We start from the raw sequence: 142907 nt of genomic DNA, 5'->3' as shown, positions 1-142907 counted from the left end.
AAGTATAGTATGTCAGTTTCATGATAGCATTTGTTACATGTTGGTGTGCAACAAGGCTCTGTGCTTGCTCCTATGCTCCCATTCTCCCATAATGTCTTCAGCCATGTTGTCAAATATTGTCAATGAGGACAAACATGGAATCAAAGTCAACTACTGCATGGATGGTAAATTCTTCAACCTGAAAAGACTAGAGCTGAAACTAAAGTGGAGGGAGTATTGGTGCATAATTTTTTGTTTGCAGATGATTGTGCATCCAGTGCAGCTTCTGGAGGCAAGATGCAAAAAATACTAATTTTGGCCTAACAATTCCAATTAATGCAAAAACAACAACACAGTTACTCTATCAGCCAGCACTACACCATCCATCAGTGGAACCATCAATTACAGCAAATGGTAAAGTTTTGAATGCTATAGATAAGTTCACTTAATCTGCCAGTATACTTTCCAGGGATGTCCACATTGGTAATGTCCACATCTGGCACACTCATTGCCAGAGCTAGGATTAAATCCCTCATTTTATGAGAGTCCAGCCTCAAATATATATAGGCATTTTACCAAGCAATACTGGATATAAAAATAAATGAAACAGTCTCTGTGTTCTAGGAGTTTACATTTGTTTAGGGGGAACATCATATATATAGATAAAAGTAAAATATAAAAGTAGTCATTCCTGGTTGAAAAAGTGGACAGTATTAAAAACAAAGGATCAGGATAAGCCTCTGTAAGAACTGATAAAAACAGAACTTTGAAGGCTGCTTGGCTTGAGGTTCTACAAAGCAGAAATAAGGAGGAAGCAGAGGAGAGACTATATAAAAGCACAGGGGTGAAAAATAAAATATCCTGTATGGGGAACAGCAAGTAGGCAAGTTTGGCTTGAATGTATAAAGGAGAGTAATATAACAATGATCCTGGAAAGGTAACTTTAAATGTCCAAGAAATTTTTGTAAATGATTCTGGAAGTAAGAGGGAGCCACTAGAGTTTCTTGAGCAAGTGGATGACTGACCTTACCTAAGCTTTAGAAATATTAATTTGGAAGCCATTCATAAAATAGATTGGAGAGAGGAGAGAAGGTGAGGAAACTTATGTACAGCAATTTGCACCAAATGTTGAGATGGGGTTCAGCCATATGATGAATTCACAAAGGTCTTTCTCTTAGCCAAAAGATATTTTTATTTTTTAAGAGGTTACAGACAAAATGAAGAGGTAAAATAGAAACCAGGAATGGTAAATATGAAATAGATTTGAAGCATATAGTTAGTAAGGAAAGTGCTTTTAATTAACAATGGAAAAAGACAAGTTCCTTAGTGGAACTCACAATCAGGGAAAAGGGAATACACTATGAGGTGGGAATATGCCACTGACTGGCAGGCTAAATCCATAGAAGAGTTTAACACCCTAAAATTAGGAGAAAACCACCATAAGGCATGGGGAAGGGGATGGGAAGAAAGACACTTCAAGGCAGAATGCCATGATGGGCTAATCCAAAAGGGATTCAGTAAAAAGATGGTAAAGGCATCAGATTTATAGAGAAATTTAACCGGGAGTGGGGGGAGGGAGGGTTTGACATAAATTGGCTTTCTGATTGGATATAGTCAGATAAAAGTTACCCAAGCTCTCTATGGGGAGTAAGACTTTAAGGTTGAGCTGATCCCCATCAGTTGCCCTTACCTACTTGGCCTTAGGAAGTAATCTAAACAGTACTTTAGGCTTTCTCTGCCAATCCCACCTAGTGACCCAGAACCACATCAAAGGAAACAAATGTAAAATAATACTGAAGTAGACTTGACAAGATTTGGCAAATGGCTGAGTGTAAGTGAAGAGAGAAGAAATTTGAGAATGGCTTTAAGGTTATAAATCTGTATGACTGGAATGATGGTATGGTGGGTTTTGGAGGGAACAATGAGTTTTGTTTCGGACTGAGTTTGAGATATGTATGAAATGTCTAGGTGGAGATGGACAACATAGATATGTGGTAAATTGGGACTAGAATCTAGGAAAAAATCGAGGCTGATATAGATTTAGAAATTATCTGCATAGAACTGATTACATCACAAAGTATGAGAGTATAGAAAAGATAGTTCCTCACCTGGGATTTGTGAACTTTTTTTGGGTAACTATTTCAGTTTATAATTCTGTTTTTTTTTATTTAAAAATTAAAAAAAAAAACATTATTTCCATAATATTTGGGAATTCCCAGTATTATGTCTATGGCAGTTGATTCCCAAATGTGTATATCCATCTTTATCTTCTCTGCTGAGTTCATTATCTCCCCACAAATCCTATCCTCTTCCTAACTTCCCTACTACTGCCAAAGATATTGCCATTATCCCAGTCACTTACAAACAATCTTGATGTCATCTTCAATTTCTATCTCATACTCAATCAACAGATCCAAATTGTAGCCAAATCTTGTTTCTATCTTTATAAAATGTCTATGTGGGGAATAGATAAGGTGAAGAACTTACAGGAATGTATGAATTCTTTTTCTGTATTTTATTATTTCTGTGTCTCCCCTATGACCTGTATAATATGTGCAGGCTCATATTTACTTGAGCCTTGGCCAGCTAGAAACAAATTTACTTAACCTGAACTGATGACATTTATTGGTATTTGACATTTATCAATATTTAGTCTATTAGCTGGACCACTGTCTGCTTGATTAAGCCTGAAGACCTGACTTTCTGTTTCCTAGAAATCAGGAGATTTCAGGGAAACAGAAACCTTCCATTCCAATCTCCCCAAATAGCAACAACCAATTAGATGCCTCCCTCTCCCCTTCTCAAACTCTCTTACTTGTGATGTAATTTCTTGTATAAAAGCTATGTATCTTTACTACTTCTTTAGCCCTCCTACTGCAAGCTTTCTCTTTCTTATCTTGCGATGGGACGGCTCATCCTCCGGAGGTTTTCAATAAACAACTTTTCTGCCTTCTACTGAGTGATCTCTGAGTAGTCATTTTGGGTAAGGGTCTTCTACATCCCTCACATCTCCTATGATCTTTTTTTCTTCACTCACAGAGCTACCACTCTACTTTTGGCCTTCATAAGCTTCCTGGACTATTGCAATAATAGCTTTCTGATTGTTTTCCCTGCTTCAAGTCTCTTCCCACTCAAAATATTCTCCTCTCAACAGCCAAAGACAAGCATTGTGCTAAGTTCAGGGCATATAAAGAAAAGCAAAACCTGTTCTTGTCTTCACAGAGGTCACACTCTAATGTGGGAGACTACATGTAAACCATTATAGTAAAATAAAATATATACAGGATAAATTGGAGATAATTAGCATTAAAGGAAATCTGGAAAGGATCCTTGCAGAAGCTGGAATTTTAGCTAAGACTTAAAAAAAAAATCCAGGGAAGCCAAAAAGTAGAATTGAAGAAAGAATTCCAAGTTTGGGAAATAGCTCATGCAAATGCAGAGTTGAGAAGTGAAGTGTCTTAAAGAATGGCAAGGAGGCTAGTGTCATTGGGTTATAAAGTATATAAAGTATATTCCACAGGTGTAGAAATAGAAAAAATAGGAAGAGGCTAGAATATGAAAACTTTAAAAGCCAATTAGAGGATTTTTATAGTTGATTCTTGCAGGTAACAGAGAACCACAGAGTTTATCCAATTGAGGAGAGTTAGAAAGAACACTTTGATAGTAGGATAGAGGATAGATTGGAATGGGGAATTAAGGCAGGGAGATCAACCAAAATGTTATTGCAATAGTCACACTGTGTTGTGATGAGGGCTATATCAGAATGGTGTGTCAAAGAGAAAGAAGGGAACAAGATGAGAAATTTAAAAAAAAATATTGCAAAGGTAGAAGAATCAAGATTTAGCAATAGATTGCAAGGGAAGGGGACATGTGAGAAAGTGAGAAGTTAAAAGACACCTAGGGTAATTAAACCAGGATAACTAAAAGGATGGTGATACCCTTAACAATAAGAATGAATTTAGAAAGAAAAGGAAAAAGATAATGAATTCAGTTTTGAATAGTTAAGTTTAAAGTATCTGCAGGTTATATAATTTGAAATATCCAATTGGAAGCTGAAGATATGAGATAGGAGAGATAAGTCATTAGAATTGATAGAGACAATAATTATCTAATTTAGCTTGGTTCAATATGATTGATCTGATCTTACAAGGAGATGTTATAGGCCAGAAGAAACAAGGTACTAAGTAGAATTGATAAAAACAATGCTTGTGTTCACACCTTTAGAGAGCTCATATAAGCAAGAAGCTCTTAGGGCCAAAGAGCACTCTGAGAGAGACATAGAGGCATTCTGGGACAGACACAGAGCACTCTGGGAGACCCAGAAGCCCTCTCTCGGAGGCAAGACAGATTCATTCCAACTTTCACCTTGGTGCTGGCTGGAGGCTGAAGGGAACAGTGGCAAAGGACAACTGCAAGAGCTCTTGGAACCAAGCAGAGAGATAGGCCACTAAGAAAACTAACCGGGCTATATTGAAGGGCACAGTAAAAGATTTTAACTTTTAGCACTTGGCTGCATTTGGGTGATTACTTTTAACTGAAACTAAGGCTGCCTCCAGAAAACCTCCCCAAGAAACCTGCTCTCAGAGAGAACTATTATATTTTAAATAAGAAGAACTCCACAAAGTTAGAAGGAGATAAATAGATCTGATAATTACCTGTATAGGGATGATAATTTAATCCACGGGAGATAAGATTCCTAAGTGAAATTGTTCTAAGAAGATGGAGAGAGCCTTAGGGGACTCCCATGGTTAATGGGAGATAGGGTAGGAAATCATCTGAAATGAGAGGGGAAGAGGGAGCTCTGGATGAATTACCTTTTTTTTTTTTTTTTTTTTTTTTTTTCTTTTTTGTGAAATCTAAGGCAAGATCCTCGTTGGAGAAGCTGTGAGAAGCAGGAGCTAAGGGAAGCCTAGAAAGGATGAAAAGGTTTGGAAAAGTCTCTTGAGTGATATAACAAATACATTAGGGAGATATAAAAGGATTACCTTGGTATAGTAAAGGCCAAATTGAGATTGCTTAGAATAAATTAGTAGTGGATCCAGCCAACAGAGTGATCTTCCTATAGCTTAGCCACTGTTACCTCCTACTATTGAGTAACTATTCTAGTATCTTCCTCTTACTTAGAGGATTAAGCATAAAGTATCTCTTGAGTGACTTTTCAAACACTTTCTAATCAGATTCCTTCCTAGTCTTTTTAAACCTTTTCTCCTTTCCACAGATTTTCTAATGGCACAGGCCTTTTTACTCTTCCTTGACAAGGACAGCCTTTTCTTTTTTTCTTTTCTTTTCTTTTTATTATTATTATAACTTTTTATTGACGGAACCCATGCCTGGTAGTTTTTTTTTTTAATAACTTTTTATTGACAGAACCCATGCCAGGATAATTTTTTACAGCATTATCCCTTGCACTCACTTCTGTTCCGATTTTTCCCCTCCCTCCCTCCACCCCCTCCCCTAGATGGCAAGTAGTCCTATACATGTTAAATATGTCACAGCATATCCTAGACACAATATATGTGTGCAGAACAGAACAGTTCTCTTGTTGCACAGGAAGAATTGGATTCAGAAGGTAAAAAATAACCTGGGAAGAAAAACAAAAATGTAAACAGTTTATATTCATTCCCCAGTGTTCTTTCTTTGGGTGTAGTTGCTTCTGTCCATCCTTGATCAATTGAAACTGAGTTAGATCTCTTTGTCGAAGAAATCTACTTCCATCAGAATACAGCAAAGGACAGCCTTTTCAAGAGCTGCCTACAAAATTTTTCCTGTTCACCCCCATATACTGGCTTCCCTAATTTCTTTCAATTTTCAGCTCAAATTCTATCTTCTGCAAGAGGTCTTTCTTAGTTACCTCCACTGCTTGTGCCCATCCTCTGAGAGTATCTTCCATTTATTCTGTATATTGTATATATACTATACATGACATAGTTGTTTGAAAATGTTGTCTCCCCTATTAGATTGTGAACTCCTTAAAATTAGGGACTATATACATATATATATATATATATATATATATATATATATATATATATATATATATATATTTTCTTTCTCAGTATTTCTAGTACTAAGCAGTACCTGCCACAGTATAAACATTTAAAAAATGCTTGTTGATAGAAAATGTTGATAGAGAATTAGTCTTCACCAGAATTCCAAATGAATTTATGAAATATAAAATGTTAAGAACCTCTAGTGAAAAGAAATAAAAGAAGAGATGGGAGGGAGGGGGGAAGAAGGGTTACGCCTAGGCATAATAAATGGACAAAATTGATGATCTTTTAAAAAAAAATTTTTTTTATTATAGCTTTTTATTTACAAGATATATGCATGGGTAATTTTTCAGCATTGATAATTTCAAAACCTTTTGTTACAATTTTTTCCCTCCTTCCTCCAACCCCCTTCCCCAGATGGCAGGTTGACCAATACATGTTATATATGTTAAAGTATATGTTAAATACAATATATGTATACATGTCCAAACAGTTATTTTGCTGTACAAAAAGAATCGGGCTTTGAAATAGTGTACAATTAACTCTGAAGGAAATAAAAAATGCAGGTGGACAAAAATAGAGGAATTGGGAATTCTATGTAGTGGTTCAATTTGATGATCTTTTAAAGGAAATTGAGAAGTGGATAGAGAACTAAGAAAGGACAACTTAATGAAAATTAATTTCAGAGAGAAGGGAAGGGATGGTGAATAATACAGTACTGAAGAAAACATAAAGAACTGAGAAAGGATTCAGGAAATCCTAAGGACTACTAGAGGAAGAAGCTCTTTAGAGGAAAAATACTGAGTATGGAGGTAAGGAGTTACATGAATAACCATGAGAACAAAGTTAAGAATACTTATCTGCAGTGAAGAGAAAGACCATGGAGAATAAACAAGAGTGGGAGAAATTAGAAATTCAGGGCATCACTTTCCTGTTTTGGAAGGTTATCTGTCCTTCCCCTTCCCCCCATTCCCTCGCCCAACCCTCCCCCTCACCCCCAGCTCCTTTCAGAAAACAGATTACCTGTTAACTGATCAAAGAATTAGCTGAGGAGAAGGTCATAAGCAGATCCATTCTTGGATATATTTTTAGCAAGGATAAGTCATAGAATTTCCCAGAGGAAAATATGTTCATATGTGAGCATATCATAGAGAAATCTCTTGGGTTAGGAGAAAAAAAGATGAATCACAATCACACATCTCTCCCATATGCACAGTCTCTTTTTTTGTTTCTTTTTTCTGTTACACAAACCACTTCATCTTCTGTATAATTGGCCCCATGTCCTGGTTCTGACCCAAGGTTCTCTGCCCTAGATTATTCAGTTCCTAGTGGTGGGGGTAATGGAATCGACACTTCCCTTCTCTCCCTTTATCTTTGTCTCCCAAACATTGCCCATCCAGATTCCTTCCTGCTCTCCTTATCATCCCAGCATTTCCAATCTGCTGTTCATCCTCTAGTGGTTTCTTCCTAATATTTTTCCTTCTGTTGACTTTCCAAGGGACCCTTTGCTAGTTTAAAGTTTAATTTAATTTAATTTGCAATAGGCCAAGCACTTGGAGAATTACATTCTGCAAAAGTTATCTTTGGCATTTTCCCTTTCAATTTAGTTCAACTCAATCCAAGAAACATATGCGGAACACTTTCCATGAGCAGGTTAGGTACTGTAGGAGATAAAGACATAAAGCAGTGTATGACTAAATTCTTTATGTTGTGTGATAGGAACAGCAAGTGAACAGTGAAAGTTCTATGTGGCTGGAAAGTTGAAAACTTGATAGATAATCTGGGACTTGAGATAGAGAAAGATGGCATTGATCCTTTTCTCTCCTATGTCAGACTCTCACCCTAGATACTCTCTCATCCTAGATCAAAGTTTCCTAACTCTGACAGTCACGAATTTTTCAAGTTCAAGAAATTATTTCAATTGCTATTCCACAGTACATCCCTTAGTAAAATATATAAATATGAGATCACAGATTTCTATTTGAAAGGACTCTTAGATATCATCTAGCTGAATCACTTCATTTTGTTATTCATGCCCTTCTTACCCTAACTCTGATTAACTCCCCCTATACACTGTCCTTTTGAAGCTGATGGAGGAGGTTATACTGTGTTCACTGGGTCAAGTAAAAGTCTTATCTAATTTCACTTTCATTGTTGCACAGCCCTTATTATTTTTCCTTAGTCAATATGCTATTACCCACATTGTCTGCTCCAAAACTTTTTTTCTCTCCTCAAACTGCCTCCACTGCCTCTCATCAAAGTTCTACCTCCTCCTATGCTGAGAAATAAAAAAACAGAAGCCATCAATGGGCAGTTCATTTTATACAAGTCACTTAATTTCCTGTTCCTCAGTTTTTATTAAGAGACCAAGTTTCCATTTCTTGCCCAGGCTGGAAGTGCAGGAATACTGCACATGTTAGATGTCATTCTAATCAACAGAGAGCTTTAATCTGCTTCTTTTCCAACCTGAACTGTTAGCAACCTGGCAGCTTCTCCTCCCCATCATAGGCTCCCTATCGTATTAAAATTAAGTTTACTTAGTGTGGACACCCAGTAGGCATACCCATTATAACTCAAAATTCCCAAGTTTGAGAGACCCACCAACCTCAGCATCCAGGATAACTAAAATTACTGGTATATCTCATCAAACCCAGTAGTGGTTTTTTGTTTTTTTGTTTTTTAATTTTTAAAATGATTGTGTTGGACTTGAAAGTCTCTGAAGTCCCTTTTACTTAGAACTATAATCTTATAATCCCATGACTTTTTCCCTATTCTAGCCTTCTAAAATTCTTTACATTATCCCTCATTTTCTTTTTCTTTGTCCCAGTCTCTGATGATAATGGACAGGTGATTCTTATCAAAGCGCCTTTTCCTCCTTTATCATTGACTCTACCTCCTCTCATTGTCTCTGTAAACTTGTGGTCATCATTCTCTTATCATATTCAGTCTTCTTTACACTGGCTCCTTCCCTTAATGTTTCTGAAAATTCCCTCATCTTCTCCATCCCTAAAAACAAAGTCTTCACTTAATTCTTCTACCCACAAGCTATAGCTTCCCTATTCTGTTTCATAGACAAATTCTTAGAAAAAGTCTGTCTAAACTGTTTTGTTTTGTTTTTTTATTTCACATCCTATTTACATCTCACTTGTTATCTGACTTCCAATTAAGAAATAGGTGCTATTAGTAGTCTCACTTTATGACAAAGGAAACTGACACAGAGGTTAAGTAACTTGCTCAGGTAATAAGTGTTTTAAGACCACATTTGAACTCAGATCTCTGGTCTAGCATTCTATTCATTCTATCAGAAACTGGGGGGTGAAGGTGGAGTGGAATTCCTTTGCAGCTTTCTTCTCTGATAAGAAAAATCCATGACAGGCCTTTTTCTCTCCAAAATGACTCTTCCTACCTAGAGACCATGGAACATAGATTGTTAAGTTAGCTAAGTATTGCCTTAGACATATTTTTAAACTTTTAAATTCCTGCTCACAATAGACTATATCAAACTCTGATTAAGAAATACTTATAATCCTACTTAATATCTGATTAACAAAAAATACCTATTCAGTATCATTTTAGGGTCTGCTCTTTTAATGAATTACCAAAAGTTTTCTGAGCCTTAGGTCCCCCCAATTTTCTTAACACCAATATTATTTTTGGTCTTCCATATAAATGAATTGGAAAGGAAAGATAAAGAAACCAAAAACCCTATCTATGTGGAGTTGTTTCAAGGCATCCCTTTCTAGCTTGGCAACCTCAATCCTTTGTTCTAAATTCCTTCCTTTATTATATATGTGTGGCTGGGGCAATTAGTCATAGATGTTGAATTTAAATTGAGCCCTATTCCCTCCTCTTCTCCTTATGAAAATTTGCAAACCCCATGATATCCTGGATTAAATATACATACATACAGATATGTGTGTGTGTATATATACATACACACACACATATATATCTACTGCAGTGTAGAGAATTATTAATGTACTGCATAATTAACAATAGTTATCTCTTAACAGTTATCTTTAATCATTGCACAGTGTGGTACCTGATATATGAGATTCACATTAGAATTGCAGGTAAAGATGAAAAAAAGAGGGAAATAGTGCACACTGAAAAAGTTGAGAAAAGATAGGCATATTTACAAAATTTTGGTGGAGCAGTGAATCATTTATAACCATTATGGAAAGCAATTTGGAATTATGTAAATAAAAAGGGTAAAAGAGCTTATTGGTAAGCATGCATCTCAAAGAGGTCACCAATAACAAACACATACCAATATATTTAAAGCAACACTTTTTTTTGTAGTAATGAAAAATTGAAAACCAAGTAAATACCCATCAGGTGGGGAATAGTTAATTTGTGATAATGGAATATTACAATGCTATAAGAAATGATAAATACAGAGAAACTTGAAAAAAAAATTGCATGAATTGATGTCTTGCCTTAGCAATAGATTTCTTACCACGGGGACATAATGTTCCCAAAATCTAGTCCTGTCCCTGTCCTGGTCCTTATGAATCTAAGAGGTATAATGGAAGAGGTATGCAATTCAACTCCTGGCCCTTGGTTTCTTTTGTGAGGAGAGCAAGTCCTATCCATGAAAGTACAGCTGCCACGGGTTCTAGTCACAGCCTTGATCAGTACTTGGAAATTTAAAAAGAAAACAGAAATTCTCTATTGCAAGTCATGGGGTTGAGTCCTTGTTCAAGTCCTGAATCGGAGCACCTTACTCATTAGGATAGCAGGTGGCAACAGAAAGTTTTAATTCTAGTCTTGGTCTGTGATTTATAGATCTATTGGGATTAGAGTACACCCTTCTATTGAACCACAAGATTCCTCACTTAAGCCTTTGTACTGGAGTTCTAAATCACAGCACCATGCTCAAGATATCAGAGTGAAAAAGAAAAAAAAAAATTATCAGGTGATGGTTTAGATAGTCCTAGGTTTAAGCAATAGTTTGTGATCTAAAGGGGAAGATATGGATCAAGTGTTTGCTATTATTGAAGCCTTAAGTTTGATCAGTAGTTCATGAAATAAATGGAGGTGCCTGTGGTCCAGACTTGGCTTGTTATCTATTAAGTTCATTCAGTTTGATTTTGTCAGAAGGAACAGAATTTGGGATTCAGGGGGAGGAGAGACACAAACACTGGTAGTTGGTAATTAGTTTGTGATTGCCTAGAGATAAGCAGTATAGTAAATGGGGACAGAGGAGGGAGAGGGGCAAACCTAGAGAAGTTCTGTATGGTGGACTCTGAACTTGAAACAAGGATTCTTACAAGGTACTAACTAAATGGAATTGATGAGACAATGGTTATCTAGTTTAGCATGGTGCTTAATAGTTTTCTAAGTTCAATATGATTGATTTAATCTTACAACAAATAATGGTTTCCTAGTGATATAATGGTTGGTTTATACTCAGTGTAGAGCACATAAGCTAGGAGTCTCAGTCAGGTTCATTTGGAGCTAGGGAAGACAAGCAGACTGGAGGCCGAAGCACAAGGCCCTGGACTCAGATTCACTCATCCCATCTCATTCCACTTTGGTGGAAGCTCTCCTCTAGTTTTTCCACTGAAACCAAGAAGGCCAGAAAGCTAACTGGGCCCCAGGAAAGGAGACAAGACTTTGAAAGAGATAATAAAGGATTTGGACTTTAACCCCTGGTTGTTCTCGTGGTGATTGCTCTGCTGAAAGGAAGGTTGCTGAAAGGAAGGTATGATTACATCATTACAGCACACTATGTATGTGTGAACTAGAGAACCATTACATTGCCATGCTAAGTACTAAGTATATGTCTACTAAAGAACCATCATCTTATCATCAATTCCACTGAGTTAACATCTTGTTGTAAGTATCCTTCTGGCCGTCTACAAGAAGGCATATATTTTGAGCCAGCAAAGAAGACTGCTAAGACAGAAGAATCAGAAACACTAAAGAGAGAAGAAAGTATCTGTAAAGAGAGCGCTATTTATTTTTAATTGTATTTAATTGTCCAATTACATGAAAAGATAATTTTCAACATTTTTTTGGGAAAGATTTCAATTTCCAAATTTTTCTCCCTCCCTCCTTTTCCCCCTTCTTAAGAAAGCAAGCAATCTGATGTAGGTTATACATGTGCAATAATGTAAAATATTTCCACATTAGTTATGTTGTAAAAAAAGAAACAAAAGAAAAAAAAATCACAAAACCTCTCTCCCCATCAAAGTGAAAATAGTGCAATTTATTCTTCATTCAGACTCTATCATCAGTTCTTTCTGTGGATATGGATAGCATTTTCCATTATGAGTCTTTTGTAATTGTTTTGGATTATTGTATTGCTGAGAAAAGCTAAATCAATTATAGTTGATCATCACTCAATGTTACTGTTATTGTGTACAATGTTCTCTTGAATCTGCTGACTCTTGAGAGAGCTATTTCTGAAACTTTGTCTGCTAGTTAGAGGAGGATCATTTCCTAGGAAGTATGATCATACTATCTAAATCCCTAGTGCCTAGCATAATGTCTGGAACAAAGAAGACATTATATATTGATCTTGCACAGAAGTATTTCTTCAAACATACCAGTTTTTGGCCAAGTTTGAGCCCAGGACTTGTAGCCTAAAGAGATCATAAAGAAGGGAAAGGGATCCATATATACAAAAATGTTTGTGGCAGCCCCTTTCGTAGTGGCAAAAAACTGGATGTAGATGCCCATCAGTTGGAAAATGGCCGAATAAGTTATGGTATATGAATGTTATGAAATATTATTGTTCTTTTTTTATAAAACTTTTTATTTTCAAAACATTTGCATGGATAATTTGACAACATTGACCCTTACATAGTCTTGTGTTTCAGATTTTCTCCTCCTTCCCCCTACCTCCTCCCCTAGATGGCAAGCAATTCAATATCTGTTAAATATGTTAAAATATATGTTAAATCCAATATGTATAAACAGAAATATTGTTGTTCTGTAAGAAATGATCAGCAGAATGATTTCAGAGAGACCTGGAGAGACTTACATGAACCGATACTAAGTTAAATGAGCTGAACCAGGAAATCATTATACATGGCAACAGCAAGATTATATGATGATCAATTCTTATGGTCATGACTCTTGTCAACAATGATCAAATCAGTTCCAATGGTCTTGTAATGAAGGGAGCCATCTACACCCGGAGAGAGGACAGTGGGAACTGAATGTGGACACAACTTAGTATTTTCACTCTTTTTGTTATTAATTGCTTGCATTTTGTTTTCTTTATCACTTTTTCCCCTTTTTGATCTGATTTTTCTTGTGTAGCATGATATTTGTGGAAATATATATAAAGGAATTGCACATATTTATAACATGTATTGGATCACTTGCTGACTGGGGGAGAGGGTGGTGGGAAGGAAGGAAAAAAATTAGAACCCAGGGTTTTGGAGGGGTGAATATCGAAAATTATCCACATATATATTTTGAAAATAAAAAGCTTTAATTTAAAAAAATTAGTTTGAGCCCAGGACCTGGCTATAGAGAGAGACCTTTTGAGGGAGCCCCCCAAGATTAGATCCAGTCTCTGTGAACTTTTTGAAGGCCCTAAGCTACATATAAAATCTATATATAGTACTTCTAAAGGATAATTACATACAGTAACCATAGATTGTTGTTCAGTCGTTTTTCAGTCATGTCAGACTTCATGACCTTATTTGGGGTTTTCTTGGCAAAGTTACTAGAATGGTTTGCGATTTCCTTCAACTCAATTTACAGATAAGGAAACTGAGGCAAGCAGGATAAGTGAATTGCCCAGGGTCAAACAGCTAGTAAATGTCTTAAGATCAGACTTGAAGTCAGGAAAATGACTCTTTCTTTCTTTAGGCCCAGTGCTTTATCCACTATGTCATCTCGTTGCCCATATAAACATACAACTACATAGTCATAGATGTTTATCTCCTTACTATAAATGATAGCAAATGAATCTTCCTAAAGCCTTGGGATAATAGAAGAATGCTGAAGTTCAGTTGCTCCAAATAAATATAATTTCCATTGATAAACACAGATCAGAACTAAGAACCATACAAATATTATCTGAATGGATTCACACATCAGCTATGTGAGATAGGTACTTATGAGTCTCATTTTTACAACTGAGGAAACTAAGGCAAAGATTAAAATAACTTGTTCAGTTTCACATAACTAGAAGAATCTGAAATTGGATTTAAACTCATCTTCTGGACTCCGGGTCCAATGCTCCATCCACTGCACTACTGAACTTAGATGTTTATCCTCCTTAAATCAGAAACTCTGATCATTTTTAGGCTGAAGGACACCAAAAAAAGATATTCCTTGTTAGAAAGGATAAAAGGTGATTTGGCTTCTTTGCCTGGGATATACTCCAGGTATTAATGAGGCATTCTACTCCTATAAGGGACTTAAAGCAAAAGCACCTGCAGAAACTGGAAAATTCTTAACTAATTACCTTTGTCCCTAGTTATTTATTTTCATGGGTCCAACAGAATTTGGGAAAGGTACTAGATGAAACTATAAATTCTCTTACTGAGGAAATTACTTTTTTTTTTAATCTTTTAAGTAAATTTTTGTCTGGTTATACATATACATGAATATACATTCTTTAAACACATTTCTTTATGAATCATGTTGGGAGAGAAAAATCAGGACAAAGGGGAAAAAACATGAGAGGAAAAAACAAAACAGAAAAAAAAGAAAAAAGTGAACATAGCATGTGATGATTTATATTCAGTTTCCATAATTCTCTTTCTGGATATTTTCCATCCAAAGTTTATTGGGATTGACTTAGATCACTGAGAGGAATCCCACTGAGAGGTAGTACAATTTATTACTGAGGACCAAAGGAAGCAGAATTGGAGAAGTTTTTGCCAGTCTTTTTTGGTGGGAAGTTACATTTTTAAGTTTTGGATTATTTCCCTTCTTCCCAATCCTACATTAGAAAAGGCCAATGTGATATATTTGTGGACCCATAAAATACATAGTTCCATATATCAATTATTTCTTTTGAGGGGGAGAGCATTTTTCCTTTATAAATCTTTCTTAGTTGACCTGATTGATCATATTGCTCAGAAAAGCTTGGTCATTCACAGTTACTCTTCGAACAATATTGTTGTTACTGTATAAAGTGTTTTCTTGGTTCTGCTCATTTCACTCCATTATTTCACGAGCTTCTGTCAGTCTTAGGTTAAGAGTCTTTGCCCTTTCTTAAGAAAATACAAAAGTACTTCTGCTGAAAGAGCCCAGCAATGCCCTACTGATCTAGAGGTGATGAAGGTTAAGGAAGACCATTGACCGAATTCAGCAAGTCTAACACATTGACCTAAACTGCAGACACCATGCCTTATGAGGAACTGGCCTAGCAAACTGTCTGGTTTTACCCAGAACCGATTGACTTGTGTAGCAGTGACACCATGCCCTCTGGGGAACCATGCCAGACTATCGACAAAGTAATTTATCACCAACACTATTTCTTCAGTGAACTTTGAGAGGACTCTTCTGAGACAGAAAGGACAGCTAAATCTTACAGTTCCAGAATTTTTAGTTGCCTTGACCACATGTGTTCCCTAGAAGTGAGCCTTTTTTACTTATAAATTTGTACCCACTGTCCTTACCCCGGGACTATATGTATTTATTGGGAGAGCTATTTGGGAGAGGGAATGCCTGCTTTGTAACTGTTTTTTTTATTATGCTGCTTGAATAAGTATATTTTCTAAATGCTAATATATACTGGCTGATTACTAATGGGAACTGTATCAATGGATGTTCATAATAAGAATAAAGAGGTTACTCAGAATTATGGAGAACCTGAGATAGCACTTACCCTTCTAGGATATGCATCCCATTGAAATCAGAACCACAAGGCAGGAGGATTAGAGTGGATATGAAGAAAAGGCTTGGAAACAATTATTAGTTATAAGACAGCCTATTAGTATACCCTAGTAAATGTCACATTCATCATAAAGGAATAGAATGCTAAAGAAGGAAATAATGTCTTGTACAACATGACGATATGGAAATATGTTTAAAAGGATAGCACATGTTTAATCTTTATCAGATTGTTTGCTGTGTTAGGGATGGAGGAGGTTAGGGATGTAATCTTGCAAAAATATATATGGAAATTATGTGTATTTGGAAAAAAAATACTATTGAGGGAAAAAAATTTAAATAGAAATGGCAAAAAGTATTAAATACAGTAGGAAATCAAAAGATAATTGAAATAACAAGTTTGATCTAGGAATACAAAAAGAAGCAGGGCAAAGACTAATAGAGTTTGTCAATTTAACACATTGGACATAATAAACACTTTTTTTTTCAACAACCCAAATAGCAATGCTACTTAAATAGAAGCATCATCAAACAGTCAATACAAAAATCAGAGTGATTATATGCTTTGCAGCCAAAGTTGGAAAAGCTCTATACAGCCATTTAAACAAGATCTGGGACTGACCGTGTCTCACATGTTAGGCTTCTCATTACAAAATTCAGAATCAAATTAAAGAAAGTAGGAAAAATCATCAGACCATTTTAGAGAGAAAAATTATAGCAAAAGAGAAAAACTATAGGAGAGATGAAAAAAAGCAGAAAAAAGTAAACATAGCATGTGTTGATGTATATTCAGTCTCCTTACTTTTTTTTCTGGATGCAGAATGGCATTTTCTATCCAAAGTCTATTGGAATTGCTTTGGATCACTGAACTATTAAGAAGAACCAAATCTTTCATAGTTGATCATCGCACATTCTTGTTGTTATTGTATACAATGTACTCCTGGTTCTCTTTGTTTCACTCAGCATCAGTTCATATAAATATTTTCAGGCCTTTCTTATAATCAGCTTGTTCATCATTTTTAAAAGAACAACAGTACTACAATTTGTTCAGCCATTCCCCACCTGATGGTCATCCACTCCTTTTCCAATTCTTTGCTAAGACCATATAGGTTTAACCTAAATAACATCCCTTATCAATATGAAATGGGAGTGATAAATAGACTTCAAGGATTAGACCTGGTAGATACATACCTGAAGAACTATAGACAGAGGTGTGAAATATTGTACAGGAGGCAATAACAAAAACATTCCTAAGAAAAAGAGCAAGAAAGCAAAGTGACTCTGATATTTTACAATGAGTAGCTGAGGAAAGAGGGAAAGGGGACAGAAAAGGGAAAAAGATATAACCAACTGAGTGCAGAATTCCAGAGAATAACAAAGAGAAATAAAGGTTTTCTTAAATGAACAATGCAAAGTAATAAAAACAATAGGATGGGGAAAAACAAAAGAAAGCTTCATGTAAAAATTGGGCATAATAAGAGAAAATTTAACAGATTTAACAGAAGCAGAAGAAATTAAGAAGTGGTGGTAAGAACACACAAAAGAAAGATCTTAACACAGCAACTTGCTAAGTCATTGACCAAACTGGAGAATCTCTCAACAGCAGAATTTTGTAGGCTTGTCAATTTCTCTGAGTATTTATTTCTAAACAATTAGCTTAGTCAATTAGAGCTTCTATATAGGTATCCCCATGACTGCTACATAGTAGGTGTTTATTCAGTGCTTGTTGAATCAAATTTTTTTTAATGAGGTTTAGTGACTTAGGGTTACTTTAAAACCCCAGCTTAAAAATTCTAACCACAAACTCTATTTTCTTTCCATTATACCAAGGACCTTAAGCTACTGTTGTTATGCTACAGTTCTCTTTTATTGTCCTAACTCAGTTTCCCTAATTATCCTGACTCAGTTTCCCTAAATTGTCCTGCCTCAGTTTATAATTGTTCTGTTCAATCCTGCAAAACCACTCCTCCTTCTTAATTAGAATATTTGATAAGGATAAAAGAATCTTATATTTTAGAATATCAGAATGCCTCTCCCCATCCCAACCTATCAGAATATCAGATACTGTCTTATCAAGATACCTTTCCCTATTTCCAGGTGCCTCCCCCATTATGTCACACCCTCTCGCCCCTCCATGTCAGATCCTGTTCTCACTCTCAGCACCTTGTCTCCAACTCTGCCTCAGTCTACCCTGTATCTGAGCCATGTGTATATATGTCTTGAGAACTCATATTATTGGCTGGATTCTTGGAGACCATAGTCTCATTCAGCCCTGGGATCCATTTGGTCCTAGCAAATCTCTCCCTTTTAAATAAATTATTAAATACTCTCTAATCTCTATCTTGCCTCATTTCTCTGGCATTACACTGTCCCTTCAAATGATTGTTATATTTCTGTCTCCCCACCCCTTCTACTGCCAAGATTCTCTATAGTCAGTATTTAACTCCATAGCCTGGCCACTCATTCACTTCTTTCCAGATAAGTTAGATGGTGCAGTGTATAGAACACTGCCCTTGAAGTTAGGAGGACCTAAATTCAAATTTGACCTCAGACATTTAACACTTGCTAGCTGTGTGACCCTTGACAAGTCACTTAAATCCCAATTCCTTCACCCTCCCCTCAAAAAAGGGCACCTTTCCCACTCTCAATATCCTATTGAAACTCATTGTTCTCTTTATTCTCAGTATACTAGGTCAAGAAGTGAATAGCATTGGACTTTCATTGTGACACTTGAAATCAAATCAGTTACTGACTGAGTCATTTAACTTTTGTTAGCCTCATTTTCCTCATCTATAAAATAGGAATAAATAACACCCACTTCCCAGCATTATTATAAGGATAAAAGAATATTTTTATGTAGTATTTTTATTTTTCCTGATTGTTTGTGAAGGCAATTTTTAACGTTCATTTAAAAAAAAAATCCGAGTTCCAAATTTTCTCCTCCTTTCCTTATTTCTTTCCCTAAGACAGGAAACAGTTTGATGTATTATATATGTAAAACCATGTAAAACATATTTCCATATCAGTCAGTCATGTTATGAAAGAAGAAACAAACCAAAAGAAAAAAAAAAGACAAAAAAAATATATAGTTGAAAAATAGCGTAAGAATTGGATGGTGATTTAGTTTCTATGAGTTATTAAAATTTAATTAATACAGAGAAATTAAACTAAAATTAGAAAATTGAAACCACAGAAATGGGCGACTGAAACCCAGAACAAGTATATCAAGGGTGCGGATTTTAAGTTTGAAAAGAAATCCTGGAGACTTTACCCTCTTCCCTTTCTTGGGTTCTAACTGGTGTTGTAAATTCCTTGAAGGTAGGAAAAGCTTATGAGATCAAGGATGGAGAATTAGAATAAGAAAAACTTTAGTAAGATGTAATGAAGGGTGGAGATCCACATTACAGAACTTCTATAACACCCAATTAAATGGGAAATCCAGAAAGGAACTTGCTATTGGATAGGAAATAAAAGATTGCCTTTGTGGTTTTAAAAATGTGTCTACTAACTTAGATACCTATTTTTGCAAGAATGTAAAATAAAATCTTTCCAGGATTCTTCAGTGAGCCAGTGATGTTCTTGGTAAAATATTTTGTTTCTTTCTTTCTTTCTTTTTTTTTTTTCCTGCCGAGGCAATTGGGGTTAAGTGATTTGCCCAGAGTCACACAGCTAGGAAGAGTTAAGTGTCTGAGCTCAGATTTGAGCTCAGGTGCTCCTGAATTCAGAGCTGGCACTCTATCCACTACACCAACTAGCTGCCCCAAATATTTTGTTTCTTATAATAATATGCTTCAATCTGTATTCAGATTCCATTAGTTTCATCTCAGGAGATGGGATAGTATTTTTCACCATGAGTCCTTTGGAATTCTCTTGGATCATTGAATTGCTGAAAATAACTAAGTTGATCATCATACAATATTGCTATTACTGTGTATAATTTGAGATAATATTTGTAAAGTCTTTCAGAGATCTTAAAGCAGCATGGCTTCCTTTCTTGAAATCTCTTTTTCTTGACTTTTAACTTAAGTTCCCTATAGTTCAATCGTTAACCTCATGTTCTCTTTTCTCTTTAGTCTAACATAACTCTAAGAACTCATTTGCAGTTAAAGCTTCATAGCAACCATTTTCTGCTTATGGTTTGAGACAACAAGCTAGAGTAGAAAGGACCCTGGATCAGAAGCACAATTTCACTCTGAACAATTATTGCAGTGACAATGGACAATAGAATTGCTTACACCTGTGTTCACAGCAGCTACCTTTTACCTTTCTCCCTAATCCCCCATGCCCCAACACACACACACTTCTATGTGTAAGATGAGAGAGATGAACTAAAAGATTTCTAAGACCTGTTGTGTACACCTTCTTGTGCAGACTTCTTTATCGAATTTCATTTACATAACTCTAACTGCCTCCAGTTTGTTATTATTGTGTTTATTCAATCATGTGACTGATACAAATATAACTAAAACAACTTCTTATACAGTTGTTTTTCAATTATGTCTCATCTTTTGTGACCCCATTTGGAGTTTTTTTGGGCAAAGATGTTGAAGTGGTTTACCATTTTCTTCTTCAGTTCATTTTACAATGAGGAATTGAGGCAAAGTGGCAAGCTGCCTCCATTTTACTTGTCTTTACCAATAGTGTTCCTAGTTCCTAGGTTCAAAAGCTTGTCTTTGTCTGATGTGGTTAATGGTAGTGCAGAGTTGAGGTGTAAGAATCCCCTTCGGGTGGGGGCAGGTTCAACGTGAACGAATTCAGGAACCTGAAAAGTTTGACAGTCAAAAGGAAGTTTTATTGGCACTGCAGAAGTCAGCTTTGCTAGAAGACAGTGGCAAAGTCCTGGAAGAGAAGTAAACAGAGATATTAATACTGAGAAAAGAATGTCTTCACAGCAGGCTGGAGTCCTAAAAGATAGCTATGCCAAGGAGAGAGAGTTCCTTGACAAGCCATGGTACTGCTCTGGGCCTCTGCAAATAAATGAATTTAAAATTGCCCTTTAATAAGAAATCTGAGACTGAAGTTTCAATGGAATGAAATTACTGCCCCCAGGCCTAGATTTCCAGTAGACTGAGACCAATTAAATTCTTTTTTTTAATATTTTATTTTATTTTATTTAATAATAACTTTATATTGACAGAATCCATGCCAGGGTAATTTTTTTTTTTTTTACAACATTATCCCTTGCACTCGTTTCTGTTCCGATTTTTCCCCTCCCTCCCTCCACCTCCTCCCCTAGATGGCAAGCAGTCCTATATATGTTAGATATATTGCAGTATATTCTAGATACAGTATATGTTTGCAGAACCGAACAGTTCTCTTGTTGCATAGGGAGAATTGGATTCAGAAGGTAAAAATAACCCGGGAAGAAAAACAAAAATGCAGATAGTTCACATTCGTTTCCCAGTGTTCTTTCTTTGGGTGTAGCTGCTTCTTCCCATCATTTATCAATTGAAACTCAGGTCTCTTTGTCAAAGAAATCCACTTCCATCAGAATACATCCTCATACAATATCGTTGTGGAAGTGTATAATGATCTCCTGGTTCTGCTCATTTCACTCAGCATCAGTTCCTGTAAGTCTCTCCAACCTCTCTATATTCATCCTGCTGGTCATTTCTTACAGAACAATAATCTTCCATAACGTTCATATACCACAATTTACTCAACCATTCTCCAATTGATGGGCATCCATTCATTTTCCAGTTTCTGGCCACTACAAACAGGGCTGCCACAAACATTTTGGCACATACAGGTCCCTTTCCCTTCTTTAGTATTTCTTTGGGATATAAGCCCAATAGAAACACTGCTGGATCAAAGGGTATGCACAGTTTGATAACTTTTTGGGCAAAATTCCAGATTGCTCTCCAGTTGGATTCGTTCACAACTCCACCAACAATGCATCAGTGTCCCAGTTTTCCTGCATCCCCTCCAACATTCATCATTATTTTTTCCTGTCATCTTAGCCAATCTGACAGGTGTGTAGTGATATCTCAGAGTTGTCCTAATTTGCATTTCTCTGATCAATAATGATTTGGAACACTTTCATATGAGTGGAAATAGTTTCAATTCCATCATCTGAAAATTGTCTGTTCATATCCTTTGACCATTTATCAATTGGAGAATAGAGACCATTTAAATTCAAGCTAAGTAGGAGTGGTCCTGGTCTAATTTTCAACTCAATAGAGGGTGCAGCTAGTCCCACCAAAATAACAGAATTAAGCCACTTTATCTTGATTCCCTGAAGTGGGCCTCTCCTAGAGGAGAGTTTCTCAAGAGTTCACCCATGGCTTCTCCCCCAAAGTCAGTTTCAGGGTAGCCCCCATCATATCCCTTTCCCTATATCCGGTCAGTCACCAACCCCTATTGATTCCTCCTCCTAGATATTTTTAACCCAGTATCTCATCTCCACTGCAACCCCAGAAGTTCCTGGTCTAGTCCATGACTTAACACCTACATTACTTCAAAAGTCAATAAACTTAAGTGCCTATCATGTGCCAGGCACTGACCTAAGCACTGGGAATTTAAAAAAAAAAAAAAAAAAAGGCAAAAGACAGTCTCTGCCCCTTCCAGGAGCTCATGATTTAATGGGGGAATGATGGGAAGAATCCTGAAACTGTCCTCTAATACATAAAAAGAAGCTGGAAAGGGGAAGGAGAGTAGTCAGTATAGAGACATTTGGTTGGCTGTTTTTGTTGTTGTTGTTGTTGTTATTGTTGTTGTTCTCCAAAAGGACCAAAATTATATTACTATGTTAGAATCAAGTTAATGCTGGGATTGATGAAACCAATACAAGCTAGGTTTGCTCTACTACAGGTCAACTTTTATTAGTCCATGTGAATATTTGGCTTGGATTTTCTAACTTGGCACAATTTCCAATTTGCTTTTCTTTAGAGCCACTTCGCTTCTGTTTCTCAGTACTGATAAGATTATAACACTCTGTGAGACAAGCAAGGAAAGGCATTAATAGGGGTCAGCTCAACCTTATAGTCTCACTGCTGTAGAGGTCTTGGGAAACCCCACCCTACTGTATCCTTACTGTATTCAATCAGAAAGCCAAATTATGATGTCAAATTACTGAGGTTAAATGTCTCCTATAAATCTTTCCATGGTGTAAACCATCTTTGCTGAATCCTTTTTGTGTTAGCCGGCAATGGAGTTATACCTCATTGTGTCTTTCCTCTCACCCCTTCCCCCATGCCTCATGGTGTCTTTCTTCTTGTTAAAGCTAACTAACTCCTTTAGGGTGCTAAATTCTGCAGTTAATGACATACTTCCCTCCTAGTTAATTGTGAGTTCCACTGGGGAACTTGATAAAATCTCTTTCCTTGCTAACTATGTGCTCTCTGGAGACTGTTTCATATTTACTACTCCCGATGTCTATTTTACCTCTTCATTTTGTTGGTAAGCTCTTCTCATAAATAAAGATAACTCTGGCCAAAAAAAAAAAGCCATTGTGGATTCCTCATATGTGAATTGTTACCAAACCCCATCATATGGTGCAGGATCTTATCCTCGTCCTCATCATTCTGAGTATGTATCCCGGCACTTCTATGAAGGTTTTCAGTTTTACTCTTTATTAGCTGTCTCTTCCTTCTGACAATACAAGAAACTTCCTAGTATTGGCCTTCTGATAAGGATCTAACAGTAGTAGGGCATGAAGATCAGGAAGGTGCTTTTCTATCAAGCTTCATTATCCCACTCAAACCTACTCATATTCTTTTTCTATCTCCTTTAGGAAATTAACCTCTTCATACCCATTGACACAAGTTCTAGTTCCTTCCCTGCATTCTGAGAGTCTTTCTGATTTACTTTTCCTAAAAGATCCTAAAGGATAAAGGAAAAAATTACTTTTCCTCATACTCCATACTAGTGATGACTGAACCTATAGTTATAGGTCATTCAAGTTGGAAGAGAATGGAGAGGTAATATAGTCTAACTCCTTATTTTATGAATGAAATTCAGCCCACTAACTGATATAGATTCCACTACACAGATAATTCTCTTACAATGAGGCCCGGTAAAACTTGAGGTGAAAACAATGAGTCCTAATTAGATTTTATTAGAGCAAGACTTTCAGAGAAAGAAATATGAATTTTCTTCTCACTCCCACCTATTCTTTTTGGCTTAGATTTGTTATTTTCTTGGTGTGTGTGTGAATTACCAGTGTGTACTTTCCAACTTTAGATTCAAATAGTGCCTAATAAATGAGGGGCAGAGCTAGGACTGTAAAATGACAGAAAGCAGAAATAGTAGAGTTGCTTCCTTACCCCTCAAAAAACCCTCCTTCAACCAGATCTAGAAAAATGGATCAGGCCAAATCCTGATGGAGAAATGCAGAAAAAGTCCAGTCCAAGTCTACAGAAGGAGCAGACAGACAGCTATGTGAACACTGGGCATGGGGGTCAGTCCAGTAGCACAATGTAATTGAAGCACTGAAGTGCCTAGGGAAAGGTTGTGAACTAGGGCAATAGAAAGTCCTAGACCCATAAAAGGATATCACAGGTGCCAAATGGCAGCTTTGTCTCCCACTATGCAGTTCTGGATCATAGATTCAAGGCAGACTGAGAAGAGAACTTCCACTTCAGGTATTGTTTCCCTAGGAAGGAGTCCTTGGAAGTTATATCAAGAAAGGGGGAAGTTCAGAAATTAATAGCACTGGTGCTGCCCCAGAAGCAAAGCAGGGTTTCAATTTCAGCATCTAGTCCAATTTGCAAAGAAATAAGCAGGGCAAGAATCCCAGACCAAAGGGGAGCCTATAATTCTGTCACTCTGAACCAACAGAACTTTCTGGCTGGCTGAGAGTTTCTGAATCCAGCAGCAGTCTATTCTGTACAAAACCAAACCTAGATCAAGAACTTGTAGAGCTCTGACCAGCAGTCAATTTTTTCCCTAGATTGGACCACTTTGGGAGCACTGAAAATTTTCAGATTCCAGCCTAGACCTTTCTTCCAAAAGTGTACAGTGTCCAGCCCTAACATCTAGTCTGAAGTCAGGAAGTAGGTCAGAATTATGAGCAAACAAACAAAAAAATCCCCTCAGAAAGAACTGTAATGGTAACAGGGAAATGTAGACAAGAATGCCTCCAAAACATCTATAGCGAAAAACATAGTTTAGACACATACCCAGTAAAATTCCCAAAAGAGATGAAGCAAAGACTTTAAGAATTTTTAAAAATGTTTTTATAAGTGAAATTATTCTTTTCCTCAAGATGGCACCAAAGGTGAAAAAGGAAGTAATTGTCCCCTCCAACACAGAAACCAAATCAAAGGCCTTGAAGGCCAAGGAAGCAGTGATGAAAAGTGTTCATAGCCACAAAAAGAAGATCTGGATATCCTCTACTTTCCAGTTATCCAAAACCCTTCAGCTTCAAAACTAACCCAAAGACCATTAGAAAAGTACCCTACAAGAAGCATACTTGATCATTTAATGCCATCATCAAGTTTTCCTTGATCACTGAATCCACATTGAAGATGATTAAGGATAACAGCATCCTTGCCTTCATTGTGGATATCAAGACCAACAAGCAGTTTGTTTAAAAAAAAAAAAAAGCCATATGATTATGATGTGGTCTGATGGAGAGAAAACGTATGCCCAATTTGCCCCAGAGCATGATATTTTAAATGTTGCCTACAAAATTGGTACTTCCTGAACTATATCTAACTAGCTTATTTTACCCAATACTTTTTAATAAAAAGGAAAAAAAAGGAAAAAAGAAAGAAAAAATGAAATGAGAGTTCCTGATAATGTATAAGGAAACTGAGAGTTTAAGTTCATGCATGTTCATTTTTGTTGCTTTCAATCTTGTCCAATTCTTTGTGACCCCTTTTTGGGGTTTTCCTAGCAAAGATACTGGGAGTGATTTATCATTTCTTTTTCCAGCTCATCTTACAGATGAAGAAACTATGACAAACAGCAAAATTGAGTGACTTGTCCAAGGTCACACATCATATGTCTGAGGTCAGATTTGAACTCAGCTTTTTCTGACTCCACGTCTGCTCTATCCACTGTACCACCTAGCTAACCTTACATGTTCATAAAGTCAGTATATACTAAAAAGTAGTATCTGATTCCATGTCTTCCTATTTCCAACTCTAGCTCTGGAGAAATATTGCCTGTCATGCCTTATCTTGCTTTTTCCTTTTTATCTAGAAATCAATGTCCTTTTCTGTAACAAGAACCCCTTTCATATGGATAAGGGAGAGAAGTGGATTCAATGCTCATCCTACCAAGTTTCCCTGGGAGTATCACACTCATCATTCATTTAGAAGAACTTAAAATCTTTTAGACTTCTTGAGGTTTTCCTGGAATATTTTGAGTATTTCTTTTCCTGAGGAGAAGTATGGCTTCATGGACATTGCTGATAAATCTAAAGCAGAAGTCAATTCATACTCCCTTGTCTTCACACTCTGTAAAATTTATCCTTTCTTTGTCACTTTCACTAAATGATTTCCCTTTTTGTAGTGGACATCTTAGTTACTGAAAAGGGCAGAAAAAGAACATTTGTGTAAGGAAAGCTGATAAAAATCAATTCCAGAAAAAACACAGCCTCTAAGATAAAAAGTTGAGGAGAGAGATAAAATATTCTGGAGGAGAGAAAACTACCCCTCAATTAAATGCACTGAGAAGATCTATTTAAAGGTAGAAGAGCAAGTTAAAGATGGCTACAATGCACTGTAATCCTTCAGGTCATTTTCATGTGAACTTTCAGAGTTGTGAAGAGTATCCTAGAAATTAAATAACTGTTTTGGGATTATGGGAAGATTATTTAACACCTGTAGAGGGCCAGAACTCTGGAAAAGTATATTTGAAACAAGGATACTTACAACAAGATGTTAACTCAGTGGAATTGATGAGACGATGGTTCTTTAGTATACATATATTTAGTACTTAGTATGGTTCTCTAGTTCACACATATATAGTGTGCTGTAATGATGTAATCATACCGTGGAATTTAAGGGCTGAGAAGGACTGGAAATAAGACAATTCCATTTTTGACCATCCTCTTTTTGGCTCTCCTGCCTCCTGCCTTCTGCACTAAGATCTAGACTGGGTTAGACTGTGACAGACACAGACTATAAAGGATACAGACTTTGAAGAAGACAATAAACATTCTAGACTATTCCTGATCATTCTTGCGATGTCTGAGACTAAGGCCCATCTGGAGGTCCTCCAGAAAGCTAACCCGAGCATTACAAACAGCAATTAGAGTCAAATTTGTATAACATCGACTACTGTAATGCCCACTTCCTGAGAGCTAAGTCTATTATGTTTTACCCCTCCCCCAAGATTCTCCAGTATTGTCAAGAGGTGTACAGGTATGTAGGGAGGACTATTACCTGGGACATAAGGACTTGCTGAGCTCTTTTCAGGGCTGTTTATCTACCTTTGATGTCCACGTGATTCACCCAACTCTCACCTTGTGATTCCAAGAAGCCTCAGTATGTGCCTCAAACCTGTCAGTGAGTTAGGGAGATATCTATCCCAAGCATGTGAAGATTTTCTCCAGAGGATTGGTTGGATGTGAACACTATTCCAGTAGCCATGAAAAAGGTTGAAGTAGGCCTTGTGGAACATTTAACATTTGGTCTAACATTGAAGATGCTAAGATCCACTGCATCCTAGGTCTTAACTTTTGTCTTGCCACTGGATCTCAATGACTCTGGAAGAAAGAGTGAAGTTGATGACTTTGTGCAACTCTGCCTCAAATCCAATTCAGGAGCAAGACAAGATCATTACCCAGTGATATTATTGATCTTCTTCAAAAACAAAGGACAAATAACAACCAAAAAAGAGTTTGAGGAGTCCCTCATTGATTTCATTTGCTCCAGCTCATGTCAATTCCCTCAGTTTTAGAGGTTTTCTACAACATAAGTTCATTTAACCATTGAACAGCTTTTGCAGAAAAATATTCCATATTTCATCTCAGGCTCTGGGCAGGAGAGAGATAATAGGTTCACAGTTTTGATTCACTTCCTATATATTATGGTCCCACCAAACTCCAAATACAAATACAGCCCCTCTGGACCTGAATCCAGGTACCCTTTCTTGGTTTCCTCAATTGCTCTGGTAGTAACAGTCTATCTGGAATATTGTCCTTCATAGTTTCCATGGATCAAACTCTTGGGTCCAGAGACTCCTCTTGTGTCTCTCTCTAGAACTAAAAAAGACAAGATCAAAAACCCAAACTTGATTTTTAGTCATGGGGTCTAAAATGGAGAGGGGGAAAACTCTTCTCTCACATCCAGCTCAAGGCATGGTGCCTATGCTTCAGGAAAATAGCACCTTTACCCCTGGTCATGGCTGGAAAGAGAATGAGATAGTCTCAGTATGGTAGGTTTAAAGACATAACCTATTCTGGCTACATAGCTAATGGAAAGAGGTTGTACCTGAAATGGGAAACTTGAAGAAACTTTCTCTCTCAAGGAGAAAACCTACTTTAACTGTGTCTTTGTACCCTACCAGGGGCAATCAGGATAACCAGCTTTATTCTGTTGGACTGTGGGAAAACTAGGCATGTTTCTAAAAATTGTCCCAGAAGAAGAAAGAAAAATCATTATTAGCAAGTTTGCTTTCATGGAATTAGAGAACAGAAAGTTTAAGAGGGCTAAACTTGGGTGGAGGAATTGGTAATTGTTTGTCTGCAATATCTGATTAAGAATTTTGGGAACTTAGTATATTTTAAAAAGGTACTATAATTTTGAAATTGGGGGAAATAATTTTACTATTGCCTTGCACATGCTAGATTTATTCTGAGTATAAAATCTTAAGAATTGTTTGAATATTAAGGCCTTTACAACTGAAGAGAAAAACTTTTTTTTTTGCTTTATTTGGTTGGACTTCAAATTAAAATATAGATTATTAAACAAAATTCTAGTAGCTTACCTTAAGGAAGGTTGTGTTTATATCTCCCTACTTAGATACTGGAGAAGATTTGAGCAAGTAGGCACTGGAAGGTATATGTGAAGAGAGATTGGGAAAGAGAAAAGAGAGAGAATGACAAGGACAAGGAAAAGGGGAGTCACAGAGAGACAGAGACAGGATGTGTTTCTGGGGAGATAATGTTGGTAAGAGAAATAGAAGGAAAATATGTAGCAAGAGGAAAAGAGGAAGTTGAGTAGAGGATTGGGAAGCCTGGTGGACTTGGGGAGAAACTTGATATTGGGAGAAAATAAATAAACTGATTGGCTAAATCCCAAGAAGGATTCCTGCATTGGAAAATAATTTTTTTTTTCCTTCAAGGATAAAGATTTAGTTGACTTCCCCTTTACTCCTTAAGGCTGCTTCTTTGAAAGTGAAGTGGGGGGAAGGGCAGCAGCAAAATAGTTTTGGGGTTTTTTTGCCTTCATCCTATTGAAAATGTTTTTGTTAAAAAAATGTTTTTGTTATGGACAATATGTAGTTTGGGATTTTTCTGTGTATTGGGTATTTTAAAAGTAAAACGATTGGTATAATATTCAACTTATGAAACATCTACTTGGGTAGTAAGAATTGTGTGAATTTTCTGGGATAAAATTCTTACTCTTAGCAATATAAGGTCATGGTAAATAACTTTTTGGGATTTATTTGAAACTTTAGTTAATGGGATTTGTAATTGGATATAAAAATTTCTTGGGCTTATAGTTAATACTATTTGGGAGTTTTAAAGCTCTGCCCTCTGACAGTTAGTGGGACAATTAACTGGAATAAAACTGAGTTAAGCTATTTTATCCTCTTTTGCTGAAAGTTAAGTTTCAACTGCTTATATTATGTTATGGTCATGTTTGCATTTTTCGTCCTATGACTGATTTCTATGATCAGAACAATAATCAATAAGAACTGTTAATGCAATTCAATTATGTCATACCTTACTGTTTCCAACCTGATTATATGTAGTCATTATATCCTAAATACTTGGGCAAATAAGTATTTAGTCTGATTATCTATCTGTTACTGGATATTGTGTTTATGATGTTTATAAGTGTTTTTCAAAAGGTTTCCAACTAATGAGAGGACAATTAGCCCAATGAGACCTAACTGCTATTTATATGGGACTATAGCTGACAGCCATTTACCTGCCTTGTCAAGCAAACTCAGCTGCTGGCTCTTCACATTTGGCAGCAGTCTAGTGAACCAAGTCTTTCTGTCTCAGACTGTTCTAACCTTTGTTTGTTAGATTTGCGGGGGTGGGGGGGGTGGGGGGGGTGGGGTTGGTTGTTGTTCTAGATTTTGGTCAAATTACAGATTGTTGAACTCTTCTGGGACATGGATTGGCCCATTTGAAGCTTTGATAGCTGTCAGAATGCCACACCCACACCCTGCATGGACTGAGAGCCTCCACCCATTCTCATTCTGAAGCAGCTTAGATTGAGACCATTGCCCCTGCTCCTGATGTAATTTGGACTGATGTGGGGGGAGTGGGAAAGTGGTTGATGAATTATTGCTAAAATTACAACTGTATTACTGTGTGTTTAAAATTGGGGATGGAAATTGTTAAATTGTGTAACTATTGCTGTTTTGGATGTATAGAAACTTTATGTGTGGGATGGTTACTTGATGCTTTAGCTTTGAAATCCTTTATTCTGTTGGAATTGCTCTGGCAGACTATTCTCTGCCTGTTTTAGGAAATCTCCAAGATATGGATACTTGTCTTGGGACTGGCAGTCTCCAGCTCTGTAATTCCAGTTTCTTAATTGGTATCTCAGCATTCTCAATGGACATTGCAATTTTGAGATCAAGCCTCTAAAGTTCGGAGTTTGCCTGCCTTCATAGTCTAACTGTGCATATTCTGCTCAGAAATCTAGATCCTTTCTGGATCCTAGTAGCAGCTCCTGTTCTCCTGAGCGGGGACAGGTGGAGCTACTTCAGGCCCCACTCTTTCCCTTCTTTGAAATCCCTGACAGACTTGGGGTGCCCCGCATAGCATGGGCAGCATAACTGTCTTGAGCACTGCTACTCCCTATATAAACAGAGGCTGAGTTAAGTGCACAAATGACTGCAGACTACCTAATACAGTGAACTGTCCATCTCAAATTGGATTCTCTGGCTGAGATGAGGGCCTTTGTACTATTGATAACTCTGGAGTTGTCAGGAAGAGACTTGCCCTTGTCATAAGTCCCTGCATTTTCTAGTTTTATTTTCACATTGGGTTGGTCAAAATTATGATGCTGAGGCCTCCTAGGTATCTAGGGGGAGGTAATTCAATAATTCAAATATTCAGAAGGAAAGTGTGTAATGTTGTGCCTCAGTTCCCCTAGATTGTCATCTTTATTTATTTTTGTATTTTTATGTCTGCCAAATGCCAATCTGTTCTGTGATAACTGTTTCCAAGACAGTTGGTGGAAGCAACGTTTATGGTATGGGCTTATTGCAATCAGTGGTATTATTCTGTTGCCCTGTATAATTACAGTAGTAACCAGAATAGTTCAACAATCCCTGTCAAAGATACTGCATACAGAGGATGCTATTAAAATGATGGGTCTCCAGAAAGAAGGCTGGAATGTATTAGAGAGGGATGTTCTTGATGGTGAGCTTGATGAACAATGTGTAGATATGTTAATTGTTTTGAACGGTGTGTAAGTTTTTCATAGAAAAATGATGAAAAATTATTTACATATTACAGGAGGGAATTGTGTGGAATGGAGAGATGAAATTACAGTAATGTATGAATTATTTTTCTTTATTTTAATTATTCCTATTTTCTCCCTATGACCTGCATAAGTACAATATGTGCAGGTCTATCTTTACTTAATCCAAGTTGGTGACATTTATCAGTATTTGACATTTATCAATATTTAGTCTGTTAGCTCGATTATCTAAAGCTTGAAGGCCTAAGCCAGAAACCTTCCATTCCAATCTCTCCGAATAGCAACAACCAATTAGATGCCTTCTTCCCTCGAAGCTCTCTGACTTGTGATGTAATCTCTTGTAACAAAATCTATAAAAGCTCTGCATATTCACTGATTCTTCGGCTGTCCTGCTGTGAGTACTTTCACTTTCCTTTATCTCTTGCCATTGGACTGCCCACCTCTCATGAGATGCTATAATAAACAATCTTTCTGCTTTCTACTTTGAGTGATCTCTGAGTAGTCATTTTGGGTAGGGGTCTTCCGCATCCCACACATTGCTAACCTGCCTCATTGAGGACATGAGGAAGGGAATTAAGAAGCATTTTAATTACAACAAACTTGGGGAGATCACCCAAGGAGCTGAGAACCCGGCCCTCTTTCAGGGCCGCCTTGTAGAGGCCATGAGGAAATACACTAATCTGGACCCCACTTCTCCAGAGGGGACTACTGTCCTTGGCATGCTTTTTACCAACCAATCTGCCCCAGACATAAGAAATACATACAGAAATTAGCTCTGGGGCTCCAGACTCCCATGACTCAATTATTAGAAATCGCTTTTGGTGTGTTCAATAATAGAGACCAAGCTGCAATAGTGGAGGAGGACCAGAACAAGAAACAAAGAGCAGGCCCAACTTTTAGCTGCTGCTATTTCCAGAGAACACAGGGGTTTGTGCTTTGGGTGCAAAGGACAGGGTCATTGGGCACAAAAATGCCCTTGGAAGCCCCTCCCCCTTACCCTGAATGCAACAAGGAAGGGCACTGGAAGAGGGACTGCCTAGAGATGGGTAGAACCACTGCCTTAAACCTCACACTCCAGTCTTCTCAGGACTGGACCAAGCGGGGGCTCGGGATTCACCAGGCCCTCCCTTATTCCATCACTGCTACTGAACCCAGGGTCATTTTGGATATAGCAGGTACCCCATCTCATTTCCTTTTGATATGGGGACCTCTTTTTTGGTTCTGCGCTCACACTCAGGTCCCACTTGCCCCTCCCCTAGTAAGGTAATGGGAATTGAAGGATGTAATGGGCTGAAGCTCGAATTGATGCACTGAGGTCCCAAGCACATGAGGCTAAATAGTAATTGGACCATACTCACATTGTTATTGCGATCCCCCTTCACCTCTGCTGGCTGGCTTCCTGTTGCAGCTGCCCATATTGCTATTGCAATCCCCCTTCACCTCAAAAAGAATAAAGATTGAAGATTTTCCCTTAACCTGAATTCCTGACTCCGGCTGATTTTAAAATATGCAGTCATCACAGAAGGGAAGCTCCAGAACTGCTTGGAAATCCTCCCCCTGCCTTGCCAGTTTGGGGACCTATTGTTTCCACATTCCTTTTTAATTATTCCTTCCTGTCCCACCCCATTATTGGGGTGAGACTGGATGGTGAAGCTGGGGGCCCAATTTTCCTTGCTCAAACCTCCAAATAATCTCTTTGTACTCCTTTCAAGACCCTCCCACATTCCCTATGAAATCTGGGAGGACATTGACTCCTCTGTCTGGGATCAGATCATCCCTAGAAGAGCCACACGTGACCCTAGCCCTCATTAAACTTTGGGATCCTAGTATATTTCCTCATAGATGCCAATATCCTATTAAACAGGAAGACAGGATAGGGTTACAACCTCTGATTGAAAAGTTCCTTAAGTTTAAACTCCTGATTCCCTGCAATACTCCGATTCTTTCTGTTAGAAAAGTGAGCAGAGACTACCGCATGGTGCAGGATCTCAGGGTAACTAATGAAGCGGTCATTCCAATCCATCTTATAGTGCCCAATTCATATACAATCCTCACCCAGATTCCTGGAAATACACAATGGTTTTCCACCCTGGACCTTAAAGATGCCTTTTTCTGCATTCCTTTACATCAGGACTCCCAGTTTCTCTTTGCGTTTGAATAGGCTAAGCCAGGAGAACACCCCTACCAAATTAACCTGGACTGTTCTACCTCAAGGTTTTTTAGACAAGCATTAGCTAAAGATTTGAGAGAGCTTGAGCTACCCAGCAGTAGCCTTATCCAATATGTAGATGATATTTTGCTCTGCAGCCCCACCAGAGAGGAGTCCCTAAAAGCAGTTACAAAGACTCTAAATTTTCTAGCCTCAAGAGGTTACAGGGTCTCCTTGCCAAACTGTAAAATATGTGGGCCACAATCTCACCCCTGCCTCTTGCTCTCTAAGGAGAGGAAACAAGCTATCCTAAGGCTGCCAGACCCTGCCTCAAAGAAGCAGCTGCTAAGTGAAATGAGCAGAACCAGGAGATCATTATACACTTCAACAACGATACTGTATGAGGATGTATTCTGATGGAAGTGGATTTCTTCAACAAAGAAAAGATCTAATTCAGTTCCAATTGATCAATGATGGACAGAAACAGCTACACCCAGAAAAAGAACACTGGGAAATGAGTGTAAACTGTTTGCATTTTTGTTTTTCTTCCCAGGTTATTTTTACCTTCTGAATCCAATAAGAGAACTATTTGGTTCTGCACATATATATTGTATCTAGGATATACTGTGACATATTTAACATGTGTAAGACTGCCTGCCATCTAGGGGAAGGGTGGAGGGAGAGAAGAGAAAAATTGGAACAGAAGTGAGTGCAAGGGATAATGCTGTAAAAAATTACTCATGCATATGTACTGTCAATAAAAAGTTATAACTATTTAAAAAAGAAGAAGAAGAAGGAGAAGAAGAAGAAGAAGAAAGAAGAAGAAGTTGCGTACCTTTTTTAGGCATGGCCGCTTCTGCAGGATCTGGATTCCCAATTTTGGGATTATTGCCTCTATGATTCTATTCAGGGCCCTGATAACATTCCTCTGGACTGGGGACCTGATCAGGCCAAGGCTTTTTAAACCCTGAAAGCCAAACTGACCTCTGCCCCTGCCCTTGCCCTCCCTGACTTACAGAAACCTTTCACTCTGTAGATGGATGAGAGGTGGGCAGGCTTTGGGAGTCCTTAGCCAGCCTCTAGGCCCTGATCCCAGGCCTGTGGCTTATTTCTCAAAGAAGCTGGACTCGGTTTCCCTAGGATGGCCTTGCTGTCTCAGAGCAGTGGCTGCCACAGAATTGTGGAAGCCTCCAAACTGACCTTGGGTCAGCCATTAGAGGTTTTAACCCTCCCCCCCTCCCCCCCCCCCCAGTCCAGAGCATTCTAGAAGCCAAAAGGCATCAGTGGCTCTTGAGTAGGAGGAAGCTCATTGGTACCAGGCCCTCCTGCGAGATACCCCTGACCTGACTCTCCGAGTCTGTCACACTTTAAATGCTGCCACTCTTCTCCCCGACGTCTCTCAGCCAGGAGAGATTGCCCACAATGGCGAGGAAGTTATAGATTCTGCTACTCCAGCAGATCCGACATAAGGGACACCCGCCTTGAGAACCCAGATGGGGAGTGGGTCACAGATGCTTTCTTGGGAATGGGGAGAGAAAAGCGGGTTATTCAGTGGTGTCTCTTCATAGCCCCCTGGAGCTAACCCGTTACCTCCTGGGACTTCTGCTCAGAAGGCGGAGCTCACAGCCCTGACCAGAGCTTTAGGACTGGGGAAGGGGATGAGAGGCAACATCTACACTGACTCCAAATGGGCTTTTCATTTCTCACATGCTCACGGAGCTATTTGGAAAGAAAGGGGCTTGTTCACAGCGAAAAACTGTCCCACTAAACATGCGGGAGGAACTCAGCATCCATTGCAAGCTGTCGGTGAGCCCAGAGAGGTCTCAGTCATGTTCTGTAAAGGGCACCAGAAGGGAGATGCACTTCAGGCCCGAGGAAACAGGCTGCAGATTCAGCTGCTGAAGCTGCTGCCCTTTCCCCACTGACTGTAGCCCCTTTAATTCCCCGCTGCCTGAGTCTTTTGTTCCCTCCTGTAGCTCCCAGGATAAAGCTCTTGTGGAGGAAAGCGGGTGCACCCTTTCTCCCTCCGGTTGGTTTCAGATGCCTCAGACACCTCTTAGTCCCAGAGGCAAGACATGGACACCGATCTCTGGTCTGCACTGGCCCTGGGAGAAATGCTCCCCATTCCTTGGGGAAGCGCGTTTTCAAGGGCCACAAGCTGGGAGAACGGTCGGACAGCTCTGCCCGGCCTGCCCAGTCTGTGCCCAGGGAACCCGAGGGAGCCATGAAGCCTCCCCCCCTCCTGAAGCCAGTCCCGAGGAGAGGCCGGACCCTGGGGAGGATGGGAACCAGACGTCACTAAGATGCCCCCTGTGGAGGTTTCCAGCTGCTTCTGGTGTTTGCTGACACAGTCCCTGACTGGGGGGAAGCTTTCCCTTCCAGGACTGAGAAGCCCAGGAGGTATCTAAGGGCTCGCTGCAGGTGATCATGGCGGGCTTTGGCCTTCCTCACTCTTTACAGGTGATAACGGCCGGCCTTCATTTCTCAGGTAACCCAAGGGGCCGCCAAGGCCCTTAACCCCCCGGTCCTCAGGCCCTGGGGAAAGGGAAGAAAATAAACCACATGCTCAAACGAGTCCTCGCTAAACTGTGCTTAGAGACTAGTGAGGACTGGAGGAAGAATCTCCCATTAGGACTTCTTACCGTTAGAATTGTCCCTCAGGAGACCATCAAGCTGAGTCCTTTTGAACTCCTGTATGGTCAGCCTTTCCTAACTACTGACATTCTTGTTGACCCAGAACAAAATCTGGTCACTCAGTTTGCCACACAGCTTGGTGCAATCCCAAAGGCCCTTTCTGAATATGCAAATGAGCATCTCCCTAAACCTACAGGTGCCCATGCTCAGGTTGACTCCTCTATAAATCCTGGAAGCATCAGGGTTCCCCCCTAGGTGTAAAATGGAAAGGCCCATCACAAGGTCCTTCTGACCACTCAAATATCAATTAAACTGGAAGGGTCCCCCAGCTGAACTCATATCTCTAAAATTAAAAATGCTGCTTCTGTTACCTCTCCTTCAGATACACCAGTGTATTCCTGTGAGCCTGTAGAGGACCTGAAGTTTCTCTTCCACAAGACTCCTGGAAAAACCCTGGAGAAAGAAAGCTCTCACTCTAATCTCCTTCCCTCCTCATTATGAGGACTCTACTCCTGCTGCTCTCTCCCCAGCTTTCCTGGTCTTACTCTGTGGGCCCTCACCAACAGAGTGACAACTTCCTGGTCTGACTAGGAAACTCTGGGAGGAATGGGGGCATCCAGGATTGCTAGTGTGTGCCATCACCACTCCCAGGGTGACCTACAGATACTGCCTAATGCATTCTTTGCAAAGGTCCCATTCCCATGTGTCACCATCTCCTCCTTAGATGTCACCCTTTTGTACTAGGGGGGGCTCCTCTGACCCCCCTATCCCCTGCTTCCTGGCTGGGAAAGATCTCATATCTATACTTCACCACACCACAGAGACAGTGGTTGTCACTGTTTCCCATAATGGCCATCCCTGATGTGGGGCCACTGACCTGTACCACCAAAACTGCAGGTGCCAGTGAGTGTGATCTCTCTCAGGCCTGCCACAATTTCACTTCAGCAACTTGCACTAGCTATACAGGTGGGTCACAAGCTAGGTGCACTTATGATTATGCACCTCCCCAAAGGGTCATTACCCATTCTGGGATTATCCTGGCAAACTCACAATACTTCTACATCACCTTCTTTGAAGCTGCTTCATAACCTCCTAAAAACAACATCTGATTGATAGGATGCTATGGGACTACAATCATCAATAGGGACAAGCAACCAGGAGACGGCTACAGAAACTGACCTCAGATACCATCTGTGCACCTAAGGGATACACCTTTCTCTGTAAAGTCCTTCATTCCACCTCAATGTTTCTAAGGGGCCTGTTAGGGAAATGCCTCTGATTGGGACCCTCCCCACCTGTAATTCTCTCCACTTGCTGCTTAATACTTTTAAAAAACTAAGGTCCTGCTCCTTAGGCTACTTAAGTACCCCTTTCACTGTATATAATGCCAGCACCTCATCCCACTCCTTCAAGGAGACAAACTCAGGGATTTGGGGAAAATGTTCTATTGTACTTACAGAAGGGCACTTCCATGCTAGTGCCCTGGGTGCTGTGTGGGAAAAGGTGAAGAACTTACAGATTAAGTGCATATTGATCAGAGACTGTTAGCTAAAGTAGATCAAGCCTATAGGCCCCAGTTTCCGGCTTCTCCAGAGTCATGTGATTTTAGATAAGGCCTGGACTACATTCTATTGTCCAATGTGGCTGAAGAAGCTGTACATCACCTTGTCTACTACATTCCACTGACCAACTAGGAGAACAGTAGATTTATGTGACCAATCACAACATATCGAGGGTGGAATTTTGGAGGTTCTTTGTCTGAAATGTATAAAAGCTATAAGCATTTTCAAGGCTCTGGCCCTATTCTGCTGTGAAATTTTGCTCGCAGACCAGGATGGGGTCCACTTCTCGAGATTCTAATAAATAATTCTGCTTTCTATGAGTGATCTCTGTAGTAGTCAAATTGGGTAGGTCTTTTTGTCCCAAACAATGGGGTACTTAGAACATGAAAATGTTCTCTCCAACCTAACCCAGCTGGCCAACAAAACCACGTATTTTCTCCAGGAGATTCAAGAATCCCTAGATTCTCTTGCCAACGTGGTTTTAAATAACCATATGGCCTTAGATTATCTCCTTGCTTCTAGTGGAGGTGTCTGCACCCTGGTCAATACCTCTTGCTGTATATATATTAACAATTCTAGGGAGGTCCAGCTTCAACCAATTGAAATGAGCAATTTCCCTCATGGGTACCTCCATCTTAAGTGATTTGGGCATACCAGGTAAATATCTATTTGATATCTTAAGATGGGTCACTGCTTATGAGGAGGCCCTCATCTGAGGCATTAGATTCCAGTTAGGAGGGGGAAGGAAATAGGCAGACACAAGCAGAGGAGAAAACTATACACAGTAGGAATAAAGGACATAAGATGCAAGAGGCTGCAAGAGTTGTTCAGTCATTATTTAGTTGGGTCAGACCCTTTATGACTCCATTTGGGGTTTTCTTGACAAAGATACTGCAGTGTTTTGCTATTTCCTTCTCCTGCTCATTTTACAATGAAGAAATTGAGGCAAACTATTAAGTGACTTGCCTGGGATTTGAAGTCAGGAAGATGAGCCCAGCACTTTGTATCCACTGCACCAACTAGCTGCCAGTTACAAAAATAGCTGCTTAAAGAATCAGAAATACAGAAATTAAGGAGCTAATCAGAATCCACAAGGGATTCCCCTGCTACTTGAGGAGGCTGAGGCTGGTAGATCAGGAATTCTGAGCTGCAGTAGGCCAAGCCATTTGGGTGTTTTGCTCTATCTTGTTCTAATCCCTTGTTTCTAGAGAACTCATTTCCATGTGTAAACAAGGAGAATGATAAAATCAGCTTGCATAATCAGTCAGAGTGAGTGAAAGAAAGAGCTTTATAATCTTAAAAAGCTGGGTAAGCCATTTGAAACTTCTTCCTTGTCGTACCTTACTACTATGGCCTCTGAAGAAGCAGCACTGGCACCTGGAATTTGATGTATATAATTTGATTCTGTGACATGTGAACTCTATGGGATGCTTTAATTGTACATTGTGAGGAATCTGAGGTATAGCAGTGCCTCATATTGACTTGGGTGCTGACTTCCCTAAGCTTCCAGAGAGGCTCCAGAGATGTGTGATTATGTCAATCAATCAGTAAGGGAATCCAACATCGACCAACAACCAAGCAGTCCAAACAGAGTTTTTCTCTAGTACATACTGTTAAGTAAAATTGCTTCCACAGAGGCTGCAAGATCCTCACAGTTTGTCAATACCAAGATGGCACCACCACAACTGCACAATGATACAAGATGGAGTTCCAGATTAAATCTTTGCCAGTTGGATTAAGAATTTAGCTAGGTACCATTCTTTTGAAAAATGGAATGTTGATCTAGCCTCCATCCCATATGACCTTCTCTCTCAGCTACATTCAAAAGACATAGCTGTGCATCATATTATATCCACATAGAACATAATGAAAATGTGAGGGATGTAGAAGACCCTTATCCAAAATGACTACTCAGAGATCACTCAGTAGAGGGCAGAAAAGTTGTTTATTGAAAATCTCTGGAGGATGAGTCATCCTATCACAAGATAAGAAAGAGAAAGCTCGCAGTAGGAGGGCTAAAGAAGTAGTAAAAATACATAGCTTTTATACAAGAAATTATATCACAAGTAAGAGAGTTTGAAAAGGGGAGAGGGAGGCATCTAATTGGTTGTTGCTATTTGGGGAGATTGGAATGGAAGGTTTCTGTTTCCCTGAAATCTCCTGATTTCTAGGAAACAGAAAATCAGGCCTTCAGGCTTAATCAAGCAGACAGTGGTCCAGTTAATAGACTAAATATCAATAAATGTCAAATACCAATAAATGTCATCAGCTCAGGTTAAGTAAATATGTTTCTAGCTGGTCAAGGCTCATATCGGAGTAGATATGAGCCTGCACATATTATACAGGTCATAGGGGAGACACAGAAATAATAAAATACAGAAAAAGAATTCATTCATTCCTGTAAGTTCTTCACCTTATCTATTCCCCACAAAAACAAGAAAAATGTTTTTTAAAAGTTACTAATTCTTACATGGACCCCTCTGCTTCCCACTTAACCTCTCAGTTCTTCAGGTGAAACCGGAGAATTCCCAAATTTTCCTCATTCACAATTAATATAAATAAGGAAATAAGGGGAAGAGATAGCTATTTAGAAGGAAAGGCAGAAAAGTACTGGAATGGGGATAGGTTAACCATCTAGAATTCAACAATTTACTGTGCTTTTTAATAAATGACAGTCTCAGGTTCTTGGGATTTTCTCTTCTCCTCTCATGCTAAACTCTTATCTTTTCGCCACGATTACAAATCACTTTAATAATACACAATACTACTCTTTCTCCCTGAGTATTAGTCACCAAAGAGAGGGTTGGGTCATGGCGATGTGGTTTGGCGCAGGGCAGAGAGTTGTGGGAACCTCTTCTGGTCATCGCAGGTCCTGCGTAAAATAATTTTACAAACCGAAAAGTTAGATTGGCAAAAAGTTTATTAGTACTGAGAAGTTGGCCTTTGCTGGAAGGCTGACTTCCTTAGTGCAGAGGAGTCCTGGCACTAAGATAAAGAGGGATTAACGCTGAGAAGAGGGAGTCTCTTCACAGTGGGCAAAGGGTCCTCGAAGGCAGCTATGCCATGGAGAGAGAGAGGTTCCTTGGCATGGCATGTCCTGCAAGGGGTGAGTTTAAGGAAACCTCTTAGATGGGTTGCTTTTAGTGGGGGGGGGGGGGAGAGGGGGGGCTGGGACAGCCTGAGCTGATCAGACCAGGATTTCTCCACTGAAAGAGAATTTAGAATTTCAAAAGGATCAATGTGAGTTGATTTGCCCTTGAATAGTGTTGCTTCTCTCATCCTGGGAGGATGATCCTCTTTCTCTCTGCTCCTTGGAGCAGATCTCTCATATCAAAAAGGTGACACAATTTAATTTTAAGGGGAACACAGTTTCAATAAAGGGAACAGTTTCAGAGTGATAATATATATATATATATGTATATATATATATATATATTTTTTTTTTTTTTTCAGAGTGATCTTAAAGGGAACAAAGCTTCAGAAAAGGAAGTTTCCCTCCCACTTCAATGGCAGCATTCAACTGAAGCTACCCACAAGTCCCAAAAAGTTAGCTGTTAAATCCCACGATAAAGAAAATGCCATAATACAATTAATTGTTCTTGTCCTTCTCTGACTGATTCTAATATGTATCCTGATTTGCACCTTTTTTCATTAGACTTTAAGGCTCTTGAGAGTCAGAAAAGGGGAAATGGATCCATTCCCCACTCACCCCCATTATCTGAGAAGCCTCCCAATTTCAAAGACAAAAGTCTCTCTCATCAACACCTGCTTTTTTTCTTCCTAGAACCTAGCAATGTGTGCTTTGCATATAAGAAGCGAGTGCCATCTCAAAAAAAATGTAAATTAAAGATAAAGAGATAAAAATATACATAGTTATAATTTGGATTTAGGCACTGTTTTAAAATTGGGCTGTTTATTTTAGGTAAAATACAATCTTAGAGTGCCTGATTGAAGCTAGCCAGAAGGAAGGAAGGTTGGGGCTTTATATTAGTGGCAGAAGCTAGCTTGGACTAGCTTTTTTGTTTTGTTTTGTTTTAAAGCAGAAGATTCCAAATTCACTTACAAGGAAACCTTGGCAGAGCATCAAAGCCTTCATTTTTGTCTGACCTCTATTTAGCCATACTCCCGTGTGAGATGGTCAGGTGCAAGACACCCTTCCCAATCCAATTAACTAATCAGAGACATCATTGGGTACAAAAAGAAAACATTTATTTAATCCCTGCAGGGAGAGAACCAGACATACATACGGAAGATTTCCCGGGCTCCCGCCATGTGCTCCTGGAACTTGACCAGCTTCCGGCTTGTCCAGGGTTTAAAAGCAAAAGACTGGAGCCTTCTCATTGGATAGACTAACAGGATGTAACCATCCTTGACCAATGATCACTAATGCTGGCTGCCTCCCACAGGTTATGTCACTTCCTGCAACTTCCTGTATCTCAGGTTCAAAGTTCATTCCTCCAGAGAGTAAATGACCTCCCCAAGGTCTCATTCTGGGAACATGTGACTCAATACTAAGAAATATTTCATCCAATCAGTCCCATTCATTCCCAACACATCAATAAAACTTGGTACTTCTCTGTTTTTGGTTTGTTGAGTTGCTTTAAATACCAACTTATAATCATGGACCATCTCACCAGTACCAGACCAGGCATCAGAACTATATAAGAAATGATCACTGAATCCCATGAGAGCAATGGGACAATGGTGGATGAACTAAAACTCCAGAGAGCTCTTGACACTCCAGAATTTACTCATTACTTTTTAATTACAACCATCCAATCCAGTCACTGCAATTCTGTATCACTATGAAACTTGTTTAGTCCTGTCCACTTCTTTATGATCCTATAGATCTTGCCAATTGTTATCCATGGGGTTTTCTTGGCCCACATACTGAAATTGCTCGCCATCTCCTTTTTCAATGTATTAAGGCAAACAGAGGTTAAGTTATTTGCTCAGGGTCATACAATTAGTAAGCATCTGAAGTTTGACTTCCAACCCAAACCCTTTGTCCACTGTGACATCTAATTGCCCCATGAAACTAACTCCTTAAAATACTTGAATAGTCTGTTACTTGAAACTGCAATAAAAAAAACTGAAGAAAAAAGAGCTTTCACTCACATATCTTTTGAAAATAAATTGCTTTCCTCACAACACTGTCAAGTTGACCCAGTGCCAACTAGCTGCCTTTGATTAATTGAAGTATATGCTAAGAGCAAAGGTGTAGGCTGTTTGTATATTTAGAAGGATAAATCTAGTGTCATTTTATTAATTAACCAGTGAAGGGGTGCAATACATAATTTGTCCACCAGATAGCACTATACTTCATCTACCAGCCAGTGATTTGTCAAAGTCTTATTGACCTAGGGACAGAAGGTCCCCTTTCAGTGTTAGCTGTTCACTTTGCCAAACCACGTGGGTCCAAACAGCTGGGTAAGAAAGAAATTCTTGCCACTTGGAATGTCTGAAAGAAGAGAGAGGAGAAGGAATTTATAACAAAAATTGCCTCTCCTCCTTTTTAAAATTGTTTTCTTTTTTTTCTGGCTATACATGTACATTAATTTTTTAAAAACACATTTCTTTATGAATCACGTTGGGAGAGAAAAATCAGAATGAAGGAAAAACCACGACAGAAAAAAAAAAGAAAAAAGAAAAAAATGGACATAGTATATATTGATTTATATTCAACCTCCAAAATTACCTTTTTTTTTTTTTAAATTAAAGCTTTTTAGTTTCAAAACATGCATGGATAATTTTTCAACACTGACCCTTGCAAAACCTTGTGTACCAAATTTTTCCCTCCTTTCCCCCATCCTTCCCCTAAATTTGCCTTTTCTTAAGTAGATTTTTAAGTTTGTTTTAAACATTTTTGTTTTCTACTGCATTTCTCCCTCTATCTCCTTACAGAGAGCTCTCTTTTTTGAATAAAGTTGTGAATAAAAGTTGTGAAAAGCTGAATTTAACAGAGACTTTGCTCAACTGTTACCATTTCCTGTTCTATACTTGTCCTCATGGTTTGCCTTAGCTTCAGCACTCTGAGGTTGCTCATCAACAGAGGAACTAAGGACACCCCCCACACACACACATACACACCTATATACCTCACCCCAACTTTCTCATACTTCAATTCCATCCCCAACTCAAATCCTGAGGAACGATTCCAATTTTTGGTTTATTCTAAGGCGTCCTCTCCAGCAAAGGATAGGAGGAAAAAAAGAGTACCCAGAGTAATAAATATGAGTCAGCATTTGGAAAAAGGAATGTTAAGCAATGATTACCATTATTTGAAGAGCTTGAGAATCATTGAGAAGTGACATTTGAAAACAGATGTTTTTAAGACTTTACCTGCACTGATTATACATCAACCCTGACTAGAATCTTTTCGTCTGCTATTATGTCTGTCTCCTTTCCTTTCCTTTAGACTAGTCTTTGTCTACTGTTATTGCAGCTCCAACTGCTCCAGGACTGACTACCCAGTTTGGGTACTTGGAAAGAGGAAGGCGCCTGTTGCCTTTAAAATCTCACACCTATGCCAAAAGTCAAAGGAAAGAATACATAAATGGGAGTCAGCCGTATCCCAGCCTAAATTCATCTAAGACAAAGCTTCTTAAACTGGGGTTATGGAGTCATGTAATTGAATGTGGGGGTTATGAAATTATGATTTATTACCAGTAAATATTTGATTTGTATGCATGTTATATAAAAACTCAATATACCTGGGATGGAGAAAAATTTCTCAGGCAAAAAGGGGTCATGAGTGAAAAAAGTTTAAGAAGCCCTGGTCTAGCAGGCCCATGAACTCAGGAATTTGAAGGAAATGGTGGAAATGTTATCTCCTAACCTGACCCACTGCAGAGCCAAGAAAATCACCCTGATAATTCAAGACTGTCAGAGAAAAGAGGTCTGAGATTTGTATGTACCAATATAGGATGGAGTGAACTGAACCAGAACAATATCTCAAAGACCAACAGCTTTGAAAGATTTAAAAACTCTTGATTTCCCCTTTATATACACAAGTTTTGAACCAACAGTCAAATCTAAAAACTTTTTGTCATCATACAGTATGAAGTTCATTACTCATCATAACCGACATTCGGAGATTATTTAAGCCTCCTTGAAGTGTTAAAGTGCAAAGAGACTATACCTCTGATGTGTCTCTAGAAGATTTATCCCAAGTTTCCATGACCTGAATGCCAAATGAGCATGCTCTAAAAGGTAGAGAAAAGAGGGCTATATTAAACAACACCTCACACCCAGAGTCTTTCACTTTTGCAAAGAAGGGAGAGGTATCTTTTTAAATTAATTTTTTTCTCTATAAAAACCTCCCTTTCCTTCTCTTCTCTTCTGATCACAATTGGAAAAAAGAGAAAAATCAAGATATTTATAACAAAAATACATAAAAAAGCTAACACATTCCTTCATTGGTTTTGTCCAGAAAAAAGGTCTCAATCTGTACCATAAGTCCATTTAAATAACCTGTCAGGAAGTGGATATCACTTTTAATCATTAGTCCTCTTGAATTATGGCTGGTCAGAATTCTTAAATCTTTTAAAGGTGTTTTGTCTTCACAGTAGTGTTATTGTATAAATTGTTCTCCGAGTTCTGCTTATTCACTCCTTTTCAGTTCATACAAGTATCTCCAGGTTTTTTAGAAAACATTTAATTTATTAATATTTGATAATCATTTCTTAAAGCACAATAATAGTATTCTAGCACACTCATATACCATAAGTTTCCATTATTTTCCCAATTGATGGGCAGAGAGGTATCTTCTCTTGTGTTTTCTTTGGGGCCAAGCTTGATCTTTGCAATTCTACAAGAGTCAAGTTTTGTTACTCTTTCCATTTACATTGCGTTACTCCTTGGGTATGGTTTTCTTGGTGCTACTTATTTCAATTTGCATCAGTTCATGTATCTGTACCTGCTTATATTGTTTATTGTAGCACAAAATATTATATCCACGTGCCAAAATTTTTGGTCCAAGTGATGGGTGACATTTCTTTTGCTACTACTAGAGTATTGTTATGAATACTTTGATGTATATACCAGCCTTTCCTTTTTGTCACCGAGATAAGTGTTTTACAGAAGTTCTGGCTCAAAGAGCCATATTAGTCACTTTTGCATAATTCCAGATTACTTTCCAAAGTACTTGTGCCAATTTACAATTCAGCTATTTATCTTATGTAAAGAAACTTTTTTCCAAAATCACCAGGCCTAGTTTCACAAAGCAGAATGCATAGTTTGCTCACACTCGTGCATTTTAATCTATTTACACATTTATGTTAGTGAAACAGCCTTCATAGTTACCATAGAAACTATTTAAGGTTTTTGAAACAAGATAGCCTGAAGCAATTTCACTCTAGCTTCCAAAGTTAACAGTTGGGCTGGTTGGGGGGAACAAGTTGGATTAGGGAAGCAGAGAAGAGGGGATTCCGCCGTGCACACGCGCACTGAAAACTCAAGACGAGACTGAAAACGACTACACACTGTAAGCAAGTCTGCCCAGGGGGCTACTCGGTTTAGCCAGGGGTGCAGGGCGATAGGGGTGGAGAGATACGTTGCGGGTTGATTTAAGCACATGCGCAATAACAGCAGTTCCGAAGCTTGGGTGGGGCGTTCTCTACAGGCTACTGGAGCTAGAGTGGAAAAGTCTTTTCAACATAAAAGTTTACTGGCGACGTCGACAGAGGAAGGAGAGGACGGCCTAACACGCATGCGCCTTGAAGGCGCGGACTTCCCTTACGAGGGTGTGGCGAGAATGAAGCTCACTGCGCAAGCGCAGAGGCTACCTGGTTGGAAGAGAGCGTTTGAGAGAAGGGGAGGCGGGGGGGGGGGCGGGAGGGAGAAAACGCGCCTGCGCATTGTTTGAGGCTTGGGAGTACTGGACGACTTCGGAGGAACAAAATGCGCAAGCGCATTATTCTATAGACGGGTGGGTGGAAGGGGGAGGAGCGGGGTGTGAACCGGTGCGCCTGCGTAGTGCGGGGGTGGAGTACGGAGGGGGTGGGGGGAAAAGAAGCAGAGAGCGCTTGCGCGGCTGTCAGACGGCTGCTTGGTTGGTCAGTGGGGAGCCAGCGCCTGCGCACTAGGACCCGTGTGCAGCAGCAGCGGCGGCGGCGGCGGCGGCGGTAGCGGCGGCGGCAGCGGCGGCAGCAGCGGCGGCGGCGGCGGCGGCGGCGGCAGCGGCGGCGGCGGCGGCGGCAGCAGCAGCAGTAGCAGTAGTAGTAAGCTTGGCGGTAGTGGTTGAGCTTGCGGTGGACGGACGGGGGTCCAGTCGGTACGTTCGCACGAGGTGAGGGCGGGTAGTGTGCGCGTGCGCAAATGCCCCAGTTGGGAAGGCTGTGGAGGGAATGGAATGGAGTGGAACGGAGGGGCCGGCGGACAGGCGGGGGAGGGGAAGTGCAAGCGGTCGCCTCGTGGAGCCCGAGCTTGGGAGGTTTGGGGTGAGAGCGCGAAGGAAAGGGCGGGAGCGCGCGCTCACCCTGCGGGTCTGGCGCGTGGTGCGGCGGTTACAGTCCGGGCGGGTGACGTTGGCGCGACGCAGGGTTAAGGGGGGTGTTGGGGGAAGGTTGAACGGCGAGCGCGGGGCCGCCACGCTGGAGAACCTGAAGCAGAAGACCACGAGGGGACCGGAGATTGGTTTCATCTCGCGGGATGGGGAGGGATTGAGACCACGTGGGTGAGTCGGGAGGGGGGAGGAGGAGAGAATGAGCCACGCGGGACCGTTGGGCTTGGGATTGGGACTTGGGGAGGGATTTGGGGTCGCCTCACGCACACACGTGAGCTGGGGAAAGATTGAGTCGGGGGTTGGGCACGTGAGGGCCGTGGTGGGGCACGCGGGAGAGAAGGCATAGGAGAGCTAAGAGACTTGGGGGAGGGGCTTCTGGGGTACAGGAAGTTGGATTTGTGGGGGGGGCGTTGGGGGAAATCCCTCGGTTTCCCTCTGCTGGAGAAGGTGGCTTTGATTGGGAGGGAGGGGAACTGTAAAACCACATGGCCTAGGTTAGGTCTTGAGGGAGGGGGCAAGAAATCCAAGACCGGAGAGGGACCCCATGGAGGTGGCTAGAACTCTGCCACATCGTGGGTTTGAGACCTCTGCCAAAGGGGTGAGGGGCCCTGGGTAGGGAGAGGCACCAAAGGAAGGGCAAGGGAGAAAGTGGGCCATTTTCCTATCTCCCAAAATCCTGAGTTGAGGGTCCAGAGGATAAGCAAAGAAGAGGAGGGAACATTTAAAGGGGGAGGTATATGAGACAAAATTAAGGGGGCTAAATTGTCGATCTGGGGTTGATTTCAACATTAGTGTTTAAAGTAGATTGGACAGGCCCCTGTTCACATATGTTAACTCTGCCACTTAGGCTTCATACCTATCATTATATAATCAATACTAGTTATTACCTATCTATCCCCTTTTTTTGGAGTGAGGGATTTGAGAAGGTAGGAAGCATAAAGAGAACTATTTCAGTGATGATCAGGAAAGGAGTGGTGGTGACTTTATTACTTAAGCCCTGGCAAACTTAATCTGTGTTTGCACTATGTAAAGGGGAAATGGGGCAGAAAAATATCTTATTTAAAAGATTTTGGGCTAGTACTTGGAAACCTCTGTTGAATTCTCAAACCATGACATAGAATTTCCAGATGGCCATTGTTTTTCTAATATAGCCATCCTTTTCTAAATCAGGGACTTTTGCCTCCATGCTAAATGTTTAAATTTATACTCCGTGAAACTTTTTTTTACTACCACGACTAGATTAGCCCTTTGGTTGGATTTATAACCCAAACTTAGCCCATGTGCTGCTTGGGCCTAAGTAAGGCCTGTTATAGTGCAGCTGCATACTGGGAAAAGTGGGAGGGTTCGTGGGGGGGGGGGGAAGGCCTGATATTTGGGTTTTCTGAGGGAACTGTAGCTGGTTGCTTGTCAGAGAGTGAGTGGACCTTTTTCCTTTTTTCCTTTACCCAGAGAAAATCTGGTAGATTAGGTTTGGGTGGCTGGGAATCTCCCTGGCTAAAGTGCCTTGAGCATTCTTGTACCACTGGTAGGTGTAGGGGAGTGTGTGACAACTGTGGGTGGAGCCCTAAACTCTTGAGTCTCCACCCAGTCCCCTAGCATTAGCCCAACTCCACCCAGTTGCTCAGAGCTCTTTAACTAATTATAGCCCTGACTCCCTTTGGGGGAGGGGGGGAGGGTGACACATGGGGGAAAGGGAAATAGGTTTTTATAAGACTCTTCCTATCAGTAATATGACAAATCTCCCAAATTCACAGAAAGAGGTAGGGTATCATTAGGGGAATAGACATAGGAAACCTAAAGAACTCTTAATAACACTCTTATTTCTCTTTCTCAGTTGGAATAGAAGTCTCTCAAAATGGCAGATGACCTGGACTTCGAGACGGGGGATGCAGGGGCATCAGCTACCTTTCCCATGCAATGCTCTGCCTTGCGCAAAAATGGCTTTGTGGTGCTCAAAGGCCGGCCTTGTAAGATAGTTGAAATGTCCACCTCCAAGACTGGAAAGCATGGCCATGCCAAGGTCAGAAACTCTACCTCTTTTTGTCTTTTGCTTCCAGCCTGCTTATATCTTTTAGCCTGCTTTGTTTTTACCAAACCTGTGTTCTTTGCCAGAAAGCCTTCAACCTTGCCATTCTGATTTACTAGCTAATCAGTACTTCTTTACCTCAGTATTTTGCCTTTCTATTCCTCCATCTTAAACTTCCCATTCTTTTTATCTCTTTCAATTTCTGAATACCTCTTGAGAGTCTTCTTTCCACCATTTGGCTTCATTCAGTAACCTCTTTCTACCTTATTGATGGGAAGTTCCTGGCTTTCTCTTATTTCCTGTTTTCCCCACCCTTCAAACCCTTTTTACATTCTTCTCTTTCTACTTGAGTAGCTTAGCTTTTTCTTATTCTTAGATGTAATCTTCTCTTTGTATGATGCATCGAAAGAGCTAAAGGAACACTTTAATATATACTGAAATTCCAGGTTTTGTCTGTTTACTTGTTGGTCTTAATCTTTTTGTTTCTTAAAAGCTTCTCTGACTTTTCCTCAATATCATTCTTCTTACCTAAAGCCTAATAATTTCTCTTAAAGCAATTTTTCCATTTCTTGCCCAGGTTTCTTCTTTTCTTCCTATTCCTTTAATTACTTCAGACATAGCCTGTTTAATAGGCACTTCAGCCTTTTACTTAGTAATCATTTCTCCTGTCCTTGGAGGTTGGAAACTTTGCAGTTTCCCATATTCCTAGAAACACATTCTTTCCCAAGTGTCCCGGTCTCTTGACTATTATCCTTAAGTTTTGGGCTCTTACCTCTTTCCATTTAATAACTAATGCTTTTCTTTCTGCCTCTTTTCTTTCTTGGGACCATTAATTCTCATTGACATGAATCACCTGACTCATTTGGGGGAAGAAGGGAAAGAATCTGTACTATCTTAATATTCTACTTGATAAACGTGTGTGTGTGTGTATGTACACACACACACACACACACACATACATATATATATATATATATATATACACATCCAGGTTCATCTGGTTGGTATCGATATCTTTACTGGGAAGAAATATGAAGATATCTGCCCTTCAACCCACAACATGGATGTGCCCAATATCAAGAGAAATGATTTCCAGGTATTTGAAAAGGGGTTGAACAAGAACATCCAAGTTGTGGGGAAGTAAGGAGATGTGGAAGAAATTCATGGCTGAGTAAGGGATGGGATTCATGATAGAAAGGGAAAGAATTGTTTGCATTACCCATCCCTTACTCTTTGTCCTTAGCTAATTGGGATTCAGGATGGCTACCTGTCACTGCTTCAGGACAGTGGGGAGGTGAGGGAGGACCTTCGTTTACCTGAGGGTGACCTTGGCAAGGAGATTGAGCAGAAGTATGATTGTGGAGAAGAGATCCTGGTAAGTCCTAATCTCCATGTCCTACCTTCAATTTTCATTTCATCCTTCATACCTTCACTTATGGTAAGAAATTTAGACCTTGATCTCCTTTTCCTACAGATAACAGTGCTGTCAGCCATGACAGAGGAAGCAGCTGTTGCAATCAAGGCCATGGCAAAGTAACTGGCCCCCAGGTGGGTAAGAACACTTTTCTTTGCCTGTGGGTTACTCCCACTCCCAAGTCCGTTGCTTCGTTTCTGTGTTGCTAGTTGTATTAATTTTTTTTTCTTTCCATATTCAGGATGGTGGCGGCTGCAGCAGCAGCAGCATCAATCTGCTCCTGAAGAGGCCTTCCCTCTCCTCCCCAGCCTGGTCAGGCTTTGGCCCCGCCCTGGCTGGACGCCTACTCTATTTCTTTGATGTTTTATTTTGGGTTTTTTCTCTCAGTCCGGGGAGCTCCTCCCACCCCCTCCCCTTTAGGTCCAGCCCTATCTCCCCCAACCCCTTGGACAAGATGGGGGCAGGGCCTTGATAAAACTGCCCCCTTCTTTCCCCCACCTCACACTACAGCCCTGGTGGGGGAGAGGGGATGGGGGCTCCTTGAGATTTAGTTTTTTTTTTTTTTTTTTTTAATCAATCTGGAAGCAGAAAGCTGTGGATTCTGGATTCTGGCAAAAATCCTCTGCCCCATCTCCTATCTTCCTGTCTGGCCCCCTGGTTCCCTATACCTCACCTAGCACCACTCCCTCCTCCAACAGGGGACCAGACTATCCCCCCTCTCCCACTCTGCCTGTGTCTTTCCCCAAATCTCTTTAGTGGGAGAAGAGACAGGAGTGGGGAGGGGCTCTGTTCCCCTCCTCAGGCATCCAGGAGGGCCTCTAGCACCCATGGGCCCCACTCCTCCTTGCGGTTTTCTCCCTGACACATTTGTTAAAAATCAAACCTGAATAAAACTACAAGTTTAATATGACTTCTCGTTTCATATACTTTTTTTGAATCCCAGAAGGAGAGGATTCAGAAATGGTCCAGCGTTTATAAATTGGCTGTTTTCATAGGGGAGAAACATTAGGGTTCCATACCAGTGGGCTGAGAGACTTAAAGGAATTCAGACAGCAGGAAACAAGGCACTGATGACAATATACATAACTTTTATTAGTTGGAGATGGACATTACCCTGAATCAAGTCACTTGTGATAAAAACGCTGGTTCTGGCTGTGCTGAATAAAAGGGAGTCGGGGACCTGATTGGCTGGTAGCTGCAAAGCTTGACTGTGGGGAACAAAGTAGGAAAGTATTAAGTGTCAGTAACCCCATTTTCAAAATTCTTTTGAGTACCACTTGAGTTCTCACCTTTCCTGATGGTTGCATCTGTACAGGAAGTTGGGGTGTGGCTAAGAGCCCAGGAGTTGGGTGCAGAGCTTGGGGATGCATGGGACGAAGAGAAGACTGTAACATACAATAATATGTCAAGCACTCCGGGATTATTAAACTTCATATAAAACTACCCCCAAGAGTAGGATTCTCACCGAATCAGAGAAGCCAGACTGCTGATTAGCATGTTCCAGCTGTTTCTGAAGAGACAGAGCATTGCCAGGTTGCAGGAACCCTAGGATAAAAGGGGGACAATCTCAGTGACAATTAGTGAATACAGAGAAAAGAGATATGGGAGCCAGGGTAAAAGAATGCACATACCTGTTTGTGTTGGCTGATAATGGCCATGTACTGCGTAGGACTGTGGCTGTGGTTGTGACAGGTACTGAACAGCAGGAAAAGCTGAAGGGGCTGAGGGGAGGTGATTAGACACAGATAAGAGCATGCAAATTTTTACAACCTTTTCTTTCTTAGTTGTATCCCTTTTGGTCTTACCTCTGAGCTGTTGGCTGGGACTATAGCCTGGCTGGGTAGGTCCATAGTGAGGTGGGGGCTGGGCTGCCCCATAGGCCCCTCCAGGGCTACCCTGGAATTGCCCGTGTTCTGAGGTTCCTGCAAAAGCTGTTGACCCCACAAAATGACGGGTCTGGAAAAGATTGAAAGATTAAATGATCTTGAGATGATAGCTGGCAATCAAGCTTGCAAAGCAATTTCCATATTTTAAAGAGGTAAGATAAGGGAATCCAAGCAAGTCCTGGTTCTGGTTACCTCTAAAGCATCTTTAAACTTTTTCAAAGCTACAATTTATGATTAGATTCTTACCTTCAAAACAGCATAATGTTGGGATTGATGTTGGGTGTTTCTGTCCACTTACCGTGAGCACTTGGGGTCCAAACATCTGCTTGGCCCTATCAGCAGACATGAGAGTTCCTGGTCTGCTGTGTCCTCCAGGGCTTCCTGTGAAGTGTGTGGGGTTCTGAAGGCTGCAGGCTCTCAGGACTCAAAACTTTCCACGATCTTTTCCCTACCTGTACCCACCCTCCCTGTCCACTTCAATACCTTGCATGCTGAGAAGATGTGTCCCTGTGTGCACAGCCAGACCCTGTTGATATGCTGCAGATGTAAGCGTTGTCAAGTCACTGAAAGGGAAGATTATAGATTTAAAACTGGAAGGAAACTCATCAGAAGGTCACAGAAGATGAAACGGGAATCCAAAGAAATTAAAAGAAAGTAAATTTTAAAAACTAAGATAAGATTAATACAGGTGGCACAGTTAAGATAAGAACCTGAGTTCATACTTCCTTAGTGTATGCCTTGTCCCTCCATGTCCCCACCTTTGCTCCTTACGGCGCCTTTTCTCCTCCTCGTGTAAAACTTTCTTGAGCTGTAGAAAGAGCTGGTGCTTCTCCTCTTGTAGGGCCAGGAGCTTCTCTTGCAGTTTAAGGATCTGAGAAGAACACAGACAGTGAAAGAAAGTCTGCCAGAATGGGGGGGGGGGGGGGGGGGGGAGGGCAGGATGAAGAACAAGAGGGTGTGTATGAGTGTGTAAATCTGTTTACCTGTTCTTTGGTCTCTTCCAGTGACATCCTTTCTTCCATTTCCTTTTTCTTCCTCCTCTCCTGTTCCTCCTTCATTTTCTGTTCCATCATCTTGTCCACCTCCTCTTCCTCTGGGGAAGGGGCATGGGATTAAAACCTTAAAGCTAAAAGGGATCTCAGACATCAACCCCCTCATTTTAAAATAGGCTTAGATAGAGAAGGTGACTCCACAATTCAAGAGGCACTGAGAACTTGAAACAGCTCATACTGGAAAGAGGCAGGAAGGTTAGTTTCCAAATCTGGCTTCGGACACTTCCTGGACAACTCAATAACCTGTATGTCTCAGTTTCCTTAACTATGAAGTGGGGATTCCTTTTAAGAATGCTTTATAGGAACTATTCCTCCCTTACCCACCGACATAACTAGAGAACAGATCGCTTAGCATGCAGGACTACAATGTGCTGCTGCTCCTTTGGAGTCCTGAGCTAGCCAGCACCTTCACTCACCCTGTCTCTTCCTCTCCCGTTCCATCATTATATGTCGATGCAATGCCCTAGCCATGGCATTAGAGAGCTTGGGGCGTTCCAGCAAGGCCGGCATGGTGACCGGCAGGGTGCTGTCACACAGACTGGGGTGTAGATCCTGATACTTGGTCACTGACAATCCAGTCCCCGAAATGAATCTGCAGAAATCTGGTTCGTTGGGGAATAAGCATTATCACAGAGATGTAAAGGGGCACCCACTCTTCGGAAGGGCGGATCTGAGGGCCCTCCCCACCAGCCGGAAGAAACGAGGTGGGAAAACCAGGTTTCATCGCGATCCGACAGCCAGGCAAGAGGGAGGGAGCATAGACCCCAGACACCCCCACTACATCCCAGACCCGGACTCCCAAGGTTGAGGGTGGGGCCCGAGAGAGAGCATCTGGGCTACACCGCTGGGGCATGTGGGCAGGTCACGTGCCTCTCCCGTCAGGAGCCCCGCCACTCCCTCGAGTCCATCACCTACTCTAGCCAACGGGGTTGGGGTCGAGTGCCACCCTGGGCTCCCCAGCCTCCCCCACTTATCCAGCGGCTACCAGTAATGACCATGCTTTGCGCAGGCGCGACCAGGGTCCGAAAGTCTTTAGAATACCTACCTCTTCTTCCTTCTCACTTCAGCCCTCCTACAGGCCTCATGGACTTCATCATTTCCTGATTCATTCGCAAGTACTTCCGGGGGCACTGATGAGCGACCGCCGAGCGTTGTACGCTGCCTGAGGTGGGAGGGGGGAGGGGCGGAAGCAAGGTTTGGCAAACTACAGCGACTGCGCGTGATTCAGAGCTTGGCGCAACCAAACTACGTAGCTTGGCCTACGTGTAGGACACGTAGGGGGCGGTGGAGTGGAGAAAAGGCTCCAAAGCGAATGGGATATTTTAAATGGGAGTGCCTCTCTTCCAGCTGGTGACCTTCCCTCCTGTACCTCCTCTTCGGTCGGGATGGGGAAAATGGAAAGGGCTTCCTCCCCAAGAAAACATAAATTTAGATAGGTTCTCCTACCAGAAGAAAAGGGCAGACTCCAAGGAGCTAATAAATAAATTGGAAAGGACCTTCAAAGACATCATTTAGTCCAATTCCCGTATTTTACAGATGAAGGCTCGGAGAAGTAAAATGACTTGTCATAGGGGCCAAGCCAGGATAGAACACACCTCCTTTAACTACTAAACTACCCCCAGTGTTTCCCAGTCCTTTTACCCGGAGGCCGCCAGGGTCAAGGGGGGGGAAGGAGGGACCATGAATAACGTTTCAAGAATAATACTGTCAGAGAACTAAAGATTCTCAAGTTCTCATCACTGTTCTACTTCCAAAATAAGTCTTATACAAGGGCACATATCTATCTGTTGCCCCTTGGGTACCAAGAAACCAAAAGGTTTTGTGCTAATCTTGGGATGGGAGTCATGAGAGGACAGCACAGACACTGGTGCAAAGAAAGGTTTAAAGTCAGTTCTTCCTTTTCCTGATAATTTCTAGGTGAAAACAGCATTGAGAGAAAAGACATTCTAACATTAAATTGTTAGGAACACTGAAGACTGGGTATAAATACATTAGAAAACAAACTACAGGATTCCTACACCTGATAATAACTAGTATTTTCTTATGTTATATTGCTCTTTTTAGGGTTTACAAAATGCTTTACATCAATGACCTTCACAACGGTTCACACAGCAGCTACTAGGCATAAGACAGAATATGAACTCAGACCTTCTTGATTCCAAATCCCATACTTTATCTTTTAGGACATCTAACTTGTCTACATTTCCTTGGAACTCTGTTAGGATTTCTCTTAGATAAGTGCAAGTGGAGACTGGGACTGACAAAGTTGTATCTGAGACAGGACGTTTATTTCAGTTCTTTAAGAAATCAAGAGTAACAGTTGTATAAGAGTGGCCCTTTCTCCCCCACTATTCCTTCCCAATGGAAAAAGTTTCAACGGAGAGAAAAGGGAGACAAACTCCCCTTGGGGATTCACATTAACCAGAAACAACGGAAATAAATTAAATGATGGGAGTTTCCCTAAATCAGTGCATGAGGATAGGGAGAGAACTAATGGGTTCATTGAGAGAGGCCTTCCAAATCCAGCCCCCATGAACTTTTCCCAAGTGTTCTGGACCATTACAATTTCCCCAAATATGTAGGCAACTCCCAACCCAGGAGAGCTACTTGCCAAATCCAAGAACTCCTCCAAACAAAAATCCAAAGCTCCCTGGAAATCTAAGGGAGGTCCCATCATGTTCCCTTTCTTCCCTGGGTATGGTTGGGGGAATGTATAAAATGTTGGTGCTTCCCAAGTCCATAAACCTTTCCTACTATTGTGCTTGGCAATATGGGCCTCTATCCTCTCACTCCACTCGTACCAGCAAGGCATAGAGTAACGTGGCACCCTTTTCCTTGGTCACCCACTCCAGCTCAGCAGGACTAAAATGAGGGTCGGGTGGACCCCCAAGGGCTGTAGAGGGTGGGCCAGGTGTGTAGGATCCAGGACGTACACACACCTGGAATGCCACCTGGGCCTGGTAGGGCCTTTGAGATTTGGGGTCCCGGAATCTAAAGACAAGAAAGAAGGAAAGGTCTGTTGGGACAATATGAGAACAACACTTAGAAAGGAAAGGGTAGAAATGTCATATTCATATATGTCAGAAATGATATATCATGGAAAAATTGTGGGATAAAGGGAAAGAAGGAAGGGCATTGGGGAAAGCAGGAGGCAAGAAAAAAATGGGAATAGGGAAATTAGAACCAAAATGTGTTTAAAAGAGAGAGAGAAAGAGAGAGAACGTGAGAGAGAAAGAGCGTGAGCGAGCGCTGGGCTCCAGGGACCTCCCTCCAAGGTTCACTAATATCCCCATTACTTAGTTACTCCAACTTTGTTCCCACCCTCTCCTGCTTTCACTTACTGCACTTTGGAAGCAAGGGCATCAGTTCCAGCAGCATGCCGAAGGGAGGGGGAAAGCAGCACAGGAGGGGGTTGTTCCTCACGAGGAGGAACACAGTTTTCACCAGATTCTCCATACCCACAACCTGGCTCTGCCTTTAAAGGCCGACAGCTTAAGATTGAAGCACTCCCTGAAAGTAGAGGGGAATGGTTAGGTGTCTTTCCCCTTTATTTTCCCCAACCCTCTATATCTTCTCCATACTCTTCATTTCAGGGAAAAGGAGTACTGGTCTCTCCCTCCCCTTAATCATCCATTCTTCAACTTTTTCTTATCCTATTACCTGCCCCTAGTTCCCCTCGGTCCAGCACTCTTCGAACAGCCCCAACACTACTCCCATGGTAAGCCATGTGCCACTTCTTGGATAGTGCTGCTGTCTCCAATCGTGGATTCACTCTGGGGGGAAAAAACATATGCATGTCTGTCTAACCTTGATTACTTCAAAACCTTTCTCTTCAAAGAAAAACAAGGTGGACTTATTGCATCCAACTGTCTTGCTGAAAACAGCCTAGTAAGAAAGAGGATACCAGGAACATACATCTGGAAAGAATTAGAATTCAAACCCAGATCTTCCATCTCCCAGGTCAGGATACTTCTAATTATTATAGTTTTTAAAAATTCTGAATTTAAAAACATCAAATTTTATTGACCTATTTCATGGTATTTGCACTTATATAACAGAAAAAACTGTATAAGAAGCTGTAGATTTCTATTATGTACAGCTTGGTTTTTTCATTTTAGTTGTTCAAAATTTTGTCCTGCTTTCCTGTGTTTTCTCAACTTTTGTTCTTTAAAAGTTTCTGCATGACTTTTTTCCTTGTGGCACAGATGAAATGGGGAAGAATGGTTAGGAGGACAAAGGGGGAATAGGGAAGGACAGCAAAAAAAAAAAAAAAAAAAAAATCAAAAACAAACAAGCTACATGCCTGAGATTGAATCGGCACCAGCCAAAAGGCAAGGCATATTCTTGAGGTGGCTCCCCCCGCCTACGATGTGCCTCATCTCCACGAAGTTTCCGACAGGATTCACAGTAGCACAGGCTTCGCTTGGGGTGTGGGACAAAGTAATCCTCTGGCAAAAAAGAGAAAAGCTTAGTTTAGGGCAGAATCCTTATTTCTATATTTCATCTGTGTTCCAGTTTAGCCTGTCCCTCCTCAAGTATCAGAAATGAGCCCTACCTCTCCTGCCAACTATTTAGGAGTTTGAGAAAAGTAACCCTAATGTCACAAGAAAAAAGGATGAAAATGGATGGTAGAATTAAGGGATGGAATCTCACCTGGCAATAGTAGCAACTCTTGGAATCGAGAACAGAGAGCATGGTATTCACAGCTCTTTAAAGGACTGGCATCTGGAGGTGGGGCCCAACACACACTTTCTTTGATGCCTGAAAGATAGGGGTAAATCAGTAGAGAAAGGGTGGAAAGAGAAGAAGGGTCAAATGGTGTGAGTGAAGAAGAGATGGGAACAGGGCAAATTTGGGGGACATCTCTTGCCCTCAATGTGCCTCATTCAACTTCTTAAATGCCTGTTTAGGAAGTGAGAGAAAGGGAGGAATTAGGAAAAAAATGATCCTCTGGGAAATAAGCAAAGAATTTCACTATTAAGGATAGGTGTCCCAAGAAAGGAGAAGAATTAAGAGTAACAAGGTTCCTCCAGTGGGACTGTATAGTTTAGGCCTTCCCTAAGTCTCACCATCTACCACATCAGCCTTCTCCATGTCCCCCTGGATTCCAGCTCCCTCCCCACTGGTTGCTCCTGTCTCAAGGCTCAAAATTGTCACCTGGAAAAGAAGGAGAAGGGTTGGTTTATCTTTTGTCTCTGCTCTCCTCTACACAATGGATTTTCTCAATCCCACTGTGCACCCCACTCCCTCCTCCAGCCCCAATAGCCCTTCAATCTCAATTCCTTTTCCCCTTTAAATTCCCCAGTTCTCTCCATCAAACCCATAAAATCTTCACTATACCCCCAATTCTTTTAAGGCACCACCGCCACCACCACCACCATGCTCCTCTAACTTCCTAGATTCCTCCCCACTTTCAGCACTATCCCTGACCCACCACCCCCTGCTGACCTGCTCACACTGGCCATAGAGGTCCACTAGGGCATGGCAGGGCTGGGGCACCTCAGCCACAGCCACACCCTGGTCCACACCATTGACATAGAGGTGCAGCCCCCCAGACCCGTCCAACCTCAGCCCCAGCACCGTGCCTTCTGGGCACGTGTCCAGGTTTGGCCCATACTTCTCGCAGATCTGGGGGACAGAAGCATAAGAATGAGCCACTTTTCAAAAAACCCCACCCCAAATATATCAATATCCATTCTCCAATATTATCATTTGGTCAATCCCCACCCCGACTCATATACATCTTTACACAACTTTACCCTCTATTCATAGGCTTCCCTTCTTATGATCCCCTTAACACTTGTGCCTCTTCCTCATCCTTTGTGTCTATTTACTACCTCCTTCTTCAGGTTCACATTACCTTTGTATTCTTTCCCAGTTTCTCCAGTGGCTCCCTAATTCCTATACCACTCCATATTTTTCTGGGCCCTTTCCTTTCCTGATATCCCAATCATCTCCATTTATTCCATCTGCTTTGCCTACAGGATTGTTCTCTTTCTTCACATGCCCTGCCCACCTTGAGGCCATTATGGAAGATACCCTGGCCCCGAAGTAACCAGGAGGCCCGTTTGAGGGCACAAGCTGAAGCTGGAAAGTTGAGCCGTTCAGGGGGGTAAGCAATGACTCCCAGGGCCAGGGATGAAGTCCACTGCCGGTTCAAGAAATCCAGCCGCACCTGACGGGAATGGAAGATTATGTCATAGCAAATGTTGATGCATAGAAAGTGGTATCACTGGGTATGATGGGGGAAAAGAGAAACAGGACATATCAATTCCTGTGTAGATATGAAATGATTTAACTTTTGACATAATTTCCTCCTCAGAGAAGTACTATTCATATTAATTTTGTAGGATTTCCTCTCTAGGTAAAAAAAGATAAGCTCACGAGTAAAGACGTCTTTGAGAAAGGGATTCTTAAAGAGTGCTGACTTAATTCCTCTCTGTGAAACAGAGATAATGCCCTTTCCTAACCATAGAGAAAAACCAATATTCTACTTCTTTTCTAGGAGACTGTCAAATGTTTTAACTAATTTATATTTTCTTTTCTAGGAGGAGGAAAATACAAGTAAGTAGGCCTTTTGTTTCTCTTTCTTAGGGATGGAAGCAAATCGGGTTGAAAGAATGAAGGAATGAGTTCTTCAGAGCAAGGACCTCCCTTCTGTTCAGGGAGGGATCAGGCCTTAGCCCACCTGGACCAGCTGCTGAGGAACCAAGGGCCGGTTTATTACAACTATGCCCTGATTGTAGCTGGCCACCCGTGTGGCTGTCAGGTTTCCATTGGACAAGAGGATGTTCTTCCCATGATTCTCCAGAAACTCAAGGGCTGCAGGGGTAACCACAGCTTCATTCTCACCCTGTTGGAAGGACCATATGGTTGTCAACTACATCTCTAATTCACCCTTTTCTATTCTCACAGGTCCCAGTCTAATAAGGGAGGAGTACTTCCCTGTATTGAGAATCAATGAAAGCTAAGGTATACAGCTCTTGTTCACATGAGAAAATAGGATGAGACACTTCTCTCATTTCCCCCTAACCCCAATATCTCAAGACATGCAGATATCATTCAGAGAAGGTTGGCATATGGCAAAAAGATGCAGACACTTGATCAACTTTCCTTGCCCCAAACCTCAGCTCTTACCATGGTGCCTGGTTCTTCATCATCCTCATCTTCTTCACCCTCACTGCCAGTATCTGAGCTGAGTGAGGGTGGCTTGGTGCCTTCAATCTCCTCTAGCATTGAGGAGCTGACAATGGAGATGACCTTCACCCGCCCGTACAGGTCCAGCACTACCCACACATTCTGGGGGCACACATGGGTGAAGAAGTGGGGTATTACAGCATACCTCCTCTCCTCACACTGCTATTCTTCACATAAATCCTACACTCAACAGGGGAAAAAAGCTGAGGGACAAGATTGAGGGAGGTGAGATATCAAGGGTCTCAAACAGATGACAAGATTGGGGAAGAGGTAAAAATAAGCATCAAAGCATACAGGTAAGCGGAGTCAAGGAAAGGATCTTGAGGAGGAGTGAGAGGCATGAACCAAAATGTGAGAAAAGGAGTCAAAATAAGCAAGATAAGCCTGGTAATAAAGGAGAGGGAAATAAGAAAATCCAACAGCAGTACCTTGGCAATGTCAGTGGCTGCAGGCCCCATGTCTTCACCATCTACTAGGATATGCATTGTGTCATCTGCTCCTCTACGTACTCCTACACGGCTTCCCACCTGTATAGAGATTTCAAATGAATTTTAACTCAACAACTTTGCATTTATTCTCTATGTTCTCCTCTCCTAAGTCCATCTTTCAGAATTCTGTCCTCCCCTTCCATAATTTTACACCATCTCTCCTAACAACACTTCCTTCCCTTTCTCAGCCCTCCCAGGGATCTGTATCAAATCTTCCCTTTTCCATCCTCCAGACCCTGCTCACCCCCAGCCTTTCCAGATTTCGTCCATAATTCATCCGCTGAAGTTGTCCATTACGTCTCACCTCACAGCCAGAAACCATCCATGTTGTCTTGGCCCGTAGCTCTGGAAGTGAGGTGGGCAGCCCTGGCCCTGCCCCAGTCCCTCCCCCAGGCCCCATGTCCCCTGGTAGAAGTGTTGTCAGCCCTACTTTGAATGAACCTGCCCACTTCTCATCCAGCTCTTCCACTTGTACCTGGTAGGGAGAAGAGGGAAATAGGGTGGTGACTCAAAAGCAGTAGGAAAGAAAGGCAGAAGTATAAAGAATCAATTGTCATGAGTTTCCTCCAAAATCGTCCTTTAACAGTTCTCTTTGAGACTATTCCCTAGAGACTCCCAACTCCATTTTCATCATTTTCTATTCCTACCTCAAAGATCTCATCAGTCCTGAGCTCCTTCATGCTGAAGACTAGACCATGAGCATAGCCAGCTACTCTCATGGCCCGAGTACCATCTTCTCCAAATGTCACATTTTTCCCACAGCAGCTGTGGAATCGGTGAGCCACACCTGCCACTGGGAAAGAAGAGTACGAAAAAAGAAATTAAGAGGCATAGAAAAATAAGGGAGACATTCTCTTCCACACTAGGAGCAGGATAAATTCTGATATGTCTTTTTTAACTAAAAAGTGCTTAGCCACTGTTCACTCCTGAGATAGTCAGTGGCAAGAAAGCCTTATGAGATCATCTCTTCACCAAAGAACCAAATTTAGGCTGCCTGCCTTTGCAGAAAGTGAGAGAGAAGACTCAGCAGATTATTTCCTATTCAAACAGGAAACTAGGAGGGGCAGCTTTCTCTTCTATAAGAAAGAAACCAGTCCAAGCTCCCCAAACCAGAAGTTGAAATTAACATTTCCTTGATAGAAAGCCTAAAAGCTCATGGATTTATAACATCACTTCTTCAGAAAGAAAAAGCAAACACTGGTTATCCCTCTCCATTTCTCTTTGAATTCTGAAGTCTTCCTCTTCACCCAAAAGTGCCCTGTCCATAACCTATACTACTCAAACTGCCACTGTACCCTTAAGAATTTTTTCTTATTTAGGATCCTTAAAACTATTAGCTATTATCTCCCATTTACAACAATTCTCCCTGTCTCAAGGCAATCTTTTTCTATAATGTTGCTTCTAAACTACTCTAATATGTATAGATCCTTTGTTTCCTAAAGTTCTCACCTGGCGAATGAAGTGGGAAAGATTTCTCAGTGGCATTGCTGGTTGATAGGCTGTTATCCATAGGGCCTGTGGCACTGGTAATGGAGACTTGGACACACTGGCCGTAGAGATCCACCACAGCATACACCTCTGGGGTCAGAGGGAGAGGCAGGGGCTGGGACACCAGTTGCCTGAAATCCTAAAGGGAATGAGGACTAAGGTATCTGAGTCCCAAAAAGAGGTGTGGGTTGAGAGGATGGCTTGCATCCCTAAAGGGAAAAGATTGGTTTGGAGAACTAGACACTAGAGGGTCAGACACTTGGATCCCTGAACAGGGAGGTCACCTTTCCCAGCAGGAAGGCCAGAACAGGCAGGCCCTTGGTCTTGACCATTGATGAAGTAATGCAGGTCACCCTTAGCAGTACGCATCATGCCAATCCGAGAGCCAGTGCCTAGAGAATCTAGGTCACAGCCATAGTTGTTTCGCATGGTATTTCCATCCTGCATGATAGCTGTGCCGCTTTTGAGGGAAGTAGGGGAAATGGAAGTTAGCTTCCCTAACAAAATAAGGAATCACAACACTATTAAAAAATTTCTTCAGGAAGAGGGAAGTATTAAGACCAGGATGTTTTCCCAAATCTAGACTTTCATCCTGTACCCCTCACTATCAATTTCCTTCAACTAAGATATCATTTTAATAAAATGACCCTCGTACTATTTTCAACAATATCCTTTATCCATATGCCTGCTATAGTGCCTACATGCTATGGTGTATTCTTCCTTTCCTTCCATAAAGTTTAGACTATTATTATGGAAATTTTCTATCAATGATAGTTCTCTGCCCCACATTCAATAAATCTTCTCCATAAAAAAGCACAGTACCAACCCAGAGGACCTCCTTTATCCCATTCCATGCCATGCCTAGCACAGTCCCTTTCCAAAAAGCCATTCAAGCAATAACAATAGTAGTGAATGGATGAATAAATTGCCTCACACCTCAGCATCCATGTATCATAGTCAATGTCAGTCATTGTGTTGGGGAACTCCAGGTCTTCCGGTCGTATGGCAGTTACTCCTGAGGGGGGAAAGAGCACCTTTATGGCTCAGGCAATCTTTATGGCTAAAATGTCAGTCTTCTCCTCAATCACCTTAACCAACCTACCAGCCTCAATAGACCCTGACCAACGATCAACCATTTTCTGGATGACAATCTCAAAGAGTTCTCCCTCTCGAAGAGCCCTGCCAGAGAAAAAGGGAAGACTTAAAGACAGTTTCTGAAGGCATCAAGGATGTAAGAACCAGGCAGAGGAAGAGGGGGCAGGAAGGAAAGGGAAACTGATACCTTTATCCCCTATGGGACTGACCGGTTGGAGATGACGATGGCATCGTTGAATTCACTTCGACAGTTGTGCCTGAGTGCTGTGCGACCCCCATTAGTGATGACAGCATTGCTGCCATGAAGCTGGTGGAATCGAAGATCAGTGGCTCCTGCCCCGGATGAAGGTGAACTTGGTGACAGCTGGTTATTTCCTTCAGAAATGTCATCAGGGAGTGGCAGTAACTCTAGTATTTGAGGGTAGAGTGGAGAATCAGTTACCACATCTGTGTTTCAAATCTCATGTTTCTTCGTCTCAAAATTTCTCCCAGACCTTCCCTTTGAGATCCACAAAGTGCTTCCTGCCTATCCTTATGTTCTTTCCTCACCAGAGTCATCCACAATGGTAGCTTGTGCAGCCTGGCCATAGAGATCAACTACAGCATAAACCCCCGGGGGCACATTCCATGCTGCAGGGCCTTGGGCCACTCCATTGACAAAGAAGTGGAGGGTGCCATCCTCACGCCGTACCACACCCACTGTGTCCCCTGCCTTGAGGAAAGGAATAAGAAGTCAGCCACAGTTCCTGAACCATATTGAGTGAAGGAAAGATGTTATCACCACCAACCATGACCCATACTATATTCTCTCTTCTCCCAGAGGTGTAGTGAGGGAGGGAAATCATCTCCATACTCTAACCCCACCTACTGTGCCCCTTAGGGAACAAAGTCCACAATCCCTACCAGACCTTGAGTCGGTCAAGGTTGTGACCATACTCGTCCAGAATAGTTGTTCCATTGTGCATCACCCCATTCCCAGTCATCATCCAAGTTCCTAGTAAAGAAAGATAAGGGTTAGAAAAAGTTCACATCATTAAGAGATCTTAATGGGATATAAGGAACAAAGGAGAATGAATTATAGGACTATTATTTTAAATGTGAAGAATGGATTTTAATCCCAGATCTTTCTTTGATTCAAGATGTGACTGTGTACTAGTAAGTAATCACCTGTCTGGAACTATTTCCCTAAACTAGAGAGCTAGAGGAGCTAACGATTCTATAGTTTTATATATTAACCTAGTGGAGTCAAAGGTACTGAAGGACTCCTACTTTTCTTATCCTCAGCTCCTTCCTTCCTAGAACTTGTCCCTCTACCTTTCTTCAGTCTTTATGTTGCTTTCCAAATTGTTCCCAAACCCTTATTCAAACTCATCCACTTCCAAACATTTCTCTCCAATTCTTAAAGCAGGAGCCTCTCTCACCTGAACGCAAATTGGTCATAGTAGAGGGCAGCTGCAGATAAGCTGGATTGTGGGTGGTGACCCCAATTTCGATTGAACCGGCCCATTTGTCCACCATCTTGTCAATTCGAACCTGGAATAGTTCTCCATCCCGAAGAGCTCTGCTGCTCAACACTACACCATGATTGAAGTCATCAGTGGCACTGAGTGTAGAAAAAAATGGGAAATCAGCCCTGTTCTTCTACCTCAGACTCAGCCACACTTCCAGCTGCCCTCAAATTCCAGCCTCCTTAGGGAAATGATTCCCCTTAGTCAGACAACTCCCAAATCCCAGTTATTCCTTAGATGCCACTTTATCCCACTACTCTGAAGGCCTTTCCCCCCTACCCTGACCCAACTGAGCCCCTTCCTATCCCAGAAGCTATACTGGGGTCGAAGAGCAGTCCGTCCTTCATGGGTGATTGCTGCCTTCTGTCCACAGTTGGGGTGGAAGAGCAGACGATCAGGCTCAGAGTGGGCAAGGCCAGGAGGAGGCCTTCGATGGGCACCTTCAGGAGACAGGGCCCGAAGGATAGCATTGTTTCGTCGAAGACGGTCACTGTGGTTGTGGTTGTGGACAATGGTCACCTTCACTGCCATCCCATACAAGTCCACCACACCATACACTACTGGGGGTGTCACTGAAGTTGCCACACCTACCCAGGAATAAAGGAAGGAAGGAAAGATTCTAAAAGAAGGAAGTATGGATGAATAGAGTCATAAGAAAAGACAAACTTAAGAGAGGCTCCCAAATACTAACAAAAATCACAGAAAGGGAAGGAGGCAGAGAATAAGTCAAACCTGGGCCCACTTCCATCTTTTATTCTCAAGCTCAAATCCTCTATAACCTCACAACACATACTATCAATCTCATTCCCAAACTCTATTCAATTATTCCACCCTAGTAAATTTACCTTAGTTTGTTTTCTCCACTTACCCTGATCAATTCCATTGATGAAAAAGTGTAGTGCAGAGCTGGCTTTTCTGGTGAGACCAATGTGGTCTCCTTCCTTTGGGGAGGGAAGACAAGAGATCTCATAGTACTCAAAGACTTTCCACCCTACCCATATATCTCCCCAAGGTCCCACATCCAAAATGAAGTCAGAATCTTGGGAGTCCTCCCATTTAACTATATCAGACAGAGGTTAGGACTCAACAATAATAAGGGCAGACTGAGCAAAAAAATCTTACTTGCTGAAACACCCCCATTTATTTAGTAGGGAGAAAGTCTAAAGTATTGCCCCTCTCCCCTTCTATCTTTCCCAATTACATTTTCAGTCCTGATCCTGGTTCTCACCTGTAGCTCATCTAGGCTGAACTCGCAGTATTCCCGGCGTGTCCCTTTGCCATTGGTAAGGATCCCACAGCCACTCATCATAATGGTGCCTACCGAAGAGAAACCCTACTCTCCTTAGTTATGGTCTTGAGATCCTCCCTACCAGTTCCTCTAAGAGCCCAGCTCTCTAGTACCTGAGCGCAGATTAGTCATAGTTGCAGGATACTCCAGGCTGTTTGGGTTGTGAGTTGTCACTCCAATTTCTATGGAGCCTGACCATTTATCCACTAGCTTGTCAATTCGAATCTTAGGGTAGAAGAAAGTCAGCAAATGGGAGGAAGAACAGAATGGTGATGTAGATAGACACCCAGACACCAAATATACATGGATAAACTGGAAAAAAAACAAAAAACCCACAAACAAAAACAAAACCCTCTGGTCCATCCTACAACCTCCCATCTCCACACTTATCAAAAACATTGTACTAAATGTCTGGGTCCTCAAAAGGAACATCATTTAAGGAACTGAGACATAAGAAACATGAATTTCTGAAGAGCAAAGCTGGGATCAAGCCATCAGAGTTCCCACCTCAAACATCTCATTGTCACGAAGTGGACGATTTGTCATGACTACTCCATTGTTGAACTCATCTAGAGGCCGTCGACGCTCAGCTGTCTTGTTGTTGTTGCTAAGTTTGATGAGGGTGCCACACTTCTCATGAAATAGCAGGGCATCGTTAGAGGTTAGGAGTGTTGGGGTAGGGAGTCCACTCCCACCAGCAGTAGGTCCTGACTCTTCTGCAGGTGGTGAGCCAAGGCTGACACTCAGGAGTCCCCCGTTGTAAGCAGACAGGATAGCATTACTTACTACTTCTGATAATTCCATGCCTGAGAAACCTGGAATCAAGAAATTGGCAAAGAGGTAAAATAAAGTTTTCTAAGGAATTTGTTTCCCCTTTCTTGAAAGCACTTCTCTTCAACTTCCCACCTCCCTTGAATTTACCCTTCTCTTTTCCCTTACCCCAGCCACTGTTCTTACTGCTTCTCTCCCTACCATTCTCTCTCCTTCCCCCCATTTAAGGCTGTTAGGGAAAACTTGTCCAGCTAGGCCTGGGACAGCATGTGGGTTGAGGAGCAGGGTGGGGATGAGAGGGAGTAAGGTATCCAGCCCTTACTCCTGATCCTCTCAATCAGGATACTTTCCCAGGTTGCCCAAAACATTCCTTTCAACTGCTCTGCATTGTACCAGTTTTTATTTTGCCTTCTCTTCCCATAGCTCTTTATTATGTATGATATATATATATATATATATACTAGATATATACTATATTTTAGCATTCTTTTCTGTTTCCTATACTCCTCCACATCCCCTTAATATTTCACAAATACCAAAATACTACAAAATACTTTTACCCCAAAATACTACATTTCCAACTATTCCACACAACTATATTCCCAGCTTTCTCTCCCATACACCAACTGTGCCAACCTCTACACCTCCAGCTGTTTGCTTATTCTCCCTTCCCCTGCATAAATACACAAATTCCCAAATGTCTCCTATGTTCCCAAACAGACCCTCTTCCTTTCATTGTAGTATCTCACCTTCATCTCCAGTAGCCCCCTGATCAGCAGAAGTGTCCCCAGGGGGGAGGGCAGGGGGAGGTGTAGGGGTACCAAGACCAGGTTCAGGGGGCAGCACGGTGATTTGAGTACACTTGCCATAGAGATCGACCACAGCCCAGACTCGAGAGGGAAGGCCAGTAGCAGCAACACCACAGTCCCGCCCATTGACCCAGAGTCGAAGCTCACCAGCAGCTGTGCGCTCCACACCCACACGGTCCCCCTCACCCAGCTGGTCCAGATCCTGCCCATACTCTTCCAGCACTGAACGCCCATCTCGAAGCACTGAGCAACCAGACACTACCCAAGAGCCCCCTTTCAGTCCTGTGGCGCTACTTGGGAAGTCCAATACACCTGGGTCCAACGCTGTTACTCCAATCTCAATTGATCCACTCCATGAGTTCACCTATAAATGGGGAATCAGGAGTTGGGTGGGAAGACAAAGCATAAGAAAAAATAGTTCAGCCGGACTTTAGGCCTTCCTAAATCTACTGTCCCTCCTCCTTTGTCTGACTTCCTCCTTGACTTCCTAACCATTCTCTTAGTGTCGTTGGTTCTTACAAATCCCTGAATCTTTTTACATGTCTGAATATCTTCGTTACTGAGATATATCCTCAGAAAATAAGACAAAGAAAAACATTAACTACCTTCTCAGGTCTCACTCCTCAGGGACAGGGTCTCTGTGATCATTACCTTGGTGCAATCTGCTTCTCTCTTATTGGCCCTGAGAGCATTTGCTTCACTAGCTCATTAACACCAACCACCCTCACCCTCACCCTCATCCCTACCCCCACCACCACCTCCTCCTCCCCGTCTCCTTTACACCCCGGAGTCGGCCCACACCTTGCGGTCAATCCGCACTGTGAAGACTCGCCCGTCCCTCAGGGGCTCCCGGCTTAGCACCAGCCCATGGTTGAATTCCTGGCCGGGTTGCTGTCTCCGAGCTGTGCGGCCACCCCCGGACAGACTCACCAGCCGTCCAGTGCGCGGGTGCAGTTCCCCGCCACCGCCGCCTCCACCGCCACCGCCGCCGCCGCCGCCGCCACCGCCCACCCCGGCCCCCGGCCCCCCCCCCGCCCCCGCCGCCATCCCCAGCGCCGCCGCCGCCGCCCGCTCAGAAGCTGACACCGAGGCCTGCGCGACAGCTGTGCTTATCGGCAGCCTGGCAACCTGGATGGGTAATACGAAGGGGAAGAAGCGAAGGTGGCAGATTTGCTTTACGGCACTGCCGGGCACTTTGGGTCGGCCCCGCCCACTGGAGGTGAAGCTGAGCCGGGGTAACAGGGAGAGGGAATCCGATGGGGGAGAAAAAAGGCGCTGAAGGAAGGTTTTGGTTGTGGGGGGAAAAGGGGGAGAGGGAACAGAGATGCAACCAAAACGCGGAGAACAGTGTCGGACTTTGCTTTACGGCACGGTGGTGCAATCGCTTTGCGACATCTGATTGGTGTAAGATGGCCCTTTCACTACGCTCGCGTAGGTACCGTCGCTTTATGGCTGAGAGGCGCGAGCTTAGTGAGTACTGTTGTTTTGAGATCGTGAAACAAACCGACCGCTGGCGGGGCGGGGGAAAAGGAAGACATGGAGACTCCGTCTTGATATTTGATTTTTGGCAAAGACATTTCTCCTGTGGTCTATCCCCAACCCTAGGACATTCCACAGTAAGCAACTGTTACTTAGTTCCAAGTCCTAACTTGCCACACGAAAAACTATGCAATAGCAACACGAAAGCTTAAAATTGCTTTACATCAGAAGAGCAGTAGTATGTCAACTTTTTAATTTTTTTTACGACAGTCGGGAAGCATCTTAATGGAGAGTTTTCGGGTGTTCTAAACCTGAGATAGCGATTCCTTTATTCCCACTCCTTTTCGCCTGTTACAGCCAAGAAATAATAATTCCTTACCTAAGGCAGCGGCTATGTAGGTATAATCATGCAGCCTGTGGCTTTACGGCAACGGGACCTCCCAAGTCTTCTCTTTATCGTCCCAGGTTAAAAAAAAAAAAAAAAAAAAAAAAAAGCTGTCCTCAGCTTTTCATGGTTTCCCTCGAGGACCTTATCTCCGGCTGTTATACTCCCATCTAGGATTACCCACTTGCTGTGCAATAATTAAATGGAGAAATTACCTGTCATAGTTTATTCCCATATCCACAGAAATTTCCATCTCCATCTCCAGAATCTTTTTCCTTAATACAAAATCTTTGGATTTTATAATGAAGACGTTACAAACTGTCACGGTAGCTAAAGCAACGGATAATCAAAAATGAGACGTGAAGCGCCATAATAATTATAACTAGAAGTATCCCTACATGTTTCGTTATATTGTATATAATAATAGATGAAGAAAATTAAGCTGGGAAAAGTGAAACTACCTCATCCAAAGCCAAAAAGTTAGTTCCATCGAAGCTAACATCAAAGCACCCAAATATGTTTAAACTCAGGGACAACCCAAGGGAAGTACTTTAACTACATTGATGGAGAGCATTCTTTTTTCCCCATCAACCCCACTCCTTTTCCCGCTAGGAAAATTACAAAGACAAAAGCCCTTCTTGCAGGGTCCGGGCTCTGTGATTGGCCAAGTTAGGTACTGGTGGGGCAGAGAAGGAAATTTAGAAAAAGGATGCTGGGGAGTGCTGAAAGAGCGGGCAACCGCGAAGGAAGCAGAATCCCGAGACTCCCATACTTGAATCGTGACTCCGCCCACCTTCGCTTCCCTGGTGGGAGGGGGCAAGAGGAAAGAACAGCCCCTGGGGAGAGCAAAGAGGAAGGGAGAGTGGAGTGTGGATTTCCCCCAGCTGGCCGCGGTGGGGGCGGAGCCGCAGGGGTGGGGCTATATAGGATAGAGGAGCGGGGTGGGGTATATGAGGGAGGCTCCCTAGTTCGGGGCGGGGTAAAATGGAGAAGGGGGAGGCTGTAGGAGGGTTACTCGAGGGAGTGGCGCGGGGTTGGAAGGCTAGAACCTGGTAGGGTAGTGTCTCTAGCATTCAGGATGGAGCTGCAGCTGGCTTGTGCTTGCCCAGCTCCTGCTTACTCTGTGCTGTGCTCAGCCCACGCCCAGTCTCTCTTCCCCTCCCTCTCCCCCCCCCCCTCGATGCCGCCCTGGAGCATCTTGAAGAACACTAACCCCATCAAGGTGCCAGAGGGTCCCCAGTGGGGAGAAATACGGAGGCAAGGGGGAGAATTGGAGAGTTGGGGAGGAAATGAAGGAAACGCTTAAACTCTACTCCTTGAAGGACAGATTCTCCCTGAATCCTGGTCTCTGTAAAAGATCCTGAGAGACGGGCACTACCCTCATTGATAACACTCACTACTGCTTAATCCTCCTATTGAATTAAATAGATTCATTCAATTAAATTCAAATTCAGCATAAGCTGTACCCAGCCCCATCAACAGCAACCCCCAGCTTGAGGCAAGATTTATAAAAAGAGCCAATCTTAAACCCTCTCTTTGCAGAGGACCTAAAGTGCCAGGCCATGCCAAGAAAACCTCTGCCCACTGGGATGATATTCTCTTTCAGCGTTACCCTCTTTTTATCCTCATCTATTTCACCAACGAAACTTTGTCTCCTTATTGGGACCTTTGTCTCTGTCGGGACTTTGCCACTAAGGAATTCAGTCTTTCTATTCATGCATAGCAAAGGCTTACATCCCAATGCCTATAATACTTATTTTTATCAGTCTAGCTTTTTGGGTGTTGTAAATTCCTTTACAAAGGATCTCTGTGCCTAGAAGGGAGTTCCCCAAAACTCCCTACCCATGTCCGAATCCCAAGGGAATTTAGAGGAACCAAACCTCTTCATTTAGTTCCTTGAACCCCTGTCCTGCCACTAATTTCATCATCTAACTCCCTTACCACCTGGAACCCTAATCTCATCATTTGGTTCCCTGACAACCCTAAATTTAGACCTCATCATTCACTGACTGGGAACCCCAAAATCTAGATATCATCAGAAGAAAGGTTAAAAGGAGGAGAGAGCTAGGGACGTTAGAGTCAGCTAAGAAGGAAGTCCCTAAAGACTTATGGAAGATAAAAGCTACAAAAGGAGTGAGGGAAGTTGAAGAATCAAGGGATGAAGAGTTGGAAGGGAAAGGACTTTAGTCATCTAGTCCCCAGCTTCTAAAACTCTGGTTCTCCACCCTATACCAGTCTGGTAACTGAATATAGGAAGTCATGAAATTATGATTTACTATCACCAAATGTTTGATTTGTATACCTATTTTATATAACTATACCTGAGGTCATGTAAAAATTGCTCTGGTGGAAAAGGGTCAAAAGTGGGAAAAGTTTTAAGAAACCTTGAATTCTACTCCAATTTCAGTTGAGAAAACAGACAAAAAGAACTTAATTTGGGGGCAGTTAGGTGGGGCAGTGCATAGAGCACCAGCCCCGAAGTCAGGAAGACCTAAGTTCAAATCTAGTTGTGTGACTCTGGGCAAGTCACTTAACCCCAAGTGCCTCAGCAAAAACAAAACCAAAATTTAATTTGCCCAAGCTGTCAGTTTTAGACTTGGAATTATTTGTACCAGAAAGCACTTCCTCAGCCTAGAGTTTTTCATGTCTGCCAAGAGTGGGAAAGAGAAATAGGTCACAAAGGTTCTGGATTGGGACTCATGACATCCCTCTCCATGACTTTTTTAATCCAAGAAGAAGTACCAACATTGGGATGAGATGAATATCTTGGCCACTGTAATGCCAGAGAAACTGAGGCAAGATAGAGACTAGAGAGTTTTTAATATTTTATTTGAAAGGGAGAGATTGTACTGGGGGCATGCTGCCCCCAGGGCTGATGTCCAAAGCATTCATCAAACAACGTGAGTTCTCAATGATATATCAAGGCAGGAGCAGAGTCAGAGTGCTGAGAGTGGGAATGGGACTGATAAATCCAGTTCTGATAGGGTTGGGAGAGGCACAGGACATTCTGATAAATTGGAATGGGGAGAGGCACCCAATATTCTAATGTCTAAGATAGAAGGTCTCTCTCCTTATCTGGATCATCATGATTAGGAAGGAGGGGTGAGGTTGCTGAACAATTAGGAACTGAGGCAGAACAATTCAGGAAAACAGAGTCAGGACAATTAAAGGGAATTGTGGCACAACAGCCGCACACCGTCCATTGGGCAAGAATTACAGACTTCTGAAGGGGATGAACCCAGTACACACAAGCCAATATGTACCTAAAGTACTTGGAAAGCAGGACAATGATCTTGGCTGAGAGAGGCCTCACAGCCACCCTTCTCCTCAGGGTCCCCTGGGGTTTCAGACTAGTGGAGTTTGGGGGAGGGTTAGTCTGGATGGATGCATATGTGCATGCTTCTTTCTCCCCAAAGGCACTCACCTCTCTTCCCTGCCACATCCCACATGCTTAGGCTGAAAGACAGTGATGAGCATCTGAAAGCAATTTCATAGGCAGTGTCACCTGAAGTGCTTGCTGAGAGGGGGGTGCTCCCTGGCCTCAGCTCTCCTTGTTGAAGGACCCAGGCCAGTCTGGCCAGCATCAACCTCCATTTGAGGCTCCTTTCAGGGACTCATATAATAGAAGAAACTCTGTAACTCTCAGCAGGCTCTGGCATAAACAATTGGTGATAAGAGTCATCTGTCCTTGAGAGATGTTGGGATGTTGGGAGTTGTAGCTTTCTCTTCCCATTGGGAGGCCCTCTATCACCACCACACCATCTGCCTTTCCCCCTTCCAGGGTCCCCAATACCCTCTCCCCACCTCTCTAGGGTTGCAAGATTAGACAGTTTTTGCCCCAAAGTTCTTCGGCTTGGAGATAACAAGAACACAGGCTCCAAGAAAAAGTTAACATCTTTAAAAAAATAAGACTTTTAGGCAGAGACAGTGGTTGTGAAGTTCTGTTATTAGCCCTAAGGGCTTAGGTCTCATTCCACAGTGCAGAAAGATTTTGAGTGGCATTGTAAGGCTCACTATGATGAGAGAAAATACCTGAAATCTCAGAAACTAGCTGCACAGGATGATGAAGAGGAGCCCTCAGATAAATTAGTTATCTCTTAAGTCTCCCAAGAAAACAGTTGACCTACTTAAACTCTATGGAAGGATCTCAGATCCCAACTAGATTGAGGGAAGCAGTAGGATAAGGGATGATTGAGATTGACCAAGAACTATGATATAGTAGCAACATAAGAAGCTAGATAACCTTAATGTTCATTCCAGGGACTCATGGGAAAAGACAAGCAGAGTTGGCTGATATACTTAATCTTGGGTTCAAGTCTTAGTCTCTGAAGGCAGAGGAGAAGGTAGGGATGGAAAGTATGAGAGTATCCCAAATGTGAAGAAATAGGGATGGGAGGTGTGAAGTGGAACATGCACTGGAATAGAGCTATATAAAATCCATCATATATAGTTGCATATTCCAATCCCCTGCTTCTATAGGAATTAATTGAGCTTGTATGTATTGAAGATCATGATTCTACCCCTTCTCTCCACTTACCTTCAAAGATTAGGTTCTCCTATAAAGCTCTGTGGGGGAAGAGACTCTGGACAGAGTAAAAGAGCCATGAAGTGGGAGGGTGTAAGGACCTCATGGGAATCTTCCCAATGAAGAGGGACAAAAGGTTCAACAAGGAAGAGAAAGATTTAACTGAAGGGTTGATGTAATCATCGTAAAATGGAACTAAATGAAATTTTGCTGTTCTGTCTGATATTTAGCAAATCAATTTGGGGTTTTCTTGGCAAAAATATGGAAGTGGTTTGCTAGTTCCTTTTCCAGTTCATTTTACAGGTGAGAAATTGAATCATATAGGGTGCAGTGATTTGTTTAAGGTCATTGAGCTAGTAAGTAGCTGAAGCCTTCTTTGAACTCCAGAAGAGTTGGAGCATAGAAGATAACTTCAGGGCTGGCATTCTGTTGTTCTATTTGGTTGCTCCTAGATCAGACTAAATGACTTGGGACTTCCCAGGGTGGGAAGTGAGCAATGAGTAGGATGTATCTGATAAAGAAAAGTTTGGTATTCCTGGAAATTATCAAAGAGAACTGCCCAGATGTTATAGAAACAGAGGGTAAAATTGACATTGAAAGAATTCACCAATCACCTACTGAAAGGGACTCTAAAATCAAAACTCCAAGAAATATAATGGCCAAATTCCAGAACTATCAGATGAAGGAAAAAATACTGCAAGCTGCTAGAAAAAATCAATTCAAATATAGAGGAGCCACAATAAGGATTTCTCAGGATCTAGCAGCATCCACATTAAAGGATCAAATGGCCTGAAATCTGATATTCCAAAAGACTAAGGAACTTGGTATGAAGCCAAAATAACTTACCCAGACAAAATGAGCATTTTTTTTTCCAGGGAAGAAGATGGACATTCAACGAAATGAGTGAATTTCATCTATTTCTGATGAAAAAACTGGAACTAAACAAAAAGTTTGATCTCCAAATATAGGACTCAAGAGAAATAAAAAGGTAAAAAGAACTCTTGGGAACTATATTTCTGCTATAAAGATATATACTTTGTTCTAGAAACTAGAGGTGGAAAGGAAATGTCATTTGTCTGAGAGAAAGAATGGAGGGGGATGAACATAGTGTGTATCTTACATCAGAATTGGCTTAAAGAGAAAAATGTTAGACATATTCGATTTATGGTGAAACTTCTCCCACTTCATTGAAAAGTGGGAGGGGAAAGTGAAAAGGGAAGGAGTAAGCTAAGCAAAAGGGAATACAGAAATTGTGAGGAAAAGGGGTAAGATAAGGGGAGGAATTCTAAGTGGGGGGAGGGATACTAAAAAAGGAGGGCTGTGAGAAGCAAGTGGGGCTCACAAGTTTAATACTGGGAAAGGGGGTAAGGGGGAAGGAAAGGAGAAAAGCATAAGAAGGGGTTAACAAGATGGCAAGTAATACAGAATTGGTCATTTTAACCATAAATGTGAATGGGGTAAACTCCCCCATAAAGAGGAAGCAGTTAGCAGAGTGGATTAAAAGCCAGAATCCTACAATATGTTGTTTACAGGAAACACACTTGAAGCAGGGTGATACATACAGAGTAAAAGTAAAAGGTTGGAGCAGAACGTATTATGCTTCAGGTGAAGTAAAAAAAGCAGGGGTAGCCATCCTGAGCTCAGATCAAGCAAAAGCAAAAACTGATCTAATTAAAAGAGATAAGGAAGGAAACTATATTTTGCTAAAGGGTAGCATAGATAATGAAGCAATATCAATATTAAACATAAGCCAAGAGGTGTAGCATCTAAATTCTTAAAAGAGAAATTAAGGGAGCTGCAAGAAGAAATAGACAGCAAAACTAGTATATGCATACCCTTTGATCCAGCAGTGTTTCTACTGGGCTTATACCCCAAAGAGATACTAAAGAAGGGAAAGGGACTTATATGTGCCAAAATGTTTGTGACAGCCCTGTTTGTAGTGGCTAGAAACTGGAAAAATGAATGGATGCCCATAAGTTGGAGAATAGTTGAGTAAATTGTGGTATATGAACATTATGGAATATTATTGGAATATTATTGTTCTGTAAGGAATAACCAGCAAGATGAATACAGAGAGGACTGGCGAGACTTACATGAACTGATGCTAAGTGAAATGAGCAGAACCAGGAGATCATTATATACCTCAACAACGATACTGTATGAGGATGTATTCTGATGGAAGTGGATTTCTTCGACAAAGAAATCTAACTCAGTTTCAATTGATCAAGGATGGACAGAAGCAGCTATACACAAAGAAAGCACACTGGGAAATGAATATAAACTGTTTGCATTTTTGTTTTTCTTCCCAGGTTATTTTTACCTTCTGAATCCAATTCCTCCTGTGCAACAAGAGAACTGTTCGGTTCTGCACACATAAATTGTATCTAGGATATACTGTAACATACTTAACACGTATAGGACTGCTTGCCATCTGAGGGAGGGGGTGGAGGGAGGAAAGGGAAAAATCGAAACAGAAGAGAGTGCAAGGGATAATATTGTAAAAAATTACTGTGGCATGGGTTCTATCAATAAAAAGTTATTTAATTAATTTTAAAAAAAGATAACTTTTCCAAAATATTTAAAGGCAACAGCAATATTACTGATAGATGGGAGCACAAATGTCAACTGTGTTTTAATCCTAGAATATGGAAATCTTACAATATATTCCATTCCCTATCCTATTCCCCAACTGTTTTGCTCTAGACATCTTGTCTAATTCTACTCCTAACTCTACTCTTTCCTCTCTTCTTCCAACCAACTAATATCCTTTCCTGACTCTTCCAATTACCATATTCTAGATCTTTCTAGGTTCTACCCCTCTTTCCCTTCCTACTAATGTAGCCCAGGGATCTCATCTGATTCCTCCTGCCACAACTTCCCAGGCACAGCCTTAATCCAGAAGCACAATGGATCCCCTGTGATATCTGGCTGGTGTCACTGGCTGGTAACCAAGGAACTGAATTGGAAGAGCTCAGGGACTTCAGACAAAGATGCTGGGAAAATCAGCCCTGCTGGGAGGACTGGAATGAAAGCATGAGTCATAGGGCAATTGTTGGGTCTGGGATATATACTGGGAAGTGGGAGGTGGAAGGGAGATGGAAAGCTGTAAGTGAGAGATCACAGTTAAACTGGGGTGGGGGCACTATTTTCCTTTCTCACTACATGAGGCCTTCTTACTCCAGTGTGTATATGATGTGCCTTATAAAACTGAGCAGAAAGGTGATGTCCTGTGTCATTTCTGTGAGTTGGTGGATTGTTAGAATCCTTACAAAGTGATAATAAGTCAGTTGCCTAATTTAGCAGAATAGCACGGTTAGTTTTCTTGGTGGTCTATCTCTCTGCTTGGTTCCAAGAGCTCCCTCTGAATGTCTCTAAATCCAAAGGTTTGTCCTTCAGCCTCCAGCCAGCACAAAGTTGGAAGATGGAATGAATCTGACTCCACCTCCAAGAGTGGGCTTGTGGGCTTCCTCCCAGAGTGCTCCCTTTTCTGTCAATCTTCCAAACTAACTAACTGACTGAAGCTCCAAGAGCTTCTTATATATGATCTCCCAAAGGTTGACTCCTCCTCTGAGAGAGTGGGATTATGGGATCTGAGAGTAGGATTATAGGTTTCTGACTTGTGAATCTCATACTGAATACTGACTTGTGAATCTCCCAAAAGTGTGAGCTCCAATGAGTACTTAAATACATTAGTGAGCTAGAGGATTTGCTAAATACCATGCTAAATTAGGCAACTAACATCACTTTATAAGGATTCTAACAATGGATAGAGCAAGAAATCCCAGGCTTAAGTTTCAGGATGGTCTCTCCCTAGCTGTAAGCCCAATGGGAAGTTCCTTCAACTCTCAAGTTTCAATTGAGTCACTTGTAAAAGGGGAATAATTATATATTGTGACCAAATAAATAACATATGGTATGGTGATTTTCTTCTTTAAAATATAATATAAGAATGGTTCTCTCTGGGTGAGAGCAGGTTTCTCAGGGAGGTTTTCTGAGGGCAGCCTTAGTTTCAGTTACAAGTAATAATCATCCAAAATGCAGCCATCTGGTAAAAATGCAAACGTTTATTTTCTCCTTCCAAAATAGCCCGGTTAGTTGAGGCCTATCTCTCTGCTTGGTTCTAAGAGCTCTTGCAGCTTTGTCCTTTGCTTTGCCTCTGCTTTCTTCAGCCTCCAGCCAGCCAAGTGGAAAATGGAATGAGTCTCTCTTGCCTCGGAGAGAGGGCTTGTAGGCTTCCTCTCAGAGTGCTTCTCTCCGATTCCAGTCAATGTTCTGAAGTAACTCTCTCTAACCCGAAGTAACTCTCTTCCGAGAGAGAGCTTCTGGCTGAACTCACTTGATGCTCCCCTCTCAGTCTAATTCAGCTGAACTCTCTCTACTGGGCCTCTTTCTGCTTCTTATATCTGAGAGAGTGGGATTGTGGGATATCTCCCGGCATGCTCTCTGGTCCTAAGAGCTTCAAGGGAGGTGTGAATTTACAAAGTTACAAAGTTTACTTTGTGAATCTCCCATACTTGTGAACTCCAATGAGTACTTAAATACTTCTTGCTTATATGAGCTCTCTAAAGGTGTGAACACAAGCATTGTATCAATTAGTTCTACTTAGTACCTTGTTTCAGGTTCTGGCCCAAAACATCTCCTTGTAAGATCAGATTAGTGATACTGAACCATGCTAAATTAAATAATTAGTGTCTCTATCAACTCTAATGACTTAACAGTTTGTAAAGATTCCAATAGTATGGAAAAGTGCTTTATGTGTATAATAGGGTTCTCTAAAAAACGCAGCATCATTAAGAAAAACAATAGAGATAAAGATGGGAACTTCCCTCTCCTTTTCATACTTCTGATCCTTCTGGAGGTATCCCTTTGAGACTGTGCAGGGTGTAATCTATTCCCCACCCATCCCCAATAACTCTCCTTAACTCTAACTCCAAATAATTTCCCTCACCTTCTACATGATACACTTCATCTACCCTGGAGTCAAGAGGAGAACACTGTTCAATGGAAGATATAGTTGACTCAGATCCTTCAGCTGGAGGAGAGGGGGAAGGGGAGACACTACACACCTCGCACCTATCCAGGTCATGGCTCGCCAGAGATGGACAATAAAAAGAAAGAGGAGTCAGGAGTCCAGGTGCATGGAATTCAATGAATAGAATGGGTGCTGGGCAATAAGAAAATGGTAGTAGAGCAGGAAGGGATCTTGAGAAAAGTGTGGAAGGGAAAACAGGACTGCACAAAAAGGTCCAGGAAGTGAGGTACATGGTACATTAATATTACATAATACATAATAATTTTGGGTGTAATGATAACATAAAGTTGGAAAATCTGGAAACAAAACAGAGACTTGGAGAAATTACGGGAGTAGGAAAGAACAAAAGATGGGAATGGAGGACACAGAAACTCGGGGACCTGGGAAAGGAAGCTATATTACTGGGCAGACACCCTGAAAGGGGTGGGACCAGCTACTTCTCTTATCTCAGACCTTCTCCACCAATCTCAGGCCCCACCTTCCGCCCCTCCCAGTTAATTCTGACCCAGTTGGCTGAGAGCCTCTTCATTTGTAGCCCCTCTTCCCCCTGGGGTTAGAGAAACCTCTTCCCCAGAGTCCCTCCTGCCCCAGAGATAGACACTTTTCCTCCTTAAACTCTTACATCATTGCTTTCCTCCCCTCTGGGGAGAGTCTTTTCTGTATTTCCACTTCCACCCCAGAGAGAGTTAGCCTTCTTCTCCAGAGCACCCAAGATGACCGTCAAACTTGACTTTGAGGAGTGTCTAAAAGACTCCCCCCGATTCCGGTAAGGGGGTGTGTGTTGGGAAGAGGGTTGTTAGTATGAGGGGGTTACTGAAAAGTACAAGGACAGGGGAGAGTACCAAGTGATTTCCTGTACCCCTTTCAGAACATCCTAGTTCATGTTAACTGAAAAGGGAAGATGATGGGGGGCCAAAATGGGAGCTATTCCTAATTCCTGACATTTCATCCTATGGTCCTATATGTGTCTGTCTTATTCTCCATAACTATCATACTCTCTTCTCTGAACTCCCTTCCCCCATCACCTGCTTTCTGGGGTGGTTATGCATTTCCTGTCCTTACCACATCCACCCTTCTCTTGATCCTTCCTGTTTGGCCTTACCCAATGCTAAAGCACCCAAAGTTTCTCTCCAGCTTATTCTAAATTCTGTAGAGAACAAACACCAAACCTATAATTCCAATTTTTACCAAGAAGGAAACTGAGACTCAAAGAGGGAAAATGATTTACTAAATGTCACCGAGATAGAGAATAGCAGAGGCAGATTTCAAGTCTTCTGATTTAAAATCTAGTCTTATTGTCATGTTCTTTTCTCATTTGTCCTTTCCTACTTCTCATTAGCATGTCCATGGTGGTAGGCACAATATGAGTTCAGGCCTGGAACTTTATGACCTCTTCCTTCCTAGGGCTTCCATTGAATTGGTGGAATCAGATGTATCAGAATTGGAGAATCGTCTGGAGAAGGTGATCACATAATCAGAAGAGAAGAAACTGAGTCAGAGGAAGGGGTTCTGGATAGAGGAGGGAGAACCTAGGGAAGAAGGGAAGTCAGTGCAACAAGTCAGTGTTTACTGAGTGCCTATTGTGTATACAATACCAAACTAAGAAATTCAGGGTATACCAAAAAAACATAAAACATACATTTCTATGACTCTTTAAAATTTATAAAATGTTTCCCTTTTAAACATTATGAAGTAGTTTGGCATAATAATTATTATCCTCCTCTTACAGATGGAGAAAATGAGGCAGAAAGTGGTTAAGATACCAAGCAAAGGTCACAAAAGTCATAAATAGTAGTCCTGAGATTCAAACCCTTGTTTTTCCAACTCTTAAGTCCAATCCTTTCCTCAATTAAAAAATTTTTTTTAAAGCCTTTGTTTTGAGGTATTTTTTTTCTTTTAGGGAAAACAATAAGTATTAGTGTTCTCTTAACTACATACTATATAGCTAGGAAGGCTTCTTGGTGGAACCAAAGCTGGTCTCTGAAAAGGAATATAGAATTCTGATACATGAAAATGAGTTGAAGATAGGATAGGGAAATTAGAAAATGATAGGAACAAAAGCTCAATGCATTTGCAGAGAAAAGTGAAGAGATTGGTCTAATTGCCATATCATATGGGCATCTATCGGGTGGGGATCTATCAGGGTGATTGGTGAGATGAAGGAAGATGATTTAGAGAAGATACACCTGGAGAAGGAGGAAGGTGACACATAGCCTTAAAAGTGTCTCCAGGTCAAAGAATAAGATTTTTGGGGCTCTGAATTTGTTTATTTATTTATTTGCTTTTTGCTGAGGCAGTTGGATTAAGTGACTTGCCCAGAGTCACAGAGCTAGGAAGTGTCAAGTGTCTGAGATCACATTTGAACTCAGGTCCTCCTGACTTCAGGGATGGTGCTCTATCCACTGTCCTAGCTGCCCCGGGGACCCTAAATTTAGACACTTATGATCCATCTTTTCCTCACTCCCCAGCTCCTCAAGCTTGGTTCTAGCCTACTGGAGAGTGGGCGCCATTATCTTGCGACTTGTCGAACCTTCATCAGTGGCATTCAGGAACTTTCGAACCTGGGTTCCCCAGAGCCAATGATGATTGTAAGTTTCAGCGGTAGCATTAGAAGGGATGGGGGAATGGAAATCTGAAATTAGAGAATTTCTTTATAGAGAAGAAATCTTGTGGGAGCAAAAGGGGTGAAGAAGGGAAAGAAAATCAAAGAATTGGGTAGTAGAGGCTTCTTAAAATGGGAGGACAGCAAAAAAGACTCAAGGAATAGGGGAGGAAGGAAAACTTAAAAGAAAAAAAGGAAAGAAATGCAGTCTATTTAAGGCATGAGATTTGGGGGAATGATGAACACAATGAATGTATCATCATAATGACAGTATCATCCTAGAACTGTAAATCTTTACAAGTTGAAAGGTACTTCAGAGGTCTAGGCCAGAGTTTTTTATATTAACTTAGTCACACATCACTTTGGAATTGGAAGTATACTGAAGAAAGCCAATAAATGATAAGTAATCTTGCCTTGGAATCAAATGGAAATTTTTGGGGGAAGCCAAAAATTGTTATGTATATATATGTTGGATATAGGCATTTCATATTTAACATTTTAGTGGAAAATATATTGCTAGCAGTGACATTTCCTTAAGGAGAAACTCCAGTGTTCTTCAGAATACAATTTGAAAAATGCTAATCTAATTTTACTTTTCCCTTCTTTGTACACAAATTTATTAAACTTGAAGATAAAGAGCAAGGATCAGGGATGGAATGTTGGTGTCAAGTTATAAGGATGTGTACTTCACTGGAGTCTCACTTTACCTTGCTTTCTTTTAGGAGTGCTTGGACAAATTTACTGAGAGCCTGAGTCACAAAATCAATTGCCATGAAGTAAGTGAAAAAGGATGGAGGGGTAGAGAAATAAGGTGGAAAAAAACTCTCTCTCTTTTTTTCTTAAAGGCAGTGTTTCAGGCCCTAATCACTTCCTTTCTGCCAGGATCTCTTGAATGCCACCCAACAAACACTGAAGCAACAGATCCAGAGTTTTGTGAAGGAGTAAGATTTTGTTTTGTTTTTTTTAAACATCTGGACCCATTCTGTCTTCTCATTCCCCTAGTACCCTTTTTCCCTTGCTCCCTAACTCCCCAGGGATATTTCTTTAAAGGGAAGACTCAAGTACTTCCCCAAATTAAAGGAAGGAGAGCATTACACAGCCTGGTATTTTCCCCATTTTTAGACTCCAAACCTAGATACCATTTTTCATGACATAGCCCAAAAATTTGAAGGAGTTGAGACCCTCTTCCATTTCTAATTATATCCCAGAAGCCTCATGGTTAGAAATATATCAAATAAGTTTGGGAATGAGTGAAGAGGGTTCTTCTAACCTTACATACATCATGATTTCTTTTGAAGAATTGCAATAAGAGTTTTTAATTCCTCAAATCTCCCTTAGGAGTCTCCGTGGTTTCTGGGAGGCCCGAAGAGAGTTTTGGAGAGGGGCAGAATCCCTGGAGGCAGCTCTCAGTCACAACGCTGAAGTCCCCCGGCGCCGAGCACATGAGGCAGAAGAAGCAATGACCACGCTGAAGACCGTCAGAGCAGGCTACCAAGGGCGGGCATTGGACTATGTGCTGCAGGTGACATACTCTCCTCTCCCTACTCCCACCAGTGTGATTGGGAATTAGCAGTGCTACATTTCCCCCAGAAAATGGGACAGGAATGATATTGAAGATATGAGGCTAAAGGGGTATCATATTTCATGGCCTCTGTTGAGTAGGTTGGGTTTCTCAGAGCTCTGGCTCTGACTTTCTCTGATTCTGTGCTTATAGAATAGTTCTGGGGATTAGAAAATCTTTGCTCCACCTCTTCACTCTGACCACTCCCAACCCCCCCCAACCCCCCTCCCCCACACTTTTCCACAAGTGCTCTTGAGTTTTCAGGAAGATTGGCCTTATTTCTATATTTCTCAGATCAATGTGATCCAGGACAAGAGGAAGTTTGACATCATGGAGTTTGTAAGTTGGGGCAAAAGGTGCTTTGGGAAGATGGATAGGTTAGAAAGGGAATGGATACGTGAAAAATTGAGGTGAACTCATGCAATGTGAGAACAAACATTCTGATATTAGCATTCTGATAATAGCTATCAATGAATATAAAATGGAGATAGAAGAAAAGCAAAGAACATACTAAGTTCTCCTCTCCTCCTACCCCCACCTACATCCCTGTATCAAGGAACTAGTGATAGAACCATCTTTTGCTGATCTTGTGTTTCAGAATTGTCATCACCCAGACCTTTATCATTCTCTCTGCTCGACACTCATTCAGTACAGCATAGTACAGCATGCAAAAGAAGTGTTCCCCTGGACACTTACAACACAGAACTGAAGACAGAGTCAGGGAAAAGCCACGCAAGTAATTAAAATCTACAGAGTCGAACTGTTCCACAAAGAGTAACCACTTTTTCAATATACTTAGTTTTTATACAAAGACTAGTTTAGGGAATACCAACTCAAGATCTTTTGACTGTCCATGTTTTATAAACTATCTACAGATAACATCAGGGTAGAAAAAAGGTTAGTGCCTTCATGAGAGCTGTAGGTAGGAAGCCATTACAACTCAACCGCCATGCTTTCTCGATTGTGCATTTCCTCCTTCTACCCAAACCTCCTAGGTACTTCGATTGGTAGAAGCTCAGGCAATATACTTCCAGTTGGGTCATGAAGAACTGAATGGATTAGCAGTCTACCACAAAGAGCTGGGGGCCCAGGTGAGGGATGCCTGGGGTAGTAAGTGAGGTGAAAGGTTAAGAAATTGAAGGTAGAGGAAGTGTTAATTTTTGGGGAGGGGAGTTTCAAGAGCAAAGGTAAGAGGCTGTGGTGTGGGTGAAGGAACATATACAAAAGTCATTGTCACAAGGGAAGTATATATAAGAGACTTTTGTCAAGATACAATAGATGAGGTCCTCCTTCCAACCTCTCTCCCCTCCCCATGCACACTTTGTCTCCATTCCCCAGGGATAATGGGAGGTTGATGACTACATCTGTGATGTCTTTCTACCCTTTATTTCCAGTTGCACAAGCTTGTCCTAGAGTCTGCCCGGGAAAAAAGAGACATGGAACAGAGGCATGTGTTGCTGAAGGAGCAGGTGATGAAGAATGGAATGAGGGATGGGAAAGTTTCTGCTCTCTGACCACCAGGATCATCATATTCTGTGTTATGTTTGGTCTCTCTAGGAGCTAAGTGGAGAGGAACCTGAGCCAGGCCTGAAGGAAGGACCAGGGGGGCTGGTGATGGAAGGACACCTCTTCAAAAGGGCTAGTAATGCCTTCAAAACATGGAGCAGGTGCAGTCACTACCACCAATCCCTTCCCCTCCCCCAATTCCTTTACACCTGCATTAGACTCCCCTGAATTCTACACTAAGCTTTCCCTCTGACTCTTTTTTACTTCTGTCTAGTCATTATCCCTCTGTGGTTCTCAGTTTTCTTTTCTGTAGAATAAGGGATTTAGATTAATGATTTCTAAAGATTTCTCTAGTTTTGATCTTCTATGATTCTTTGATTCTAACTTTGTTGGGGTGATTTTACCCCATGCTGTGTAACTCCTCTTTGCAAAGGCAGATAGTTATTCCTTCCCCCATTCTTCTCTTCCCTCAAATATTTTCCTATCCCCCTTTTAGCCCTTTGTTCAGGTATACTGAATTATGAAAAACAATCTTATGTTCCCCCACTCAGCTAGTTTCCCCTAGTTCCTTCCTTCCCCATCCCACCCATTTCATCTCACTCTAAGTTCCCCATCCTAGACGCTGGTTCACTATTCAAAACAACCAGTTGGTTTATCAGAAGAGATATAAGGTGAGTAGCAGTGTTTGGACAACTAAAACACACAGGGGTTCCTAAAACAGAAAGAGATAGAGGGGTAGGAATTGGCTAGTTGTCAATTCTTAGTGTCAGGGTGGGCAGAGGGGCATGAGAGATGGCTAGCAGACCAGATTCCTGATTTTACATCCCTCAGGATCCTATGACTGTGGTTGTGGATGATCTTCGACTATGCACAGTGAAACTCTGCCCTGATTCTGAAAGAAGATTCTGCTTTGAAGTTGTCTCTCCCAGCAAGTGAGGGAAAGAAGGGTAGAGTGGGGGTGGGGAGAAGAGGTAGGATGAGGGCCTGTCCTCCATCATCACTCAGCCCTCACAGGTTTCTAAATTACATTCATCAGAGTTAGCTGTGTACATGATCACTTTCCCTACTTTGTTCCCATTATCTGAGTCTTGAGTTTGGGACTCTTGATAGTGATGTGACCTTCAGCTTCCTCTAAAATAAAAAGGAAATAATAATTGTAATGTTTTTTTTATAGGAGTACTATATGGAGAATCCTTTGTAAGCACCAGCTAACTTTCTAAATTTGAGATAGTATTGTCCTCATGGGCAGCTAGGTGGGACAGTGGATAGACTGTCAGGCCCTCTGGGCAAGTCACTTTAATCTGTTTGCCTCAGTTTCATCATCTGTAAAGTTAATTGGAGAGGGAAATGGCAAATCACTCTCCTGTCTTTACCAAGAAACCCAAAGTGAGGTCACAAAGAGTTGGACATAAATGGGCAGGAATGAATAACAACAATCATTCCTTTGCCTCTCTGTGCTTCTACTTCCTTCCTACCTTGTTCCTCATTTCCCCAGGTCCTGCTTCCTCCAGGCAGACTCAGAGCAACTTCTTCAACTATGGGTCAGTGCTGTGCAAAGCAGCATTGCTACTGCCTTCAGCCAGGCCCAGGAGGAGAGACGCGCTCTAGACCAGGTAGGTGAGCAGGGCCTACATGACAATGGAGAGAAACATAGTATTCTGCAATAGAAAAATAGCTAGATTCTGAGTTAGAAGATTTAGATTTGAATTCCACCTCCTACCACTTAATAGCTATGTGACATTCAGCAAATTAATTCCTCCAGCCTTCCAATACTTGATTTTCAGCAGAGGATCTTTCTATTTGTAACCCCTCTGGAAAGCTACACCAGGTTACAGGCAGTCCATGGGTACAGCATCACCTCAAAATTGAAGGTCCAGAATACATGGAACTTTAGCATTGTGTTTCTTTTTACTAGGCTGACCAGAAGGGAATAGTGCAAAACAAAGGACACTTAATCCAATAGCTAGGTGACAAAGTGGATAAAGTGCCAGACCTGGATTCAGAAAGACTCATCTTCCTGAATCCAAATTTGGTCTCAATGATTTGCTAGCTGGGTCACTTCACTATTAATCTGTTTCCTCATCTGCTGGAGAAGGACATGGCAAGACACCCCATTATTTTTGCCTAAATGGGGTCATGAAGAGTCAGTTAAGACTGAAAAGATGGGACAAGGCAAATCAAGAACCCCCATCCCCCCACAAAATCCCACTCTTTTCTATGCAGAAAAGGCTGTATTCTGTCACAGCTCAGTCCTAAGAGTAGTTTCATATGTCTGATGATCTTCCACTAGTCACCTTTGGGGGCCATTCACTTCTCATTGTTATTACCTGTTGGATTATTTATATATAACTAGTAAGCTAGTGAGCTTCTCCCTCTGAGTCAAGAATTTGAGGAAATAATGAGCTACAACCAGGAAGCAGCCTAGTTCCCAGCAGAGAATTTTAGGTTAGGATTAAGTCTATTCTTTGAACTGACTCAGTTCCTCTGTCTCTTCTTCTGGTTCTCTGGTCTGATCTGATTGCTTGCTATATGTAAATCCAGTCAGAGATCCATTTTAGTTCTTGATCATACCAACATCCCTGGGCCCAGCAAGTCTTCCCAGGGATCTGTAGAGTGAAACTAATGGGGAGATTCATATGGAAATATGTTAAAAATGGATATACACATATAACATATCAAATTGCCTGTTAGTGTGGAGGAGGCAGGGGAGGGAAAGAAAAAATTTTTGCAACTCAAAATTTTTACAAAAAGTGAATATTGAAAAGCATCTTTACATGTAATTGAAAAAATAGACTACTAAAATACATTTTCTTAAAAGAAAGAAATTAATGGGGAGATTACTTTTATCTATCCCTTTTTGCCCTACCCCATGCCATAGGTAAGTATTCTATGCAATTTACAAGAGTTTTGATCATTATCATTTGTTGATCATTGCATTTCCATGGACTGTTCAAGTCAGCAACTGAGCAATCTCTTAACACTCCAGATTTCAAGCCTCCAATTGTTCTGTCTCACAGGAAAGCATTTTGTAAGCCTTAAAGTCTATATAAATGTGAGTCATTGTTATTCATCTAGGACTAGGAGGTACTTGGCTGGAAGTTAGGGGAATCTAACCACTTTTAATCTTTTAATTAGTCATAAACCCTCCAGGAGTTTGGTGGGTTATCTTCTGAGATATCTTTTTCTTACAGGGCCCCTCTCACTCTCCCTTAGGCTTGGCCTCTACCTTAGCTTGTGGAGGAGCAACCAGGGGGTCAGGCCGAGGATCCGGAGTGGCAGCCCAGGTACAGAGTGTGATGGGGAATGCCCAGTGCTGTGATTGCCGGGAACCTGCACCAGAATGGGCAAGCATCAATCTGGGTGTGACCCTCTGTATCCAGTGCTCTGGAATCCACAGGTCACAACTTTTATCTCATAATATTTATTTTTAGAATATCTCCCCATGGACCTCCTTCCTTACTATCATGTTTCTACCCTTAATACATTTCCTGTTTCTCTATACTATGGAAGATCCTGCTTACTTGGTTCCCAAATTCCTTATATGAGCCCTTTGGAACTCCTATGCCATCCACTTGGTCTATTAGACCACAACCTTTATCACAGAGGCCAGTGAGTCCATCTTTTTTTTTTTTTTTTCCTTACCAAAAAATGGCTACATGTAAAAAATGTCATTTGATACAAGACTTTTGCATTTAATATTTTCGAGGGAAAAGATCACTGGCATAGACATATTTGCACAGAGCTCCCATTCACATCACAGCATTCCAAAGAACACAAAGAAATGCTGATCTTGTCCAACCCCCTCATTTTACAGAGGAAGAAAATTGAGGCCCAGAGATGCCTTGTACATATTATAACTTCTCTTCCCCATTCATTTTCCTTGTAGAGCTTAGCCCCTCTGTCACTTTATTCTTCTCAGACTGTGTTCCCTTCCATTTGTTTGTTCCTCTGTATCCATGTATCTGCTTCTTCTCCACATTGAGGGTTGGAGCCAGAAAGGTTCTTATTAAAGGGGTCATTAGATAAACAGGAACCACACCTCTCACTAGGTATGAGTCTGAGGGAACAAAGAAAGAAAAATGATAACTTCAATCCAAAAATGAAGAGAAGAATGCGAAATGAAATAATAGCAGCAATTGATAAGGGTTAGCTCAGGTCCTAGCTGTCACCATCTTGTCTGGCTTTCAGGTCAATTCACTGGACTTGACTTCCAGGCTTGATGAGTATAAAAAGTTCAATGTTGGATGCCAAGGAGAGACACCCAGCAAGAGTCTCTAGACCTCAGAGGATCTTCATAGCTTATTTAGCAATAAGATCATAAAGGGGTACATTGCATGATTTCCCCGTTTGCAAAGCTACAGTAGTCTTTTCCAAATAATTTACTAATACAAAGCACAAAGCCCTAGCCAGCTATATCCCAAGAATCTCAGGTTTAAAAATGCATAATAAAAGTTTAAAGTGACTAGATATAAAGTTCACCAACAGGTCTAACCCCAACAGGAAGCTAGAGAAAATTAAATGACTCTTTGTTGGTCTCTATCTTTCATCAGCTTGAACTTTCTTGACTGGGGAGTGTATGTGTGTACCCACTCAAATACTTCCCCCCCTTTCTTCATGAACTCCCCACCAAATTTGTTCCCTCGTACCTATAACAGCTCTGACTGGCCTTGTCTTTCACTTGTCCCTTCTATACAGGAGCCTAGGGGTTCATTTCTCCAAAGTTCGATCTTTGACTCTTGATTCCTGGGAGCCTGAACTGGTGAAGGTGATTACAGCTAGAAAGGAGTTGCGATAGTGGTGGAGTGACAAGCAGAGGGGCAGGGAAGCTTTTAGAAACTGGGGGAATGTGAGGGAGGGTGCTGGAGTCTCTGTAATTTCATATCAATACTTTCATACTATCTTTCACCATTCCCTGAAGTTGATGTGTGAATTGGGGAACACTGTCATCAACCAGATCTATGAAGCTAGAATACAGGAAATGTCTGTGAAGAAACCTGGGCCAACCTGTTCCCGGTAAGGGGTTGGGAAGTGTGAAAATAGGAAAGGAATAAACAGACATAAGAAGCAAAGTTTTAGTTTGCCTTTTTCCTGGGGCTGACTGAAGGTTTAGATGGAAATGAGGGATCCTGTGAAAGGAAGGCATTTGAAAAGATTAGGAGTCTTAGTATTAGAGGGAAAAATTATCTTATTTTCATTCTTTCCTCTTCCATTATATTTCCTTCCCACCCATAAGGCAGGAGAAAGAGGCGTGGATTCATGCCAAATATGTGGAGAAGAAATTTCTGACCAAGCTGCCTGTGGTCAGGGGACGAAAAGTGGGGAGAGGCCACCCACAAGGGCAACCTCCATTGCCACCCAAACCCCAGCTTCCACCCCGACCAGGGAAAATTGGGGCCAAACCAGGTATGTACACAAATCAATCAGAAGGAGTTCTTAAATCTTCATTTGGGAAGACATTTCAAACTGTTGGTATGGTACTATAAGGATGCTACTATTAGTGATTGTCAGTCCCTGATCTTAATGATTGAAATAGGAGCAATGGGAATTGTAAAACCAAAATAATGGGAGAAAAGTTCAAAACTGTAACTTGTAGAGGACCGCAGATATTGGGGAACTCTGAGAAAAACTGATTGCAAAGATACAGCAGGGTGTTAACTTAGTGTGATTAATGAGATGATGGCTCTCTAGTACACATATACTTAGTATGGTGATGCAATGGTCTCTAGTTCATACATAGTGTGCTGTAATGATGTAATCATTTAAGGGCTGAGAGGACTGGAAATAGAAACATTTCATCTTTGACCATCCTCCTGGTGGCTCTCCTGCCTCCTGCACTCCTCCACTAAGACCAAGACTGGCGCCGAGATCCTCCAGAGAGCTAGTTCAGACACTACAATAACTGAGTTACATTGTATGTCCTAGATTGTAAAGACTTAAAGACACAAATACACAAATATGAGGATATGGGAGAACATGTGGAAAAGACTGTGTTGGGAAGATGAAAAGGATTTGAGAGACAAAGAGTGGATTGGGAGATGAGAAAGATGTTTCAAGCAGAAATGGTGTAAGCATGGTCACTGACCTTGTAAACACTGATCATGAAACCAGCCTCATAGGATTAGAAGGTTGATATTGGGTGCAAAAGGAATACAGTTGGAGAAGTTATCCAAGATTAAGGGAGTTAGGGAAGGGTCATTAAATCCAACCCTTGTCTATATTCCTGACCTTGTACACATTTTGCTAGCCATGATTTTAGAAGGTCTTTTGGAGCTCTAACCATCCTTCCTCCTAATCCCCTGAGGGACTTTGAACCCAGCACCTGGACCTGATGGTCTGCCTCTCCTACTATAATAAATAATCCTCAGAGGACTTCTTCATAATTTAGCCTGGATCTTCAGGCCGCACTATCATTTCTAAGACAGGGTATAGAGGGCCAAGGGTAAGGGACACATCCCTATACTAATGGTTAAACTCCCAACAGCACTCACCGCTGGTGAACTCGGATGCTTACACCCAGGGGCCTTGCTATTCTGGGCAGCTGGGCCACCCCCATCTCTTCCCACCATGGCTGATGCCCTTGCCCATGGAGCTGATGTCAATTGGGTAAACGGGGCACAGGAAAATGCAACCCCCCTCATCCAGGCCACATCTTCGGTGAGAAATCCTTTGATTTCTATCCCTTCTGTATGAATTCTCCCTTTTCCCCCATTCCAATGCTATTCCATCTTTATCCTGATTCTTCTTCCTTCTATTCATCCCTGTTTCCCCAGACATTTGTCTCCCTCTTGTCCCAGCTCCTCCCATATTTCCTTTGATAGGGAAAACATTGTGAATAGTGAGTTGGCAGAAGTAGAGGAAGGAATAAGTTGTTTATATAATATAGTACCTACTATATACTAGGTACTCTGCTAAGTATTCTTTTTTTTTTTTAATTTAAATTTTATTTTATTTAATAATAACTTTGTATTGACAGAATCCATGCCAGGGTAATTTTTTACAACATTATCCCTTGCACTCGCTTATGTTTCGTTTTTTCCCCTCCCTCCCTCCACCCCCCCACCCCCAAGATGGCAAGCAGTCCTATATATGTTAAGTATGTTGCAGTATATCCTAGATATAATACATATTTGCAGAACCGAACAGTTCTCCTGTTGCACAGGGAGAATTGGATTCAGAAGGTAAAAATAACTCGGGAAGAAAATCAAAAATGCAAATAGTTCACATTCGTTTCCCAGTGTTCCTTCTCTGGGTGTAGCTGTCTCTGTCCATCATTTATCCATTGAAACTCAGTTAGGTCTCTTTGTCATAGAAATCCACTTCCATCAGAATACATCCTCATACAATATCGTTGTCGAAGTGTATAATGATCTCCTGGTTCTGCTCATCTCACTTTCTGCTAAGTATTCTTGAAAATATTATCTCATTTGATTCTTACAAGAACTCTGGAAAGCAGGTGTGCTATTATCCCTGTTTTATAGATGAGGAAATTGAGACAAATAGACTTTTAAGGAATTTTCCAGATTATATAGCATCTAGGGCCCAATTTAAACTCAGGTCTTCCTGACTCCATGCCTAATACATTCATCCACTGCACTTACCTAGCCGCCTCAGCAAAGGAAAACAAGTATTTGTTAAATGACTACTATGTGCTAGATACTGCATTAAATTTTACCTCATTTAATCCCCATATGAATTCTGTGAGAATTCATTATTATTATCCTTTTTTTATAGTTCAGAAATATGACTTAATGATGGACTAAAGTTTTGAGCTTTGTTATCTGAGAGACATATGGAAAAGTTAGAAGCATTAAATTTTGGGAGAAGTTGCTGACCTCAGTTTCAAAATGCTGAGTTTGAGGTATTCCTGGGACAGCCAGGTAAGCTTCCCCACAAACAGACAGTTGTTGATGTATGAGTCTGAAATTTAAGGAAGAAATAAAAAGCTGTGGCTTTGGGAGTGTCTCCTGCAGAGGTGATCATTAAAGCCTTGAGATCCTCTATATAGGTCATAGAGAAAAAAGAGGCAGAACCTTAGGGAATACATAAGGGAGCTGCAGAAGGAGGAAGAGGTTAAATCAGTGAAAAAGGCCAAGAAAGGATGGTCAAGAGGAAAAGCCTGTGTCTTGGAAGTCCAGGGTGGAGAGAGGGGAAATAATTAAGTGTTGATTCCTACTGAGAAGTCTAAGAGAATGAAAACTAAGAGAAGATGGTATAGCAATTAAGATAGCATAGCACTAGTAACTTCTGAGAGCAGTTTAAATTGTATGGTCAGAAGCCAGGTTTTCAGAGATTGAGGACAGGAAGTAAAGGCAGGAAGTGTAGGCTGCTTGGTTTTGGGGGTTTTTGTTTTTGGGTGTTTTTTTTTTTCTTTTTACAAATTTTGTTTTAACATATGGTACATTACTCTATGTTCCTTATAAAGTGCCAATAGTATTTTTTAATATTTTATTTAAGTCATTGCAAATCTAACAGTTAATTTCTTTTAAATGGTTTTAAATACTTTAGATATTATATGGTACCTGTGATTCGTTGGATTTGCTTTGTTCACTTTCCTCTAATTTGGATAATCATTTTTCCTTATAATTCAATAACATAGTATTATGTTAAAATACCTTAACATGTCCAACCCTCCCCAAATTATTAGTCTCATTGTTTTTTCCCCAAGCTATGCTCTGACAAATTGTGCTGCTCTGAATATTTTCACAGAGATTAGCCCTTTCTTGTCAACAACCTCCTTTGGCAAGATCACTGAATCAAAGATTCATTGTAATCTAATCAGTTCATACCAGTCTAATCAAGTTTCTCTGAAACCATTTCCTTCATCATTTCTTATAGCACCATATTCTTCTATTATATTTTATATCATAATTTGTTCAACCATTTCCCAATTGATGTGTATCCTCTCAGGTGTAGTTCCTTGTCATCACAAAAAATAAAAGAGCTGCTATAAACATTTTTGCATGCTTCATACTTTTCCCTGTTCCATTGGTCTTTTTGGAGTAATGTTCAAAATTTTTAGATAGTTTTTGTTTGAATTTCTTCTTTTAAATGTTGCTTGTTAATATCACAAGGTAAACGTGATAACAACACAAGTAAACACAAGGTTATTATAATCATTTCTTATTTTGTATTGCATATCTACTCTATTGCTTGGAAGGATGAGGAAAATAGTGCATGACAGTCAGAATCCAGGAAAACAGTCAGGTAGAGCTTTGGATTGAATCTAGTTAAGGCAAAATTCAATAGAGCTAAGTATAAAATCTTAACCTGAGTACAAAAAAATTAACTTCCCAAGTATAAGGTAAGGAAGTATGATTAGAAGTTCTTTTTTATTTTTTCTCATATTTGAGTTCCAAGCTGTTTCCTTCCCTCCTTCCCAACTCCACACTAGAAAAAGTCAACATTTGACATATACACACATGGTACCTATGATCCGTTGGGATTTGCTTTGTATATATGTATATGTATATATGTGAGTGTGTATGTGTGAAATTATTACAATACATAGTTTTTATATCAGTTCCTTCTCTGGAGATGGAATAGAATTTTCCTTTGTAATTGATTTGAATATTCATGTAACTCAGAATAGCTTGGTCATTCATATTTACTCTTTAAACAATAGTGTTATTACTATATACACTGTTTTCTTGCTTCTACTCATTTCACTCTTCATTATTTCATACAAGACCCTCCCATGTTTTTCTAAAATCAACCTGCTCATCATTTCTTATAATACTGTAGTATTCTCACAGTCATATGCTAATTTAGGTGGAGTTATCATTTTTATTATATTGGCTCAGTTCACCCATGAACAATTTACATTTCTCTAATGTTTACAATCTGATTTTATCTTTTATCTTTTTTTTTTTTTATCATTTATCTTGTTATCTTGTTGTGGCAGGTATGCTTCCAGGTATTTTATATCAATTTTATTTTTTTAAATGAACTATCTCTTCTTGCAGGGCTTTATTGGTGATATAAAGAAATGATGATGACTTATATGAGAGTATTTCATATCCTGCTACTTGGCTAAAATTATTAATTATTTCAATTAGTTTTTTTAGTTGAATCTCTAGGACTTTCCAATTATGTCATCATATCATCCACAAAAAGAGTTTTATTATCTCATTGCCCATTCTGATTCCTCCAATTTCTTTTTCTTCTCTTACTACTTTGGAAAGCAATATTGAATAATATTGGTGATAACGGACATCCTTGTTTCATTTCTGATTGTTTTTGGAAAGTTTCTAGCTTATCCTCATTATAGACCATGTTTGCTGATGGTTTTAGGCAGTTGCTTCTAATAGTTTCAAGGAAAAACACATTTGTACCTGTGCTTTTAAGTGATTTTATTTTGTTGTATTTTTGTCAAAAGTTTTTTCTGCATCTATTGATAGAATCATGTCATTTTTTGTTACTTTTGTTATTAATATAATGATTTGTATTAATAGTTTTCTTTATATAGAATCAGCCCTGCTTTCCTGGTATAAATCCTACATAGTTTTAATGTATAATCTTTGTGATATATTGTGGTAGTCTCCTAGCTAGTATTTTGCTGAGGATTTTTGTATCAATATATGTTAATGAAATTGGTCTATATATTTTCTTTCTCTATTTTTGCTCTTCCTGATATAATATCAGCACCATATTTCTTTCATAAAAGGAGTTGGTAGGATTCCTTCTTTGCCTATTCCAAACAATTTATTTAATATTGGAATTAGTTGATCTTTAAATGGTAGAAATTACTTATAAATCCATCTTGTCCTGATGTTTTATTTCTTAGGAATTTCATTTATGACCTGTTCAGTTTCTTTTTTCTGAAATAGGTTTATATAATCTTATTTTCTCATCTGCCTCATCTAGGCAGTTTATGTTTTTGTAAGTATTCTTCCATTTCACTTAAATTGTTAAATTTGTTGGCAGAGCAGCTAGGTGGCACAGTGGATAGAGCACCAGTTCTGGAGTCAGGAGGAGCTAAATTCAAATCCTGCTTCAAACACTTTACACTTATTTATTAAGGTATATGACTCTTAGCAAGTCACTTACCTCTGCCTTGCCAAAAAAAAAATTATTCGGCAAAATAACTCCTAATTGCTTTAATTTCATCTTCAGTGATGTATTTACCCTTTTCTTTCTTAAAATTAATGACTTGGTTTTCTTTCCTATTAACTGATGGTTTATCTAATTTTTTTTCAAAAAGCCAACTTCTATTTTTATTTATTTATTCAATGATTTTCTTACATGCAATTTTATTAATGTTACTTTTAATCTATCAGAATGTCCAATTTGGTATTTATTTGGAGATTTTTAATTTGCTCTTTCTCTACTTTTTTATTTAATTTTTATATATAATTCATTGATCTGTTCTTTATTTTATTTAGATAAAGATTAGAGAGATATACATTTTGCTCTGATTATTGCTTTTGCTGTATCCAATAAGTTTTGATATGTTATCTCATTATTATCATTCTCTTTAATAAAATTATTGGTCCTATGACTTGTTTTTTAACCCATTCATTCTTTACGATTAGGTTTAGACTTTAGTTTTTAGTCTGTATTTCCACAGTCCTGTATTAAATATAATTTTCATTATATTATAATATGAAAAAGATGCATATAATAGTTTTGCTTTTCTGCATTTAGATAGAAAGTCTTTATGACCTAATGTAGGGTCATTTTTGGTAAAGGTAACCTGTACCACTAAGAAAAAGACACACTTCTTTTTGTTTCCATTCATTTCTTTCCAGATGCCTATCATATCTATCTTATCTAAGATCCTATTCATCTCCTTGACTTCTTTCTTAATTTATTTTTTGGTTAGACTATCTAGTTCTTAAAGGAGGTTAAATTATGCCCCTCCATTATAGTTTTGCTATTTATTTCCATCTGTAATTCATTTATCTTTTCCTTTAAAAAGTTGAATGTTATAATTTATAGTATTGATAGTATTTCATTATCTATGGTACCTTTTAACATAGTGTAATTTCCTGATTATTTCTTTTGTTTTAATCTGATTACTACTGAAGTATAATACATCACCTTAAGCATAATAAATTATAATCTGGGTCTTTATTTTTACTCTTTGTGTCTCTCATTTTTAAATGTTTTTCTTGTAATCAACATATTGTTTCTGATTTTTGATATATTGTTATTCATTTTCATTTTATTGGTGAATTCATACCATTCACATTCAAAGTTATAATTATATGTTGTTATTTCCCTCCATCCTATTATCCTCATTGTTTATCCTTTACTCTCTTTTACCCATTCTCCTCAGAAATTTAACTTACTTTTGACCACTACCTCCCTAATCCACACACCCTTCTAACCCTACCTCCCTTATCCTATCCTCTTGCCTTCCTATTTTTTTCTAAGTTAATAAAAGTTTTGTACTCTACTAAATGTGTATGTTATTCCTTCTTTAACCCATTTACACTGAGAATAAGGTTCTCATGCTCTCTGCTCTCCATCCTATCCTTCCCTCCACTGTGACAGTTCTTTGCAGGACTATTTTGTATGACTTAACTTATTCCATTTTACTTCTTCCTATCCAATTTTATTTTTTAAGATCATCCCATCATAATCAACTCAATCCCAAGCCTTAATCAACTCCAGTAATGATAATGTTCTTGAGAATTACAAGTATCATTTTCCATATAATAAGGGAACAGTTTGACTTTATTAGATCCCACATAATTAGTTCTGATTCTTGCAAATCATATTTTCTCTTCAGTTATGGTCTTTTCCTCAAGAATGCACAAATGTCCTTTAGTTCATTTAGGATCCACTTTTTTTTTTTGGAAGATTACTCAGCTTAGGTGAGTTATTCTTGGTTCCAAATTCAGTTCATTTGCTCTGCAGAACCTATTATATTCTATTCCCTTCAATATTTTAATGTAGACACTGGTAAGTCTTGTGTTATTCTGACTGTAGCTCCACAATATTTAAATTTTTTCTTCCAAATGGCTTGCAATATTTTCTCCATGACCTGGGAGTTTTGAAACTTAGCCATAATGCTCCTATGATTTTTCTTTTTGAGTTCTCTTTAAGGAGTGACCAGTGGGTTTTTTCTAAATTTTTATTTTCCCTTCTTGTTCTAGAATGCCAGGGCAATTTTCCTCAATAATTTCTTGAAGAATAGTGATTAGATTTTTTAAAAATCATAACTTTTAGGTAGTCTGACAAAGGTTTAGTAAGATATTTCACCACAACTTCTATTTTTTCATTCTTTTGACTTTGTTTTATTATTTCTTGATGTCTTATGAAATCATTAGCTTTCCCTTGCTCAATTCTAAGTTTCAAGGAGTTATTTCCTTGCTTAAGTTTTTGGATCTCTTTTTCCAATTGGTTGACTTTCTTTCCATAATTTTTCCCAATTTTTATTTAACCTTTATCTTGTAAAATTTGTTTAAGCTCTTCCAAGAATTTTCTTTGAATTTGTGACTATTTTATATTTTTCTTTGAAATTTTATGGAAAGCTATTCTTTTTTCTAAGTTGGAACCCTAATCTTCACTATCACCATAGTAGTTATCTATAGTCCAGTTCTTTTTCTGGGTTTTTTTTTTCCTCATTTATTTAAAATGGCCATATGTGCTTGAGTCGATCTCTCTTTCCAGGATGTGGGGGGTGTCTCAGGCTTCAGATTTTTTATGCTATTGGTTTCTGATCTGTATCTGGAAACTTTTGATCTCTTTTGGCTCTTCCAGTGTTCTATAATCTAAGGCTAGATGTTACTGCTTCTTCAGCTCACCCCTTGCTCTATAAGTATCCTCAAATACTCCTTGACACTCTTGAGCCTCAATCAGGGCCCTTAGCTAGTATTGCTGCTGCTACAAATTCTCTTGCTCCTTATGATCCTTCAGGTGGCTATGTTAGTTTGTGCCTCTTCCTTGGAATTGAAACTAGGAACTCTGTTCTGCTACCAGTAGAGCCCCCAACCTTCTGCAATCTCCCTTATCAGCATGTGCTCATTCCTCTTCACCTGCAGGCATATCTTTGGCTGCTAACCATAACTTTGGTGCTTGGACACCAAAATCCAGCTCTAGTGGAAGGCTTCCAAAATCTTTTCCATATCAACTTTCATACCTCTCCTTCATCTGTGGTGCACAAGCTCCTGAAGCTAAGGCTGTGCCTACACAGCTGCCAGCTGTGTTGTTGATTGTATCTGCCTAGTGCTATATGCATTTCAATCAGGTCAGATCACTATCCTGGGAGGTTAGGTCTTTCCCAATGTCTAGTCTACATTGTCTTAGGCTAAATAACTTTTACTTTTAACTTTTTAAATTCTGATTTTTAATTATTTTATTTTGAGGCATTAGTTTGTTATTTGTAGAGGAATTAGGGAGAGACAGGTAGTTTCCTGCCTTATTCCATCATTCTCCCATAATTCCCTTTCTAATTAAAGTTCTGGGGAAAAAAATCTCTTGGTTTAAATGAATGAAATCCAAACTCAATATGAATGAACACTGTAATATAGCAGACAAAAAAAAATAAGATAACTGAAACTCAGGCTACTATTGTATTCAGTTCTGAGCACCATAATTTAAGAAGGACATTAATAAATAGGGCAGTATCCAGAGAAGAGCAACCAAGATAGGTGAAGGGCCGTAAGTCCATGTCACATTAGGATCAGTTGAAGGAACTGGGGAAGAAAGGACCCAGAGGGCACATTATAGTTGTTTTCAAATATTTAAAAGGCAATTATAAAAAGGAAGGATTAGACTTGTTCTTTTTGGCTCTAGAAAGCAGAACTAGAACTAGAACAATTTAGGCTCAATATCTAGAAAAACTTTTTAACAATTAGCTGTCCAAAAGTAGAATAGACTATCTTGAGAAGTTGTGGGTTTCTCCACCCTTACGGATCTTCAAGCAGAGGCTATATGACCACTTAGCATATAGTTGGGGTCCTATTTATGTATATGTTGTTTATGTATTTATTATTTATGTATTGCTAAAAGGACCTCTTTCAACTTTTTGTGATTGATTTATACCTTTCGAGGAAATACCTGATTTTGAAATCTATTAAAATATGAAATTAAGGAAGTTTTTTGTCAATCCTTTGTTTTATAGTATCTGAGAATTACTTTCTCATGAAAGTGTAGTATGCCCAATAGGCTATTTGGTAAGGGGTTCATAGACCTCTTCTGGTTCCCAGTGACTTGGAACTAACTTTAAGATGATAAGACTCAGGATGAGTCGCTTAGCTTAAAAAGGCCAAGGTCTCCCATTGCATCCAGGGCCATCTCCAGTTGTCTTAATCTATATTTTGCCACTGTACCCAGGTGGTTCTGGAGGGGAACGTGAGGCAGGTGACTTTGCACAGCCCTCTCTCACTTAAATCCAATTCACTTGCATATCATGGCATCCCCTCCCAGATGTCATGGTCCTTTTTGAAAATGAAGGACAAATAACACTCAAAATAACAACTGCCTTCTTTAGTCCACCTCACATTTGTTCTCTCTCTCTCAAAGCTAGTCAAGGAGACACAAAAGAGAGAAAAGGGAAGAAATATTTGAGATACCCTTTAATTCATAATTTATACTCAAGCCTAGCTTTCCTTATTAAGGTTCATTTGATTGTTCAATTTGCATTTCAAAGACCCTTCCCAGTTCTGGATTCCTCAGCAGGAAAGAATTATACTTTCTGACCTCATTGAAGAACCATCTATTATTGTGGACATATTCAATTTTGTAAGCTAAGTAAAATTGCTGCATAAATCAATTTCCTATGTTTCAATATATCTCACTCAACATTAGAAAAAAAAATCTATAGTTTTCATTGAGTGTTCATTTGGTTTTCAGTCATGTCTTTACTCTTCCTGACCCCACTTTTGAGATTTTCTTGGCATAGATATTGGAATGGTTTGCTATTTCCTTCTCCAGCTCATTTTACACATGAAGAAACTTCGGCAAACAGGGTTAAGTGAATTGTTTGGGGTCAGACAGAAATGTCTGAAGCCATATATGAACTCAGGGAGATGGCTCTTCCTAGCTCCATGCCCAGAGCTCTATCCACTGAGAGTTACCTAGCTTCCTGAAAGATTCTTTCTGAGGATCTGCCTCTTTTGGCATCCTATGGATTCTTATCAATTCGCACAGGATCCTAGCTCTAAAAATTCAGAAGCCCTTTAGTTCAATCTCTCTTGTTTTATAGACAAAGAAACAAAGGTCCTGGGAAGATGAATTGATTTGTCTAAGATCACACAAGTAATAAGCATGAGAGAAGCAGGAAGGCTCCGAATCCAGATCTTCTGACTCCAGTATTAGCACTATTCTATACTAGGCTGGCTAGTGGGCACAGTGGACATTAGGCCCTAGAATAAGGAGGACATGAATTCAAATCCAGCCTTGAAATACTAACTGTGGGACTCTTATTTGCCTTAGTTTCTTATCTGTAAAATCTAATATCTTTGCCAAGAAAACTCCAAATGTGTTCATGTAAAGTCAGGACTGAAATGACAACAAACCCTGTCTCTAATATTTGAGGACATCTCTCTTCAGTGAAAATTTCCTAAGAAAGGAGCATTAGAGTTTTTAAAAATAATTTTCTAAATAACAATTCTTATTGTTTCTCCAAGCTCTGTCCTCTAGCTCTGTTGCTTTTTGAACTGAACTCTGTTGCCAATTGAACTGAGCCTTAAAATTAAAAAAAAAAAAAAAGATTTGAGAAAATTCGGATTTAGTAGGAAAAGCATTTCAGGGATGGAGGATAAATTTGTAGACATGCATGGAGGCAAGAGAAGACATAACAAATTCTGGATACAGCTAGTAGTCCAACCTTTCCTCTCTCCAACTTCTCCCCTACTATCTCCATCTCCGATCCCTTTCCCACACTCCCTCTCCCCAATCTCCTATCTGATGTTATCCTTTTTACCCATTTTACTTCTCTTTTTCCCCCCCAGAACTCTCTGCTTGCTTGTGAATTTCTTCTCCAGAATGGAGCAAGTGTGAACCAGGCTGACAACATGGGAAGGAGCCCCCTCCACCATGCCACTATACTTGGCTACACTGGGTATAGCAAAGACACCCGGGTCTCCAAAGGAAGAAAGGACAGATGGAAGGGAGTGGACAGCTAAGAAATGAAAGGGCTGGGAGGGAGGGTTAGAGTGGGGCAATGAATGATCTGAATCTTTGTTCCTTTCCTTCAGCTTGGCCTGTCTGTTCCTAAAGCGAGGGGCAGACCTTAGAGCTCAGGATTCTGAAGGGAAAGACCCTCTGACTATTGCCATGGAGACTACCAATGCAGATATTGTCACTCTGTAAGTCCCATGAAGTTGAGGATGGCTCTGGGAAAAAGCATGACCAAAGTCAGAGGGCAGATTACTGGAATGGTGTCAAGAACTGGAGCCTGAAAAGAGAGTAGAACTGATGCTTAAAGACCAGATTTAAGGGATCCATGTAGTCAGAGTTTTGAGGAAGAAAATAGGGAAAAGTGGAGCTGCTCAGAAGAAAAGATAAGACATATAAGCATATCATTTTAGTTCAATAAACATTTGAATGTTACAATAACAAAAACACTACACTAGAAAGAAGTTTATGGGGAGAGAAAAAGGGGAACCAAGAGGAGCAAAAAGAATGAGATCTTTAAAGATCATCATATCCACCCCCTTATTTTACAGATGAGGAAATAGGCTCAGAACAGTTTAGTGGTATCTGAGTAGGGATCCTGGAACACAGCCAGATTTTGATTTCAATTCCACCACAATGTATTCTGAGCTTTTAACCTATTCCACAAATGGTTTTCTGTCGGAGGAAGGCAGCAATATGCTAGGAACAATTTACAATTTACAAATCCATTTCTTAGTTGCTTCTCTTGTCCCTCACACCACCCACTTAGACAATGTGTCCCTAATTTTACAGGTAAGAAACTCAGAAAACTGAACTGACCTGCCCAACCTGGACTAGAACCTAGTTGGTCTCCTGACTCCAAAGTATAGTTTTTCATTAGTACAAAACTGGAAGTTAAAGAAAATGCTCCAGGGTTTTAGAAGAGGATGAAGTCACTCCTAATTTGGGAGAAGGGGAAGAATGGGGAAGTGTTGGGATCTTCAGAGAATATGGCCTTCAATAAAGTGGGCCTTTATGAGTGGTTAGGATTTCATTTAATAAATATACAGGAAAAGAAAACATCAGGTAAATGAAGTCCTTGACCCAGAGACAGGAAAGGCATCTGTGGAGAACCATGAAATTAAGTGCAATAGAATAGAAATCTAGGAAGGTAGGTTAGGATTTGATTGCTGGAGGCTAGGAATGGCAGGCTATGCAACTGAGAATTTTGTCATGAAACAGTGGGAAACAATTGAAATGTTTAGGGAAGCTTTTCTTGTCATTTTCTTAATTTTATTTTTGAGGCAGTTGGGGTTAAGTGACTTACTCAGGATACCCCTAGAAGTATTGTCTGAGGCTGGATTTGAACTCGGGGACTTCCTAATTTAAGGCGGGTGCTCTATCCATTGGATCATCTAGCTGCCTGGGAAGTTTATTCTGTGCATAATCTGGAAAATAGAGGCCTGAGAAAGGGACAAAAGAATTATTATGGTAGATGGTAGCCCAGGCCCAAGATAAATGGGTCAAGAGCTAGGGGATGACAGTACATTGGAAAGATAGTTAACTGGAGGAAGCTACAGGACTTGGCAATTTATTGATAGAGTGTGAGTATGGGTAGGGTTGGGGAGAGGAATGTTGAAATGACACAGATATTACAAAATGGATGAGTTGTCAGAGAAAGAGGTTGGTTTCAGGAAGAATTCAGTTTTGAACCTGTTGACTCCCTGAGGTACTGGAAAGAGTGTTTAAACATCTGGAACTTAGAGGAATGCAGGTGTGCAGGACTGGCAATGGATAGCAAAAGACCAGAGGATAGGATAAGACAAATCCCAGCTCAGGAAAAGGAGCAGGCTCTGAGGAAAGCAAAGAGTGTCTGAATTCAGGCCTGTGGCCTAAACTGAAGAATTAGGAGAATGGGAATTAGGGAGGGAGTGGGCTTAAATTCCTATCCTTCTGCTTTAGGTTACGTTTGGCCAAGATGAGAGAGGTTGAAGTGGCCCAAGGGCAGGCAGGTGAGCTATCTAACTCTCAGAACTGTGTATATTTCTCCTTTGAACCCTATGCCTTTTGTGAATCAAGGTTTTTGGCTGCCTGCCCCCTAGATATACCCCAGTTCTACTCCTCAGAAATTTCAAAGAAGCCTCCAGCTTCTCTCTCTTCCCTCCCATCTCCCTTACTGCAGGAGATGAGACATATCTGGACATTTTCCGAGACTTCTCCCTCATGGCTTCTGATGATCCAGAGAAGTTGAGCCGACGCAGCCATGATCTCCACACACTCTGAACCAGAGAGCTAAACCCTCAAACTCCTCCCTTTGGAATAATTCACATTAAAATGATCTCTCAGCTACCTACATGTCTCCACTGTACCTATGTTGGGATGGGAGTGAAGGGGGTGTGTGGATTGAGGGAAGGGTAGAAGTGGAGGTTGGGGGACCTGAAGCCAAGGAATTCTAGGGCAGATTTTTGGGACTCTGGGTATAGAGTCCACCAGCTAAAGATGTTTCAGAAGACCCTTAGTTCTAGGGTGAAGCACACGTAGTGAGACATGTAGTCACCAGACTGGTTAGTCAGATAGGAAGTGTTCACCTTTTCCTCCTGGGTAGTGAGATTTCCCCATCTCATAGAAATAGAGTGGGGCTCAGCTACCCCAGGTATCTAGCCCCAGTATCCAGCCCCGAATTTTTCCCTTTTTTCCTAGAGGCTCAGGCATTTATCTTCCCCATCCCTCGCAAATCTTGACCCCCAAAAGGGAAACATATAGAGGAGTACTATTTCCAGGGTTACTTTCAGGACCGAGGTTCCCAATTTCCCTAACCCCATCCTCCCAAGATACTCTAAATGTGATGTCCCAGGATTTCTGTCTACTGTAATTCCACGTCCCTATCTTCCCCCGGGGGAACTTTCTTGAAACGAAAACCATTAGCTCCAGTCCACTGAAATCTAAAACTTCAAGGTCTTTATAAACAATGGGGAGGCTGGGATGAAGAGCGGCCGCCAGGCGTGGGTGGTTTAGGTGTCCCTAGGCTGACCGAAATGCTTCGCGAGTTGGTTTTGAGCGATCGGTGCAGTTGGCCTAACAGACTCAGAAGAGGAAGGAAATGCAGAGGTCATCTAGGCATCCATTCTAAGCAACCCGTAACTCATTTAAGAATCCCCTGGTATGACTTTAGCGCGTACTAATCTCTTGGCTGCAAGAAACCGGGTTACCGGGAAACCTCTATCTACCTCCAGAATTTGAGAAGTCTCTTTCCTAACTGGCCGCTCTGCTCCAACCTGCTCTCTCTCGTCCCTTCGGTACCCAGACTTGGGGAAGGGGGAGGGAACGTGTCTGATGAAAACTTCACCCTCCTCCCCAGCCTCCAGGGAATTACAACTCATTTCAGATGCTGCCTTTTCCCTAGTCCCTTCCTTCTCTCCTCCCCTCCCCTCCCCATTCTAGGGGCGGGAGAGCACAGTGCAGTTTAAGCAGCTAAACTCTTGTCCCCAAAAGGGAGAACTAGCCAAAGCGGCTGGAGTAGGGCGGGGGTGAGAGTGGGGGTGGAGAGGGGTAGGGCTCCAGGGGGCCTGGCCTGTCTCTTAAAGGGCCCATCACGTCTGCGTTGTTACTTTTACTTCCTGAAGAGCAGAGGACCGAGCTTGAAGACGCTGGGGAGCCCATCCTGAGCCCGGGTCCCGAAATTTAGGGTCCAGACCGGCTCTTTGACACCATTCCCACCCTTGCCGAATTTGGAGCGAACCCTGAAACCGACTGCAGGGACGGCTTGGCCACCCCACCCCATCCCTGAAGTCACTGCCCTTTCCAGGCTCCCTCCGGCACCCCACCTCCCTGACTTGGAAATTGGAAACGGCTAGAAGTTTGGACTTGCTCCCCAAAATATCGACGCTAACTCTAGGATATCCGCTCTTGGGAACTAAGGACACCCTCTGCAAACCACTCCCCCTCTTCCCCCCCCCCAAAAAAAAGACTGCATTGATTATCCAGAAATCAGCCTTTTATACCGCCGATCTGTCGGCTGGAACCCTGAAATTTAATCTTCAGGTACGCCAGGAAAAACCCTCCATTCATATCTTGGAGTACTCGGACTCTAGCATTTCTGGACCAACAGGCCAGCTGTTTTAGCTGGCCGCTGCCCCTAATTTGGGTCAACATCCCAGCTGAGGTGAACCCAAACTGCTTTTTTTCCTTGAAATCAGCCGCGGGACTGCTCTGTATTCCCAAACTTTATTGAAAATATTCCCTGCTGTAGATTTAGCCCGGCTGTGCCGGGGAGGCAGCTTCTGGGTACCCCTAAACCTTTTCGTTACTTCGAAAACAGCTGCTGTAAATCTACAAATCAGTTCCTCCCCAGACTCCCGCCAAAAGCCCAGCCTCTTCCCATCTGTATCTCTCTGGTGCTATTCAAAATTCCTCCTCCCCCAATGCCCTCCCAGGCACCCTCTTTTGGGGGGCCTGTGACACTAAATGTGGGAGGAACCCTGTATGCTACTACCTTGGAAACTCTAACTCGATTCCCAGACTCAATGTTGGGAGCCATGTTCAGAGAGGGTGCGGCACTGCCACCCAATTCTGGCTCTCAAGGTAGCAACTACTACTTTATCGATCGGGATGGTAAAGCCTTTCGTCACATCCTCAATTTCCTGCGTCTGGGCTGCCTGGACTTGCCTAGGGGTTATGGGGAGACAGCGCTCCTGAGAGCTGAGGCTGATTTCTACCAGATCCAGCCCCTACTAGAAGCACTTAGGGAGTTGGAGGTAACTCAGGGAACTGAGGTGATCACAGCTGCGTTGTTTCATGCAGATGTGGATGCTACCCCCCGACTGGTCCACTTCTCAGCTCGTCGAGGTCCCCACCACTATGAACTCAGTGCTGCTCGAGTTGACACCTTTAGAGCCAATATCTTCTGTACAGATCCCATCTGTCTTGGGGTACTTCGAGCCCGGTTCGGAGTTGCTGAAGGGGAAGGAGAAGGAAGTCCCCATTTCCATTTGGAATGGGCTCCCTGCCCAGAAGGACTCCCAGAGGTTGAGTATCGACGTCTAGGATTGCAGCAACTATGGGTAGTAGGAGAAGCTGGTGAGAAGCGCGAGGTAGTAGGGACACCTGGGTTCTTGGAGGAAGTGCTCCAGGTGGCTCTAGAACATGGTTTTCGACTTGACTCTGTCTTCCCTGACCCTGAGGACCTGCTGAACTCCCGATCGCTGCGTTTTGTCCGACATTGAAAGAAAAAGAAAGAGTCAATAAAGTTAGGAATGCAATCCCTCTATCCTTTTAGATCCAAAAGAGATTTAGGACTTTATAAAATGACTTGGAGGAGGTCGGAGCTATGAGAGTTAAGGGGGACTTCCAATCTATCTCTTGACTGAAGCTTCAATCCCTAAAGAAATAGGAAATTGGAAAAAACCACCCTTCCCTCATTCCCAACTTAAGATTTTATCAGATTACTTTGAAGGGCAAGAGAGTTTTGTGGGGAGGCACCTCCTTGGTCCTCTGACTTAAGAAAAGAAAAAATATCTTAATGGAATCTCAAATTGGGGGTTGGGGTGGGGGAAGGTGGACTGTGGAAAAACAAGTATTATCCATAAACTCTGGTGTAACAAATACTGGTTGACTGACTAATGGGTGATGCCATACTTCATCTCACCCCTATGTTTCATGCTGACAGGGTGTAGGGGAGCTGAGGTATTGCGGGGTACAATGCTTTATGTCTCTGAATGGCAATAGAATCTGTCATTTGTCTTTTGATCTCTGACTGTGCTCCCTTTCCAGTTTTTGGACTTGTCTAGGCCTGTTCTGGAGAATACCTATAACAATGCTGTTCCTTTATGTGAAATGATTGGATTGGCACAGGGAGTATGCATTTGTGTTCTTTCAGTGGACAGGTAGAAGACTTATTTTTGAATTGTAGGGTGGCAACCCTTTGTCAATATGGAGAGAACCTGAGAGAGCCTTGAGGCAAAAACTACAGGCCTAGTTGGGCTGATGAGGCTATTTTGTTTTTATTGGGTTGTTGTAGAAACCATGGTGGTGATGCTAGGATTCACTATAGTGAAAGGAAGAGAAATTTAATTCAACAAACTTATGAAGGGAGGGGGAAAATGGAATATTTGCTCTCCTATTTTGCACAGATTCTTTTCCAGGAAGAGTCACTATTTATTGTTCATATCTAATAAATAAGAAATGCCTAAAAATAATAAAAAGAAAAAAACTTTTTGAACTACAAATTTGTGAAATCTGTGGGGGATGGGGAAGAAACCAGAGTGGGTATATGAAGAGGTGTATTGGGAATTGAATATGCTACTGAGTTGGGACTAGGTATTTTTTCACTTGGGACAAAAATCTTTAGAAAGGGATAGTGGTGACAGAGGACAGTATGACCATGTTTGCAGCTGTCAGGAAAGAGAGTGACTCTACTCTCATTTGAAATGGGGAGGAAGGGAATCTTTTTGGAGAGTGACGAAATGTTGAGCATGTTGGACAGAGCTAGGTGAGAGAGTAGACAGATGTATGGTAGTTTCTGAACTACTACTAGGAGGAGCACATCCTGAACAAAGCTCCAGCTGCCCTATCCTAGTTACAGTTCTATAAACAAAAGTATCTGTGGGCTACGCTGGAACTTACTAGTATAACTTGTGTTTCTACTTGACCTGTTTCTCTCCTTAAATTGTTTTGCCCTAGATCTGGGGAGATGATTCACAGAGAAAATGACTAATAGAAATATAGCAATTTCTGATCATCTTTGCATGAGAAATTCATTAACCTCCTCTCTCTTGATTCAAGTATAAAATCATAAATCAGGCTAGGGTAATGGAATATGATCTGTCTCATTCTTTCTTACCCTATTTCTACTGCTAAAAGCCTGTTGATTGTACCTTTGCATATTTTCTCTTCCATAACATGAGGGTCTGCCAGCCTCACCAGTCTCTACCTTCTTAGTCCATCCTCTACTCAGCTATAAAATTTGTCATCCTAAAGTTCAAGTTTTACCATATTATTCCATGTCCCTCAACCTCCATTCATTGGCACCCTCCAGGGTCAAATACTAAATCTTCTATTTAGCTTTTAAAGTCATTTATGCCTTGGCTCCTTCCTACCTTTCCAGTCTTCTTAACACCACTTCTTTCTATGATCCATATCTCTAATCTCCTTACTATTCCCTGAAAAACATTCCATCTTCCAACTTTGTCTTTTTTTCCTCTGGCTGCTCCTGTTGCCTGGAATTCTCTCCCTCCTCATTTCTGCCTCCTGACTTCCTTCACTGTGCATCTAAAATCTCACCTTTTACAAACCGCTTTTCTCACTTCATATAGGCCCTCTCTTAGAAGATGAAGAATAGTCTTTTCTGCTTTCTCCCTGGAAGCTCCCTGGACCAATGAAATCACAGGTCAAAAGAACAACAATGAAAAAGCACTTTGTGTATTTATTTAGAAATGTAAATGTCATTTCTCCCAGTAGAATTTAAGGTCCTTGAGGTTCAGAAATGCTATTTTGTTTTATCGTTGTAGCCCCACCATGTAGCAGAGTGCTTGGCATTTAGTCATAATGACTGACTGATATTTTGTAGGATATTCCATTTTGTGCCCGAGTTTAATTTTGGATCCTTTGAGATCTTTGAGAGAATTAAAATGGTTACTACTGCTTAAAGTGGGTATCCGTGGGTATCTCTAAGTATTGTTGTGAGGCTCAAATGAGATATTTATAAACTTAGCACAATGCCTGGCACATAGTAGGTAATATAAAAATGATTATTCCTTTCCTTTCCCCTACTTGGCTATGGGAGATCCAACCAGGATTTTTGATGCTGCGCCCCCTCTGGTGGCCAGCAATTATGCTGCAGTCTCTTAAGAGGGCAGTTGAATTTTTGTTTGTTTTTCGTGGACTTGAAAAAGTGATTTACACAGCTGGGTTCTTGTTTCAAATATAGATGAACACCTGTTGGCCAATTCAGTCAATTTATCAGTCAACAAGCATTTATTAAGCACTTATATGCCAAAAACTGTGTTAAAATATTATACTCACTCACAGGAAAATGAAGAGGCATTGTCCTTTTTATAGGCTTACAGAAGGCATCATTGACCAATAGAACCAAAGGATATCAGTGCTACATAAGGTACTGGGATTATAGAAATCTAAGCTTCCATACTATGATTCCAATCCTTTCTAGCACCACGACTTTCTGAGACCTCATCCACCCTCCCCCTAACCTTCAAGTTGGAATACTTCTGGACTCTAGAACCCAAGAATAAAGAGACTAGAGTCCAAGTTGACAGAATATTCCAAAGTGCCTCCCTCCACAGAAAATCAGTGTCTTCTATTCCAAACAAGGTTCTCATTCTGGTCTTCATGTGGGTCCCAATGCTTGGCTATCTTTTCTTAAGCACCTCCCAAGCCTGTATCTTCTGCCGCCTCCCTTCTAGAGACCTTTCTGCACGCCTGGCTCATCTCTGTGAACAGATAAGTTCAGAATGGGGAGACTGTAAAACCAGCTGGAACTTCTCAACCTTTGCCTTAGGTGGGACCTAAGAATCCTTTCCTCTAGTCCTGATTCTATCTCCTCCAAATCTCTCAGGTACCTGAAGTGAAAGCCATCTGTTAGAATAGTCCTTCCCTCTTCTCATTCAAGTCTCTAATTCTCTTCACATCACCACCCAATAAATCTATTGATAAGATTTCCCTTGAATCCTATTATATGATTTACTTTTACTGTAGGCCCAGGAGATCCATGAAGGAAGACTAGCTCCCTTGGAGGTTGACTCTATCTTCTAGGATCTATAAGATTTTCTCTAGAACTTTGTCATCTCCTCTTTTTCTCCAGATGAAGTATCCATGGATAGAATTACAGAAAAAACACACAGAGTAATGACAGTCCTTGGTGAGGAGATAAAGTGACACCTTAAGTGGATAAAGAGGAGAAAATGATCTATTTCAAATGATAAAGGGTAGAGGGCATGGGATAAAAGAAGTATTGATTGGTGATAAGAAAAGTGGAAAAATATAAAAGGAGAGGGAAGGAAGTGGGGAGAGGGGAATGAGAGTGAGAACCAGGGTTGGGGGCCAAGGAGAAGTTTTATGAACAAACTATTTGCTGCCCTTTTCCCCAGAAATCAAAGGTTACCTGTTTTCCCTTCCCACCTATTGGCAATGGCTTCAGAAATCTAAACTTCCTGAATATATGAGGCAAGGTATCAGGCATGAAGGGTGGGAAGGGAGAGATACCTGGAATCCTGATGGATATGAAGCATTGGGGGTGGGAGGTGGGAGAAGGGTGTTGGATAGGGGACAGACACTTTTCTCCTTGATTTTCTCAGCTCTGTGCCCTCCTGCCTGCCGTGAGTATAGCATATGGGTTGAGGGCAAAGGGGTAGTTTGACCACCTGGATCTCTGAGAACAAAGGTTGGGTGGAAAGGGTGAGGAGACACCATCATCATCACTACTGAGGCCCTAAGAGGGAGGGAGCTGGGCTCTCCCTTAATCATCACCTCCAGCCAATCTTGCAGGTGGAAGGACTACCCTGTACAACTGCTCCACATGCAAAGCTGTTGAGGTTCATTGCTGGGCTCTCAAGCGTTGTAACCCAGGTCAACCTCACATCTAAGTACCTTGTCCACCCTTTCCAGAAGCTCCTGCCCTTGGGGATCCAATCTTGTGGCCCTCAAACTCTTATCTGGGATTTAATTTCTTCTCCAATGACTTCCCACCATCCTCTCCCTGACTTCCTTTCAAAAAGAAGTACTACAGATTCCTTTGCAGCATGGCAACTTTCACTCTACCCTTTTTCCCATAGGAAAACAGGACCTAAGGGAAGCCAAGATTCTGCTCCTGTTTTTTTCAGCTGCCTCATTAATTCTAGGTTTCATCAGCTGTATAATAGAGTGAGTTGGGGAATGGGTCTGAGGTTGGGAGTATGGGGCATGTGCCATTCTAATCATTATATTCTCGTCTATCCCATCATAAGCCGGTCTTTATTTCTTCCTTTTTCCTTTTATCCCTTTCCTCCAGATCCAGATCTCTTCTTGCAGAGCAACACTCTTGAAGAGATTCCAAGACCTTCCCCCCCAGTTTCCACCTTCAAAGTCTTCTTGTTGACTCAGTTCTGGCAATTCACAGCAAGCATTCAGCACTCCCAACCTCCAAGGACCATTCACATACCTAACTTCCCACCCCTTCAAATACCACCACCACCACACTAGTCAGTGACTCAAATAAATATAGATGAAATTAGAATCCCCCATACTATTCCATCAGATCCTCTTTCATCTAGGCCCTGAAAAATCAACTGAGAACATTGGCCCTGTAGTTATCTCCAGACTTTTTTTTTTCTCATCAGCTGTGGATTTTGTGGATTCTCAGAGAGTCAACCTTCTTTGAAAATTCAATCATTTTTGGAAAACTCTCCCTGCCACATTAGAAAATCCATGCTGGAGGTGACATTATCTTGTTTTAAAACTAACAAGGTATGTTTAATTATGGATGTTTGTATACTCATGTACATTCTGACTCAGGGTGAGACACCCCTCATCTTCCCTGGCATTTTTCCTATTGTCACTAAATAGCTTTATTTTAATCCCTTCACATATTCTGGTCTTTAATCTATAATACTGGGAAATGACAGTTCTGAAGAGTTTTCATTTTCATAAGAGATAGTCTTTATCCATGGGGAAATCCCTGCTACATGAAGGAAATTGAATCTCACCTTTGAGGAGTGTAAATGACAAGATGTTTGAATATGAAATCATGGGGTTTTCCCTTAAAACTACAATAGTTACCATTCTTGGGTTCCTATATTTGACAGTGGCACCCTCATTTTGAAATCTACATCTTAGTCAACCTTGTTACTTTCTTTTCCCTTCTCTTCTGATCACATCACCAAGTTCTATTGATTTTCCTCATGTTTCTCAAGTCCAGTTCAGTCCCTCCTTTCCAGTTCTATTGCTACCAGACAAGTTTAGGTCTATATTACTTTTTATCTGGATTATTGCAACTGGTCTCATCTCCCTGTCTCCAGTTTCTTCCTTCTATACATACTACTGTCACAGTAATCTTCCTAAAAAAGTTTAATCAAGACACTCATCTCTCTGCTCAAAATCCTTGATCCCTATATAAGCCTAATCTAGCTTTCAAGCATTTGACAGTCTGTTTCTCAAATATATTTCTATTCTTAGTTATACTATACCCAATCATTTCCTTAATTATATTTTGCCTTTTCCCCCCTTTGTAACTTGTACATGCTAGAATAGGAAACTCTACATTTGTATTAGCTGAAAATTTTCCCTTTCTTTAAACTGACATGTCATCTCCTCCATAAAGTCTTTTCTTATCTCTTCCCCCACCCATAAGTGATATTGCTCTCTCCTCAAATATCACACCATCAGTTTGGATTTCAACCATTATTTCCTTTGTAAAGTTGTCTGCCTTCCTAGGCTTTTAATGCCTAGAAGACAGAGAACCTGGTCATTTAAAAAAAAATTATATCCCCTGAACCTTGCCTGAGGTCTTGCATATCTCAGGTCTTTAAATTTTCTTGAATTGAGTTCAGAATCATCTAACATATAGCCCTCCTATTTTTCTATTGTTGTCTCCTACTATATCTGCTGAATTGGTTTATTCCCTTTTCCTATCATTACTGTATCTAGGCCTTTCCTCCTACTATTTTTACTTCTAGACTTATGCTCATTTATATCTTTTCCTCATTCCTCTATGTTGCTAAATCTTTTTTAAAAATAATAAAATTAATATTAATATTCCATTTTTATATAAGATATATTTTCAAAATACATGCAAAGATAGTTTTCAACATTTATCCTTGCAAAACCTTGTGTTCCAATTTTTTCTCCCTTCTTTCCCTTAGATAGCAAGTAATCCATATGTTAAACATGTATAATTCTTCTAAATATATTTCCACATTTATCCTGCTGCACAAGAAAAATCAGATCAAAAAGGAGAAAAAATGAGAAAGAAAATAAAAAACAAGCTAACAACATATCTTGCTAAATCTTAACCTTCCTGGTAGCCCTAGTTCAGAGTTCTCCCATTCCATCTTATCTGTGTAAGCTCCTGATGTATAATTCTTTAATCAAATAGCTCTTAAATATAGTAAAATAGACTATGCCCTCCTTTATGTGTATGTCCTCTCCCTTTCCCCCAGCCCCAATAAGCTAGAAGTCCTTTATGGGCAAGGGGGAAGGCTCTACAACTTTTCTTTGTACTTCTCTAGATCTCTAGTGTCAGAATATTAAGTACCTCACCTGAGTACTATCATTCCATCTGGGATACTCATACCAGAGGCAACTAGAAGGCTCAGTGGATAGAATGCTGGGTTCAGAAGGAAGTCCTGAGTTTACATTGGTTCACACTACTTCTGTGACTCTGCACAAGTCATTTAACTTCTGTCTGCCTTAATCCACTAGAGAAGGAAATGGCAAACCACTCCAGTATAGTCCATGGACAATATTGTTGTGCTATGGTCCAAGAGGTCATTAAGGATTCTGACATAGCTGACCAACATGCCATCTGGAGATGATCAGGCCTCAGACATTCCCTCTCCTTTTAATTTAAATTCAACCATTATAAAGTGTTTACATATGCAAGACACTCTGCTAAAATGCTGAAAATACAAAAACAAAGAAAAATAGTCCCTGACTTCAAGGAATTTACAATCTAGTTGACAGTGGCACCCTCATCTCAGGGTCAGCATTGTTCCTTTCCTTTCCTGATCTCATCAATAAGTTCTTTTGATTCTTCTAATGTTTCTCAAATCCAGTTTAGCCTATCCTCTTCCCTGGGCCTATGTTATTTTTTAAAATGGATTATTTTACCTAGAGAGTGAAGATTCAACATTTACAAAGATGAGTAATCATACAATTCAATTTAAGGAGTACCAGAATTCCAATTAAGAGAATTGGGACAAAAATCACAGATGCATCGACCTACCTGAGCTTTGAAGGAAGCTAAGGTAGTAAGGATGAGGATGGAGTCTGCTAAATTACCTGCATAAAGACTAGAAACAGAAGTTAGAATGTGCATATAGTATGCAGTGAGGATTACTCACTGGAAAGATACATGGGAACCAGAAAGTGAGGATCTTTAAATGTTGGTTCTACCCTTGAGAGTGGTCTTGTGTGTCATCCTAATTCAAGGATTCTAAATTTGAGAATTCCATGACCAGACCTTCTAGAGAGACAAGGGGATTTCCTCCCACAGTGTGGTCCTTGGAGAAAGAAGAGAATAATCCAAATAGTTCCACAGCACTGTAGCCAATGACATTTAGGAAAGAAATTGTTTGTTCAGCAGTCCCAAAATATGTTTGCCTTATGAAGGGGATTCCAAACCACAGGGAGACACTATGAGAGTGGGAGGGATAAGAATCTAACCAGAATGTCAAACAGTTGCCCTGATGTCAATTCCAAGTTCAGTTCCTTTCTTAAAAGATGCTTTATGTATTTCCATATCGAGCTACTGACTTCCATGAGTCCTCTGTTTGCTTCACAGACAAATGTCTGTATTGTGTTACCTATGTGTTACCTGTTTTGAGTGTCCACACGGACACTCTAGATATGGTTGGAAGAGAGACATGAACATACATCTCTAGGGTCCCCATCCACTCTTCTCCAAAGAAGATTCTGATTATTGCCAGGAAGAGTAGCAGAAGGTTTGGGCCAGAGGCTGGCTACTTTGTTCTCATCAAAAAGAAGGAGTATTAAGATTATATCTAGCTGCCTCTAAAATTGGAAATGATTTTTAAGTTTAACATGAGCTGACTACTATTCATTAATGGGAAAGGAATACCCCAAATTATATATCCAAGGTTTGATTCACTTTGCACCAAATGCCAGTTTCACAAAGGAATGTAGAAAATAGCAAATAAATTAATGTAAGTCAACAGTTTACAGAAACCAGGGAAGATATAAAGATGAAAATATACCAGACAATACATAGAGTAAATGAATTCTTCCATTGAGAATGAGATATTTCAGTTCATCCAAGAGACTGAATCCCCAGAGCTCACCCAAAAGAAAATTAGCCTGGGTTAGGGACATGCTTAGATTGCTAGTTCCTCTACATGTCTTCATCCTAGAGTCTTTCTCTCCCTTAAGGAACCTAAAGAGAAGATGGAAATTTGCATCTTTCTGGAAGATGGGAGTCAGAAGACCAAGATTTATCTTTTCCCACACTTATCCCAACTTTTCTCCTTAGGTAGTCATGGAGCATTTAGTAATTGGTCTTTACCAATGAGGATTTTATAAGTTGAAACTTGAGTTGCATGTGTTTTTTTTTTTATTCCTGTTTAGCAATCATTGGAACTGAATAAATGAATAAAAAAGCATTTAAGTGTTCTTTCAGCAAGGTTAGATATGCCTAAATTACATAAGGATGTCTCTGCCTCCAAATAAATGTGTCCTGTAAACTCCTTGGATTCATTGGAAAATATCAAAACCAATCAATACAGCTGCCCAAATAATCCTCTTAACCTGGTCACCACTTGACATAAAGATTTTAAGAAGCCTTCAGATGTCAATAAGATAAAAGGCTATCTCTTTAATCTGGACTGATTCCACTATTTCATTCTATTTTTATAACTGGGGCAGCTAACTGGCATAGTGGATAGAGTACCCAGCCTTAAGAAAACATCTCCCTGAGTTCAAATCTGGTCTCAAACACTAAGATAGGCAAGTCACTTAACCCTATTGCCTCAGTTTCCTCTAGCATAAAATGAGCTAGAGGAGGAAATGGCAAACCATTCCAGTATCTCTGCCAAGAAAACACCAAATGGAGTAAAGAGTTGGATACAAATGAAAAACAAATTTTTATAATTAACTTTATAAACCAGGAAAACAGGACAGTTTGCTATCTCTCCTGTCTCTGGTTTCTCATTGCCTACAATGCATTCTATTCAAGATCCAGCTTAGTTGCATTCCTTAATCACTTCTTCATATTTCCAATAGCACTTAGAATTAATCCTTCTTTGCCTTTATAATAACTTACATATAACAGAGTTTAAGGATGTGATCCCCTTTACCACCAATTCTCCCTTCTGCCCATACACATGTAATTTAGTTGGGTGGGTTACTTTAACTGCTACTGGATTATTTCCTTATTCTCTTTTAGAATTCTAAAACAAGAGGTATTTCCTAATATTCTTCCATAAATTAATAGAAATATACAATCTTACTAGTTAGAAGGGTTACAGAAAGTGGTTGGCAGTGGGGTACCCTCAAAATGAGGGCTGCCAAACTGTATCTGTGGATCCCTGTTATATATTAACTTGGAAAACCACACATTAATATTATTTACATTTTTTTTTGTTAATTATTTTCCCATTACATTTTAACTTTGTTTAACTGAACACTAGTATGTTGCAACCTGAGCAGGACTGTGATTGACATCTCTGCATCACAGCACTTTTGATGGAGCTGTGAAGTGGTCCAACCATTCTTGGAAAATAATTTGGAACTTTGCCCAGAAAGTGGCCAACCATTATACTTTTTGACAATCTGTAACTATACCCTCCAAGAGATCAAAGAAAGAGGAAAAGGTTCTCTGGCAAGGTTTTGGTGCAGATAAAAAAACAATGTGCAATAAATGAAAACATCATTGAGGAAAAATGACATGTAACTTGTTCCACTAAGTTATTGACAGTGACTATGCATGAATGAAGGAGTGAAAAAAAATTAAGCAATTTCTATATGTAAAGCTCTACCTTAAGAATACCAAAAAATAAAATAAAAAAATAAAAATAAAAAATAAAAAAATAAAGAATACCAAAAGAAAATGAGAGAGTCTCTCCTCTCAAATAGTTTATATTAAAATGGAGAAAAGATCACACATATAGGATTTACAAGTCAGATGAAAAGGTTTTATCATATTTAAGGTTTAGCAGCAAACAATAATGCTTCTTTTAAAATGTCATTTCTACTAATAAAGATCTCTTTCTGATACTGAACCATTTTACTGTGTCAAAGACTGGTTGTGAGAACTTTCTTGTTTGGGTCTTTAGTGACTATTGCTAATACTAGATATTGTTGCTGTATCTGAGAGCCACGAAAGAGAAGTGAAATATTGAAGAAAAGAGTTATTATTGTAACTGGCTTGCTGTAGAGACAAAGAAAATGTGTTGATTTTTATTTATGAAGATCTCTGAGGAACTTGTGAGAGAAGAAAGAAGGTAAAGAGGAACTTCTTTCTTTAGAAAACTATCTTGGGGAAGCTAAATGGTGCAATGGATAGATCACTAGCTCTGGAGTCAGGAAGACCTGAGTTTAAATTTGGCCTCAGACATTTAACACTTCTTAGCTATGTGATCCTGAGCAAATCACTTAACCCAAATTACCTCAGTTCTTCATTTACTTTATGAATTTATGAACAAATATGAGAAAGATAAGTATAAGAAGAATCTATCAGGAGTTGACAATTTAAGTGTATTCTGGAAAGATTATTTCTTGTGATGATAGAAGAGAGATTGAATTTAACTTTTATCTTAAGGAGAAATATAAAGAGGATAATTGGGAGAATATAATCAGTATATGTCCACACATAGCTCCTTGAATTACACTAGAATTTGGAGTAAGATTAAATATGAGAATGAAATCAGCCTTAAGGTAACCCATAAATCATGTTATAAGACTTTATAATTCTGTTTCATGAAGAAATTTGTAAGAAAAAATGATTCTTTTAAAAAATTATTGGAGTATTTTATTTTCCCAAATACATGCAAAGATAATTTTCCTTTTACCTTTGCACAACCTTACGTTCCATCTTTTTTTCCCTATCTTGTCCCTCCCTCCTTCCCAAGCCAGCAAGCAATCCAAATAGGTTAAACATGTGCAATTCTTTGAAACATATTTCCATATTCATTATGCTGTGCAAACAACATCAGATCAAAAGTGGAAAAAAATGAGAAAAAAAAAAACAAGCAAACTTTTCTGAAACTACTATGCTTTGATCCACATTCACTTGGATTCACTTGGCTCTTTCCAATACAAATCTATTGGAATTGCTTTGAATCACCTCATTGTTGAAGAGCCAAGTACATTACAATTGATCATCACATAATTTTGTTCTTACTGTGTATAGTGTTCTCTGTGTTCTGCTCACTTCACTTAGCATCAGTTTATGAAAATCTTTCCAGGCAAACATCTTCACAGTTAAAGGTTCTGATAAAGGCCTCATTTCCAAAATATATAGAGAATTGACTCAAATTTATAAGAAATCAAGCCATTCTCCAATTGATAAATGGTCAAAGGATATGAACAGACAATTTTCAGATGATGAAATTGAAACTATTACCACTCATATGAAAGAGTGTTCCAAATCACTATTGATCAGAGAAATACAAATTAAGACAACTCTGAGATACCACTATACACCTGTCAGATTGGCTAAGATGATAGGAAAAAATAATGATGGATGTTAGAGGGAATGCGGGAAAACTGGGACACTGATGCATTGTTGGTGGAGTTGTGAACGAATCCAACCATTCTGGAGAGCAATCTGGAATTATGCCCAAAAAGTTATCAAACTGTGCATACCCTTTGATCCAGCAGTGTTACTTCTGGGCGTATATCCCAAAGAAATACTAAAGAAGGGAAAGGGACCTGTATGTGCCAAAATGTTTGTGGAAGCCCTGTTTAGAGTGGCTACAAACTGGAAATTGAATGGATGCCCATCAATTGGAGAATGGCTGGGTAAATTGTGGTATATAAATGTTATGGAAGATTATTGTTCTGTAAGAAATGACCAGCAGGATGAATACAGAGAGGCTTGGAGAGACTTACATGAACTGATGCTAAGTGAAATGAGCAGAACCAGGAGATCATTATACACTTCAACAATGATACTGTATGAGGACATATTTTGATGGAAGTGGATTTCTTTGACAAAGAGACCTAACTCCATTTCAATTGATAAATGATGGACAGAAGCAGTTACATCCAAAGAAGAACACTGGGAAATGAATGTAAGCTATTTGCATTTTTGTTTTTCTTCCCGGGTTATTTTTACCTTCTGAATCCAATTCTCCCTGTGCAACAAGAGAACTGTTTGGTTCTGCAAACATATACTGTATCTAGGATATACCGCAACATATTTAACATATATAGAACTGCTTGCCATCTAGGGGAGGGAATGGAGGGAGAGAGGGGAAAAATCGGAACACAAGCGAGTGCAAGGGATAATGTTGTAAAAAAAATTACCCTGGCATGGGTTCTGTCAATAAAAAGTTATTATAAAATTAAAAAATAAAATTTAAAAAATAAATAAATAAAATAAAATCTTTCCAGGCTTTTCTGAAGTCAGCTTGCTCATTATTTCTTATAGAACAATAATATTCCATTACATCTATATACCATAACTTATTCAGCCATTCCCCAAGGGGCATCCACTCAATTTTTAGTTCCTTGCCACTACAAAAAAGGCTGCTACAAACATTTTCACACCTGTAAGTCCTTTTCCCACTTTTATGATCTCTTTCAAAGTGAGCATTTATACCTCAAAAATCAGCATATATAAAAAAGTCAAGGATTGATTTATTGTTTTATTGATTATCACTCTACACTTAAGAAAGTAATAGAGAAAATGTTAATAATGGCAGATTAAGCCTAAAAGTGTGTTATAGGTACAGTTTCCTCATAAGTACAATCCCATTTTCCATAAAGAGCCAGTTGCTAAAATTTACTGGTACTCCTCTCATTCAAGGTAACTTTGGCTAGGAATACTCTCAATCCTTATACATAGCAAATAATTATTTGATATTTTGATAAATAGTATTAGCAGTAACTTTGATGTATATTTAAGTTTAGGAGGCTTTTTTGGAGGAGTGGGGGTGGGGTAGCGGTATAGAGAGAAAGAAGAGCAAAAATGGGAAAATAAGTTTCTGCCTTTTCTTTTGTAACTGATATTTAATAAACTGGTGTGGTGGTTTAAAGCCAATTGTTCAATTAAAGAGAAAGATGCTTCAGTTTTACTAAGATGGAAAGTGTAGAGTATTTCCCAGATTACCCTAGAATTCAGGAAGAAAACAAATAAGGACAACGAAGAAATAGTAATGAGAGAGTAGACATACTTCCACATGGACAAGTGGGAGGTAAGTGGCTACAAAACAATAAGAAAGATCACAGCCAGAATCATCTCCTGCATATCTACTGCAGTTTTCAGTTTTTTAATCCTAAAAACACAGTTCTACCATTCAATTTTCTCAGGATAGCAAAATCAGGAATTTTCTTTAGGATTCTTTCTCCACAGTAGGGATAAGGATAAAAGCCATTTCCATTAGCCTTCAGCCTGATCTCTTGCCTCGAGAGAAGGAAAGTAACCCAATTCCTTCTGCAGGAAGCATTGTTCTCTTCTAAACTGCCACAGGCTTTGAGAGAACTTCAGTCAGAGACTAAATTATTTCCTATGTATAAGGAAAACCTACCTGAATTCATTCTTCAATGCTTACCAAACTCCTTTGAACATACTTTCTCCATTCCTTGTCTTATAATTTACTGGAAAAACAGAGAACATTCATCTTGAACTCCCTGTGATCCCCCTCTCATTTCACATCACTCAAATGCTTTCTGCTGCTATCTTCTCTTTCATTCCTTTCTAACAAAATGAGGTGATTCTCCTTTCCAAGACAAATCCCTCTACATGCACAAGATATCACATTCTATCCCATCGTCTACAGCAGACCGTCCCTTCTTATTCCCGTTCTTACTTATCTACTGGCTGCTTCCCTACTGCTTACAAACATAATCTTGTCTCCTCTGTCCTCAAAAATTCCTCACTTAATTCATCCATTCCCATGAACTGTTATCCCATACCTGTTCCATTTTACAGCTAAACTCCTTAAGGAGGCCACTTTCAATAGATCTCTCTACTTTCTTCTCACTTTCTTCTTAATTCTCTGTAATCTGACTTTCAATCTTATTATTCAACCAAATAATTACCAACTTCTTAAATGTCAAATCTAATGGTCTTTTCTCACATCTCATTCTTTTTTACTTCACTGCAGCTTTTGCACAGTGAATCACATCCTTCCCTTTGTACTTTGTTCTCTATCTAACCTATTTAATCATATCTTAGGGATATTATTCCCATATCTATCTAAGTCTCCTTTGCTAGAACTTTATATTGGTCATGCTCACTAACTGTGGGTGTCTCACATGGATCTGTCCTGGGCTATCTTCTCTTCTCCCTCTATACTATTTCACTTAGTGATATCAACAACCATGGATTCAATTATATCCTTTCTAGGCCGATGATTCTCACTTCTACTTATCCAACTAACTTCTCTGCTTATCTCTGGTCTCTCACCATCAACTGCCTATTGGATGTCTTGTCCAAAACTGAACTTATCCCTGCCTCACCCCCACTCCAACTTTGCCTTCTTCCAACTGTTCCTAATTATCCCTACTCTCTTTTTGTCTTATTGTTGAAGATGCTACTATCCTCCAGACACTCTCACTTCTTCAATCTCTCTGACCTCTATATTCAATCCATTGGCCAAGACCTATCAGTTTAATTTTCATAACATCTATCCCTTTTGCTCTCTCCTCTGACATTACTACCATCCTGATAAAAAATCTTATCAGCTTATACCTGGATCATTGTAATATTTTTCTGATAGGTTTCTCTGCCACAAGTTCCTTCTCATTCCAGTCTACCCTCCATTCAGCTATCACAATGATCTTAAATTGAAAGTCTTACCATGTCATTGCTTCCCTCAATAAACTCTAATAGTTATCAATTGCCTCCAGAATCTAATTTAAAAAAATATTCATAACCTACTCTGACCCTCAAGCTTTCCAGTCTTCTTACACTTTCTACTGTAATCCTTCCATACACCCTCTTCAATTGTTGTTTCTCTAACAAAAAGCTCCATCTCTTAATTCCAGGGACTTACCAGTAACTGTGCCCTATGCCTAAAAAAAGATCTTTTTTCTTCATTTCTGCCTACTGGTTTCCTTCAAATCAAAGCTAAAATCTTACCTTCTATCAGAAACCTTTCATAATCTTCTTAATTCTTGGGTCTTTCCTCTATTGATTATTTCAAATATATACTGTGTATATATCTTGTGTGTGTCTTGTATTATGTAGTTGTTGTCATGTTGTCATTAGACCAGGAGTTCTTTTGAGAGCAGGAACTATCTTTTGGTTTTTATTGTTGTTCCAGCATTTAATACTATTCCTGGAAAATAATAAACACTTAATAATTGTTTATTTGCTAACTGACTAGAATGCATAAAACTCAGTTCTATCAGGAAATTTCTCTTCATTCTTTATCTTTATAATGATTTTGGAGAATTATTTGGGGTCAAAAGATTTGCCCAGAATCACAAAGCTATGTGATTAGTGTCTGAGGCTGGATTTGAACTCAGATCCTCCTGACTCCCAGGGCTAGTGCTCTATCCACTATACTTTTAGCTATCCATCTTCATTTTTTTCCTCAAAGAGAACAATATACTTCCTCAGTATTTTAAGAAAGAATTTGTTTTAGTCCTTTTTCAATGTGTTCATACAAGAAATTATTCTTCAGATGACATTTAAATTTCCCCTCTCTCCAAGAGTCAATTGCCCTATTTTTCAAAACCATTTATTTATTTATTTAAACTTAAATGCAAAATAGGAAAAGGAAAAAAAAACACATTGCACAGCAGAATATAAGAGAGGATTCAAAATATAAGGCAACAAATTTCCATCTCAAGAAAGCCTATATAATTTTATATATTTTGTTCAGAAGAGTCTGTCTTTCCTTTGCTTCCTTGTTAATTTTCTTTTGATCTCTCTCTTCTGTGCACCTTTTACTTTATTTTTTCCCCTTCCTCCCCCACTCCAAGAAGCCTAGAATTAAGTGAGTATCTATACACAAACATATACTCATTGTTGTTGTTTGTCCTTTGTTCTCAAAGAGTACCATGACATTAGGGAGGTGATACCATGACATGTAAGTGAGTTGAATTTAAGTGAGGGAGGACTTTGCAAAGTAACCAACTTCACTTTCTCTTTCAGAGTCATAGATTCAGTGGCAAGATATAGATCAAGATGACTGGAGATGGCTCTAGAGATAGTGGGAAACAACACTGACAAAACATAAATACATACATATATGCACACATATACATAGATATCTATAATCATACACATATAAACACATATAGATTCATATACCTCTATGTAAGACCATGCTATGCTTGCTTGGTATTTGTTTTCTGAAGGTGTATAATATCTCCCTTCATAAGTCCAAGTCTTTCCATATTTTTCTAACTCTACCAGCTCATCATTTCTCACACCACAGCAATATTCCAACCTTATGTTGTCTAGTTATTTTAATGGTCTAAAACAATAATGATCAATATGAATTACAGTGTAGTTTACCTACTTTTCTCTTTTATTTAAATCTATTTTAAAGCCTATTGTCTCGTAAATAAATGTCTAGGAACAAAATCCATGTTCTCTGTGGGAAGAGCTACTAAAGTTGGCTAATAAGTAACAAATCTGGAATTCAAATCAATACATTTTGGTTCCAGATACATAATACTTTTTGTGATACCACTGTTTTCTATCTATGCTATATCATATTTATGTATGAATGTATATATATATTTCCATCTACTCATTCACCTGTAAACTCCTTAAAGGCCAGGATTTTTGTCACATCTATCTTTGTATCTTGAAGTTTTGATCCTTCTAAGTTCTTTTAACCCAAAGAGGAAGGGAAAAATACATCATAAATATAAGTTTCACATTCTACTAGTGTCTTACATGTCAGGAGTGGTATAAAACACATCCATCACTCAATCATCTCCAACCATCATTGATTAAATTCTTACTATATATGTATAAACTCTTTGTATGTATGTGTGCTTTAATGGGAACTGACTATAATATAAATAAAGCATAAATAAAACTTTTAAAAATCAAGAATATATTTCTAAAAAATAAGATGGGTTGGTCATGAGGCAAGAATGATAGGCAGCAGATGGCAAAGCCCAAATTACCTAGATGTCAAATCTACCATGAGAGAAATCTGGGAGAGAGCAGTCTAGCCCTCAAAATGTATACTTGGAGGTAGCTCTTCTGTGGAAAGCTACTTCAAGGGAGGGGAAGTGTGATGTGCTTCTTCTTTTTCTATAATATGATTGTTCTCTGTGGGCAGGTTTCTTGGGGAGGTTTTATGGAGGCAGCCTTAGTTTCAGTTCAAAGTAATAATCACTTCAAATACAACCAGCTGATAAAATCCAAATGCTTATTTTCTCCTTCCAAGTCTTATCTCTTTCCTTGGGCCCGGATAGTTTTCTTAGAGGCCTCTCTCCCTCCTTGGTTCCAAGAACTCTTGCAGCTTGTCTTTTAGCTCTTCCAGCTTCTGCCTCTAGCTCAACTCCGACTCATGGCTTCTCAATCTCCAAATGATGCTCCCCTTTCAATCTTTTCAACTGACCCCTCCTGACTGAGCTCAGCTGTTTTTATGCTCTTTTAGAGATGTAAACTCAAAGGTTGACTCCTCCTCTGAGAGTGGGATTATGGGAGGTGTGAATTTGGATGTCTCATACTGAACCCTGAAATCTCCCAAACATGTGAGCTAATGTGTGAACTCTCTAAGGTGTTAACTAAAGCATTGTTTCTATCAACTCTAATGAGTTAACACCTTGTTTCAAGTTCTGGCCCATGACAGGGAAGAGCTAGAAACAGTTACATTGGGGACAAAGTCTTACCTTCCATGTTGTTACTCTTTGTTGTATTGTTCTTCACTAGTACCCAGCCATGAAATTCATATTTTTATTTTAATTTTTTTATGGTTTTAACAATGGGAAATGCTGGTTCAATGAACACCAAGATCCTTGTATACAAAGAAGAATAAAAAAAGATGATTATACATGAAGCTGAAAATTTCTATTAGGTATAACTTTTTGTAATGCACACATGCATACAAACACTTGTGTATGCATGCATGCTTGTGTGTCTTTGTGTATGTGTGTTCAACATGTATAGTCCAAGTATAAATAGGTTGTTTGTGTCTCATCCCAAACTTCCTTCTGTTCTCTTCTATGAATTTAGAAATTATTTTTTCATTGACACTCATTTTCTTCTTTCCTTCTTTTTTTAAATCCTTACCCCTTTACCCCTTACTCCCTCCTTCCAAATTTTAAAAAATCTCCTTCACTATAACAAATAAGCAGAGTCAAATAAGACAAATCCACACATTTACTATGTTCCAAAATGTCTCATCCTGCACCTCTAGCCCATCATTTTTTCTGTAAAGATTATATTCATGATACATTAATAAAAGCAGGGAAAAGTCTCTGGTGCATTAAGTGACTTCTCTATGGAGGACTTAAAGGAAAACAGTGAACAGGAATCACAAAGGATGTAAAGCTCTGGAGGATTTGAAATCTGCACCAGCATTTCATCTGCTATGGATATCTAGCTTAGCCTAAATGGACTTATAGAGGTCATTCCAATGAAGCATGAACCCAGGGCTCCCTGGAAACTTCAAGGGACTCTGAGGATGTGATGATTCATTATTTTGACCTTTGGGGGAAGACAAACTTACTGGCTGTTACTGGGCAAATAATGGTCCAGTACATAAAGGACTTGGTACTTTAGAATTACATTAAAAACTCTAAGCAACAAATCTGACAAATATTTGCCTGAATGATTCCTTAGTCCATCCCAAGTTCAAGTCCAGTGCACACTGCACAGGGACATGTGTTCAGTCATTCAGTTGCATCAGTTCTTTGTGATTCTGTGGTCCACAGCCTGTCAATGCTACCCATTAGAATTATTTTTTTTTTGGCAGTGATATTAGAGTAGTTTGCCATTTGCCATTTCTTTCTCCAGTAGATTAAGGAAAACAGATGTTAGCCAGGGTAACCTAGCTAGTAAGTATCTGACAATGAATTTAAACTCAGGTCTTCTTGACTCCAAGCCTAGCACTTTATCCACTGAGCCACCTTGTAGTTTCATAGGTACTGGGGACTAAGAGAAGAAACAATGCCTAGTTTGACCTTTTATCAGTGACTCTCCAGGTGGCATTATGTTAACTCCAGTGAAGAATGTTTTAAAAAAAAAAGGAGGGGGGCTTTCTCCACCTTCATGCAAAATTGACCTTGCTGCTCATACTCAACTAGTTGGGCTTGTGGCTGATACCTGACTGTCTTTGTCCTTTTTTGTTTGTTTTCTCTGGATATTTGTGGAATATATTGGACTAGTCTAGAATTGGGAATGACACTATGAAGTCAAGAAGTCTAAAGGTTTATTTCAGGCCTATTCAGTTTGAGCTGATTGGTGGCAGGGAAGGGTTCTTTGGAGAGGTTGGTCATTGACAAGATGACTGGCCCAAGCCTAGGCTGGATTGAGGCTTTATTGAGGGATATGTACTGAGAAGTGTTTGGTTGTTGAGGATAAACTGCCTAATTAGCAATTTGGCAAACTGTTTTATGTTTGATAAAGTTTTAATATTCACATCCTATCTGTTTATAACAGTAGTTATAAATTAAGTTCATGATTTCTCATTAATTCATTCTGTTAATGAGTTTGTAATACAAGGACTCTGGACATTGGGGCCAGTCCATATTATTACAAGTACCCTGCTCTGCTGATGCCATCCATGTGGACTTTATTGTAATCTCCTTACCATGTGAAAAAGGGGAGTCTTTCAACTGGTTGTTGAGCCAGAATTTAAATTGCATTCAAAAGAAATTAACCAGTCAAAGTACGGTCTCTTTCTTTCCTGGCTGTGTTCAAGTGAGGAGGCAAGGACTGATATAAGCCTTCTAGTGGGGAAAAAAGGAGGCTTTGGACCTCTATTTTCTGAATCAGGCTGCTATCATATGTCCCAGGAAGGATATCTCTGATATTGTTTCTTTTCTCTGTTTTACATATTCTCTTCTGATTCTAAGTGAGGATCTGGTGCTGTAAAAGCTTTAAAAGTTTGGGAAAGAGAGTCACTAGAAGTCTGGAAGTCAAGTTCAGATTCTAAGTTTGTGATCTGCCATGAGAACCATGAAAAGTAATGGGGATCCACCCCAACAATGGATTGACCCACAGAGCCAAAAGATGCTGGATCAGATAACAGGACTTCAGAACTTTGGTTCACTCAGAAGTGAATTTATTAAGGCAAATGAATTTTAGAGAGTGCTTGAAATCTGAGTCCACACCTTAGGGATGGAGTGGAAGACCTACTCTGGATCCTTTGGCTCTAAGAGTCAAGTCAGGTAAAAATTACTTCAGGGTCTTTGGGGAAGTTCCAATGTGGCAGTCCCTATCTGAGCCAAACACAGCCTGAGCCAAGCACAAAGACTTGTGTGTTTTTTTGGGAAGATGGTGGTATTCCACAGTCCCATATCTCCAGTAAACACTCCACTGAGGTTGAGAGATGTACCACTCTGGTAAGAGATAGAAAATAATCATGTTTAGACTCCTTCACCCAACCCAGAAATCCAAAGAGGGAACTCTGGAATACTACAGAAATCCTGATCTAGATAGATCAAAGTTTAGAAGAAAGAGCAAAATGCAGGATCCACATGGCCTCTGGAATCTTCAAGAGGATTCCATACTCCTTGCTTCAGCTACTAAGCACCCAAGATCAGATCAGCCCAACCTACTCTGGATCCTTTGACTGTAAGAGTCAAGTCAGGTAAAAATTACTACAGGGTTTTTGGGGAAGTTCCAATGTGGCAGTCCCTATCTGAGCCAAACACAGCCTGAGCCAAGCACAAAGACTTCCAAAAGCCCATGGCTTCAGAAGTCCAGTTTGAAAAAGAACAATTTTAAATGATAAGGGAAAGAATGTGGGGTAGGGGAGATGGGGAAAGTTGAGAGGCAGGACTTGGTTCAGTGTAGTAGTAATTCTAGCCTGATCCAAGAGAACAATCTCAAATCACTCTAGATAGGATCCAGTGAGTATCTTTGCTTAAAGTCCATCTGCAGGAGAAAGGTCATATGCAAAATTATGTCCCTGGGGAGCTCCTGATCCCCAGAGGGGCATCAAGTCTTGGAACAAGAGGGAAACTTCAGGTAAAATCCAGCAGTTGTACATACTCAGAGAAACCTCCTTGAAAAAGAAGTCTATCCTATCTCACTTCACATAGGACCAGGTAGGACACTGACGATGCTCCAGTTGTGGAGGTTGACCACAGTCAACACAACATATATTTTTCTTTTTTTTATTAAAACTTTTTATATTCAAAACATCTGCATAGATAAATTTCAACATTTACCCTTGCAAAATTTTGTGTTCCAATTTTTTTCCCTCCCTTATCCTTACCCTCTCCTTAGACAGCAAGTAAGCCAATATGTTAAACATGTGCAATTCTTCTATACATATTTCCACAATTGTCATGCTACATAAGAAAAATCAGATCAAAAATGGGGAAAAGGGAGAAAAAAATGCAAGCAAATAATATAAAAAGTAAAAATGTATGTTGCGATCCACACTCAGTTCCCACAGTCTTCCTTCTGAATGCAGATGGCTCTCTCCATCACAAGACTATTGGAACTGGCCTGAATCACCTCACTGTTGAAAAGAGCCACATCCTTCAGAATTGATCATTGTGTAATCTTGCTCCAACACATATATTTAGATAGATGAGATGATCAAATCAAAGAAAACTCTATTACAAGGTGCTTTTACAGCACCAGATCCTTACTTAAAGAAAAAACAACATCATGGCTCCTGTTATTGCCTCAGAGGGTTAAAAAAAAAAAAAAAAAAAAGACTCCTGGTAACAGGGAATACAGGAATACCCAGAAGAAATGAAACAACAGATACCCAAACTAAAAGCTAGGAAAAAATGATGGTCAAAAAAAAAAATTTACATCCTAGGTGATGAAAAATCTCACAGAAGAACTAAAAGCTCTGAAATTAGAGTAGACCAATCAGAAAACTTATGAAAACAATGATTCAATAAGAGAACTAAAAATATTAAAACAAAATCAAAATATTGGGAGAAGGGATGGATCTATTATTATATAAGAAATGTAATATTAAAAAAAACTTGTCTGGAAAACAGGTAGAGAAACCATCTAAGAAGCATTAAGACTCTGAAAAAAATGATTTTAAAAAAGGCTGGCTACCATATTTCATGAAATTATAAGTGAAAACTTCTCAGAGTCTGAGAATTCGCAGTCATAGTGAATGAAAACATAAGCAATCGATCAATTTCCTTTGGAAATTCCAAAATAAAAACTCCTAGGAACATCATAGACAAAATCCAGAGCTTCTGGGTCAAAACAAACAAACTCAAAAATATTCTAAGCAGCTAAATAATGGAAGGAATTAAAATTCAATGGAGCCACAATATGGATCACATAAGCCTTAGCAACTGCCACTTTAAAGAATAACTTTGGAATGTGCTATTCCAAAAAATGAGATAACCTATCCAGCAAAACTAAAGATAATCCTACAGAGATTTTTAATGGAATAGAGGATTTCCAAGCATCCTTCATGAAAAAGTTAGAATTAAGTAGATGTTTGGAAATGGATGCCAAGAAAACCACAAAAAAACATTTGTTTAATTGAAAGGGAATATATGGGGATAAACTATTGCATAATAATGGCAGGGGTTGGGGTAGAGTGGAACAAGATTCATAGAGAAAGATTGAAATAACCAAGATTCTGCAGGTGGTTTTGTTCTGTTTCAATAGTCATAGGAGAATGCATAAACGGGAAGAATAGGTGACACAAGGATGAAGAAGAGAGGAAATCTCTGTTGCATAATAGAGATGAATAAGATGAAGGGTGGATAGTCATTGAGGAAGGGGAATGAAATGGGTATTCTATAAACCTCACTTTCTATAATGTCCAGACTAGCTCCCTGGAAGGCCTCAGGATCAGTCAGAGTAAGGATTAATCAAAGTTCTTGGTCTTTAAGGGGAGAAGTAAAGGAGGCAGGCAAGTTGCCATGTGGCTTGCCAAAGATGTATCCTGGATTCGGGAGTCCAGAGTCTCCTGCTTCTCTCTTCCTCATCCTGCAGCCAAGTGACTCTGACTTCTCTCCCTCAGCCCTCCAATCCTTGCCTATGATTACATCACCACCAAACATTCAGCAAGCACCAATAGTGAGGAGAGCCATCACATTACCATATCACCTAAATATATGTATATAGAACCAATATCTCACATCAAATCAGTAATTAGCCATAAGTGCTCTGCTGTCTGATTCCAGCACACCTTTTCAGAGTTTCAGCCCTTTACAACTTTTATTGAATTAGATCAAGGAGGATAGAGCATAATTATACTCACACACACAGATTTTTATACAGAAAAACATTTAACTCAAAAGGGAAATAGGAAGGGGAAAGGAAGGAGTAGAAATGAATCAGAAAATGATAGACATAAGAAGGAGGGCAGAAAGATTTTGAATGTTGAAATTTTGAAAGCAAAACAAATTTGAATGTTGAAAAGAAGATTGTAAAGAATAAATTAAAAAGAAGGAAAAATAAAAACATGGAATAAAGGTTAAGGGTAAGAGAAAAAATGCAACAGAGAAGATACTATTTCACTTATAAGATCACAAGCATCAAACAAGTTCTCTGCTACTATCTTCTTGTTTATAAAGTGAGCGGTTGGAACACAGAATGGAAAAATTACAAGAAGACAAAGTGGATAGACATACAAAATCAATAATCATAACTGAATGTAAAAGGAATTAATTCACTCATAAGAAAGAAGAGAATTAAGAGAAGCAGAATGAATTAGAAAGCAGAATATGACATTAAGTTATTTATAAGAAACTTAATTTGAGGCACAAAGATTTATATAAAGTTATAAGGCAAACTCCATTGAACTAAATAGCAGCAGCAGCAGCAACAAAAACAATATCAACAAATAATGATTTCAAATAAAGTTACAGTAAACATAGATAAGATAAATAGAAATTGGCAAGGAAGTTATTTTGCTTAAAGCCAACATAGATAAGGAATCAATATCCATAATTAATATATATGACCCTAATGACATAGCACTTAAATACTTAAAAGTTAATTGAAAGAAAGACAAAGAAAATAAAGATAAAGCAGTAATAGTGGACTACTTCAATATATATTTTTCAGACCCAGACAGATCTAATCAAAAAATAAAGAAGAAAGAAGTTAAGAATCTGACTATAACTTTAGAAAAAATAAATATGTTAGATCTCTAGTAATTATTAAATGTAAATAAAAAGAAATTTATGCTTTTTAATCTATACATGGCTCTGTACAAAAACAGAGCAATTAGAGTAAAAAAAATAATAAAAAATGTAGAAAAGCAGAAATTCTAAACACATCATTTATTGATCAGAATTCATAAAAACTATGTTCAATGAAGGATTCTTGAGGAATTTTTTTTAGTAGAGACTAAATAACAATTTAAAAATCTAAAGATCAAAGGACAAATTATGGAAACAATAGAAATTATAGAAACAATAATGAGACATCATACCAAAACTTATAGGATACAGCTAAAGCAATTCTGAGAGAAAAATTAATATTTTTAAAGGTATTCATAAGCAAAAGAAATAAAGAACAAACCAGTGAATTGGAAATTATATCTTTTAACAACAATATTTGAACAACAAATCCAAAATCTCCAACTAAATAACAAAGCATAAATTATGAAAAATTAGAGATTAAATTGAAACCAAAAAGACTGCTGAATTAATAAGTAACTAGGAGTTGTTTTTTGTTGTTGTTTTGTTTTTTTGATGAGGTAATTCAGGTTAAGTGACTTGCCCAGAATCACACAGCTAGTAAATGTTAAATGTCTGAGCCCATGTGTAAATTGGGGTCCTCCTGAATTCAGGGGCAGTGCTCTATCCACTGAACCATCTAGCTGCCACAACTAGTTTTTTTTTTTTTTTTTTAAAGAAAATTAACAAAATAGATAAAAGGTAAGTTAACCTTTTTTTTTAAAGCCAGAGGAAAATCAAATTGTTTATACAAAAAGTGAAAAAGGTTTGTTTCTCTGGCTTTTTTTTCTCATAGTTTTTCTCTTTTGTTCTGATGTTTCTCTCCCAACATGATTCATATGGAAAAAATTTAAAAATGAATGACATATGTAACATAAAAACTTTTTTAACTGAAAAAACTCACAACAACTGGAAATAAAGGAAATTACTAGAATCTATTTTACCTAATTATATACTAAGAACTGATAACCTAAAGCAAACAAATATTTACAGAAATGATAAAATACACAGGTTAACAAAAGAAGAAATAGAACAAGTCATAAAATTTGTTCTCAAAAGAAAAAATCTCAAGGATTCAATTGACTTATAAATTAATTTTACAAAATATCCAAAGAACAATTAAAATCTAATACTGCATTAACTCCATCAAATAATTAAAAGAGAAGGTATTCTTCTAATCTCTCTCTATGTTGCATATATAATCTTGATCCATAAATCAGGGAGAAACAAAGCAAATTATACACCACTATACCTAATGAAGACTAATGCAAAAAAAAGTTTTAAATACAATATTAGTATGTAAACTAAAATAACATATTAGAAAGATTTACACAGTATTATTAGTCTGGGTTGACCAAGAATACAGGGTTGGCTCAACATAAGGAACAGTATTAACATAATAAACCATGTTAACAATATAAATAATAAAAGACATATAATTATACCAAAGATGCCAAAGAGTCTTTTTTGACAAAACCCAACATTTTTGAGGTTCTAACTCATATCTTTAAGTTGAGATAACAAAAGAGGAAAATGACAAATGTTCAAGGAACTATGGAAAAACAAGTACATTAATGATCTGTTGGTGGTCCAACCATTCTAGAAAGCAATTTAGAGCTCTGCTCAGAAAATGATCAAGCTGTATATACCCTTTGATCCAGCTATATCACTACTGGGGCAGTTAGGCGGTCCAGTGGATAGAACCTTGGGCTCTTTCTGAGTTTAAATCTGGCCTCAGACACTCACTGTGTGATCCTGAGCAAGTCCCTTAATCCTCTTTACTTTAGTTCCTCATCTATAAAATCCTCAAATGGAGAAGGAAATGAGAAATGAGCCAGAGACAAGCGAAACATCAAAGAATAATAATAAATACCAGTACTAGGAACTATACTTCAATAATATTAAAAAAGGGGGGAGGGGGATTAAGGGGTGGGAAAGGATCTATCCAACCCTCTCTTCCCTCTGCCAAAAAAAGAAGCACTTTTCATAGTGGTCACAATTTGAAAACTAAAGTGAGGTACTTTTAATGGGGATCAGCTAAACAATTTGTAATATATGAGTATAATGAAATACTATCATAAATTATGAAGCAGTTTCATAGGAAATGTGGAAGACATGTGAATTGATGAAGAGTGAAATGAGCTTCAAAAGAACAATGAATACAATGAAAATATAGAGTAAAGCAACTTTTTTCTCAAAATAATGATAAACCACTAGTCCCCTCCCAAAAAAGCAGTTGAATCAGGTCTTTTTAAAAGAGAGAGTGCCTCCTATTCCTCATCTGCATCTACAGTTATTAGGAGGGAATGCTTCTTTTTCTGTTCTTACTTCATTTTGTTAACTAAATATTCCCTAGTAAAAGCTAATTGATATTATTTGATTAAATGATAGTGAGACACTAATAATTGTTCATTGTTATTTGAAATTTGGAAGCATATTCTCATTTTTTGTTACAACAAAAAAATTTAAGAAATAAATATCTTCCAGTCTAAAGGCCTTTCTAGACTTTTCTCTTTAGAAAAACATATAAAAGATAAAGAAAAAAAAGCTAGAGACCAAGGAAAATGGATTAAAGGTGTTAACCAAACTTAGATCAAGTTTAGTTGAGATCTTTGTCTTCCCTATGCCAAGAGTTATCCTAGAAGGATCAACAGAATTGGAAATTCTTACTTTCCCCAAAACAGGGATTTTGTTGTTATTTGTTTGTGTCTGTGTCCCTTTGTGACCCCGTTTGGTTTTGGGGGTTTTTTTGTTTTTTGTTTTTTGTTTTTGGCAAAAATGATAGGGTGATTATCCGTTTCCTTCTCCAGCTCATTTTATAGATGAGAAATTAAGACAAAGAAGGTTAAGGGACTTGCTCAAAGTCACATAGCTAATAAGTGTCTGAGACCAGATTTGAATTCAGGAAGACAAGGCTTTTTCTGACTCTAGTCCCTGCATTCTAGGCATAATATCTACTATACCACTGAATTGAGATTTTCCCTAAAAGAAAACAAAGCTGTTCCTGGAACCTGAATGATCCCTGTTTTACTTGACACAGATTCCTGGTCTCATAAGGACATAAAAGTTCCACCCAAGTGAAGTTGGGGCCCCTCCAGCTTGTTGTTTGCTTGAACACCGTAGGAAATCACTGTACCCTGTCATACTGCTCAAAGGAATTTCCACATGGAAATATGGGGGAAGAGATGGTTTGCTAAGCTTCTATAGAAGCTAACTCTATTATTGTTGTATATCTTTGCTATGTTAGAGCTAAGTTAACATTAAGTTAATATTATTGTGATATCTGTTCAGTGACTTACAAGTATCTCATTTTTGTCCCCAAACAGAACCTAAACTAAGAAGACACTCCTAAGAGCCCCCATTCTTTTTTGAAAGGATTCAGGTATTGAGGAAAGGAAGAAGATCCCTTTGATTACCTGATAGTTTAGTTAGAGCTTGTTAGTGGAATGGTTAAAGAAAGAACTAAGAATTTAAAGATGGAGTGATTGAGTAGAATGTTAACCTCAAACGATATTTTTTCTTCTTGTAATTTTCCAGTTTAATATTCCTGCAAATTACCTTAAATTAGTTAGTGTTAAAGAGATATCCAAGCACACATGGGAGGAGGGTATCTAGAAACCATGGACATTTCTCTTCTTAATAAGTTGTTTCTGGCATATTTGTGCCAAAATATAGAGTATTAATAATTTTTCTCTGACAAAAAAAGAGACAAAAGAAGAAAGACACCCTTGATCTCTTAGAATCCTAAATGAGAAAGTCTAGCCTTTCTCTGAGGGATACTATATCAGTTAGAATTTGAGTTAGAAGGAGTATCTCCATCAAGGCCTCATTTTGTCAAATATATAGAGAACTGACTCAAATTTATAAGAATATAAATCATTTCTCAATTGCTAAATGATCAAAGGATATGAATAGGCAATTTTCAGATGAAAAAATTAAAACTATCTACAGCTATATGAAAAAAAAATGCTCCACGGAAATCACCACTGATTAGAGTTAAAACAACTCTGAGGTACCACCTCACATCTATCAGATTGGCTAATATGACAGAAAAGGAAAATGATAAATATTAGAAAAGATGGGGAAAACTGGTATGCTAATGCTTTGCTGGTGGTGTTGTGAACTGATCCAACCATTCTTGGGAGCAATTTGGAACTATACCAAAAGGGCAAACTATAGATACTCTTTGATCTAGTAGTCTGGATCTGTATAAAAGATCATAAAAGAAAGAAAAGGACCCACATGTACAAAAATGTTTGTAGCAGCTCTTTTTGTGGTGGCAAGGAATTGGAAAATGAATGGCTGATCAAGCTGTGGTGTATGAATGTAATGGAATACTATTGTGATATAAGAAATGATAAGCAGGCAGATTTCAGAAAAACCTAGAAAGATTTACATGAAATGAGGCTGAGTGAAGTGAGGAGAACTAGGAGAACATCATATACAGTAACACTGCAATGATGAACTTTGATTGATTTAGCTCTTTTTAGCAATACAATGACCCAAGACAATTCCAAAAAACTTATGATTAAAAAATACTATCCACATATAGAGAAAGAATGAATGCAGATTGAAACACTATTTTCACTTTTTTGGTATGTGTGGCTTTTCCCTTTTTTTCTCTTTCTTCTTCATGATTAATGTGGAAATATTTAATATGATTGTACATGTATAATCTTCATCAGATTGCTTTCTGTCTTGGAGGGGATGGATGGGAAGGAGAGAGAAAAAAAATTTGAAACTCAAAATCTTATTTAAAATGAATGTATATGTGAATAGATCCAAACATTCTAGAGAACAATGCTCAAAAAGTTATCAAACTGTGCATACTCTTTGACCCAGCAGTGTTTCTACTGGACTTATATTCAAAGAGATCTTAAAGGAGGGAAAGGGACCCAAATGTGCAGCCTTTTTTATAGTGGCAAGAAACTGGAAACTGAATGAATGCCCATCAATTGGAGAATGGCTTAATAGTATATGAATGTTAGGAAATACTATTGCTCTGTAAGAAGCAATCATCAGGATTTGAGAGAGGCTGGAGAGACTTATATGAACTGATGCTAAGTGAAATGAGCAGAACCAGGGGATACAAGGTAACAAGATTATGTGATGGATAATTCTGATGGGCGTGGCCCTCTTCAACAATGAGATGATTCAAACCAGTTCCAATTGTTCAGTCATGAAGAGAGCCATCTACACCCAGAGAGAGGACTGTGGGAACTGAGTGTGGTTCACAACATAGCATTTTCACTCTTTTTGTTGTTTGCTTGCATTTTAGTTTGTTTCTCCTTTTTTTTTTACACTGATTTGATTGGATTTGTCTTGTGCGGTATGATAATTGTATAAATATGTATGCATATATTGGATTGAACATATATTTCTACTGTGTTTAACATATATTGGACTACTTGCCATCTAAGGGAGGGAGTGGGAGAAGGGGGCAGGAATTGGAATACAAGGTTTTGCAAGGACTGATGTTGAAGAATTAATTGTTCATACATAGGTTTTGAAAAATAAAAAGCTTTAATCAATTTTTTTAAATGAATGCATAAAACTATCTTTACCTGTAATTGGAAAAACAAAATACTATTTACAAAAAAGAATAAAGAAAAATAAATGTGTATTTTAAAAAATGAGGATCTCTAACATATCTGTATATGTATGTGTGTGTGTGTGTGTGTGTGTGTGTGTGTACTGGCAGTTGTTTGAACAGATATTAGTTGAGGTGAAGTGCAAAAAAGATTTGAATTTTATCTTCCCATCCGATCATTAACAGTGATTAATTGAAATACTGAATCCTATTTAATTAATTCTATTAATATGTGCTTATAAGTATCCTATGTGTAGCATTTTTTTCCCTATAGGAATAAATTATCTGAATCATATTTTGACTCATATTGTGCATTGTGAACTTCTTTACTCTCTCTTTGAGAAGACAAGAAAAAAAGAGGTGTGATCCCTATTTTAGGTGCTTGATGTTTGCTGAATTGAGGCTTCAAATTTTTTTAAATAGTGCAATATAACTAAGGCAAATATGCTGCTCAATCAAACAATAAACATTTATTAAGTGCCTATATATAGTATGCCCTGTGCTAAACATTAAGGATTCAGGGATGAAAGTTAAATAGGCCCCGACCTCAAGGAATTAACTGCTCCCTTCTCAGCTCTGTGCCTTCCCTTCTTCAAAACTACATTCCACACTTTCTTCTTCTAGGAAGTCTTCTGGCATTGATCCACACTGCTTGTGTCTTTTCCACAGCCACACTGAGAATACACCAGGGGCTAGTGATTTTGAAAATGTGGAAGAGTTGTGATCACATGAACTGAAAGTTCTTTGGAAAGATAGTGAAGTAAATTGTAGTAATTCTGGACCTGTTCTAAGTTACTAACCATAAGTTAGGAGAACCCTATTTTCAGCTGATTACAATAATTGAAACTAGGTATTCCTTGAAAAAAGATCTTAAATAAGCTAGGCCAGTTTCTTTGATTCATTCTAGTTTGATCCTTATGTGTCTTTGACTTCTGCAGTGATGGCTTCCATTGAGAGAGAATGATGCTTAGCGGGGAATTCTTGAGCCCAGTTCCCTTTGAGGTCATATGGTTCTGTGAATACAAGGTTTTCTTTACCTAGGAAAGGACAGTTTCCTTACTTGAGACTCTCGTGGGTATTATTATTATCAAATAATCATAATTATTGTTATCTTTGCCTGTCTTGGCATTTGTTCTTTCATTTAGGTGACAGAAGAACAGTATGGATGTATTTCAGTGTCTACTTTTTTGTAACCAGTTTCAGCATTAATGACTTGAAGGGGCAAAGATTGACCTTTGGAACATAGGTTGGTTGTAGGTGAGACAAGGCTTCATCAGGCAGTGGTGTCAAATATATAGATGAACTTGATGAGACCAAAGCTTGGCAAGAACTGAACTAAATTTGAACCCACTATTCCCTTTTGTTTTCCTTTTTCCTGGGTCCACCTCTTTTTCAAATTCTTTCTCCCTTCCCCTTTCTTGATTCTTGTCCTTTACTGTTTATCCCTTTTCTAATCTTAATATTTCCCCCACCTAAGTTTTCATCACTCTTGCTTCCAATTGTTTCCTTTGGTCTCAATGTAATTTCCCCACTCTTTTTATTGTTTTCAAACTTCATTTTTTTTCTTACTTTCTTTCTCTTCTGTTAAATAATGTGTGGCAGGGAAAGAGAGAGCAGTTTTTTTTTTTTTTTAAATTGGTCACATTCGGGGTACGGTAAGGGACATTATCTGAGAAGGCATCAATGAAGGTTATTTATCTGTGGCTGTTCTACTAGTTTACACACTCAAGGGTAGGAACTATGCTATTTCTCTCCCTCCTATTACCACCTCCATCTCACATCCTCATTCCGCCACAATGTTTTGTGATGCAGCGGCACCTGAGATTTATCGAACTAGATTAAATTGGGCAATCCCAAGGAAGGGAATGATTTGTTACCCTGAAGTCAGGGCTCTTCTCATCTGAAAGTTATTAAAGAGATTTTTAGAGGATGTGGTGTAAAGAGGAATCTAAGTTCCAAGGGAGGGATTTTTAGGGTAGGAGTAGAGGATGGAACTATATTAGAAATAGTTTCTTAATTAGGAATCTCAGAAGAGGAGCTGCTAGGGTTTTCTGTGGGGATTTTTTTTTTTTTTTTTTTTTTTTTTGGTGAGAGGGAAAAGGGAGAGATATTTCAAGGATATGGATTACTTTCTCTGAAAAATTATTCAGTGGGGAATTCTGAGGGAGGAGAGTTTCCTTATTTGGGAGAAAGATGTCTCAGCTGAGTATGTTTTCTTCCACCACATCAGTGGAATAGGAGTTTTCCCAGCCTAGAGGTGGTATCTCAGAGTATCAAGGTATTCCTTTCCTGGAACATATGGAAGGAGCATTCCTTACCTGGGGAACAAGAATGACTCAAAAAAGTAGAGTTTCCTTATTTAGGACTTTCATAGATATTTTTATTATTATCATAGGTTATCAAAAATGGAAGAAAGGCCCTATTGCTCCCCCCAGCCCCTGCCAAAGTACTTCCCAAGGAAGAGATCCTATGTTTGCATCTGATTGGAAAGTCCAGTGGGTCCAATTTTACTTGCTACAATTAGCTTGTAATGTCGGAGAAACTGAGGCAAGATAGAGATTAGAGAGTATTTAATAATTTATTAAATGGGGAGTAAATTATTTACTGGGACCAAATGGATCCATGGTTTGGTCCCAGGGCTGAATGAGACTATCATCTCCAAGAATCTAGCAAACAATGTGAGTCCTCAATGACCTATATACACATGGCTCAGACTCAGGGGGTATACTGAGGTAGGAGTGAAGTCAGGGTGCTGAAAACGGGAATGGGACTCTGATAATCTGGTTCTGACAGGGCATGGGGGATGGGATGAGGAACCCTTGACATGGGGAGAGATCTTGATAAGATAGTATCTGACATTCCACTAGTTTGGGATGGGGAGAGGCTTTCTGATATTCTAAAATACAAGATCTTTTATCCTTATCAAATATTCTGATAGAGAGGGAGGGGAGGTTTTGCAGGACTGAGCTTTGAGCTGATTATTATAAACTGAAGCAGAGAAACTGAGTCAAGACTGGGTCAGGATAATTAGGGAAACTGAGGCAGGACAGTAAAAGAACTGTAGCATAACAGTTTAACATTTTACAGTCTAAGTATTTTGACTTCATGAACCTGGAGTAGTGGGAAGTCCAGTTAATGATCTCTTATGTTTCTGGTTCCAACTCATAAGGCCCCTCATCCTGTTCCTCTAAACCTTTTCCCCACCCCTTGAGGTGTTAAATGACTTGTCCAAGATCATATAGCTAGGAAGTGTGTCTGAGATCAGATTTGAACTAAGGTCCTCCTGACTTCAAGGCTGGTGCTCTATCCACTGTGCCACCTAGCTGCCCCTCTAAACCCTTTTAGATCTCAGTTTGATGCACTCCACACCACCCTGGGACATCTAAATACCTCCTTTTTCCAAATTCTATTCCCTTAATATTCCATCGGTGAAAAGAGTGTTAGACTTGGACATAGTGAGTTAAAGTTTAAATCTGACTCTCTCATTTAACTGCTAGTGTGACCTTAGATACATTGCATAATTCCTCTCAACCTGTTTCCATTAGATGATCTCTAAAGTCTCTTCTAGCCCTGGATTATATTTCTAACCTTAAATCCTTTTCATCCCCCAAATCCAGAATCTCTGCTGACTATCCCTTTATATTCTTGCCCCACTGTTGAATGAAACCTTAACAAGACATTGGTCAATGTTCAAACCTAAGAATGGGACTCCAAGGTAGGGAAATGCAATGTTTCAGGAGATCAAAAGTAGAGTGAATCAATGCATGGGTTATCCTACGGGGTGTTTCCAAGGCTTTCATAATGTTTTTAGGTCATAGATAATGAGGCCTCTGAGCCAAAGAAATATTTATTCATTCCCCTCCCCAAAATTTTCCTTCTCGGATATTAGAGTAAGAGGTATCTCTCAAGTAGCTGATTCCAATTATGTACTGGGGAAGGAGCAGACTATTCTGGTAAGGTTCACCAAGAACTCGGGACTGCACATGAGGGTCGTGATGGTAGAATTTCTAGACACTTTCCTTCCCAGCTGTTTCTGAGCCTCTTTATTCTCACTGTACTTCTTTTCAAGTTCTTCTATTTACCCAGGATGCTGCCAGACAACTTGGATTCAAATTTTCCCACTGTGACTTTGAGCCAGTCATTTCCTCTCTGCGCTTGAGTTACTTCAGGTATAAAATGATAGGGTCAAGTTAGATACAGTTTAAGTAACTTGGAGCTCTAAATGATGCCCTGCAAAATAAAGCTTCATTCATTCCTAACCTCCCAGCTGCCTTCCTGAATGGAGTCCACTTCCTTTCTAGTCTCCAAACCCTAAAATCTACTGTTTTTCTCGTCAACTCTCTACTCTGTGCTTATGTCCCAGTGCCAATGAAGTCTTTTCAGGATAGTTCAAGAGGGTCCAAAGGCACATTCCTTGGGCGTATGTCATAAGATTTCATGTGCCTAAACTTCATGACCCCATGAAGGATCCCTTCTCTAAATGCTAAGGTAGATTTCTGATAACCCCCCAGCTCCTTGGGACTCTAAAGAATGGTTTGTCAGGAAGAGAATGAAATGCTTCTTGAAATGCTGTTGCAAGAAGTCAGGAAGTTAAGGCTAGGAAGAATTTCCAGGGAAGGAAAGGAAGAATGGCATTATGAAGGCTTCTTATTTCCCTTGTCTCCTGTAGAGGATAAAATCGATTCCACTGGGCTGCCTGTACTCTTGGCTTGTTCCCTCAGCTCCCAACATCCTAATTTCTATGTCTCCCTTTTTTCTGTTCCTGTCCCAAAAGGCAGGGACCAGAACCTACATCATAGGGCTGGGAAGTAGTGTTATGATGATCT

At 40.0% G+C, this 142907-nt stretch overlaps 6 protein-coding genes and 1 long non-coding RNA gene across 13 annotated transcripts; 5 read left to right on the top strand and 2 right to left on the bottom strand.

Annotated features, from left to right (window-relative positions):
• The first annotated feature begins 46842 nt into the window (after window positions 1–46842).
• Window positions 46843–51536, top strand: EIF5A (eukaryotic translation initiation factor 5A). 3 transcript variants are annotated; one of them, XM_051995857.1, is made up of 6 exons: window positions 46843–46955; window positions 49021–49206; window positions 50204–50308; window positions 50456–50587; window positions 50687–50760; window positions 50868–51536. In XM_051995857.1, exons 2-5 carry the CDS (start codon window positions 49042–49044, stop codon window positions 50747–50749), a joined length of 465 nt encoding a protein of 154 aa, XP_051851817.1. In that variant the 5' UTR covers window positions 46843–46955; window positions 49021–49041; the 3' UTR covers window positions 50750–50760; window positions 50868–51536. The 3 variants fall into 3 exon arrangements, with proteins under 3 accessions (XP_051851817.1, XP_051851818.1, XP_051851816.1); XM_051995858.1 differs by having other exon boundaries at window positions 46853–46970; window positions 50687–50764; XM_051995856.1 differs by having other exon boundaries at window positions 46854–46970.
• Window positions 51537–51697: 161 nt separating this feature from the next.
• Window positions 51698–54725, bottom strand: GPS2 (G protein pathway suppressor 2). The gene is made up of 11 exons (XM_051995855.1): window positions 54610–54725; window positions 53981–54166; window positions 53496–53605; window positions 53271–53383; window positions 52996–53075; window positions 52811–52893; window positions 52432–52582; window positions 52258–52347; window positions 52092–52171; window positions 51916–52011; window positions 51698–51834 (listed from the first exon to the last, which is right to left on the bottom strand). The coding sequence occupies exons 2-11, from the start codon at window positions 54072–54074 to the stop codon at window positions 51751–51753; spliced, it is 981 nt and encodes a 326-aa protein (XP_051851815.1). The 5' UTR covers window positions 54075–54166; window positions 54610–54725; the 3' UTR covers window positions 51698–51750.
• A 1105-nt stretch (window positions 54726–55830) lies between these two features.
• NEURL4 (neuralized E3 ubiquitin protein ligase 4) lies at window positions 55831–69568 on the bottom strand. The gene is made up of 28 exons (XM_051995853.1): window positions 69010–69568; window positions 68149–68572; window positions 67136–67443; window positions 66742–66853; window positions 66569–66657; window positions 66209–66281; window positions 65660–65927; window positions 65254–65435; window positions 64741–64826; window positions 64382–64544; window positions 64042–64240; window positions 63840–63916; window positions 63674–63752; window positions 63022–63197; window positions 62699–62827; window positions 61897–62042; window positions 61494–61724; window positions 61190–61288; window positions 60702–60863; window positions 60253–60417; window positions 59581–59739; window positions 59013–59192; window positions 58634–58721; window positions 58218–58325; window positions 57868–58012; window positions 57225–57337; window positions 56906–57074; window positions 55831–56555 (listed from the first exon to the last, which is right to left on the bottom strand). The coding sequence occupies exons 1-28, from the start codon at window positions 69253–69255 to the stop codon at window positions 56351–56353; spliced, it is 4581 nt and encodes a 1526-aa protein (XP_051851813.1). The 5' UTR covers window positions 69256–69568; the 3' UTR covers window positions 55831–56350.
• LOC127560903 (uncharacterized) lies at window positions 69351–78541 on the top strand. 2 transcript variants are annotated; one of them, XR_007953425.1, is made up of 3 exons: window positions 69351–69427; window positions 75473–75585; window positions 76907–78541. It is a non-coding gene; the product is annotated as an uncharacterized LOC127560903 (long non-coding RNA). The 2 variants fall into 2 exon arrangements; XR_007953424.1 differs by having other exon boundaries at window positions 76647–78541.
• Window positions 78542–80128: 1587 nt separating this feature from the next.
• ACAP1 (ArfGAP with coiled-coil, ankyrin repeat and PH domains 1) lies at window positions 80129–104693 on the top strand. 3 transcript variants are annotated; one of them, XM_051995839.1, is made up of 22 exons: window positions 80134–80395; window positions 81034–81091; window positions 82098–82217; window positions 82954–83007; window positions 83114–83172; window positions 83570–83753; window positions 84087–84131; window positions 84788–84883; window positions 85187–85261; window positions 85350–85459; window positions 85918–85969; window positions 86130–86230; window positions 86794–86911; window positions 88490–88695; window positions 89994–90063; window positions 90217–90311; window positions 90532–90701; window positions 91780–91952; window positions 102200–102309; window positions 102446–102556; window positions 104307–104356; window positions 104527–104693. In XM_051995839.1, exons 1-22 carry the CDS (start codon window positions 80343–80345, stop codon window positions 104625–104627), a joined length of 2211 nt encoding a protein of 736 aa, XP_051851799.1. In that variant the 5' UTR covers window positions 80134–80342; the 3' UTR covers window positions 104628–104693. The 3 variants fall into 3 exon arrangements, with proteins under 3 accessions (XP_051851801.1, XP_051851799.1, XP_051851800.1); XM_051995841.1 differs by lacking the exon at window positions 104307–104356 and having other exon boundaries at window positions 80129–80395; XM_051995840.1 differs by lacking the exon at window positions 82098–82217 and having other exon boundaries at window positions 80135–80395.
• A 1850-nt stretch (window positions 104694–106543) lies between these two features.
• Window positions 106544–108568, top strand: KCTD11 (potassium channel tetramerization domain containing 11). Its single transcript, XM_051995850.1, has one exon. It carries the CDS (start codon window positions 106766–106768, stop codon window positions 107564–107566), a length of 801 nt encoding a protein of 266 aa, XP_051851810.1. The 5' UTR covers window positions 106544–106765; the 3' UTR covers window positions 107567–108568.
• A 96-nt stretch (window positions 108569–108664) lies between these two features.
• On the top strand, window positions 108665–118285 carry TMEM95 (transmembrane protein 95). Of its 2 annotated transcripts, XM_051995848.1 has the most exons (7): window positions 108665–110856; window positions 111160–111216; window positions 111446–111526; window positions 111653–111673; window positions 111843–111923; window positions 112130–112217; window positions 112345–118285. In XM_051995848.1, the coding sequence occupies exons 1-7, from the start codon at window positions 110688–110690 to the stop codon at window positions 112376–112378; spliced, it is 531 nt and encodes a 176-aa protein (XP_051851808.1). In that variant the 5' UTR covers window positions 108665–110687; the 3' UTR covers window positions 112379–118285. The 2 variants fall into 2 exon arrangements, with proteins under 2 accessions (XP_051851808.1, XP_051851809.1); XM_051995849.1 differs by lacking the exon at window positions 111843–111923.
• The last annotated feature ends 24622 nt before the right edge of the window (window positions 118286–142907 follow it).

This window comes from Antechinus flavipes, chromosome 4 (assembly GCF_016432865.1).
Source record: "Antechinus flavipes isolate AdamAnt ecotype Samford, QLD, Australia chromosome 4, AdamAnt_v2, whole genome shotgun sequence".
In the NCBI taxonomy this organism is placed as follows: Eukaryota; Metazoa; Chordata; class Mammalia; order Dasyuromorphia; family Dasyuridae; genus Antechinus; species Antechinus flavipes.
This window is presented reverse-complemented; position numbering and strand designations above follow the sequence as displayed.

Coding starts and splice junctions, on each gene's coding strand:
- TMEM95 (XM_051995848.1), top strand. CDS start 110,688: ATGTGGGTCCCAATGCTTGGCTATCTTTTCTTAAGCACCTCCCAAGCC. Junction 110,857..111,159: donor CTTCTCAACCTTTGCCTTAG/GTGGGACCTAAG, acceptor CTTTTTCTCCAG/ATGAAGTATCCATGGATAGA. Junction 111,527..111,652: donor TCCTGAATATATGAGGCAAG/GTATCAGGCATG, acceptor TGATTTTCTCAG/CTCTGTGCCCTCCTGCCTGC.
- ACAP1 (XM_051995839.1), top strand. CDS start 80,343: ATGACCGTCAAACTTGACTTTGAGGAGTGTCTAAAAGACTCCCCCCGA. Junction 90,702..91,779: donor GAAAATTGGGGCCAAACCAG/GTATGTACACAA, acceptor AACTCCCAACAG/CACTCACCGCTGGTGAACTC. Junction 102,310..102,445: donor ACTATACTTGGCTACACTGG/GTATAGCAAAGA, acceptor CCTTTCCTTCAG/CTTGGCCTGTCTGTTCCTAA.
- GPS2 (XM_051995855.1), bottom strand. CDS start 54,074: ATGCCGGCCTTGCTGGAACGCCCCAAGCTCTCTAATGCCATGGCTAGG. Junction 53,076..53,270: donor AGGCGCCGTAAGGAGCAAAG/GTGGGGACATGG, acceptor CTTCCCTTTCAG/TGACTTGACAACGCTTACAT. Junction 52,348..52,431: donor TCCCAGCCAACAGCTCAGAG/GTAAGACCAAAA, acceptor ACCTCCCCTCAG/CCCCTTCAGCTTTTCCTGCT.
- EIF5A (XM_051995857.1), top strand. CDS start 49,042: ATGGCAGATGACCTGGACTTCGAGACGGGGGATGCAGGGGCATCAGCT. Junction 49,207..50,203: donor GAAAGCATGGCCATGCCAAG/GTCAGAAACTCT, acceptor ATACACATCCAG/GTTCATCTGGTTGGTATCGA. Junction 50,588..50,686: donor ATTGTGGAGAAGAGATCCTG/GTAAGTCCTAAT, acceptor CTTTTCCTACAG/ATAACAGTGCTGTCAGCCAT.
- NEURL4 (XM_051995853.1), bottom strand. CDS start 69,255: ATGGCGGCGGGGGCGGGGGGGGGGCCGGGGGCCGGGGTGGGCGGTGGC. Junction 60,418..60,701: donor ATGAAGAACCAGGCACCATG/GTAAGAGCTGAG, acceptor TCCTTCCAACAG/GGTGAGAATGAAGCTGTGGT. Junction 59,740..60,252: donor TTCCTCAGCAGCTGGTCCAG/GTGGGCTAAGGC, acceptor CATTCCCGTCAG/GTGCGGCTGGATTTCTTGAA.
- KCTD11 (XM_051995850.1), top strand. CDS start 106,766: ATGCCCTCCCAGGCACCCTCTTTTGGGGGGCCTGTGACACTAAATGTG.